Raw genomic sequence first — 121,896 nt, 5'->3', positions numbered from 1 at the left:
CTGCTGGCTTCCCACAGGCAGGTGTAGGGGAGGAGGCAGCCAGGAGCATCCCAAGGGCCCCCAGAGACAAAAAGGGCCGGAGTCTATGTTGTTCCATTCCTACCAAAGTAGGGGTAGAATGAGAAAGGTTGGGATGTGCCCTGTACAGCTAGAGCCTCCCACCGCCCTTTGGCTCCTCCTCTTCCCCGCCCCTCTATTCTGACTACAATCCGGACTCTCTAGAGCCTCCCATTTGTACCCTTTGGCCTCAAATCAAGACCATTCTGGGGGTTGTGAACTCTGTCCCAAATCCATCTTTGGCAGCAATAGGAGGAGGGGCTTCGCTGTAAGCAGATGTTATTGTTCTGAGTGGAGAAGGGGGATGCCAGGACGCTGCTGTGCAGATGGGTGGGAGTGGAGAGGGAGCCTGGGGGACTGTGAGCCGGATCAACGCAGATGGTGCCAGTCGCACGCAATCGCGGCGGCAGACAATTTTGATGAAGCACGATGCAAACCTTCCGCAGCCCGGAGCATTTCCGATGGCTTCTGATTGCTCCCACCCCTCACTGCTTCCTTTCACCAGGAGCCGTGGAATCCTCCAGAACTAGGCCCTCGACATGTGGGTGACCACTGTCTGAGTTCTGGCCATCCTCACACCTAGGGCTCATGTGAATCTACCTTTGCTCTCTGAGCTTCAACAGGGCCTCTTCCGGGGCCCCTTCATTGTCACCTCCACTACCTCAGGGCGAGCCTGTACCCTCTGCACAGTTCCTCCCAGTACTTCTCTCCTTTACTGCCAATGGTTACAAACACATCCACAAAGTATGCCGCTGCGCAGACGCATGCGTTTCCGTGTTGCTGGAACAAAACACCTGGCAGAACATCTGAGAGAGAGGAGTGGCTTCTTTGGGCTCACAGTGTCACAAGGGTTAGTCTGTTAAGGCCAGAAGGGCATACTTGACAGCCACAAAGCAGAGAGCATGAGAAACAAAGTGGCCAAGGATAATATCCCCTTTAAGTCTCACACCCAGGTGACTTACTTCCTCTAGCTGGGCCCCACCTCCTGAAGTTCCAGAACCTTCTAAAACAGCACCGCTAGCTGCTGTCCAAAACAAGAGCCTATGGGATCACATTTCAGATGTAAGTCACCCTTCTCCTTTCCTTAATTCTGGGTGAACTGGGGACCTCATTTGGGGAAGGTTTTGGGTTTGGGACTCAAAGAGGACACTGAGGTGATTGTCCCTTTAGGCAAGAGATTTAGTAATGCGGTAGACAGCATGGTATAGACTCAGGGAATCCAGGCCCATGTGCAGAATGGGGGTCCTTTCTTACTAGTTTCAGAAGCGGGAGGTTCTATGCCATGTGCTTGAAGAGTTGTCTGGTGCTGCTCTCTAAGAGACTGCACGACCCAGAGGCTGCCGAGATGTGAGGGAACTCAAATGGTAGTTCATGGCCTCGTGTTTCAAGAAAGAGCTCAGCTATGGTTCCAGGCGAAATCATCTGCCCGGGGAGGAACATCCCACCAGGAGATTCTAGCCTCCAGCACTTAGGCATCTCAGGCACTGGGTACCCAGAAGAATTCCCCAAGCTCCTAGAGTCAAGGATAGCCCTCTCCTGCTATGGGCAGCCCAGATTCCCAGAGTCTGTGTGCTGGTTAGGGTTTTCCCCCCACCTTGACACAAATGTAGACATATCTGGGAAGAAGAAATACCTGAGGACTTACCTCCCTCAGATTGGCTTGTTGGCACGCCCGTGGGGGCATTTCTTTTGTTGGCACACCCATGAGGGAGGGCATTTTCTTGACTGATGATACACACGGCAGAGCCAAGTCCACTGAGGATGGGGCCGCCCCTGAGCTCGTGGTCCCCGGTGGTATTAAAAAATGTAACTGAGTGTGACCCTGGAGCCAGCTGGCAAGCAGTGTTCTCGAAGTCTCTGCTTCAATTCTTGTCTCTAGGTTCCTTTCTGACTTCCTCCAGTGACGGGATATAGTGTGGAAGTGTAAGTCGAATAAACCCTGGCCTTTGCAAAGCTGCTTTTGGTCATGGTGTTTATCAGAGCAACAGAGAAACCAAACCAGAACACCCCAGGTATAACCAAATGGCCATTTTAAGCCATCAAGTTTGGGATTAATTTGCTGCCCAGTCGTGGTAAAGGACTTCACCTACATTTGTATCCCTTGAAGGGTGACATACAGACACTTGAGTATCTTGCACTGCTGTCCTCGGGACCTATCTCCCTCTAAAGAATGGCAGATGTCAGGGAGGGGTGGACCTCAGCTAAGAACACAGAATGCCAAGTTAAATTGGAATTCCAGGCAATGGATACTTTTTCGTTAGTATGTCCCATTGGGATATATTTGTTACACAAGATACTTGTCTTGGAAATCCAGATGTGTTTTCGAGATGCTCATTTTGACTTGCAACTTTCAAGAAAAAGTTCTATGCCTAGGGAGGCTAGATTGCTCTAAGTGGCCACAGGCAGCGTTCTTGTGTAGCACTGAATTTCCTTATTGCTGAGACAAAATACTGGGGAGGCAGGGGTGTGAAGGAGGAAGGGTCTATCTGGGCTCATGGTTTGAGAGGATACAATCCATCCATCAGGTGCCTGGTAGAGAACAGCGCTATGGCGATAGGAGCTTGTGGCAGCTGATGTGATGTTACGTGACGCTGACCAGGAGTCGGGGTGGTTGGCTTGGAATCCAGCTGGCCATTTCATCTCCCCTGCCTCTAAGGGTCTGTGTCTGCCAGCTAGGCCACCTATTCAAAAGGGTTCAACCTCCCAAATGGTTTAAGCACATGTCCACAAATTGTGGCACCCCCAGTGTCTTAGTTAGGGTTATCTTGTTTTGTTTTTTAAAGATTTATTTTTTTATTTATTACACACACACACACACACACACACACACACACACACACACACACACACACGGTGTTCTGCCTGCATGTATGCTTGCAGGCCAGGAGAGGGCACTAGATCTCATTATAGATGGTTGGGAGCCACCATGTGGTTACTGGGGATTTGAACTCAGGACCTCTGAAAGAGCAGACTCATAACCTCTGAACCATCTCTCCAGCCCTTAGTCCGGGCTTTATTGCTGTGACGAGACACCATGATCACAGCGACTCTTATAAAGGAAAACATTTCATTGGGGTTGGCTTATGGTTTCAGAGGTCTAGTTTATTATCATCATGGTGAGAAGCATGACAGTGTGCAGGCAGGCACGATGACTGAGAGGTCTGCATCCAGATCTGCAGGCAGCAGGAGACTGTGAGCCATACTGGGCGTAGCTTGAGCATAGGAGACCTCAAAGCCCACCCCAACAGAAATACACTTCCTCCAGTGAGGCCACACCCACTCCCACGAGGCCACACCCACTCCCACGAGGCCACACCCACTCCAACAAGGCCACACCCACTCCAACAAGGCCACACCCACTCCAACGAGGCCACACCCACTCCAACGAGGCCATATCCACTCCAACAAGGCCACACCTCCTAACACTGTACTCCCTATGGGCCAATGGGAAGTGTTTTCTTTCAAAGCACCACACCTAGTGAGGCTGTCTACAAACTGCAGGACCGTGATATACCGGAATGGGTCATGCCTCCTCTCTCCTCTTTCAGGCCACACCTGCTGTTGAGGAAGCCAGCCCTTGGTCTGAGGACAGTAGAACTGGTTCCAGGGGCTATCAGGAGCTCTCGGCCTTTGGCTACACTTGGGACATAGATGCTTAGATTGCAGGCTGCAAAGGTGCAGGGAAGGTCATGCCTAGAGATCACCAAAGATATCGGATATTCAAGTTGTCTGCAGGGGGCTCAGCGGTGGATGCAGCCCTGAGCAGAAGCTAGCTTGACGAGCTTCTCTCTTTGGACTAAGGTAGAGATGCTCAACTGGACCTTCACCTCTTTATCTCCATCGGATTGGCTTTGGAGCCTGTCTCTGAGCCTGGAGACCATTTCTTCTGAGACACCTGATTTCCTTGGCTCTTGTCTGATGCAGGAGGGGGAGAAAGGCTCTTTTCCAGCCAGCCAGCCAGCCAGCCAGCCAGCCAGCCCTTTCTTCTACCATTCGGGCTCATTATCCAGTAATGAAACCCAGCTTACTCTCAATTTCAGAGTCTTCTAAATAACCATGGCTGGAAGAGTCTCCAGCCTCGCCCTCCATCCTGTAGTCCTTGCATTTTGCTTCTTAGTCCCAGCTCATTAGCTTGGCAATTAGAGTGAGCTGTCTGTCTCTCCCTCACCCTGCACACCCTACTCTGGGATTGGGTCCCAGGAACTGGAGGGGGAGAGGGAAGAGGGGAGGGGAAAGGAGGGGGCTAGCCAGGGGAGTGTGGCTAGGTACTCCTGTTAGCACCATTGTGAGCAGCATAAATAGAGTTATGGGTCATTCATTCATTCATTCATTAATTCATGGAGTCCTTAGGTCAGGTTCTATTCTACAGCTGGGACTCGGCGATACCTTGGGAAGTCAATGACAAAATTAAACAAAGGAAAAAATTTGTCAGAAATGGAGCCACCTCTGCTGATACAGGGGGGAGGTATTGGTTGGGGAGGGGGATTGGGCAGATAGGCAGAGCTACTTCGGATTGAGGGGGTCCTAAGATCTCAAATCTTGGGGATTTTTTTGTTTCTCCTCCTTCCCTTCCCTCCCCCTTTCTTCCTTCCCTTCCTCTCCTTTCTCCCTCCTCTCCCTTCCCTTCCTCCTTCTTTTCCTTACTTCTTCCTTTTTCCCCTCCCTTCCTTCCCTTTCTCTCTCCCTTCTTCTCTCCCTTTTCTCTCCCTTTCTTTTCTCTTTCTCCCCCTTCCCTTGGTTGCTTTTTTCTTTCTTTTTTTCTTTGGTGTTGCACCTGGCTACTGCAGGCTTTATTTTACTCGATAAATTAGGTTTTGGGGGGTGTGATTGGGGAGCTAGGTCTGGCTTGCCCTCGCTACTTCACAGCTCCCATGATGGCCCTGTCAGTTCAGTTTGGGTCCTTTAGAGCTGGGCAGTCCTGTTCCTCTTGGCCTCATTGGAGGCTACACCCCAGGGACCAATCACTCCATGAGGGGAGGGGATGAAGATTGTTTCCCCCACCCCCGTCCCTCCCTCCCCCAAGGCTTGCTCCCTGGCACTCTGCCAGGCCCTCCCTCCTCCCTTCCCTCTGTCATGTCACTCGAGGCCGCCTTCAGAGTTTGGGAAACAATCTCTGTGTGATCTGCCCACCCTCTCTCCCTGCCAATACAAATCATTTGGCAACACAGACACTGTTGTTCGCGATTGTTCACAAGCACCTTCCCATCAAGTGAGAGTTCTTTCTCTATTTACTTATGTTTTTCTTTTAAAAAAAAAAAAGAAAAAGGAAAGAAAGAAACCCAACATATCAGGGTGGGTTCGGTGTCTTTCTTCTGTCTGAAGAGTTTCAGGTTGTTTGATAAGGAGCCCTGACAGCTGGCAAACCGAGGCAGCCATAAGAGAGGTCTAGTATGTACCCTCTCAGATCAGCAGCCGGGTGAGGATGGGCGTCTGAGGAAGGGCTTGCCCCCTCCTATGCCGCTGCCCTGGGCTGCATACAAATCTGGGCTCAGCTAAGCTCACTCAAGTGGAGTTGAAACGGATCCAACACTTCGCCATCTGTCCCTGGTTGTAAACATGTGTATACAAAGTGAGTGTCACTTGAGCTAATTCGCGGGGCTGCTGCTTTGTGCTTTCCTCAGCTAGAGTTGGGGGAGTAGAGTGGTGGCCCCCGAGGAGCCCAGGGTGTTCAGGTGGCTATCTGCACCGGCCAGAGGGATTAGCATCCGGCTACGAAGCTCTGGGTGTCAGCCAGACATCATGTGCCCACCTTGGCGCTGCTGGCAACCTCATTCCACCTGTCTGCCCATCACTGTCCCCTCAGTGGCCATATCCTCTCAGACCCTCCATGTTAGGAGAGATACTAGAGAAGTTATTGGAAGGTGTTGGGGATTGGGGTTCAAGGGAGAGACTGAAGCAGGTTGTCCTATGAGTTTAAAGTGAAAGCAGTGGCTTTCACCTTTCCTAACACTACAACCCTTTAATACAGTTCTTGATGTGGTGACTCCCTCCCCCGGCCCCCCCCACCATAAAATTACTTCTGCTGTTATTTTGTAACCGTAATTCTGCTACTGCTATGAATAGCAGTGCAAATGTTTTCGGAGATAGAGGTTTGCCGAAGGGGTCATGACCCACAGGTTTAGAACCACTGTCACAGACAGACAGGACAGGACAGCAGCATGGCAGAAGCTCTCCCGGGCTCTCAGGCTCAGGAGGCATCGTGGGGGCGGGGCTCCCTCTTAAGGACCGTGGAGGTTTCGTGTGATGTGATTGGCTCATGATCCACAATAGGAGCCTACAGCCATGCTGTGTCTCCAATTCCTGGATGGCAGGAAAAAGGGAGGGCGTTCTAGGGGAGGAATGTGTGACTGAATATGTGGCTGATGTAGTCAAGAGATGTCCATTACATAGCTGGGGACATATGTCACCACCTGTAGCCTGATGTCTAGGAGTCTGCCCATCAACCTGTGTTGTATAAACTTTCCTGGGGGAAGTGAGGACAGCATCTGTGATTCTCCAGGAAATGAGCGTCTAAGGGGTCTGTTTGTTACGGGGTTGGAGACTCATTGACTGTCTCTCACAGGAGTCTTAACTCTTCCTTATAGCAGGCGCCCATGGCTTGATCAGCCAGTAGTGTTAAGCCCCACAGTCACCACTGAATTAAGAGAAGCCAGCAGCGGCTTCGTGTCTGGCCGACTGCCTTTCTGCTCTCTTTAGCATCCATTTCCTTGGCTTTGGCTGAGCAGAGAGAAGAGCAGAAGCTCTTCTGGGCTGGAGGGACAATTGAATACGTCCTCTCTGTCTCTTGAGAGAAGAGCGGCGAGATTCAGAATAAGTCCTTACTTACATGATCCTAAGCCTCAGTTTACCCCCTTTCAAACGGAATCATCACCTTTGATTGTCCAGTAACATCTCCCTGGCCCCATGTGAGGAGAGGCACGTTACTGGATGATCAGAACACCACCATTGGGACAGACAAATGCTGCAGAATGCTGGGTCCATCCGAAGGGGCAGGATAGCCTTGGCGGTAAACGAGAACACACTCAGACATACCCGCCTTTTCTGTACCTCAGCTTTGCCCTTTCTGCATCCAGAGGCCTGTTTGAGGTTTTGCTAGGGTACATTTGGTTCTTGAAACTTCGCTCCAGGATGTGCTACAAGATGGAGCTTCTCCCTAGCAGGATAGGGAAACCAGGCCTACCTGTCTAAGTCCGGGGGACTCTTGTCCTTTCTTTTTTTTTTTTTTTTTGGTTCTTTTTTTTTTTTTTTGGTTCTTTTTTTTTTTTCGGAGCTGGGGACCGAACCCAGGGCCTTGTGCTTCCTAGGTAAGCGCTCTACCACTGAGCTAAATCCCCAGCCCCGACTCTTGTCCTTTCTTTGCTCATCTTCCTGTCCCCTCAATCACGTCCTCTCAACTCCTTCCTCCTCCTCTCCTCAAAACCAGCCGATTTTATTTTCTATCCGTGTGAAGGAGATTTTTTTTCCCAGCAGCCCCAGGGACACACAAAGAGGGAGCAAGCTCATTAGCTGCAGCCTTTTACCCTAGCAGGAAGAGCAGAAATCAGCAGGGGATGAGCAGGCCCTGGCACCATATCCTGGGGTTCTGAAGTCTAGGAGACTGCACTCCTGCCACTCCAGGGACCAACCAGGGACCATGGGCAGCCCGTGCTCTCTGCATCCAGTGCCTGGGGTATATAGTATGCCGTCAGGACCCTGCTGCAACCAGCTAGGCACTGGGACAGGTAGGGTTGTGCCAGGGCCAACTCCACTATAGCTGACATGCGGCAAAGAGGTTAAAAGTGGAAGCTGGAGAGGTGGGTTCCACTGGAGCAAGGCCCTTCCTGCCTCTCAGGGCCAGAAGAATGGACCAGAGCTGAGATGCTTTGGGGGAAAGAAGCAGGGAGGAGACAGAGCTGAGACTCCCCCAAGAAAAGAAATAGACACCCAATGACTCAGACAGAGGGAACCAACAGGACACCATTCCATTGCGTGACACCTCCCCACACCCAGACACTTAATTAACACTGGACAGAAAGCAGTAAGAGGAGCCCTTAATCCAGATTCTATTTGCCTTGCTAATTTAGGTGTGTATGAGTGTGTACGCGTGTTTTCCTGCCGGGTGGATGTTTATAAAGTCTTAATTAGGTTGTGCGTGTTGGAACAGAAATGGAAATATGTCTCCCCAACCCCCTGTAATGGTCTCACTTCCCCAGGGGACATTAAAGCCTCACACACAACATTCTGTGAGTAGGGAGAAATCCTAATGGCCTCTGATGATGGGCTTGGGGGAGGAGAGGACGAGGCTCAGCTCGATCATAGATGGATGGCTGATAGCTTACTTTCTTTTTCTTTCTTTTTTTTTTCTTTTTTAAATCCAAACCTCAAATTGGACTCAGAGCAGCTATTTATAACCTGTCAGGAGAGGCTGGCATTTCACTATCAAACTCATATCGAATCAATTTTTAATCACCTTTAATGTGACAGGTCAGAAGGGGCAGAGGGAATGTTCTGATTGGCATACATACTAGGCGATCATGTACTTGTTGAAACGAACCGAAGAGACCCTGAGAACACTGTGTCAGGGAGAGCCCCCGGGATCCTTCCCGCCTCTCTGTCTCTGCCCACAGTTTGAGCCCCACTCCTTAGACCAAGGTACCCACAATGCCATTGGTCTCCAGCTCATGTTCTGGGGATCATACTCGGGGGAGGACAGGAAGGACGAGTCTGCAGGAGACGGGATCAGTGAGCGGAGGCTTCCCTCCGCTTCGAGGACATCCTTGTGGGATTCGGTCTGCCACTTCTCAGGAGCGGAGTCTCAGAGCGCGCGCTGAACATTTTCCAAGAGGTTTAGTTTAGTCCCTGCCTCACCTTAGAGGGCAGGGCTGTAGGCTGTAGGGTGTAGCTGACGATGTTAGCAGAGATAGGGCAGGGACCAAAAGCGGGATATGAGGTTGTGGCTGAAGCCCAGAAGAGATGCTGGACACCTCATGGTGGGCAGACTGTACCAATTAGCTATCCCCTTCCCCATGTTTCACCATAGTTTCTGCTATGTCTTTAAAGACCCCCAGGCAGGCAGCTTGAAGGAGGCCCATTTCCTGACACCCATGCTACTCCAAAGGAGCTGTCTTGTTTCTCTTTCAAGCTCCCATCTAGGGGTATATAGCGTACGGCTTTCTAAAACTCATGCACTTCTGCGTCTGTGTATGAGTGTATACAGATACCCAAGGGGGCCAGAATTCCATATGTAACTTCCTATCCTCTGAAATTACAGTAGGCAGTCGTGAAACACCTTACCTGGTGCTGGGAACTGAACCCAGGTCCTCTGCAAGAGCAGCAAGCACTTGTAACTGCCAAGCGGTCTCTCCAGCTCCTGAGAATTTTATTCTTCAAATCCTGGAGACAAAAACAAAAACAAAAACAAAACAAAAAACAAACAAACAAAAAACCCAAAAAACAAAAAAAAAACCCAAAAAACAAAAGAAACAAAACAAAACAAAAAGCCACTGTTTGGGGCAACTTTAGTGGCCTTTGAGTTTCTGGAGACCTCCTTAGTTCTACGGAGCCAAGTCTAATTGAGACTAAAAGAAGACCTTTGTTAGATTCAAAGACGCCCAAATTTCTGATACTGCAAAAGCCAGGCAAAACGGCCTGAGAGTCAACACCTGTTCACTTAGCTTTCCTAGGGGTTTTAAGTTAATCACTCAGACTTCTCTGTACCTGCATCTAATGGCCACCGCTGAGAGCCCCTGTCGCATAGCTAGGGTGTCATCCTCAAGGTAAGGGGTGCCAATGCTTGCCCTTCCTGTTTCACAGTCAGTCAGCATGCTTGCCTCTGGGACAGTCCTTCTCAAACATGCCCGATTTGTACTGACATCTGTGGAAATGAAGAGTAAGAGTGCGCATCTATACACTCCCCGGGTGAGGCCAAGGAACAGAGGGTACATTTCGGGTATCTGGGGTCAACAGTTGAGAGTAGAGATCCTGGAACTGCAGTTCCAGGCATCATCACCCAGAGGGATCGTGAGACCCTAAACTACTGGCCCATGTGCAGGGTTCCTGATATGAGGATTTCTTTCCTGGAGAGATATAAACAGAATCTACCCCTTCTCACAAGGTCCCAGTGATAAACTCAAGTACTGTTCCACCATAGTTTGTCCTAGGAAGCCAACGAGTTTATTAAGTTTACTTAATTAATAAACACGGGCGGGGGATTATGGGTAGGACCACTGGGGATCCCAAAACAGCCACTCTAGAAGGTCAGCGTCCGTCTAGCCTGGACAAGAGCTCCCCCATGCCTGCATAGATAGAACCCCCATCAGTTAACATCCATAGCCTACATACTCTGGTGCTGTCCACCTTCCTGGATCTCAAGGCCACAAGCATTTAAGGCAGAATTGCTTACAGAAGGCTGGGAGGAGCTGCTGGACTTTCTCAGGTTCTGGGCCAAAGACTCTCTCCGCCCCCTTTTCCTATGAAGGAACGTCACCACCACACTACAGGCCCAACCATGACCGACTCTTACAAGCAGGTGAAGCTCATTTGATGAAGATGGCTGCTGTGTTGCTTGGAGCACTGTGTTCTACCTCGATCTCTGACTTGAGAGGTATGGGATGGGAAGGGACCCGCAGGGATCACATGCTTGTGGGTGCTCATGCCTACCTGGAGGTGGCGCCTTGAGGACAGCACTGACAGGGGCTTTGAAGATGCTTTGAGTTGATCAGGAAGCTGGAAAAGCAGGGTTGGCTGCAACAGAGCCTCTTGGTGTGCGGGGGGGGGGGGGGGGGCTTAGTGTGTGCTTAGAGGACCAGAGCAGGAGGAACTGAAGCTGGGCTTTGAAGATCTGGATCAGATGCATCGACAGGAAAGGGTGCTTCAGATGGGGGACCTTTCTGGATAAGACTGTGTCTTAGAGTTTCTATTGTTGTGATAAAATACCAGCCAAAAGCAAGTTGAGGAGGAGAAGGGTTATTTCAGCTAAGAACTGTCAGGTCCCACCCTGTTGCTGAGGGAAGTCGGGACAGGAACTCAAAGAGGGCAGGAAACTGGAGGCAGGAGTTGATGCAGAGGCCATTGTGTCTGTGTGTGTGTGTGTATGTGTGTGTGTGTGTGTGTGTGTGTGTGTATAAATGTGTGTCTCTGTGTGTGTGTATAAATATATATATGTGTATGTAAGTGCATGTATATGTGTGTGTCTGTGTGTGCATTGTATATGCATGCGTGCGTGTGTCTGTGTGTGTGCATGTGTGTGTGTGTGTGAAGTGAGTGTGTGTATAAATGTGTGTCTCTGTGTGTCTGTGTATGTGTGTATGTGTATGTGTAAGTGCATGTATATGTGTGTCTGTGTGTGTATATATATGTGTGTATGTGTATATGTGTAAGTGCATGTATATGTGTGTCTGTGTGTGTATATATATGTGTGTATGTGTATATGTGTAAGTGCATGTATATGTGTGTCTGTGTGTGTATATATATGTGTGTATGTGTATATGTGTAAGTGCATGTATATGTGTGTCTGTGTGTGTATATATATGTGTGTATGTGTATATGTGTAAGTGCATGTATATGTGTGTCTGTGTGTGTATATTATGTGTGTATGTGTATATGTGTAAGTGCATGTATATGTGTGTCTGTGTGTGTATATATATATGTGTGTATGTGTATATGTGTAAGTGCATGTATATGTGTGTCTGTGTGTGTGTATATATATGTGTGTATGTGTATATGTGTGTATGTAAGTGCATGTATATGTATGTGTCTGTGTGTGCATTGTGTATGCATGCGTGTGTGTGTCTGTGTGTGTGTATGAAGTGAGTGTGTATATATATGTCTGTGTGTGTATATATGTGTGTATGTGTATATGTGTATGTAAGTGCATGTATATGTGTGTGTCTGTGTGTGCATTGTGTGTGTGTGTGTGCATGCGTGTGTGTATGATGCTTACTGGCTTGCTCTTCATGGTTTATTCAGCCTGCTTTGTTACAGTACTGAGGACCACCAACCACGGGTGATGGAGGGGTCACTCACAGTGAGCTGGGCCCTCCCACGTCAGTCATCCACCAAGGGAGTGCACCATAGGCTTCCCACAGGCCGATCTTGTGGGGTCATTTTCTCAATTGGGGTTTCTGCTTCCCACATGACTCCAGTTTGTGTCAAATTGAAATAAAAACTAGACTTCCCAGGCTGCCAAAGTTGACAAAGACAAGAATAGTGAGATCAAACTGTCTTCTTCGCAGTCCTTCCTCCCCTTGGAGGATTACAAAGGGAAGGGATGCCTATCTTCTGACAGAAAAGAAGGCATGTTCTCACAATACCTGGGAAGTGTCCACAGAGACCTCACTTAATTGGCTTTAGGTGGGGCTCAGAGAGTACCTTTCTTCCTTCTTTTTATGCAGTGCCGTGGGTTGAGCCCAGACCCAAGTACATTCTGGGCAAGCACTCCCCACAACTCTCAGGCCTCCAGTTTTGAGATAGCACTTTGCTTTGTAACTGGCCTTAAACTGGTTACCTTTTATGCCTCAGTCTCCCAAGTTCTGGTATGCCAATTGTCCCACTGTGCTTCCCCCAACCCCAATAAAGCTCCTCCAAAGACAGGATTGAGCATCACTGGCCTAGACTCAAGCATAGCATTCTCCCAGTGGCAATGGGAGGCTGGGTGAAGGACTGACCTTATCGCTCACACTCTCAGCACACCGAGACCCTGAGCGGGTAGCTAAGCACACACTCCTTTCGAGAGCTGGGCGACCTACTTTCTCTGCCTGTGGCTTCTGTCGCCCGTGGGGGCCTCTTGGGATGGAGGGGCAGATGGAAATGCCAGAGCGTCTGTGTTGATGCTGCGTTTGGGTGTCACCCAAGCTCTTGTTTCCCTGTCAGATTCCGGATGTGGCATTTAGATAGTAAACGGCTGCCACCAGACATTTACTGGGGAGATCAAAGTATCCGGCAGCATCCAGAGACTTCCTGGCGTTTGCTTGCCAAGAGCTGGCAGTTCTGGGCATGGGGCAGCACAAAGCTGCCACAGGCAAGGTTTGGACTTGAAGACAGACTCTGTGTGTGTGTGTGTGTGTGTGTGTGTGTGTGTGTGTGTGTGTGTGTGTGTAGGGAGGGGAATGAGATGCACATGGGCAACCTGAGTTCCCTAGGGGACCTCCTTCAGCTGCCTGCCACCTCTCCCTGCTACAGAGGACATTTTGGTACAGGCCTGTGTATGCCTAAGCTTTTTCATGGTGTCTTTGAGAGTTGCTGCTTTCGGTGCCATCTCTCCAGGTCTTTCAACGGACAGTGGGTCACGGTGGAGGGCAGGTGCTGTAGAAAGTGGTCTTTATCAAGCAAAACAGAAACACCTTTCTCAGAACAGCTGTGCCTGTCTAAGGTCATCGTGGCCTGGCTCGTTGACTGTTGGTACTCCTTCAGAAAGGAGCAGGTGGGAAGGGTCACTGGGTCCCCACCTAAGACACTAGCTGCCCCTTTCAGGCATTTGCATGTAATTCTACCCTAATTCCTCATAGTCTTAGGATCCATAGGCAGGTGCCAGAATATATAGACTTGTGGAGATTAATTGAGCATTGTCCCTGCTGGGTGAAGACTTTCCAGTGTGGTTGTTTCATGGGGAGGGGAGTCCCTCATGTTTCAGCCAGTAGCTCCTCTCCCATCCTCTGTAAGTAAGCCCAATAAAGTCATTGGTTCCCCAGGGGGAACTTTGGTTGAACCGTACTTTGGTTTGGCACTGAGGCCTTATGAGGAGGGGTTAGATACTGTGTAAGTCTCTCCTGGGAAGGAATTCTCACAACAGAGTGGTCAGCCCTACATTCATCTCACCCAGCTCCTCCATGGAGCACACAAACCTGATCCAAGGACTCGGCCCGACTCTTCTCTTTCTGTCCTTTAAGGAAACCCAGAGAGAGAGAGAGAGAGAGAGAGAGAGAGAGAGAGAGAGAGAGAGAGAGAGAGAGAGAGAGAGAGAGGGAGGGAGGGGAGAGAGGGAGAGAGAGAGAGAGAGAGAGAGAGAGAGAGAGAGAGAGAGAGAGAGAGAGAGAGAGAGAGAGGCTGGATCCACTCTTTAATGTGGCCCAAGTGTGTTTGCGTTAGGAGACTGGACTACTGCCCAGTCTTCTGACTTAGGTTATGCCTGTCCTTAGCTGTCCCTGGTGTGTCTACTGGCGCTAGTGATCTACAGGCAGGAACAGGGAGAGTTAACTCTATAGTGTGCATTGGCCTTGGGCATAAACCCAAGCATAGGTATTTCTCTGGGAAGTGTCACCACTCCCTGCAAGTCCTCAGCAGCTGCCTAACGTCACCAGTGTTTATTAACCTTTCCCACACACAGCAAAGAACATCATGTCTCTCTGCAAAGCTCTCAAGAATGTCAATTATTCAGTGTGTCCCCCTACCCTCCACCCCGGGGGAAGTTGTTATTAACATCTCCTTGGTTGGATTTGTGGAGAGAACAGTTTGGTCTCTTTTGAGACAGGTGTTCGAGAGGTGTCCCCCACCCCACAGGGTCCATTGGAGCTCAGGGTTTGGCCAAGGCGACTCCCTCCCAGCCTTCAGTTCTTCCCATTGTTCAGGAGAAACCAAGGAGTCTTCTAATGCCCTCAATATCCTCCCAGGTCATGAACTTGAGAGGCCCTGGTCATTCTCTGAGGATTCCTGTACCCGAAAGTTTGGTGTTAGACAGTTTGTGGTAGTTCTGGTTTTCTGAGCTGCACTCCCACTCTCCAGCTAAGAGAGGTAGGGGCACAGGGGTGATGTTATAAAGAAGGCTGTCTTGGGCACATGTGGAGAGGCCTGGGTAGGACTGGAGGGTGGAGGGTGGGGTGGAGAAGGGTAGACATCTTTACAGCAGGTAAATGAGCAGGTACCAAGGGCTATCTGCATCTCCTTCCCAGTTGTTTGTCCCTAGGAGACCACAGGTGTGCGCCCGTGACTGTGTCCCCAACTAGCTGAGACCAGACACACTGAACTCGAAGAGCGGACGCAAGTAGAGGGACTTGTGAGAATAATACACCCGCTCTCAACCCTGTTAGCAATGAAGTCATAGCTGCCTCTTCTGAGAGTCAACTCAAAAGCCACACCCTCCCCATCGCCTGTCCACCTTCCTTCCCAATCACCCCTGGGATTCTCAGAACGCTCTCTCTACTCTGTCATGGGCTCCATCAATTTCCCTTCCTCATCCTGTTTTCCCACCTGCATCCCTTATATCATCTCCGACTTGGCAAACTCCTTAACGACAGGAGTCATAGCTCACTCGCCTTTATGGCCGCACCGCACCCGGCGCTTCGAACGTTCATTGAATGATAAGAAACCCAACTTGGTGACGTTTGGGGGAATTCATGTCACCACATGAAGGTCATTCGTCTTTGCCTCGCTGTTGAGGTTGGGAGCATCTTTTTGGGGAGTGGCAAAGGGAAGAGAGATTCCATCTTCTGAGTTATCAATCCGTCAACGGTCTTTCCAGGTCGGTTACTGTGCGATGCTATCGGGAGGTAGCATGCAGGTCGGGGACCAGCCAGATGTCTTTCACTGCCTCCCAGCTCCTTCCCGGTGAACTGAAAACTCCCCGCTCTGCAATCCAGCCCAACTGGTGAAGAATCCTATGCTGCGGCCATCTTGGCTCTCATAGTCCATCTTTCCACACGGATCTTGATCTTCCCAGACTCCAGTCAGAGCATGACTTTTCACTCATTGTTGCTTGGTTTTCTACCTCTCGGCCCATCCTCTGCCCTCTGCGTCCTAACAACCAACCTTTGTACTTACAAACATCAGAAGTTAAGGCCACACGGTCTCTTCTAAGCAATCTTTCAGGATTTATCTGGTAAAACTGACTGCTCGAGAGTTTCCACACGCTTCAGGGGAAGGGGGATCTTGCACTCATCAGCCATTCGCTTTGTAGTACACTCTTTTTCTTAGGATAAAAGACTGTGCCGATACACTGCGGTTGGGGGAGCCTTGGCTCACTGGTTTAAATAACTAAGTGCCTTTCTCTCTTACCCTATGCTTGTAGGGCGATTGTCTCTCTGTTTATTGTGTCTCCTTGGGGGCCAAGTGCTTCTACCATGTTGTTTTGCCCTGTCCTAGACCCTGTGTTCAAAGACCTAGCCAGAGAGGGTTAAGCTCAGGCCAACTTGGTAGAAAAGAGAGAGAGCAAGGACAGTATCCTTGCTCAGGATGTGTGTGTGTATGTGTGTGTGTGTGTATGTATGTGTGTCTATATGTGTCTTTGTGTGTGTTTGCATATGTGTGTTTATGTGTGTGTGTTTGTGTGTGTGTGTCAATATGTGTCTTTGTGTGTGTTTGCGTGTGTGTGTCTATATGTGTCTTTGTGTGTGTTTGCGTGTGTGTGTTTGTGTGTGTGTATGTGTGTCTATATGTGTCTCTCTGTGTGTGTTTATGTGTGTGTGTTTATGTGTGTGTATGTGTGTCTATATGTGTCTCTGTGTGTGTTTGCATGTGTGTGTTTATGTGTATGTGTGTGTGTCTATTTGTGTCTTTGTGTGTTTATGTGTGTGTGTGTGTGTGTGTGTGTGTGTGTGTGTGTGTGTGTCTACTAGGTTTGTGGGAATTCATTATGGCGCCCTATATAGCATCTTAGGGCATGACTGTGCTTTCCAGTTTGGAGGTGGCTCAAATTGGCAGGCCTGGGGTGGTTCAGGTTACATCGCAGGATGACATGTTAGTTATGTCCGCTCTTGTGTGTTTGCACACCTGGTGCTGTGGTTTGATTATGAATGGCTCTCCTAGGCTCCTATATTCAGATGCTTGGCTCCCAGTTTGTGACATTGTTTGGGAAGGATTAGAAGGTGTGAACGACCTTGCCGGAAGCCCACACCATTCCCCATTAGCTCTCCCTCTGCCTCACGCTTGTGCATCAGATGTAAGCCCTCAGCTGCCGCTCCACGGCCTCGCCTGTCTGCCGGCTTCTTTCATGCTTCCTGCCATGGTGATCATGGACTCTGACCTTCTGGACCCAAGGACCCCCAAATTAAATGTTTTTTAAAAAATTTTTCCTTGGCTGTGGTGTTTTGTCATAGCAACAGAAAGGTAACTGAGACATCTGGTGTGCTAATCAGCCATCTGTGGCAGAGGTTCAAGGCCTCTTCCAGCCTCAGGAACACATGCAAAGTCTTTATTGCATCATGGAGCCACACATACTATTGGCCCAAAATGAGCCACGTGGAGTGAGTGGGAGAGACATTTGCAAAGAGCCAAGATGTCGGATTCTCTGTTAAAGGACGGATCTGGAAAGCTGAAACCTACAATCTACCCTGCATGTTCCCTCGCCGCAGTCCCACTGTGTTCTCCCAACACCCACCTTCACCATGCAAACCGCCTGCTTCTTGTGCTTCTACTCCTCGGTGTCCCCCACATTGGAACATAATTCCCACACAAGTGGAAAGTTGTGTCTAGATCAGATCTGGCACATAACAGGTGGTCAGTATACTCTCCTTGAATGGCCTAAACTCCGGTCCCACTACCCACGTCTACATCACAGGCTGTGATTCATTTTGTGTAGGAAAAGCAGCCACTATCCCAGCTCGGGGAGATGGACTGAGAAACCTCATCACATTGCAAAAACAAACCAATTTCCTGCTCTGATTTGGAACCTCTGATGAGCCCAAAGAGTTGGAGATGTTCTAAAAATAACTCCCACAAAGCTTCGTTGTGACAACAGCGCTTCTCCCCCTCCGACGGCCCATGGAGGGGCCCAAGCCTAATAAATTCAAACAACAGGGCATGCCAATCCCCAGAGACTACACTCCTGGGGCTAAGATAATAATCCCAGGGTTTTGGCAGGCTTTCCTGGATCACACTCAGTTTCTCTTGCGAGCACGAAAGGACAGGCCGTCCCTGCCAAATGGAACCACCTTGGAGAAGTTGGCTGGGCTGCAAGTGCCATCCTCTGCAGTCAGCAACTGGCAGGTTCAACTGGTATCTGCGGGGTGCCAGGCACAGCCTCTGTTAACCCTTCACCATCCTGCAGAGTGGACACCATTCTGCTCCCCACCACAGATGGGAAGCGAACTTGATTTCCTGATGGCACAGGAGGTACCACAGAACTTCGAGGCCAAGCCCGTGATTCAGATTGATACTCTTTCTACCAGGTCACATGGGTGGAAGGTTCTAGAATTACTGAAACTGGGTTTGGCCAGGGTGGTGAATGGGATAGTCTTGGGACTCTGTGTGTGTGTGTGTGTGTGTGTGTGTGTGTGTGTGCGTGTGTGTCCTGTCTTACTGTGTTTCCCAATCCCTTCCAGGAGTCCTGAGGTCTGAAGGGAAAGGCAGTGTGGTAAGTACCCTGGGAAAGTGGTGGCGTCAGTGCGGACAGATGTGTGAGAAGCAGGGACAGACATCATTACAAGTCTTGACTAGGATCACGTAGAATCACAGCCCCATGGACCCAGGAGTCTTCCCATCATCCTTAGCACCACCACCATGTATTGTCAATGATATTAACTATTTATCAGTGGTAGTTATAACCATCACCACCACTGCTGGATCATTAATATTTACCAACAATTAATAGCATTAATATTTATTAATAATTAATATTAATGTCCATTAATAAGATGTAGAAATACTTGTCAATTTACCAATAAATATTAATAATAGTATAATATTTGTTATAATGATAATGATTCCAAATGCTATCCACCGGGCATTAACAAACCTAGCATAGGGCTTGGGGAGAGGGCTCAGTGCAAATCCTCAGCACCCGTACCTAAAAGCTGGTGATGTGGTCAGCATCTGCACTTTTGACCCTGGGGAGGCAGAGACAAGAGGATTCCTAGGGCTAAGAGCCAGCCGTGCTGGCTGAAGTGATGAGCTTCAGGCTCAATGAGAGACCCTGCCTCTAAAAGCAATACAAGTTGGAGAAAGATTAAGTTGACCTGACCTTCCCAATACATGCATACACATGCACCCACATGCACACATGCACACACATGCACACGTGCACACATATTCACATGCATACACACATGCACATGTACACACACATACATGCAAGCACACACACATGCAAGCACATGCACACATATGCATGCAAGCACACACTCACACGCGAACATGTACACTTTGTACACACGGGGAAGAAAGTCTTAAGAAATTATCAATTTTTAAAAATTTTATGTGCCTGCGTGTGTGCAATGGTGGGAGTCTGGGTGCACTGTGTACACGCAAGTGCCCATGGAAGCTAGAGGGCATGAGATCCCTGCAGTTGGAGTTACAGACGGTGGTAAGTTGCCTGGTGTGGGGGTTCGAAACGGAGCCTGGGTCCTCCAAGAATGACGCAAGCACTCTTAATCCCTGAGCCACCTCTGTGGCACTCGGAAGGGGGGGGAGAATTAAAACATAAAAGTAGAACCTGTTATAAGAATTAGAATAATGCATTTGGCAGAGAAGGAAACTGAGGCACAGTGTAGGATCCCGGGCAAGCCTTCAATAAGCGATGAAGCTGGGGAGGGCCTGGCTGTGTGTTTACTTTCCATAATATCCGAGAAAGCAGATTCCGGGCTTCCATTTGAAATGTTATATTTATTGAGTGCTGTGGCGTCGCTCGCTGAGAGCTCGGGGAGGATTGGGAGGGCATGGTGCCAGGGGACCCAGGATCAGAGGGGTGCTGACCCCTCAGAGATTGAAGTGGGGGATGGCACTGGCAGATGTATTAAAATGCAAATTTCTGCCTTGCTTGCTGGTTTATCATCTGACTCGTTATACAATTTGCCAGTTATAGAAGAAAAATTACCATAATGGGGCCCTAGGGAATGGTTGTAAAAGGGAGACCAAACGTTACTTATCAGCCGTTCCACTACAATTATCTACCGCGTTTGTTCTCTTCCTCCTCGGAAACATGAAACCATCATGTGCCAGGGACCCGGGCGCTGCCTGGGCGGAGAGTAGAGCGGCTGTATCTGTGATCTAGTTTCCCTCTCTGTACCTCCCCCCACGACCCCCATTCCAGTCCTGCCTGTGGCTGCTACCTTTCCCCAGCAGTGGACTCCATCAGGGTAGGATGAGGAAGGTGGGGGGGACACTTCCAGGGAGGAGGTAGAAGCTCTGGGTGAAGTTCTGAGTGTTTACATAGACCTGGGGATTCCAGGCTGTCCTCTTTCCAGGGCTTCATTGGAGGTGAGACCAGTGAGCATCTTTCTCCACTCAGTAGGTGCCTGACAGGTTTACTCAGGCAACAGGTAGCCAGGCTTCTGCAAAAGTGCACTGTTGCTGTGCCAGGCACCCCACCCCCACCCCCGTTCTAATTTCGCCCCTGCCCTGACGTTCCTTACTCCCAGGACAGCTTCCGATCCTGTGTATATGCCAGCCTTCCTCTCTCCTGGGGCTCCTCGAAGCTCCATTCTCTCAGTGTCTAGCCTTGTACTTGGAACATAATAAGCAGGAAATAAATATTTGATGAATGAATGAAAGTGTGTCTGCAGGCACGCGCCCGCCTGTTTCCAGGTGATTCCAAAGTTGTCATCCCCACAGGCTGACTTCTTTTTCAGGTCCAGCCAAGTCTTCTCTAAGCCCCAAGGCCTCCGACTATTCCTCAGGCTTCTAGAACACGCATATTCAAACAGGCAGGGGAGCAGATAACTGTGCCCTGCCAGCCATCTGTGCAGATTGCTTAGACACTTACACTTTCCCAGACCTTGGGCGGCTCTGTCATTCTCTCTGAGTTCCTTTTGTCTTCCTTCCTGGGGCTCCTCATTTGCCTCTGCCACAGTATGAAAGGTAAACCCTCATGGCCTCTGAGTTAAATTTACAAAGCATGAATCCAAAGCCACTCACCAAGCGCTCAGCCTCGTGCTTAGCAGGGCTCTCTCTGATAAGGAGGCTTCTCCAGCTCTCTGCAGGAGAGAGGGTGCAGGCTCCACTGTAGCTTATGCAAAACTTCTTTGATGTTATCCTCAAACTTAGGAGCCCCGAGGCAGGGGCACTGGATGGATCCTTTGACCTCTGGTTACCCACTCCCATCGGTGTTCAGGCTTTGGGAGGGCAAGGCACCCCGGAAAGCCCCCAGGAAGGCAGAATATTATTCATTCATCTAAACCTTTTGGCTCAGGGAACAGGCATCGTCTGGGTACCTGAAGTTTCTTTCTTAAGAGGGAGGTGAGGGCATGAGGTGGGATGATGCCATGGGTTCCAGCAAAAATCACAGCTCCTTAGAGGAGGGGTCAGAATACCACAGAGGGGATGTGGCTGGCTCATGGAGTAAGAGCCTAGCACGCATGAAGCTCTGGGTTTGATCTCTGACATTGCATAAACTGGGCAGAGTGGTGCATGTCTGCAATCCCAGCACTTGGGAGGTAGAAGGGGGAGGATCAGGAATTCAAGGTCATCCTTGGCTACATAGTAAGTCTGAGGTCAGCCTTGGCTACAAGAGATCATGTATTTTTGTGTGTTTGTCTTTAAATAATAATATCAAAGCCCGGGAGCCTAAAGACAGCCTGCCCTCTGTTTCCCTGTGAGCTGAGACGGTTTTCAGTTTTCCAAATGGTGGGGGCAAAAATCTTAGGGAACATCAATCCATGCATGTGCCACTGCTGTCAAATTCACACGCGAATAAACGTTTACTGTGACACGGCCATGCACTTTCAGGCGCTTGGAGAGGGCCTGCAGAACTTCACAGCTGTGTGGAAGCCTCGGGTCCTCTGAGATTTACCGCTGGGGTGACTACTGTTGAACACGACTATAATTTGCCTCTGTCTACTTCCCAGTGTGGCACTGGAGCAAGCTGGGCATCCTGGGAAATACCCTTGCTTTTCAGTTTGGTTTTCACTTACCTGAACTCCTACTTTTTAAAACGAAAAGAGAAGCTTTGAAAGCATGGCTGGGAGAAGGTGAGGTAGGCCTGGGACCCAGATTTCCTTGGTATGTATGTGTGTGTGTATGTGTGTGTGTGTGTGTGTGTGTGTGTGTGTGTATGTGTGAGTGTGTGAATGTGTGTGAGTGTGTATATGTGTGTATATGTATGAGTATATGTGTGTGAGTGTATGCATGTTTGAGTGTGTGTATGTGTGTGAGTGTATGTGTGTGTGAGTGTGATTGTGTGTATGTGTGTGAGTGTGTGAGTGTATGTGAGTGTATGTGTATATGAGTGTATGTGTGTGAGTGTATGTGTGAGTGTGTATGTGTATATGTCAGTATGTATGACTGTGTGTGTATGTGTGTGCGAGTGTGTGTGTGTGTGAGTGCGTGTGTGTTATGTCCATATCTGCTGGCTTCTAAAAGCCAAGGCTGTCTAATTGTCAGCAGAGAGCCCAGCTTCTACTCACACAAACAACAAAAAATGAGGGTCCTTCTATTACTCTTTAGCCTCAGCCCAGCAGAGGGGAAGAGGGGAGGTGAACTAGCTTGTGAAGAGCTTCCACAGTAATTCTTGAAATCCCAAGAAAAAATTTCGTGTGTGTGTGTGTGTGTGTGTGTGTGTGTATGTGTGTTTTAAAGCCACTCTCCAAGATCATGAATGAAGTGTTATTCCACACCAAATTGGCACCGCTCCGCCCACACCCCAAGTCCCTGCCCCTCCCACACTCCACCCACTGGGTTCTTTTGATCCCAGCGCTGTGGGCTTAGGCTTTGGGATGGACAAGAATAGGCACGGTGTGTCTGGAAGGGTCTGCACATGTGCTACTACTATGACCAAATAAATGAGATTTAAGGAGAGCCGCCAGCCCTGTGGCCTGCTCCTTTTCTGTGGTGAGGTCACTCTGTGACTATGGGATGCTGCGTGACAGCACTGCCCTCCCTCAGATGCTGGTGGCACCCACTCTCCCCAGGCATGACAAAAGTGTCTCCACACCAAGGGATACAGAGGGGAGATAAGTTGATCTTTGGTTGAAAATGATTGTGGAAAGGGACAAGAAAACCCGGATAGGTCTCCCTTCTTTTGAATGCATGACTTGCCTCCAAGGCTCTCTTAGCTGGCCTCCAGCCCTTGACCTTGGTGTGTTCTATCCTGCATTAGCCTGCCTGTGCGCCGACTCCTGGGGTGTGCTAAGGCATGTTGACGAGCTTATTAAGGGATCCATATGGCGGAGGGCGGAGGGTCTGACATGGAGGAGGCACAGGCTACCGTGGGATTCTGACAGCCCGCTCTGTAGAATGTCACAGTCCCAGGCCAGGTGGGCTTACTGAGGAGGACGCAGGAGGTGACCTTGTTTATTCAAAAATAGGAGTTTGACATCAGTGATGGTTTTATGACCTTCAGCCTTCAGATGCTTCGACTATGTAATCAATTCCGCTGCGTCCCGTCCCGAGTGCCTCGCTAATTTGCTAACTCTGTAACGCATGTGTTTATCTTTCTTTCCCTCCTGAGCTGGGCACTCTCCTGGGCAGGGGGTGCAGATGGTCAGACTTCAACCCATAAACCAAACCCAAATAGGAAGTGAGGCAAGAAAGACTGGGCAACTTCAGTTGTGCGAGAAAAGATTTAGAATACTGTGCTAGGGCCTGGGGAGCTGGTTCTGTGGGTAGGAGTGCTTGCTATGCAAACCCGAGGACCTGAGTTCAAATCCCCAGCACCTTGTAATATGCCTGGTGTGTCTGTGCATGTCTGTATCCTCCACTCTAGGAGTACAAACAGGCAGATGCTGTGGGGGCAGGGGTGTGTGCTGGCCTTTCCAGAGAGGAACTTGAAGTGAGGAACCCTAGGTTCAGTGAGAGATCCTGTGACCAGAAGTAGAAGAAGATGCCCAGAGCAAGGAGAAAGCTTACAGTTGAAATCTTAGTCTCCATCCAAGGCTCTTGTGGCTGACATTGGGCCACCTGGGGAAGCCAAAGCGGTGACCATAATTTCTCCATGGCGCCCAAGTAGGGCAGCTCAGGGAGTCGGATGTAGGCTGTGTGAGGAGAACCTCTTTCCTAGTCCTCCCCATAGGTGGCTCTCACTAGGGAACTACTGAGTTTGGCCCTCCAGTCTATGGCTGGGTGTTGCGAGTGACTGTCTTCTGAGGCAAACAACCACCTGGCAGGCTCAGTTGCACCCTCTTGCAAGAGGACCATCCCAGCTGGGCCTGGGGACTGTGTATGTCTCTTTGCGGAAGGCTGAGGAGGGTCTCAAACCCCTCACCCGAGTTGTATCCAACTCTGTTCTAACTGCTGTGGTCTTGGAAAGGGGCTAAAATATATAGAAAGGATTAGGATTGGGGGCCAAGCGAGGGTGCATCCTCATCACTGCTGGGGATAGAGGCTTTCGAGGTGTTGCCTAGTGGGCAGGAGGAGCACCCACATCCCTGTGAGGAGCCCCTTACCTATGCTCTGTGAGGGAGCACAGTAAACTCACTGGCTCCCTAGAGAGAACTTTGGCGAAATCGCCCCTTTGTCTGTCACTGGGAGGAGAGATAGATGTTGCTCCGAGGCCCTAACTCTAGGTCAATATAATGCTTGTGGATTCCTTCTCAGGCTTTGTGCAGCTCGGATGGGGTCTCTAAGAAGATCTCGGGACAGTAAGTGGCCCTTTTTCGGGAGCTATTTCCTCGCTCCCACTGGATGCTGCTGTCACGTCCAGAAGCATGAGCTGTGGGTGACCTGGCTGTGAGGTTGCGCTAGGGGCAGGTGGGGGTTGGATGACAGAAGAAGTTGGCCTGTTGGTTCTGCCTTCACGGCGTCTCCTTAGCCAATACCCACCCTCCCAAGTGTCCAAATCTTACTTAGACGGTAGGTTTTAACAAAAGATTTTCTTCTCACTTGAAATTATTTAAAAAAAATACCCTTCAAGATTATGTATACCTCCTAGTCAACAAGCGTTCCCAGGGTAGCCATGGAACACTCTGAGCAAACCAAGCAGCAGAGATAAATAGGAGAGAGGGCCAAGCAAGCATAAGACAAAGGGTGTGAGGCTGAGGAGCCGGCACAATGTAAGGACGTGAGCGTGAGTTTCCAGGACCCACACAAAAGCAAGGGGCTGCGGCACAAGTCTAGCACCCAAGTCCTGGGAAATGGAAACAGGTAGATCCCTAAAGGGCTCACTGGCCAGCCAGGCTAATGGAATCTATGAGTTCCCTGTTCTGTGAGAGAGCGTTTCTCAAAAACTAAGGTGGAGAGCAATTGAGAAAGACACCTGATGCCAACCTCTGGCTCCCACATTCATATGCATACTGGTATACATACATGTGCATAGGCACACTGGCACACACACATGCACACTGGTACACACATATGTGCATATGTACACTGGCACAAACATAGGTGCATACATACACTGGCACACACACATGTAAATGCACACTGGAACACATGTGCATATGCACACTGACACAAACATATGTGCATATGCACACTGGCACACACATGTAAATGCACACTGGCACACACATGTACATAAGCACACGTGAACACACATATGTGCATATGCACACTGCCATGCACATTCACTCCCTACCTACACAGAGACAGTCAAAGGTTTCTGGCTTCTGGAAGCTTCTGGTGCCTGATGTCGAGGCTGTGAGCTGTAGATGTGTTTACACTTACCAGACCACAGAATTAAGAAGGGCATTAGCGTGGGTCTGGAAAACAGAGTCATTCTACTTAGGGATCAGGGTGGCTTCCTGGTGGAGATGACAATTTGAAGTACAGGGCTCTGGAAGTCACGAGGGGGAAGGAACAGGTGAGGAACTGAAGGAAGGAAAGGACTCTAGGTTCTCAGCACTTCAGTTAGGGTCCCTAGTGGGTTGGGAAGTGGGAATCCCCATGCAGGAGGCTCCTGAGCACCCCAATCTAGCTCTGCCTTGGAGCTTGGAATGTGGGATGGTTTCCTCCGGGTGGGCGGGGCCTCTGCTCAACTTTACATTTAAAATCCAGCTTACAGGCAAGTTATTTCAGTAAATAAAATTTCCATCCTAGCAGCTTGTCTTTCCGCCAGTGAGCTTTTGTTCCAGACAAAGGCGCCCCAGTGGGGAGTCAGACACAAACCGAAGCCAGAAGGCAGGAGCTGGGCTGGGGGTTGCTGCTGGCCTGCCTGGGGGATGCCAGGACCTGGTGGGGTCTCTGCTGTTCGGTACTTGCCTGGGCTCCCTCAGGATCTATGAGGTGAGGTCTAACAACAGCTCATGAACTGCCTCTCCACCATGCTTAAACATAGAAGGCTATAGAAGCAGAAGACCCGGGAAGAGGCCAGGTCTACCCCGCCTGCTGTTAAGAATATTAGTGTCCGTTCCTGCTGTAGAATCCCGATGTTAGCTATTTGATCCTGGACAGCTAGTTTGCTTTTTCATTGTCTCACTGCTACTCTAACTGCAAACTTAGTCTTGCACTTAACACCTTGCAGGGAGGGTCCTGAGGCCCAGAGCAGGACAGACAGAACCTGAGAGGGCATCAGCACTGACAGACAGGGTGCCTGGAGCATCCTTACCTTAACACTGTTGGGGGAGCCTTCTTGAGGAAATGGGGACCCTGTTTGAACTCAGTAGAGGTAAGTCCTCTATAAATGGTGATCAGCATGAGTTCTGTTGCCTCTGGGCTTCCTGCACCACCCCTCTTTCCACCGGGGATTCTCAAAGAGCCTCAGCAGATGTGGGAGCCCAGAGCCACTTGTCTACCCTGAGAAGATTCCCTGAGAGGCCAGGGGTGGGAGGGCAGAGGGACCAGTCTTTATAGGGGAGCTTTCCTGCCTCCCAGTCCAGCTCAGATTAGAGCCCATTTACATCTTAAAACCCAACTTAGAAAAACCACAATCCATCAGCCAGCGATGGTGTAAATTGCTTTGCTAAATATATTTCTGGGTACATGGTAAGTAAAAATATCATGAATTTAATAAGCCTTGGAATTCACATTTTTTCCAATCCTAATTAAGTTTCTCCTCCACATCGGACGTGCTCCTTGAGTCGCGGCGGTAAGGTTGGGAGGGGAAGGCAGCTCAGGCAGCCAAGAATGTATTTCCTTCTCCAGCGGCTGAGCATGGCTCTGTGGTCAGCCAGTCTCCTGACTCACCAAGTCTCCTGAGTCTCAGGGAAGACCCTTGCTCTTCCTAAGTCATCTCCAAGAGTCGTGATTTGAATCCAGTTGTTTCTCTCTCTATGCGGGCTTTTGATGAATGCACAAAGTGGCACCTCTTGTCCTAGCTTGGCTCTCCCCACTAAGGACATCCCAAACCATTAGTCCCTTGACATCTAATTATATGCCATCCGCTTCCCTGTGTTTCCACCATGCACACTCACTAGCTATAGGCCCCACACCCCATGACAAAGACTCATGGATACGGTCATCAGGATGTGGGGTAGTATCGGACACTGTGACGGTTAATATTTTCTGCCAGTGTGGTTGGAACACAGTGCCCAGACTTTGGTCATATATCATTCTGGATGTTTCTGTGGAGGATTTTAAAAGATTTATTTTTATATGTGTGCCTGAGTGCGCATGTGCGTGCATGTGTGTGTGCATGTGTGTGTGTGTGTGTGTGTGTGTGTATACATATGGACACCAGAAGAGGTCGTTGCATCCCTTGGAACTGGATTTGCAGGTGTCTGTGAGATGCCCAGCTTGTTCTGTGGGATTTGAACTCTGGTCCTCTTATAACTGTGCAGCAAATGGTTCTGAGCCGCCACATGGGTGCTAGGAAGCAAAACCAGGTCCTGTGCAAGAGCAGCCAGTGCTTTTAACCTCTGAGCCACCTCTCCAGCCCTAGGTGTCTTTTCCCTTCCCTTCCCTTCCCTTCCCTTCCCTTTCCTTCCCTTCCCTTCCCTTCCCTTCCCTTCCCTTCCCTTCCCTTCCCTTCCCTTCCCTTCCCTTCCCTTCCCTTCCCTTCCCTTCCCTTCCCTCTCCCTTCCCTTCCCTTCCCTTCCTTTCCCTCTCCCTTCCCTTCCCTTCCCTCTCCCTTTCCTTCCCTTTTCTTTCTTTTCTTTTCTCCTCTTCCACCTCTTCTTAAATGAGATTAATCCCAGAAAAAACTTCTGCCTCTGTGAAATGCTTCAGAGCGTCCATGGTCCCTGCTCTTTTGTCCTCTGCTGATCAGTCTTGGCCCGGGTTATTCAGATCTCAGGGTAGGGTGGGAGGTCTGCACCGTTCCATGCTTTGCAAAGCAGTGAGGCTTGTGCACAAGCAATCAAATGAAGGCTGGAACAAAGACTGGCTTCCTCCGAGAAAGGAGCAATTTCCCCATCCAAGGCCTTTGCTTTGGAACTGCATCTTCTTCATCTCCAGTCTGCCAGCTCTCCCCTCCAAGTTTTAGGAGCCAGTTCCTGCGAACAATCTCTGTGAGCATACCCGGAGGGAGTCACATCCTCTTGGTGAGTGCCAGTGGAGAACAGCCATGCTGAACCACAGTACTGGGCCTTCTGCCTGCACAGGAATCCCATGCATCCCTGGGAAACGGGAACTGCCTTCATCTCTCCCAGAGGAGGACACAGAACTTCCCAGAGCTGGACTGACTTTCCTCAGGGTCTTGGCAGAGAGGTAGAAAACCTATAATGAGTCAGGAGAGTGTTCACTCCCATCTGGGAAGTGTGGTATCTCTGAGAGACAACTTTTCTTCACTCTGTGAAGAAATCCTTGTGGTGGTTTGAATATACTTGGCCCAGCAAGTGTCACTATTAGGAAGAGTGGCCTTGTTGGAGTAGGTGTGGCCTTGTTGGACGAAGCGTGTCACTGTGGAGGTGGGCTTTGAGACCCTTTTCCTCACTGCCTTTGGATCAAGATGCAGACTCTTAGCTCCTCCAGCACCATGTCTGCCTGCATGCTGCCATGCTTCCTGCTATGACGGTAATGGGCTGAACCCGTAAATCAGCCCCAATTAAATGTTTGCCTCATAAGAGTTGCCTTGGTCATGGTGTCTCTTCACAGCAGTGGAAACCGTAACTAAGACACCTCTGTAGGATCTTTTGTAGGGAGAACAGAATGCGGTCTGGAGGGAATTTAAATATGTGAGCTACTAGGAGAGAGAGATGCGGAGTGGGAACTAACCCTGGAGGGTTTGTTGGCTGCTGGCCCAGGATGCCTAGTCTGCCTCCCTGATTGGTTCCCAGAAAGGATGGGCCCTTCCAGGTGCCCCAGGGTTCTTCTCTCATTTCTGGGAAGTTGTAGTAGGGGAGGGTTAGGATCTGTCCTCTGTTGCCCACAGGGATGCCTCTGTACAACTTGGGCACAGAACATTAGCTGCACATTACAGAGTTACGATCTGTATCATGACCTATTCCCCTGGAGGCTGGAGTTCCAGGGATCAGTGGACATGCAGCCTCCAAGGGAAGGGCAAACCTAGAGGCCTCAGAAGCATCCCTTGATGGCTTGAGGCAGCTGAGTGCCACCTGGAGACCACCAATCCCAGCAAACCATCTGTTCTAGCTCCTCCCCCAGATCTCTTTCTTGACTCCATGAAAGAGTCAGGATAAGCAGGGCTCCAGAAGGGCCTCAGCGTGTGCTCATAGGGCCACTTAGCTTCAGAAGCTGGCTACTAAGGCTACATGGGTCCGGTCCTTAGGATCTGTCTAAGGTCACCCTGGACCCCTGTAGACTCCCCCCACCCCCACCAGTCACCCTTACTCCAAGCAACTTGGATGTCCTCTGTTCTCTGCTCCATTTCTTCCTTTCCTCCCCCAGCAGCCTAGCACCTGCTGTGACTCCTGGTTTTCCCCTCCATGTGTCCTCCAAGCATCCCTGGAAGAGGTGAGATGTTCTTATAGTGACTTGTAAGCCGCAATCTCCATCCTGGCCCTGACTGTCTTCCTCAAGTTATTGGCTGCTTTCTTGTTGCTACAGCATAAAAGTCAACAAAGAAACTTAGGAAAGGAAGGTACAACGAGGTTCACCACAGCTGGAAAGACATGGTGACAAAGGCTTGAGTCAGCTTATTGTAACCTGCCTCCAGTCCAGGGTTCTGGCCCATGGAGCAGTGCCACCTGAATTCATGGTGGATCCTCCCATCTCAATTAATCTAGAAAATTCTTTAGAGATGTGCCTAGAGGCTTGTTCCTTCAAGGACCTAAATCCTGTCAGGTTGACTATCAAGATTAACTATCACATCCTAAGTCAGTCCCCATCTCTGTCCCCTGCTGGGTGGGTGGGACAGAGAGTTGTCCATAGTTTCACAGTTGCTAGTTGCATAGATTGGCCAACATCCCTCTGAGTTCTAAACATGAGTTCAGGGAAAGCAAATTCCTTAGGATCCCCAAGTTCCCTTGTGGAGTATGATTGCCTTCTACCTCCTGCAGCTGGCTGTGCCTGGTCCCATCTTTCCCTGGTTGGCTCTAGGTTGGAAGGTAGAGTGAGGAGGGTGGAATGCCAGCCATCTGCTCATGGGACACTTTGGGAGTAGCACCAGTTTGCTGACCTAGGCAATAGGGGGACAGAAACCTGTATATCTTTCAGCCTGGTGGGAGCCACACCCCGAAGTGGATGTGAGATTACCATGGGTTGAACCCATGCAAGCTCTGCAGGAAGATGTTCGTGGTCTTTGCAACAACTTGAGGCAGTCCTCGGTCTTGACAGCTTCAAATCCACAGCCATTATCTGGACTCCAAGCAATGAGACACTGAGGGGAAGGTGCTGATTCCAGAGCATTGTTTTTCAAATGTGTTTTTTTTCCCAATGAGGAGTTTTATGCCACAACTGTAGACCTTGAACCTCTGATTTACCTGCCTCCACCTCTCCAGGCCAAGGATTGCAGGTGTGAGCCACCGTACCAGATTTATGCAGTACTGGGAATTGATCCCACGCCAGGCAAGCACTGTTCCAACTGAGACACACCACCAGCTCTTCTTTTAGTTTAATATACACAACTACACACATGTGCTCATACAGAGAGGAGCTCATGGGTCCAGCTGGGGCCTGGATCATGCCAGACTACACCATTCCCCTTCCTTCACTGGAAGAACCACTTTTCTTCCAGTGGCTTGGTGAGCTTCAAGGGATCCCTGACAGAACCCTGTCTCCCTAACACGGGGAGATCTGCCTTCTTGACTGTCCCACCATTTTCCTTTGCGTCTTGTATATGAGGCATGGTGGGAAGAAGGAGAACATGGTCCAGCGTCCCAGTCCTCTGCCTACAGTCCTGGGTTCTTCATGGTGAGCACACGGTGGCCTCTCTAGGTCAAGCCTGAACCTCTACCTAAGCAGAAGCTAAGGTAGACAGTCCCTGACATACCAGAGGCATGGCCATTATGGGTCCTCTGTGTATGTGTGGCTGCTCCTTCCAGACTTCATATGCTCTGTGTGCCCGGGGGAGGCTGCAGCCACCGGGCCTGGGCTGTGGCATGTGATCCTACAGCAGGTATATTTTTAGCTTTCTCATTAACCGAGTGCTTTCAAATTAGCCTTCTATTAACCTCAAAGGAAAATGAAAGTGTGTTTTTTTTTTCCTTCCCAGAGTGAGTCTCTCCTGCAGAATATCAAGGTTTCCATGATTAACGTTTCATGCGCCTCGAAACTCTAATGAAGTTGGATTCTCTAATATCTAACTTGATGGAATAATTGGTCCACAGTCTCTGCCATGGCAGGGGAGGCTGCCAATTGAGAAGGGGCCTTCCCTTTCCCATCACAGGGTCCTTTGTCCCTATAGCCTCTTTTCTTCCTCCGTAGATCCGTCTACAACAATGTACCCTCATTCTGGAAGGCTTTAAGCAGCTGGAACTCCCTCCCCTGTCCTAGCTTAGCTATCATCCACTCCCTTCCCAAATGGGTCACTCCAGACTGATAGCAGGCCATTACGGCTTCTGCATGCGCAGTCTATTCCCTGGGCTGCACACCTGGGTCACACAGGAACCTCTTGACTTTGACAATGTCCCTCGAAGTGGGTTTAGCACTTGGACTTGGGATTCCAGCTGGAGAGGGGGAAAAATAGCTTTGCAATTTCTAGGGGTGTCAGGCAATGAACCTGATGAGATTAATTCAGTCTTGACCGACCACTTGAGAGGAAGGAGTGACCTGTCCTGCCAGGGCCACCTGCACAGCGTCAGAAATATCACCGGAGAGGATTGCAGATAGAAGTGGATGTTTGCCAGCAGGAGGAGAGGCAGCTGGTCCCTGTCACCCAAGGAGATGGCAGGGCTGTTCTGGAGGACTCGATTTCTTGTTCATTACTGTAACCCAGTGGTCCTCAGCCTTCCAAACACTGTGACCCTTTAATACAGTTCCTCATAGTGTGGTAATCTCCAAGCATAAATTTATTTTTCGTTGCTACTTTATAACTGTAATGTTGCTACTCTTCTGAATGGTAATGTAAATATTTGTGTTTTCTGATGGCCTTAGGTGACCCCTGTGAAGGAGTCATTTGGCCCCTAATGGGGTCTTGACCCGCAGCTTGAGAATTACCACCTCTAGCCTGTTCTTGGATACATCCTTCATTGCTCTAGCCTGACCTTGACTTGCTTGTGTACTGGTCCAGCCTATCCTTGGATCATTTATACATCCATCTAGCCTTTCCTTAGATCATTCATTTCTTTGGGCTACTCTAGCCTTGTGTCATTCATCCATTGGTCTAGCTTGTCCTTGAATCATCCATCCTGTGGTCTAACCTATCCTCAAGAAATTCATCCATTGGCACCGTCTGTCTTTGAATAATTTATTAATTGGTCTAGCCTGTCATTCATTTTGTCCTTTGTTCATTGGTCCTGTCTATCCTTAGATCATTTGTTTATCGGTCTAGTCTATCGTTAGATCACTCATTCATTGGTCTGGCCTGTTCTTGGATCATTTGTCCATTGTTTTAGCCTGCCCTGAAGTCATTCCTCCATTGGTCCATCCTGCTCCTGTGCCATTCATCCATTGCTTCATTCTGCCATTGTTTATTTGCCATTGATCTATCATCGCTGGGCACCAAGTTTGAGTCCTATTTCCTCCTCGCTCTGTTTCTAGCCATCTCCTTTGTCCTTAAGTCCTCGGCACGGTTGCCTTTGCCACCATGCCACCTTGTTCTTTCTCTGCTGTAGTGACAATTTTGTAGTTTCGGTTTCTTAAAAATCCACAGAAATATAAGAATATGCTTTTGTTTTAATCCCAGGTATGGGATATGGGGCTGCTTCAGATTGTCCACAGCAGCTGACTATGATTTGCCCAGTGCTCTAGCGGGGGTGTGATTTTCTCAGCTACAGATAGTTTCTGCGATGGTGTGACATTTGGAATCCTGGGGACTCTTGAGAGGTATATAAATGCTAGGGCCCCGAGAGGTGGGATTGTTGTTGTTGGGCTGTTGGTGGTTGCTATTGAGTGCGGTCTGTTAAGTAGTCATGCACAAAGAAGAAAGAAGAAATTAGATATCCTGACGGCCAAGATCAAACACCCCAAGACACTTGATGCCCCTAATCAGCGGGAAGCAGTTGAATGATGACATCACCCCCTTTCTCTTCTTATCTTTCCCCCTCCTATCTAGTGTTAGGGGTTGAAAGGGTAGAAAATGGGTGTAGAAGGGTGGGAGAGGGAAGAACCCACAAAGTAGCCAAAGGCAGGTTATGCTCCATATATGGTTCTGTGCTTTCTTAAGTCACTGTAGCAAAACGTGGGCTGGAGGCCACTCAGATAGGGGCCTTATTTTTGGAGATACTCTTAGCTTCTTGGATACTCTCAGCTTCTTGGATGCTCTCAGCTTCTCCCCACTATGCCAACTTCCTGTGTGAACAGTTCTGCGAAGAAGTTTCTATTTCAGGTGGAGCGTACCCCATGGTTCCAACAGGCTTCCAAGTGAGGGGGGTTCTCTCTAGGGATCCCCCACCCAAACTCCTTTGTAATCCCAGCCTGTTAAATGGCTTGCTTAATCTCCTATGACTATGGCTCAATTCCTAGAGGCCCGAGAAACACAACAGGCTGTGATGTAAATATCAAACGACACCATAGAGTCCCTCGTACCACGTGGCCCACACCAGCTCAGGTTCAGGGCCAGTACAATGCACCCATTATAGCCTTCCTATATAAAGCCCTTGGTCACTTTGAATCTGAAATGTCAAAGCACAAACTTGTCACATCTCTGCCAACCTTCTGAACTCTCATGGTGACGACTCAGGATCCTGTCACCGTCTCGGGATCCTATAGTGCTTCTCCGCCTCACCTGTGCAAAGCTTTATCCCCAGTCTATTTTCCAGCCCACAAGCAGAATGCTCCCTCTCAGATGTGCTTGTGATTGTGTGCTTCCCTGCTCACACCAGTCAGTGACTCCACGGAACCTTTGGTTACCACTCTAGTTCCTGGGATGACTCAGAAGTTTCCCAGGAGTCAGGAATAGGCATTTCTCTAGTATTATTCCAGGTGACTGTCCTTGATGCACACCCATATTCATTGAGGTCCCCAACCAGGCTCTACTCTTTCCTCATCATCTCTTACCACTTTATACCTCTGGACTTTACACACACACACACACACACACACACACACACACACACACACAAACGCACATGCACACAGTTGCCGTGACTGGTGTGCTTCCTTCCGGGTCCACCCAGTGAACGCCTACCCAACCTGCAAAACCCCTTCCCTTCTCTCCTCATCTGAGAAGCTACTCTAATCGAGGTTCTTTATCATGTGCCGTGATATCCCTTCATATTCACTCCATCTCACCGTTCTCCAAATTTATGCTCTATGCACACACGAGCTTAGGACAAATGGTGTGTGTGCGTGTGCACCTGCGTGCATATGCGTGGGCATTCACGTGCGTGCCTGCGGAGGCTAGAGGACAACCTCTGGGGCTGTTTCTCAGGATACCATCCACCTTTTTTTTGGAGACAAGGCCTCTCACTTGACCCCAAATACAGTTCCACTAATCTGGCTGGCCAGTGAGCCCCAGAGACCCTCTTCTGTTCAGTATGCATGCATCATCAGGTCTAGCATTTTGTGGTTTTCTTAGCATGGGTTTTGGGGATCAAACTCAAGTCCTCAAGCTTTTGTAGCAAGCGGTTCCTCACCATTCCCTGGGTCTATTCTGTGCTAAGGTGCATTCCTGTCTTTTGTCACATTGATCAGGTCTGTCAAGATCCTAGGCTTTGCAGAGGAGCAGGCTGACAGTAACCTGCAGTCAGGCCAGCCCTATGTGGAATGCTGGCTGTGATGGCTGGCTCTGTCTCCATAGACCAGAGCCTGGCCCTTTTGTCCTCTCCCTCCCCAGCGACAAGCTCTTAGCCATCCTCTGCAGCCTCTGTGCTGGAGTAAGGAAGAAAGAGCCTTTCATTGTAAGTGACAGTCACCCTTAGTTCCACAGACCACATGGCTTGTCGCCCAGTCCCTGCATGCTGGCACTCAGTATCCTAGGAGGCTGAAGGGAGCACCCTGAAGTCAACTGCTCTTCCCCTGCCTACCTGCCCCCTGCCAGCCCTTACCTCTGGCACCTTTAGTCACCCAGGGAAGAGGGAGGAATCCAGGCCAGCCTCATTTGGAAAAAGCCTCAAATGCAAAAAGTGCCATCTTAAATCCAGATAGGGGGTAATTAACGACATTTCAAAAGAATTCTTCTGTTTCAAAAGACTCCGTGGCAGGGAGCCCACAATTAGCCTGCTCCCCTGGAGCCCTGACATTGCTGGGCAGCGGCCCCTCCTCTCCTGCCCACACCACCAGCTTATTTCCCTTCCTAGCAGTTAAAGATGATTCTTCTTCTCCTTTTCTTTTGATTTTAATAATCTTTATCATATCTCCTCTCGGAGGGAGGACACCTGGCCTGACCCAAGGACATTCATTTCACAAACATAGGGGATGGAGGTTTGCAGGGAAGCATAGAGAGAACAGGAACTGATGGGGAGGGGTAGGCTGGCAAGTCCTTCTAACCCAGAAACCCCACTAATCTTCCTTCTGAAGAGAATCTTTAATGTGTTCCCGAGGCAATGAAACCAGCTAAGACATCTTTTATTCCTGGCTTTCTAAGCGGCAGTATATGACCATGTCCATTCATGGAATGTGGAAGGCCATGTCCAGAAAATGGCTGGGCAGGTTACATCCAGGACAGCAGGAACTGCTATGAGACATACTGTGCTTCTTAGATACCATCCCCGAAGTCTTCTTCCTTGCTGCCTAGAAGGAAATGGTGGGTAGTCCAGCAGCCATCTTGGACCAAGTTGGGGCTTTGTCATGGGATTTCAGGCTGAGCTAGTCAAAGCAAAAAGACAGACAGTGTCTGAATAGGTCTCCGTGGACTTGAGCTTCTGTGAGGGGAAGAGAGAAGCTGCCATCTTGGGTAAGTCACCACCAGCTTGTTGTGCTGAGCCTGATCTTAGCTAACAAGTTCCATGATGCACACTTTCTGGGCAAGCCACGCCTATAGTTTGGAGGCAGATGGCAAAGAGTCAGGGTTTGTGTCTTGTGATTATCCCCTGAATCTCGTATCTGTCACCCTTTGTGCCATGTTTTCCTTGTGGATCGGTTAGTAAGTAACCTGACAGCAGTTGAGGGATGACTCTTAAAAGACAGGTGGGTGGGTGGTCTAGGACTCTAGTGGGCTGCATCACTCAGCCGGAGGAACGGGAGATATCAACCCCCACTACAGAAAGGCAAAGGCCATTGCCTTTACTAGATTGGCTCTCCTCAAGGCCATTGCCTTTACTAAATTGGCTCTCCTCAAGGCCACACCCACTTACCCAGGCTCCTCCTTCCTTCCTAATTTGATTAGCTACTTTCTTTCTTTTTCTTCTTTCTTTTTTTAAAAAACAGAACTGTTTTTCTTTACTATATTTTTTAATGTTTTTAAAGTTTCAGACATGCATACTGTCTTTCCATGCATAATGTATATATATATATATATATATATATATATATATATATATTTCCACCCATCCCTGTTCTTCTACTCCTCTTGTGCACCCTCCAAGCCCTCCCCAAATCCATGATCTCTTCTTTAATTATTGTTACACACACACACACACACACACACACACACACACACCCCAACCTACCGAGTGCATTTACATGTACTCACATGTGTGTGTTTAGAGCCGAGCATTTGATATTGGATAGCCTGTTGGTTTCCATCTGTGATGGTTTGTATATGTTTGGCCTAGGGAGTGGCACTTTTAGAATGTGTGGCCCTGTTGGAATAGGCATGTCACTGTGGGCATGGGCTTTATGACCCTCGTCCTAGCTGCCTTGAAGTCAAGATTCTGCTAGCAGCCTTCAGATGAAGATGTCGAACTCCCAACTCCTCCTGCACCATGCCTGCCTGGAAGCTGCCATGTTCCCACCTTGATGATAATGGACTGAACCTCTGAACTTGTAAGCCACCCTCAATTAAATGTTGTTCTTATAACAACATGCTGGTCATGGTGTATGTTTACAGCAGTAAAACCCTAACTAAGACACTCATACCTATAGAGGACCGATTCCTCTTCTCTCAGCATCCATTGGTCACTTGTAGATCTTCGCCTTGGGGTGGGGCCTTATAAGATTTTGTTCACCCATATAGACATACTACCTGGTGTTGTCTTTATGCAGTTTGTTTAAACGGTTGTAGCTTTAAGATGTCATGCATGGAGCTCCCCTATCACATATAACAAGCACTGCCCACACAGTAGATGTCTGGTCCCCACACCCTTCTATTCTCTCTGCCCTTTCTTCCAGTGTTCTTTGAGATTTAGGTGTACAGGTTGTGTTGTAGGTTGTGTTGTAGGTGTATTGTAGGTGTATCCATTTGGGTTGGGCAGCCTATAGTCAGCTGTTCAATTTTATTCATGCACACAACATAGCTTGGTCATTTTTGCCCCTCCCCCATCACCCTCTCTCTTCCCCATTACCCTCTTCTATCCTCCACCTATTCCCATGCCCCTCCTTCTCCACTCCACTTTCATTTTCTTACAAAGTTTCCTTCCATTTTTCCTGTCCTTTTGTGTGTGACATGCATGTCCCCATCATGGTAAATTTAATTAGGGTTAGAGTGGCCTGCATATGCACAGGTGGAGTTTCCTGGACCATGGGCAACTCGACAGCCACTACACTGCTAAAAAACAAGGTATCCTTTCCAGTTGCTCCCTTTTCTCACACAAGGGTATTGAGAGAGCTACTCGGGAATTCCCTATGGACTCCAACTGAAATATATGCCTTGACTCTTGCAGGACCTGCTGAGTCCACTTGTTCTCTTGTCACACACACATACACATACTAACACACACTCACACACACACTCACACACATTCTCACGCACACTCATACACTTACACATACTCGCTCACACACACTCTCTCACACACACACTCACACTCACACACATTCTCACACACACATACACTTACATATTCACACTCTCACACACTCATGAACATATACTTACACATAACTCTCACACACTCTCACACACTCACACATATACATACTCACACATACACACATACCTAGACATACATTCATACACACACATACACATAAACATATACTTACACATAACTCTCACACACTCTCACACACTCACACAAACACATACTCACACATACACACATACCTAGACATACATTCATACACACACATACACATATATGCTGGATGGTAAGAATGTCCTATCATATAGACACTCACACACACACAGACATATATATAAGAGTCAAGCCATATATATATATATATATATATATATATATATATATATGCTGGATGATAAGAATAAGAATGTCCTACCATACACACACACACACACACACACACACACACACACACACACGAGGCTAAAGCAGGAGGATTGCAAGTTGTAGGCTGCCTGGGACCAAGAGTGAGACCCTATGTTAAAAAAGAAAAAAAAGTAAGAAAGAAAAAAACCCCAATAAATCCAAATCCCACTTAGCAGGAAGGGAAGGGCCCTGGAGATCTTCTGGTGACCCTACTTTCTTACAGGTGGGGAAACTGAGGTTCAGAGAGTTAATGAACCAGAGCCCAACTTGCAAGACTGGCTCAGGGCAGAGCTGGGATAGAAAAAACCTAATGTCCCACCTCTCAGGCCACTCCTCTGTTGCCTCTGTTGTCCCAGGCAACCTGTGGTCTGTCTGTCTGTCTGTCTGTCTGTCTGGAGCTGGAGGAGAGGATGTGCACGGTGTTGCCCCTCCCCCTGCACTCCTGGGGCTCGAAGAACACCAGGCCCTTTCTCTGGAATTGTCATGGCCCCAAGAATTCTCTGACTTTTCTCTAGGGATGCGCTTTTTCAGACTTGACCTTTAAGGATTCATCCAGCTGCACAATTCTTCCACGGGCTCCTGGGCCGGGCTTGGTGCCTGACAAGCTAGAGACCCGAGATTTTGTGACTGTGCCTGGTGGACGGGTGCACACGGTTGAGAGAGCTGGTTTTGGAGTGGGGGTGGATTCCCCCTTAGGTGACTGAACTCTCAGCCGAGAGTTCAGCAAAAGAGGTCTGAAAGGACCTAGATGGTTCGGGGTTGGACCATGTGTGGATACAAGCTTTTCTTTCACGCTGTTTCCCTGCGGCTCCACATACACGAGTCCTGATCAGAACAGCCAAGAAGAAAAGAACAGAGTGGACCCAACAGGAGACCTTCATTGTGGGAGGTGGGGCAATTGAGTTGGGCGTTTCCTACAGACTCAGGGCATTCCACGGGCCAAAGGGTTGTAGGACAGCATCCCCCACATTTTTTATATCCTGCCTCCATTTGTAAGCAGGCTTCAGTGGGTACTGAAAGGCTCTGGAAGACACCAACAGAAAGGGACTCTAGTGGCAGGAGGTGGTGGCAGCAGTCGGGGCGTCTCATCCTGGGTTGCACAGGAAGCAGATTTTCTGGGAGATGATTTCAGGAATACCAGGTAGTGAGGTGAGTGAGGCTGCAAACGTAGTCAGCCCATTCTGTGCCTGTTCACAAGCTGCCTCTGCTCCTCCGTCCCTTTGCAGCTGGTGGGGGCCAGAGATGTGTGCGCATGGTTCTAGATTGCTCCATCCGAGGACCAAGGAGCTGTGAGGTTTGATCGTGACACCCCCAGGGAGAAATTTCTTGTTTATAGAGAGTTCTCTGGCTGAGTGCTAGGTATTTGCTGCTAGTAGCTGGGGACGTGGGTGGGAATGGTCACAGCCAAGGCTATGTGTACAGGGCACCCTCAGCTGCAGCAGGAACACCCCCTTCTGGGAGGGAGGGAGGGAGGGAGGGAGAGAGGGAGGGACAGAGAGAGGGAGGGAAAACACAGAAGAAAGGCTAAGGGTGCAGAGAAGAATAGGTCTGGTTTCCTAGGTGTCAGAAAAGTCTTAGAAAACAAAGGAGCATGAAGGTCATTTGGCAAAGGGACCCCAGTCGGGACCTGAGACCCTGGGTAGGCTGCTGAGGTAGATTATGTGGACTGTATACAGGAAAGGCATGATCTGGGCAGCTGCAGGGGTAAGGTGTGAATAACACAATTCCACCTCTGGGGAGTTTATTCATGGGGTCACTGACATCTTGCCCCCCTTCCTGTCTCTTTCCTCCTTCCTCTTCCCTTTATTCCATTTCCTCTCCCTCCCTCCTCCCCTCCCTCCCTCCTCCTTTTCTTCCCTTCTCCCCTCCTTCCTCTCCTCTCTCCCTCCTCCCTCTTCTCCTCCCCCTCCCCTCTCTCCCTCCTCCCCTTTCATTTCCCTATTTATCTCTTCTTCCTCTAGTTAACGTTGGTATTCCATTTTTTATTCCCCACCACATTTATGTTACCCCGGGCACTGTTCAAGGCATCTTTACTACCAGCAAGGGATAACCTAGAAGCCATAATCCCCAGGACAGAGACAGATGGAGTCAGGATCCATGTTAGCTGCTGCAGGATGGTCTCCCGCATATTCCGCGTCATCTGTGGGCACAGGGTGAGACGCTCCCCAGCCCCAGGAGCAGGTAGGGCAATGTGAACAAAGACACCCATCTCCATGGTAGCACCTCCATAGATTCCAGAGCTGCTGGCACAGAGCATGCAGTTAGATTCCAGACATGTAGCGTGAGCAAGAAAATGGCGGTTTTTAGCTCACTCTTGAGATTTCCAAAGCCCAGTGTGGACTCTCCTTAGGAATTCAGGAGGAAGGACCCTTCCTATCCAGCAACCAGCATGAGCACTGTGGTGCCGCAGTGTCTGGCAGTTCAGTCCAGCCACTCGGCTGCCACCTGAGGCAGTTAAGAGGGTGGCGATGCTCAGTTTTCCAAGGACAAGTGAGCCAGCACAGAGGAGAGGGCACCCAAGCTTCCCCTTAGCTCTGCACTCAGCTAAAAACAGAAAGGAGAGAGGTTGGTCTTTCTCTAATTCTTTCACTACATGACAATTTTTTGTTGTTGCTGCTGTTGTTTGAAAACGTGGGAGAGGTTGCTGGCATCCACGTGCGCGAGCGAGCGAGCGCACTTGCGCAGGAGACGTCCCGGAGCGAAGAAAGTAAGCAAACAGATTGGGGCCTGTGTGAGAGCAGTCGTGGTAGCTTATGATTCTCTCGTTATCCAGACCATGTGGGCTGTGCCCTCATGCCGGCCTAGAGCAAAGATGTGGCATTCGTCCACCACTAAAGTGAGGCTCCGGGTTTCTTCTCCTTTTGTAAGTCCCAAGATTCAGGCTTGGAGTAGATGAAGGTGAAGAGGGAACCTGTAGCCGAGAACCTGGGGTTTCCAGGCCACCAGACAGAGGGCTCGGGGCTGCTACAGATGGGAGGCTGGAGTTTTGGGTGTGGAGATGTTTGTTGTTATGAGGACTGGTGGGCCTCAGGGAGGGTAGTTTGAGGAGGGTGGTAAGATTAATGAATGAATGGAAGGCCAAAGAGAAGTATCAAGCTGGGGCATGGTTCAGAGGGTGGGAATCATGACTGTATAACGACCCACATTTGAGTTCGCAGTACCTACGGTTAAAAAAAAAAAAAGAATCTGGGACTAGGTACACACATGCCTGTAACCCCAGCACTATGGAGGGCAGAGACAGGAACCTCTGGAGCCGATTGGTCACTCTTCTAGCTCTAGGTTCAGAAAGGAGATCTTGTCTTAAGGGAGTAGAGTGGAGACAGAGAGTGACCAAACAGGACACTTGATATCCCCTTTTGAGCTGTGTGCACAGATATGTGTACTTGCACACTTATATGTATGTACCACACTACACTGTCTACTATACATGCATGCACACGTGTGTGCACACACATAGATGATAGATAGATAGATAGATAGATAGATAGATAGATAGATAGATAGATGGATAGATAGATGATAGATAGATAGATCAATCGCTCGGTCTGGGGAGAAGAAAGCACTCAGGGGATACTGAAAACTCAGGTAGGCAATGATAAAAGCAGTGAACTGTGTCCTAAGCCAAAGGAAAGAAAAAAGCATGATGTACCCAAGGTAGCTACAGGGCTTGAAGCATGGAGCCGATATCTGGAGGAAGGCCTGCTTACGGTGCAGGTGTGTGTGTGTGTGTGTGTGTGTGTGTGTGTGTGTGTGTGTGTTTGCACGCATGTGTCCCCTCCCCTCTGGGGCTCACATTCAGATGAAACTCTGGAAGGCAAAGCTGGGCTAAGAGCCTGAGGGGCCTCATCCCTCTCACACAGTGAAAGGACATAGCTTTCACTGGGGTGGGGGTGGAGGTGGAGGTGGGAATTGTGGTTGTGGGGTAGGGGTGAGGGGTGGCAAGAAGCAGGAATGATGGCGGTAGAGGTTGTGATATGGGCCATTCGGCAAGCATTGGCACACACACACAGACACACACACACACACACACACACACACAGTAGGCACTAAATAAATGCCTTGGAAATTTATTGCCCTAGAGCCACGAATGGCGCGGTAGAAGCCTTGTGCTAGTAGCTTTGGTGTAACGGCTGCTATTCCAGAGAGTTATTTCGGTGATAAAACCCGCCAGGCTGCTGTGCGGCTCTGTTCAGATGAGTGAGGGCTCTCAGGTCCGGGACTTGGAGTGTGCAGCGACAGAGACATGAACTCATCGAGAGATGACCTCAGTGGCCATCTCTGAATGTAAAAAATGAGTGGGCAGGAAGGGAAACCAGGAAGAAGCAGGCGTTCGACAAAGGCATCCTTGAGGGGTGGGCCTACTTCGACTCCTCCTCAATTCTAATCTTCCTGACAGTGACCCCTAGGTTCTCAGGTACATAGGCATGGTGTCCTCATATCCCTGAACTGGCAAAGGGAAGGGCTTTTGTGTGATCTTGCAATTTCTTGATAACCTTTATTAGCCCTTCATACTCCCCAGCTACTGTGGGAAGCCATCGCAGAAGTGAACTTGTCTAATCCTTGTGGCATAGATACCAGAGCTAATTGCTGATGGGAGAGACTGATTCACAGATGCGGCCAGATCTGTGGTCCCCCTTAAAAGTGAGAGCTTGGCCCCTCGGATCAGGGGAATTAGGAAGGTGCCATATAGGAAAGATATGGTCACATTAAGGTGCTCATTTTAGTATGGATGGATTTAAGGATAGCAAGACAGGCTGGTGGCAAGCTGGTTATTTTGAACTGTCACCCAGGAAGAAAGTCTTAGTGAGAAATTGTCTAGGGCAGGTAGGCCTGTGGATATGTCTGTGGGGAGTATTGTTTTAATTATTAATTGACATAGGGAGACCCAGCCCATTGTGGGTGGCATCATTCCCTAGGCTGGGCCCTGAGCTTATACATGAGTTAAGAGAGCCACATGGCACAGAGCAGGGGTGCATTTGTTTCTCTTGCCTCTTGACTTTGAATGCCATGTGACTGGCTGTCTCAAGCTCTTGCCTCTGAGACTTTCCTACAGTGTGGATTGTGAACTTAAGAAACCAACCATCCAACTACCAAAACAACCTACCCCCTTTTGTCCTCTAAGTTATTTTTTGACAGGATACTTCACAGCAAAAGAAATGAATTTAAAGTGTAGGCATACTTTTCCTGTCATGGTCCTGGCATTCTCAGAGGAATTCCAAGCCCATCACTTATTAAACCAGGTCTGCTATTCCTAAGATCATGTCTTGACTCCTTGCTTTCTGTTTACTCTGTTCCTGTCTCACTCTCTCCATCCCCATGCAGACTCAAGAACACTTCCTCCTCAGACGTTTATACCCAACACCTTCCCCTGGGTGTCTGCGTAGCTTTTTGGATCACTGTTCAACCATCGCTGTACTGGAAAGGGATTCCCCAAATGTTTTCCAGTAAATAATGCCATGGCCCCATCAGTCCCCGGTCTCCCAGCATGCTCCAGGATAAATGTTAGATTTATCCATTTACTTATTATCCCTCTCACCCTACTAGAACCTAAGTTCCCCAAGGCAGGATCAAAGTCGGTTCTCCGCTGTCTTCCTGGAGGAAGCCACTCAAGGATGCAGGAAAGAGTAGCGAGTCAGAGACAAACATCACCTCAGAGGTAGCTCAGTCTTGTGTGTCAGGGGCAGGGAAGATTTTAGGACACCACAGTTCATTCTGCATGCCCACGTGCACGGGTAAACATTAGAACCTTAGTTCTAACCACTGAACTTGAATGCAAGCGACAGATGTACTTGTTCGTTTTTGTTGCTGTAACCAAGCAGCAGTTCAAAGGAAGATGTGTTTATTTTGGCTTGCACTTTGAGGGCCCGGTCCATTGTGGTGGAGGAGGCGAGATGACGGGAGTACAAGGCTGCACATTCATGTCTCCGTGGACCAGGAAAGCAGCACACACAGGGAAAGCAGATTCAGTCCATAAATGTTAGTGTCCACCCACCCAGTGGCTCACTTCCTCTCGCTTCATCTTACCTTCCAAAGGTTCCATAACCTTCCCAAACGTTGCCAGGAGCTGAGGACTGAGTGTTCAAACTTGAGAGCCTGGATCGGGGTGGCATTTCACACTCAAACCACAGCTGAAGGTGTGAAGGGGAAGGCTCGGAAATTAATCCTGCTTCAGGCTTCTGGTGACAGGGACAGTCTGTAGGGGCCAGGAAGGCATCTATTGGGTGCATCTCAACCCCATTCCTGTGAAGACACAGCCGAGGCTCTTTGGCGTGTTGTGCCGAGTTCCTTCCTCTGATGACATATTCTTGGATGGTGAGTAATTGGAGCCTCGGGGCTGCCTCTCCTTTTGAGCAGAAGCGAGGTTCCGCTCCAGGGGAAGCACACGGGCGGATAAGAAACAGAGCACAGCCAAGGCTAACACAAACCGAGGCGTCAATAACTGCTTGACATTCTGAGAGGCGCAGCCTCACTGGTGGGTCCAACACTATGGAAGACCTTTTTCAGTAGGCGCTAAAGTGGTTCAGGGATGCTGGCCTTTTATGGAAGAGATACACTTGAAAGAAATAGAAAGCTTTGGGAAAGCCGGCTGGTTCTTTGCAGTTCGGGGTGTTTGGGGGGGGTGGGGGTAGCAGTGCAGTGAGGTGTGAATGAGTTTCATCTTAGAAAGGGGCACACGGCAGCAGCTTCGATGTAATAGGCTTAGTTACTAGTTACTGCTGGAACAAAAACCACAGCCCTTGCACCCCCGGCAAAGCGACTTAAGGAAGAAAAGGTTACTTTGCCTTGTACTTAGAGGGGTTGCAGTCCATCACGTCCAGGAAGCGCTGGGAATAAGCTAATAACAAATTCAGGCGGTGGAAAAGGCCGTTTTAAATATACAGCTCTGCAGAAAAAGACCCAGCAAAGGAAAAAGGCAAAAATGGCCAACGTACTGATTGGAGCAAGACACTGGATTTAAAATCCCTCCAGATTTGAGAAATCCCCGCCCTTTTCTCCTATAGGCCAGAAATTGCACTCACCCCCAAGCTCCTCATCTCATTGGCCTGGGTCAAAAAGCCTCAACCAATGAACAAGAGCTGGCCGCTCTTTCTGACCTTGGGCTCAGCCTGGTAGCTGAATACCTGTAACTTTCAGAGTCCCAAGATTAGCTGCTGCTCGCCGCTGCTGCTAGGGGATAGAGGGACCTAGTACCTCCTCCCACTTGTCTCTAACTCCAGTGAACTCGAAGCTCACCTCATGTTGAAAAGCTACAGTAACAATCCGTTTCTCATAGGGGTTCGGTGGTTGAGGCAGCTGGTCACATGGCATCTGTCGTCAGGCTGTGGAGAGCAATGCATGCTGGTCCTCAGCTCGCTTTCTCCTTTTTATTCAGTCCAGGACTCAGGCCAATGGAAGATGGAAGATTCAGTCCTCAGTTAGGGTAGCACTTCCCACTGCACTTAACCTGATCTAGAACGCCTCTTTGGACATGGCCAGACGATTGTATCCGTGGTAATTCTAAATTCTGTCAGATTGACAATTGTTGCTAACATCCCAGCATCCCGGGAGATAAGGGTGAAAGCTTTGCAAGAATGACCTTCCTCCTCCCTACCCCCCGGAGCTGAGGACCGAACCCAGGGCCTTGCGCTTGCTAGGCAAGCGCTCTACCACTGAGCTAAATCCCCAACCCCAACCTTCCTCTTTTATCTGGCCTCCAAGTATTTTAAAGGGACTCGGTCCTTAGACAGCCCCTCAAGTTGGAGGACATTATGAAGGTGTGGTCTCATGGCAGCCATTATAGATAGGGAATTTCCCGTGAAACAGTAGGAAGCTGAAGGGGCTCTCTGAATTTGGACTAGACCATGTGATGTTCAGGGTCTCCTCGGGAGTTCTAGTCTGTTTTCCCTTGCTGTGATAAGCGCCATGTCCAAAAGCAACTTGGGGAGGAAAGAGTGTATTTCAGCTTGCAATTTTAGTCTACCACGGAGGGGAGCCAGGGCAAAACTGAAACACAGTTGATGGAGCAATGTTGCTCAATGGCTTGCTCCCCTCAGCTCTTTCAATCTGTGCTCTCTCTCGCTCTGCGCATTCTCCCTCGCTCTCCTCCCTCGCTCTCCTCCCTCGCTCTCCTCCCTCGCTCTCCTCCCTCGCTCTCCTCCCTCGCTCTCCTCCCTCGCTCTCCTCCCTCGCTCTCCTCCCTCGCTCTCCTCCCTCGCTCGCTCTCCTCCCTCGCTCTCCTCCCTCGCTCGCTCTCCTCCCTCGCGCTCTCTCAGATTTATTTATTTGTTTTATGCAAGTATGCTGTCACTGTCTTCAGAGACACCAGGAGAGGGTATTACAGATGATTGTGAGCCACAATGTGGTTTCTGGGATTTGAACTCAGGACCTCTGGACGAGCAGTTGGTGCTCTTAACCACTGAGCCATCTCTCCAGCCCCCAACTTGCTCTCTTATACCACCCAAGTCACCTGCCAGGGGCAGCACTGCCCAGAATGGGTCAGAGCCTCCCACATCAGTCATCATCAATGAAAAAAATGCTCTACAGGTGCGCCCACGGCACAACCTGATGGAGTCATTTTCTCCATTGAGGTCTCTTCTTCCCTTAGCTTGTGTCCAGTTGACAAAACAGCAGCCAGAACCCTGGGCAAGGAGCAGGTGTCTAGAGAATCATTACCCACAGTTAGCTTCCAGTAGGTGTGGGGAAGTGTGCATCATCCATTCCCTGGACTGAAAGAAAACTTCACGCGGTTGGTTAGAGAGACCTCTGCTGAGCTGTAAGGAGATCAACGGGAAGAGGCAGGAGATGAACTCTTGGCAATCTTGGGCTGTGTCCTGATGGACATTCCCGTGTTTAACATTTAGCTTTCTTAATGGCTCTTCAAAATAGCTGTTATTATCTTAATTTTATAGATGACTAAACTGTGGATTTCAGAGGTTCCGGCTTTATTTTTCTAAGCCCACGCAGGTGAAAAGTGACAGGATTGGGCTTTGAGTTTCTGCCACGTGCCTTCTCGGTACCCACACGTACAACTTATGTCAAATTGCTGCTGTGTTGTTGGCGTCTGTGGGAGTGGGAGCTGGAGGTGTGAGTACACAGCTCAAGGAGAATTCTTTTGGGTGGGTGTGATAATAATGTTGATTAGATGTTTTTGCTCTGTAATTTCTTCTCTTAGAGGAAAAAAAACATTCCAAGATTATTTCTCTAATTTTTATTTTCTTTTCTGTGTGTGCTTGGTTTTAAGAATTGCAGGGTTTTAGAAGGGTTGAAGAAAAACATGAGTCCAGGAGGGACTGTTCTGCTCTCACTGAATGCATTTTGTATTCCTTTGAGTCACTGACAACTGAAGCTCAGAGGTTTTCATGACTGGGGACCCGTAGCTACAGGTATGAGACTCTGTCATGCAGCAATGTTTCCTGGATTGAAACAGCCCATCCTAAGGACAGTCTTCTGAAGACCCTAAAAGATAAAAAGGAAATGTATAAGGCTCAGGAAATAAGTGGATTACAGGTATCAGGAAGTTCCTGAGTCTTACAGGACTCAAAAGTCTGAAGTTATGCAAGTGGTAACAGCTGTCAAGGAGACAAGACTCTTCAATTCAACTTTCTGCCTCTAAGTCTCTCAGGGAGCTCCAGGGATGCAGCTTACCTGAGTTGCTGGGACCAGGCTTTTCAGTGATACATTTGTCTGAAATCCCCATTCAAAGCTTCTGTCAGTGACACCAAGAAACTTATCAGTTTTCTGAGTTGGACTTGAATAGATCTGTTGCTTTGGTGCTGCTGTTGGTGTTCTGTTTGGGATTAGAAGATGTTTCATTCACGTCTCTCCAAAGAAAGTCATGCCATTCACCACCTCTGTGTCACCTCCGGCAGGCAGCAAAGAATGAGAGTTTCTCCCTTTGAGGTCAGGTATCCAATGTTGACATTCCTGCAAATGGCGTCTTAGCTAGTCTTCCTGATTGCTATAACAAAACACTTGCACATAGGCAACTTGAGGAAGGGTTTATTTTGGTCCGCAGTTCAGGGGTACCTCATGGGTGGAGAAATCATGGCAGCTTAAACTCGAGTTGGTGGTAATAGTGCATCTGCAGTCAGAGAAAAGAATGATTGCTTGTGCTCAGTTCACTTTCTCCCTTTTGTGGTGTTGAGGACGCAAGCCTAGGGAATAGTGCCGCCAACAGTCAGGAGGGGGCGTTGCCACCTCAATGAACCTAATCAAGGTGCTTTTTCCCAGGCACAGGCGGAGGCTCTTCTAAGCATGTCCTCTTGCCTCTGAGGTGATTTTAGGTATTGATAAATTAACAATCAATATTAACTGTCACAGTGGGTGAATAGCATACATTCATTCCCTCATTGGTCCATGAGGATGCCTCCCAAGACCCCAAGTAGAAGCCCGAAATAGCAGCTACTACTGAACCCTATATAAACCACAGCTTCCCCATAGAGTTGTGTGTCGTACATGTTTTCTGGAAGACAGGCTGTGAGATGATTGCATTGTGCCTTCCCGGCACCTGCATGATCTCGACCTGTCACTTGAAGTGATTTCATCATCACTGAGATGTGATAGACTCGAGACATGTAAGGCTCTGAACAGTGTAACCTACCACACCACTTTACAGGATCCTTAGAAGGCAGAAGTAGGGGTGTGTGTTAGGATGATGATGACTAACACATGAACTAGAGAGCTCAGCGGATCACAGCTCATGATGTTCTTCCCAATGACCAGAGCCCAGTTCTCAATAACCTTGTCCAGTGATTCAGTGTCCACCTCCATCTACAGTGAATCTGACGCCCTCTTCTGGCCACCTTGGGTACTGCAGTCTCATGGTATACCCATTGAAAACAAACGAGCACAAAAAATTACAGAATTATTTGTTATGGCTATGTACAATAAGTAGCTAAACACATATGCACCCTATACATATATATGTATACACAAATATAGATATATTTTAAGATTAATTTATTTGATTTTACAAGTGTTTGCTTGCATACATATCCATGCAGAAGCCAGAAGAGGGATTTGGATCCTCCTGGAACTAGGGTTCTAGATTCCTGTGAGCCACTCTATGGGTGCTGGGGACTGAAACTTGGTCCTCTGCAAGAACAACACGTGCTCTTTTTTCTTTTTTCCGGAGCTGGGGACCAAACCCAGGGCCTTGCGCTTGCTAGGCAAGCGCTCTACCATTGAGCCAAATCCCCAACCCCAACACGTGCTCTTAATGACTGAGCTATCTGTTCAGACCCCACAGTATGGTTTTTTAAATCTGTCTAGAAGCACAGTGTTAATGTCAACATCATTTCACACATGGGAGCAAAGTCTCTTGCTGCTCTGTAACCATGGCTGTGACATCACTAGGCAGAACTTATTCAGTTCTATTACCATGTCATGGGGCCACCACTGCTTACGTGCACTGTCAGCAGTCAAACATCATGATGTGCATCTGTATCACATATCCCAGTTCTATGCCTTCTCTTTTTTAACCAAGTCCTACCCCCAAGCTGTGGTCATAGCATTTAGAGTCTCGGTGTACAGCATTTGAACTAACACTGGTTTCTTTTTCTTCCTTCGTTCACCCGGGGAGCCTTAGGCACCTTGGCGTGCGGTGTCTTACTTGAGTAAAGAACTTCCACCTTTTTACTTAAGGGGAGCACCTCTTCCTGCTTCCTAACATACCCCAAAGGATGGAGTCGCTAATCCAGTGCTATGTGAGTGCAAATGCTGCAGTTCTGTGACGGTGCCTCTGGAAACCTAGATGCTACTAAGCGAGTCATAGGTAGGTAGGTTTGAAATGGACACAGTGAAAAGTTGTGATTCTCATCCTGGGCAGGACAGAATCGGAAACGGAAGTCCAGATATCTATATGAGATTCCCGTAAGTCCATGGTACATCCGAGATACCTATGTTCAGGGGAGAAAACCCAACGTGTCCCAGGAGAAAGGAGCAACATCTAGAAGATGAAGGAAGGCAAGGGAAGGCTTTGGTTGCTGCGCCTGAAAGGAGAGCTGGATTTCGGAGACGAGACAGTCGATTTAATTATCTGATGGGAGAAACAGATGAAAGAACAAAGCGGGCTTCGGAGTCTCGGCAATATATCGTCAAAACGTCTGGTACCCAGTCAAAAACCACCAGGGAGCTGAAAAAGCAGAAATGGTCGCTCATGTTCAAGGGGGGAGGGGAATCGAGGGAAACCAACTGCAGTGATCTGGGTGCTGTAACTGATAATTAAGGGACTCGGAATTTTTATAAGTGTGTTCTATATCTTTTTTGGTGGGAAATTATACACAAACAGGACATGTATGTAAAGTAGGGAATCCTGCTAAAGAAACAGACTATTAAGGAGGGCAGCATGGGGCCGGGAAGGTGGGTCAGTGATAAGAGCACTTTCTACATAAGCTTGAGGATCTGAGCTTGAATCCCAGGAACACATGTGAGGTCGGGTGAGGTAGTTCACCTCTGTAGTCTTAGTGCTTTTACAGTGAGATGGGTGTCTGTCTTGGTTAGGGTTTCTATTGCTATGAAGAGGCACCGTGACCATGACAACTCTTACAAAGCAAAACATTTAGTGGGAGCTGGCTTAGAGTCCAGAGGTTTAGCCCATTGTTATCATGGCAAGGAACATGGTGGCGCTCTGGCAGACATGGCGCTGGAGAAGGAGTGGAGAGTTCTATATCTAGATCCACAGGCAACACACACACACACACCCACGCACGCCCGCACTCTCGCACGCACACACGCACATGCACACGCTCACACACATGCACACATCCCACACACACCTCACACATACTCCACACATACCACACACACACTACACACAAACACACACCCCCAACACAGAGATAGATAGATAGATAGATAGATAGATAGATAGATAGATAGATAGATAATGGGCCTACCTTGAGCATTTGAAACCCCAAAGTCCACTCCCAGTGACACACTTTCTCCAACAAGGGCACACTTCCTAATCCCTGTTAGGTAGCTCTACTTCCTAATGACCAAACATTCAAACCGAAGAGCCCATAGAGGCCATTCCTATTCAGATTACCACAATGACAGAAAAAAGAAAATCCCCAGAGGCCCACAGGTCAGCCAGTCTGGTACATGAAGAGTTAAACACAGACTGTCTCAGAGACAGTGGAAAGTAAGGATTGACACTTGAGACTGTCCTCTGACCCCAATGTGCACACTGTGGCAGGGGCATAGCCATTGCCTTAGTCGGGGTTTCTATTCCTGCACAAACACCATGACCAAGAAGCAAGCTGGGGAGGAAAGGGTTTATTCAGCTCACACTTCCACATTGCTCTTCATCACCAAAGGAAGTCGGGACTGGAACTCACGCCGGGCAGGAAGCAGGAGCTGATGCAGAGGCCATGGAGGGATGTTACTTACTGGCTTGCTTCCCCTGGTTTGCTCGGCTTGCTTTCTTACAGAACCCAAGACCACCAACCCAGGGACAGCACCAACCACCGTGGGCCTTCCCACCCTTGATCACTAATTGAGAAAATGCCTTACAGCTGGATCTCATGGAGGTATTTCCTCAAGGGAGGCTCCTTTCTCTGTGATAACTCCAGCTTGTGTCGAGTTGACACACAAAACCGACCAGTACAACCATACTCACACATATGGATGTTCCCACACATATCACACACACACACACACACACACACACAAACGCACACACACACACACACACACACACACACACACACTCAGGAATGGTGAGACAGATAAGGGACTTGCCTAAGGTGGTCTGACTTAGAGGCCCCCATAGGCTCCTATGGGTCTGCAGAAGGTGGTTGTGTGGGGAGGATTAGGAGGTATGATCTTGCTGGAGAAAGTCTGTTGGTAGAGGTGGGCTCTAGTTTTCAAAACACTCATGTCTTCTCTTTGTGGATCCTGATGTGAGTTTCAATGTTCCTGCAGCCATGCCTTTGCTCTGCCCTTGTGGACTCTAACCCTCTGAAACCATAAGCCCAATTTAAAATCCTTTTTAAGTCGCTTTGGTCATGGTTTTCACAGGAATAGGGAAGTAACTAAGTCACCTTCTTTCTCGGAAGCACTGAGCAGGTGCTAGCTATGGGAGACACTGCTAAACTCATTATCGGTGTTAATGAGTTACGTTTTTAGTGCAAGCATGCTTTCTGTTCATTCTCCTACAGATAAGCAAAGATGCTGGAGGACTGGGGCAATCTGACTCCTTAATTGGCAGCTGCTGGGCTCTCTCTTACTGCCTGGGCTTCTTCCTCCAGCTGAAGGACTTGTCAGGCAGCCAGCCAGCTGAACTATCCTTATGCCAAGACTGTCCTTCTGAACACTCCACAGACACTCAGGAAAATCAGAGAACAATTACAGCTAATTACTCTGGCTCCTTTAGGTGAGGCCTCAGTCACAATTGCTTCCTGCAGTGTATCGAACACTTCGGTAATGCAAGCCACAGTGAACTCTGTGTGACCCTGTTGCAGTCATCTCCTCCTAGTCCTGAGTGTAAGGTGTTTCCTTCAGTGGCCTAGCAGGACTGCTGTGGCTGATACCAAAGATACAATGCTGTGATTGGTGCAAATCCAAACCCTCATTTGCATATAAAGTTTTCTGTCATTGGTGCAGACAGAATGTTTCTCGCTATGTAAACAAATCATTTGGCTCACTTAGGTGGACACCAACTCCCTCTGACCATCCCCCAGCCCCAAGGCACCTCTCCCAGTTTGCAACATTAAGGCCAGTCAGAACTCTGGGATGGTCTTTTTCTGGCTACTTTTAGTTGTGTGGCTAATCTGATAATGAAGAATGATGCAATGGTGGCAGCAGAGTGACAGTGAAGGCGAACACAGTGGAATATAATAGCCTAGGTGACAGCTGAGTAGCATAGATCTCAAAGCCTGGCTGATCCACAAGAAGCACCAGAGGAACAGTTGGGGAGAGTGGCCAGGGTGGGACCAAGGATGATGGTAGAAATAGAGAAGATGAAGAACCGAGGTTGGAGGAGAAATGGAAGGCTCTAGAGAGCCCAAGAAGAGAGTGTGTAAGCCTGGGTTGCTTCAAGATCCCAGTGTGCTTCCAAGCTTTCAGGGTCAAGCATCTCAGACTTCCCGGGTTTGGGAGCTTCCACAACAGTTTGCTGTCATGTGTGGTGGAATCCTGATGCATGGGTTGGCTTGGAAGATGTAATACCACCCGATGCCAAGGACAAAGGAATCCTGACTTCCTGCACCTACCCGAGAGCTGGAACACCTGTTTAGTGATAGTTAAAGGCCTTGTTATCCAACGCCTACACAAGAGCTTTAACATTAGAGGCCATCACCTGTTCCTGATCCTGGCTGCCTACTGCTGCCCAGGGCTGTTAAACACCCAGGAATGTAAAAGCTTGCCCAACATCAGCATTTGAAGAGCCTCTCCTCGATAACCCACAGTTTCTATCTAAATAGAGCAAAAGAACCTCTGCCACCTGATTATGAATGAGAATATTCTCTCTGCACTGTATGTCCAGCACTACAGTAAGGGTAGCATATGGTTGTTGAGCACTAGAAATGAATCACAAGTTAATGTGATTTATTTCATCTGAGTGAGTTAACATGACTATTGTATTATGTGGTGTGGTTCAACATCAGAAATGTACATAACCCAAATGAGAGAATTAAAGCAGTTCCTTGAATTGCTTGCTGACAGATTGGAGACTGAAGAAGAAAAGGCTGTTAATTTGAAGATAGATCAATATAAATTATCCATCAAGAGGAGTAGAGAAAAGATAGTGAAAAATGAACACAGCCTCCTAAGTCAGCAGGACAAAATCAAACCAATGCAGAGAACATTTTGGGTGTTCTGGATGGAGAAGGGAGGGATAGACATAGAGAGATCCATGTGTGGTCCCATCATAATCAAAGAGGCAAAAGTCCAAAAATAGAAACTTCATCAGTACTCAGAGTTCTCATCTAGGAAGAAAGAGGCTGGAAGACATTGAAACAAAGCTTCATGAAGTGTTGAAAGAAAAGTCAATGCCTGCCACCCAGAGTTCTATACCCAGCTAAACTATTCTTCAAAAATTAAATGGAGGGGTTGGATAGATGCCTCAACTCTCAAGACTGCTTGCTGTTCTTGCAGAGTGCATTTGGATCCCAGTAGCCACACTGTGTGCTTCACAGCCCACAGCCGCCTGTAGCTATAACTCTAGCTGTGTCTTCTGGACTCTGAGAAATTGCACTTAGATGCACATACCCAGACACAGATACATACATCAGATAACTAAAAGGTATTTAAGAGTATTTAAAAACCAAGTAACAACAAAATATTGATCTTCTTGTGATGTTATAACAAAATATGATAGATTGCGTGGGTTAAGCAACAGAATTTTTTTTCATTGATCTGGAATCTGGATGTCTAAGGTCAGAGTGTTAGAATGGTTGTATTCTAGTGAGAGCTTGCTCCCTGGGTTGCGGATGGGCTGCCTTCTCATTGCTCCCTCTCTAGGCCTTTCCTTTTTTGTGCTTTGTGATTGTGTAGGTGAGGTGGGGAGAGAACTCCTCTTCTATAGCCACAATTCTTGTGAGATTGGGACGTTACTCAACCTTCATTCCTTCTTCCAAGTGCTATCTCCAAGTCCAGTCACGTGATATCTGGATTTAGGGCTTCAGCATATGAAGCTCTGAGGACTTACAGCACATCCATATTAGGAACTACTTTGTCAAAGCATCAGTAAGGTCTTCTATTAGTGAGGGATTTTGTTGTGCTATATTTTTGTCTGATTTTTACTGTGACCAAATAGCTCACCAAAAGCATCTCAAAGGAGGAAGGATTTATTTTGATATTCAGGTCCTTCAGATACAGATCTTCACAGTGGGGAAGAGGGGAACCTGTCACAGCACCATGATGTGGCCGGTGGTCCCCTGAAATCTCAGTTCAGAAGCAGGGAGAGTGCAGGAAGTAGGATGGACTATCTTCCGTCCCACTGGACAAGGCCTCCCTCCTCCAGTAAGGCTGTGCCTTCACCTCCAGTGAGGCTCTGCCTTCACCTCCAGTGAGGCTCTGCCTTCTTCAGGTTCCACAACCTTCTAAAACAGCTGCTCCGGGACCAAGAGTTCGAACACAAGAGCCTACAGAGGGCATCTCATGAACTACAGCAGCTTCAGTAAATAAACCATCAAATAGATTCTGAGGGAAATACAGATTCAGTAGTAATCTTTGCAGTGTATTTTATGATTCTGGCCATTATTATTTCATAAATAAATAAATAAATGAGGAGCTATGTCATGTTCAAGGATTGCATGACTCCCAACATTACAAAGATTCCCTGTAGTTTCAATTCAGTCCTAATCAAAATTCTCTTAGACTAAAAAAAAAAAAGAAAGAAAGAAAAATTGGGGCCTCAGAGGTGGCTCAATGGATAGAGGCATCAGTCGCCAAGCCTGATGTTCTGAGTTTAATTTCTGGAACCCACATGGTGGAGGAAAATAATTGACTCTATACATGAACTGTGATTTACGGGCGTGTGCACATACAAATAAATATAACAGAAACATAAAATGATTTTTAAAATGTTTTAAAAACGATTTGGGAAATATGCTCCTCAAATCTGGATGGAGCCAGGTGTGACTGAGTTCCCGTGAGAGCCTGCTCCTTAGCTTACAGGTGACGGCCTACACGTTTATAATCCTAGCACTCAGGAAGCTGAGGCAGGAGGATTGGAAGCTGAAGACGAACCTAGGCTCTGCGTCTTAAAAAGCAAAAAAAAAGGGGGCTGGGGATTCAGCTCAGCGGTAGAGCGCTTGCCTAGGAAGCGCAAGGAAGGCCCTGGGTTCGGTCCCCAGCTCCAAAAAAAAGAACCAAAAAAAAAAAAAAAAAAAACAGTGAGTGTGGAAAGCCAAAGTACTTATGGTTACAGTGACCGATGAATCCAGGGAGAATCTGAAAAAGATGAGCTTCCTAACCTTAGGACTTGTCATGATGTCACTGCACCTAACCTCAGGGCTCGCCATTGACTTCACTGAACCTAACCTCAGGACTCGCCATCCAGGTGGTACCATTATAGTGGACTAGAGGTTCTCTGAGACAGAACAGTGAGGCCCGAAGTAGATCCACCTTCCTACCGTCAGTTGGGTTTTGACAACGCCAAAACATTTGAACAGGAAAAGGAAAATCTTAACGAACAATGTCGGAACCACCAATGTCCGCATGGGAATGGAGCAGGAGCTGTGCTGTCTGCCCCCACACAGCACGTGGAAATTAATATGGGATACACGGTGGACTCAGGCCGTAAAAACTAACGTTCAAAAGCTTTTAGGGAAATAAAAGAAAGAGGCATTGCAATTTAAGGAGGGTAAGGATTTTCCTAGACAGGAACCAAAAGAGTAATAACTGTAAAATAAAACAATTATAAATTAGACTTCAAAATTAAAAACACGGGTTGGGGATTTAGCTCAGTGGTAGAGCGCTTGCCTAGGAAGTGCAAGGCCCTGGGTTCGGTCCCCAGCTCTGGAAAAAAAAAAAAAAAAGAAAGAAAATTAAAAACACATCCAACAGTATGATTAGGAGAATGAAATAGCAAACCACAAACTGGTTTGTGGGAGGAAATTGGAGCAGAACGCCTGTCGGATGGGGGACTTGCGTTTGGAATGTGCAGTGGTTATCTATGACGCAATAATGAGATTGAGAATGTAGGGAGGAAACAGACTCTAAGACACACCAGAGGAAGAGATAGTTTGTGAATGGCCAGTATACACATGCAAATCCACATTTTATAGTTATCGGATAAATGTAACTATCTCAGTTAGGGTTTTACTGCTGTGAACAGACACCACGACCAAGGCAACTCTTATAAGGACAACATTTAATTGGGGCTGGCTTACGGGTTCAGAAGTTCAATCCATTATCATCAAGGGAGGAGCATGGCAGCATTCAGGCAGGCATGGTGCAGGAGGAGCTGAGAGTTCCACATCTTCATCTGAAGGCTGCTGGCAGAAGACTGACTCCCAGGAAGCTAGGACTAGAGTATTAAAGCCCACACCCACAGTGATGTGCCTACTCCAACAAGGCCGCACCTCCTAATAGTGGCACTCTCTGGGCCAAGCATACACAAACCATCACAGTACATTAGAATTCGTAATGTGATACCGTACAGCCATGCCTGCTAGAAGTTGGAAGAACTGGTCACACCTCGAGTTGGCAAGGATATGGAGCAAACCAAAGAAGCATGCATTACTCCTGAGTGCATAGAATGTTACAACCTCTAAAAATTTTTATTCTTTTTATTCATATGTATGTATGTGTGTTTGTGTGATTACATGTGTGTGGCATATGTGCACATGAGTATGCAGAAGCCTGAAGATGACATTAGGTGTCTTCGTTGGCTTGTTACTTTAGTTATTGAGACAGAGTCTCTGGCTGAACTCAGAACTCACCAGTTCTGGCTTGGTTAGCTGGACAGCTCACCCTGAGGTCTCCTATCTTTGCCTTTTTATTGACAGAATTATAGGCAGCCAGCAGACCTATTCAGCTTTTACGTGAGTACTGGCAATTTGAACTCTGGCATAGAGGAATTTTAACCCAGCAGCATGACTGCTCTGGCAAGGGATCATCACATCAGGTTTGTTCCAGCCAGAATGTAGACAAGCCCTGAATTATAGTATGATCTGGCTGGAATGCAGACATGCCCTTAGTACACAACTTTTCCCCCTAACCATGAAAGTTAGGTTAGTTAGAAGGAAGCATCCATGTTTGAAACCGATGTCTAACTGAAGGGCAGATAAGGTGACAGATCAGAGAAAGATTTGACAGATTTGACAGAATGGGTCAGAGATAGGAAACACCCAACTCACATGAGGAAGAGAGGCTACTTAAGAGTAAAGAGAGAGGGGCTGGGGATTTAGCTCAGTGGTAGAGCGCTTACCTAGGAAGCACAAGGCCCTGGGTTCAGTCCCCAGCTCCGAAAAAAAGAACCAAAAAAAAAAGAGTAAAGAGAGAAAAAAGGTGGTGGTGTGTGGTTCAGCGGTGTGTGTGTATTGTATAGTGGGTGGTGTGTGGTGATATATATATATATATATATATATATACATATATATATATATATATATGAAAGAGAGAGTCTGTTTTACTGGGGCTGTGTAGCATGTAGTTTCTACTACCCTGCTTTAAGATCTGGGCAGACCATGCTATCAACCATTGGTCCCTGGTTCCCTTGTGTCCACAGATGAAAGACACACACACATACACACACACACACACACACACACACACACACACACACTAGCTTATCTTTTAATATGCCTTGTTTGGTACTCTAAATCTGCCCTCAGCTTAGTTGCATTCCTAATCTCCCACCTGCTACCCTAGGTCCAGTTGGGGAAGTGACCAATAGCCATTCCACCTGAGATCTCACATGGCTGGTGGCTCTCTTCCTCTGAAGCATGGTGAATTTTTTCCTCCTCCTGCATCCTCTAGCCTGCCTGTGGGAACGTGGCTACCTCCTCTGCCCAGCCATTGGCCACTAGCATCCTTATTGATTGGTCAAGAGCCATTTGGGGAACAGGACCTTCAGTGTTCACACAGATTCCCAATCAAAGCATCAGAAACACCCCCGACAGGACAGTTCGATAGAGACAGGTTATAGAGACAACAAGCTAGATAAAGGTGAAGACAGAATGAGCCAGAGAATGAGAAGGGACTAGAATAAAATTAGAATAAATTGCCAGAGTTAGTTTGAGGCCAGGCAGATCAATTTGGTCAGAAGCCGAGAAAAGCCAGACTGAGTCAGTCAGTTCGGAAGATTAGATTGTAGGGAGGCTAGGAGCTTCCAGGCCTAGGCTAAGGGATACTTAGGACAGAGAAGAAAATGCTCTGGGCTCAGCCCAAGCCGTGTATTGACACAGCTTAGGTACGGTTCTAATCTCATCACTTCATCTGAGGAAATAGCAATATTTACACTCTGGTCTTCCTCACGCTTGTGTGCCAGATACCTTATCCATGGAGCATCTGCCCTAGCCTAATTTCTAAAAACATTTTGATCATGTCTCAGAGAGTTATTTGTATGCTTATCAATTGTTTCAGTAAGGTGGTTTTCAAGAGTAAAAAACATTTGTATATGATTATTTACTCCTGTTCTGTTCATAATCACCTGAAGTGCAAAGAACACAAATGTCCAAGTGCATTAGACAGAGTTATCTAGAGGAAAAGGACAGATAGAATGCATGTGTATTCTATCGGGGGACTTATTAGAAGGCTGGAGAGATGGAACAGGGGCTAAGAGCTCAAGCTGCACTTGCAGAGGACCTAGGTTCAGTTCCCAGCACCTGCATTGGCTAGCTCCTCACCACCTGTGACTCCAGTTCTAGAGAATCTGATGCTTCTGACTTCCACAGCCACCTCCACTCACTTGCATGTACCATAGTCATACACATAGTTAAATAAAAGATTTATAGGGGGTAGGTAGTCCAATGACAGCCATCCACATGCTGGAGAGGTCGAGAACCCAATAGTGCCCCGCCTACATGGACTCCAGATATCTCAACCTGGTACCAAAAGCCTGGAGCTTGGATGGTCTCCCAGGAAGGCAGTACCATTGACTTAATGTTGGAACTACAAAGAACCTACATCTGGTGTATGCAGAGGCTAGCACCCGTAGCAACAGACACACTGTCCCGGAAAGAGACAGAGGCCAGCAGGCATGCAGGGTTTTAAGTTGGAGCTCTTTATATCTGCACTGTCCATCAGATGGTTCTGCCCACTTGGAAGGATACGTTTCCTTCCTTAGTCCGTCCTCTCTGGAAATCCCCACACAGGCACACTCAGAGCTGTGTCTTCTAGGATATTCTATACCCTGTCAAGTTGACAGTATCAGCCATCACACAAAGCAAAAAGTCGCCACATCATGGAAGACTCCTGAGGGCTGACGAGGGGACCGGAGGCATGAGTAATGACAAATGACCTCATTGAGTTCCTCAGAGGCGAACACAGGGAGTCCTGTGGCAAAAGCACGCGTGCTGTGTGGTTCTGTTTGTATGGTTATCACACAACAGGTAGAAATGAGCCTGTGGTGTATAAGAGGTTCATTTTTAACAGAATATATAACACATAACACACATATATAACTCATATATAATGTATACGCACATATATAATTCATATATAATATACACACACATATATAACTCACATATAAAAATAAGGGTGACCTACCAAAAGGGAGTGCTTTCCTGGGAAGTGATATTACAGACAACGGAGATACTCTATATTGTAATAAAGCCTTGGTTGATACGAACCTATCCATCTGTCAAAACCGGAGCATGAAGATTTGTGGATCCTGGGGTCCAATACACTTTGTCTAAAGCTACAAAGAAATGGAATGAGAGGGCATCAACCGTGAGGAAGAACGATGTAACTGTGCGGGGGGAGGGGTTGGGGGTCACACGACAACTACATGGGGTGGGTGTTTATCATGCTGTCTGTTTACTTGTGCTCCCTGGTCATTTCTTATAATAAAAAAGTGGGGGAAAGCACAGTAGGACTCCACAGATGTTGGCTCAGAGTCTTGGAAATAATCAGAGAAACATCTTGCCAGAACGAAGACCCAAAGCCACTCATGCTGGCTCTCTTCTTGCCCCCTTGGATGTTTATATACTCCTGTAAGGACTGCACTATCTGGAGGCATCTTGCCAAGACTCATCTGAAAATGGCACAGCCCTGGGCTTAGCTGCCACTCGGAGCTAAGATTCGCAGGCACTGGGGATGTCAAGGCTATGACAGTTATTTCCAGGTGGCCTCTGACAGTTTAGAATGGTTACTTCCCCAAGGTGATCTACCTGTTTTGACCAGAGCAGGTCTCTCTATCCTTGATGCTGGGAGCAGTGGAGGGTGGGAGCGCAGCTGGGAGCTCGCCGCAGAAGCTGAGGCAGCTGCTGTCTGCTCCATGCTTCCTTGCTCTGGAGAATGTGTTCCCATTGGCATGGACTAGAAAAGAAGCAAGATCTTCCATCCCCAGGACACTGCCTTAGCTGGAATCTTTTCCTACACCATTCGTTCTCTCTGTTTCACCCAATAGCCATCACTGGAGATGGAAAGATTTTTATTTCCTTCCCACAAGACAGTAACCTCCATCGGGTCACCCCAGGGGTCCCCCAACTGGGGCAGAGGAAGGATATAGTGTGGTTTAGCAGTGTGGCAATGCCTTCCTTGAACTGTGGGCTTCCTTATGAAATTCAAATATATGCACAGAGACCAAGAGTTCCCTGCAAACTCTTTCAGGGTAAAAACCAACCCTGCATCCTAAGTGAAGAATGACAGGGGAGAGACTTGAGACGCCGCCAAGAAATATTCTGCCTGTAACCCAGTGAGCTCCATCCAGTATGGGCTTAAGTGATGCTGGGAGATCATCCCAGTCTTTCAAGTCTTTGGCTGTCTTGGCACAAGTCCTTCTGTAGCTGGGCCTCACCTCCATCTGTACTTCAGCCACTTTCTGTCCTGCCTGCATGTCAGCCTGCACCAAATGTTTTTCAACACAGGAAGTCCTCACCCCTTGGGAGGGGGTTTAGTTTTCTGCCACTTAGAAAAAAAATACGAAAATAGAACATGTAGAAACAACTTTCAGATACATGCACAAATTATCAAATGACTCCCAATGACTTATCGCTATGCCCGTAGATCAGAGCCTCTCTCAACTGCTATTAGAATAACTCCTCACTTCTGGTTTCTGTCTGTACCTGGAGATGAACTGCTCCCACAGTCCTCTGTACCCAAATCTTGTAGGGAGAGAGCTGGTCTTGCAGAAGTGCAGACAATCCTGAGAGTTCAGAGGAGACAACTACTTCTTCCCACATTTCTGACCCAAGAGGAACCCGCCTAGTGCCCTTCAGGCACAGGAACCTAGGAACAATCAGAGGCAGGACCCCTCCAGTTTCTGCCTGCACTGAGAGCTGAAAACCAGTTTCGAGGAGCGCTGACACACCTGAGAGCAGAGGTAAGACCAACTCTTCTGGCCTCAGGGCACACAAAGGCAGAAATCCTCTGGGGCAGGACAATTGCAGTTTCTGGCTGCTCCCAGAGCTGAACTGCTCCCACAACTCTCTGTACCCAAATTGCTTGGGGGAGAGAGCTGGACTCTCAGAAGTGCAGACAATCCTGAGAGCTCAGGGGAGACCACCACTTCTGCTCACATTCCTGGTCCAAGAGGAACCTACCTAGTGCCCTCTGGATATGGGAATATAGGAGCAGTCAATGGCAGGAACCTTTTGGTTTCTGCCTGAGCCCAGAGCTGAAAGCCATTCACCTGGAGTGCTGACATACCTGAGAGCAGAGGTAAGACCAACTCTTGTGCTCCAAGCAACCCACCTGGAGGCTTTACAACACACAAACCCAGGAGCAGCTCTCTGTTCTCAGATCTGGCTGAAAGGAAACAGGTCTATGGGAGTGCTGACACACAGGCTTACAGGAGGGTTAAGCCACCGTCAGAGACAACAAGACAAGCTAACGCCAGAGACAACCTGATGGCGAGAGGCAAGCACAGGAACCTAAGCAACAGAAACAAAGACTACTTGGCTGATGCCAAGTTCTCCCACCAAGCAAATACTGGATATCCAAACACACTGGAAAAGCAAGATTTGGATTTAAAATCACATCTCGTGATGATGAAAGAAGACTTTAAGAAGGCATAAATAACTCCCTTAAAGAAATACAGGACAGCACAAGTAAACAAGTAGAAGCCCTTAAAGAGGAAACACAAAAATCCCTTAAAGAATTACAGGAAAACACAACCAAACAGGTGAAGGGAATTGAACAAAATCATCCAGGGTTTAAAAATGGAAATAGAAACAATAAAGAAAGCACAAAGTGAGACAACCCTGGAGATAGAAAACCTAGGAAAGAGATCAGGAGTCATAGATGTGAACATCACCAACATAGTACAAGAGATAGAAGAAAGAATCTCAAAGGCAGAAGATACCATAGAAAACATCAACACAACTGTCAAAGATAATGTAAAATGCAAAAAGCTCTGAACACAAAACATGCAAGAAATTCAAGACACAATGAGAAGATCAAACCTAAGGATAGTAGAAGAGAGAGAAGATTCCCAATCAACAAAATTATAGAAGAAAACTTCCCTAACCTAAAGAAAGAGATGCCCATAAACATACAAGAAACCTACAGAACTCCAAATAGAATGAACCAGAAGAGAAATTCCTCCTGTCCTATAATAGTCAAAACACCAAATGCACAAAAGAAAGAAGGACTATTAAAAGCAGTAAGGGAAAAAGGTCAAGTGACATATAAATCAGACCTATCAGAATGACACCAGACTTCTCACCAGAGACTATGAAAGCCAGAAGATCCTGGGCAGATGTCATTCAGACCCTAAGAGAACACAAATGCCAGCCCAGGCTACTGTATCCAGTGAAACTCTCAATTACCGTAGATGGAGAAACCAAGATATTCCATGACGAAACCAAATTTACACAATCTCTTTTGACAAATCCAGCCCCACAAAGGATAATAGATGGGAAACTCCACCACGAGGAGGGAAGCTACACCCTAGGAAAAGCAAAAAAGTCATCTCCTTGCAACGAAACCAAAAGCAGACTGACTTCTTGCACTGGTTGGCGCCCCCTCGCCCAAACGGGCCAGTGTACAGAGAGCTGTGGAGTAGCCAGCGCTAAATGAGGCATTCATGTTTTACCCCTTCTCTCCAAGACTTGGGAATCTTTAAGGAAGAGGAAGTGGAAAGATTTTAAGAGCCAGAAGTGGCTGGTGACATTGAGGAAACAGTATTCTCCAGACACAGCAGTACAGATGCTCACGTGGACTCACAGGACCTGTAGATGCTAAAGCCAGAGCAAAGAATACCATCACGGGGTGGGGGTGGGGGTAGACACAAAATCCCCACTAGCTGAGGTGCCATTGGCATTTGGTAGCTACGGGGAGAGGAAGTGTCAGTTTTCTTTAATGCTGTGAACCTTGGTAGGTTGACGACACATCAGGGCAGGTCCTACTTTCAAGACCAGCTGGGCAACGTTAGCTAGATTTGGTGGGGAAAGAGGAAAGAGGAAGAAAAAGAGGGAGAAGATGAGAAAGAAGGAGGAGAAGGAGAGGGGGAGGAGGGGGGAGGAGGAAGGGGATGTTGAAGAAGGAGATGAAGAGGAGGAGGAAGGGAAAGAAAAGGAGAAAAGGAAGAGAGTAGGAAGAGGAGGGGGAAAAAGAGCAGTAAGGGGAAGAGGAGGAGGAAGGGGAAGAGGAGGAGGAAGGGGAAGAGGAGGAGGAAGGGGAAGAGGAGGAGGAAGGGGAAGAGGAGGAGGAAGGGGAAGAGGAGGAAGAAGGGGAAGAGGAGGAGGAAGGGGTAAAAGAAAAAGAAGAAATCTCAAGTTGGGTGGGATGGGAAGGAGGATTGTAGCTGGAAGAGCTGGGAAGAGGGGATGAATTGAAAAACAGCCCACCGAACTTGTACCTGCACATCTGGTCACCACACACCTCTCCCACCCCCTCTGGGAACCATTTAGCACAGTTAGCCCTGGAGATATTTTCTACTTTTGTCCCTCGGGGTCGGAGTGGAGCGACTCTGGAGAAAGTACAGGGAGAAATTTGGTGCACGGACATTCTTCCACAAGACCTCCATGCCCCCGTGGCTATTTTCACCCCAAGCTGTTCTGTGTAGAGGTTGGAGGGACAACTGTCTTCCAAGGCTTGCCCGTGAGGCTGGAGAGCCAATTTATCCTTCCTGTCACACTAAGAGGATCCTTATCTGTATTATCAGCAAAGAGAGCAGGAAGAAGCTGGCCAGGGTGAGCAGGCCACAGAGCAGACAGCCTTTTATTGTGCCAAACTCTTTCTTTAATTTCTGTGACAGAGTAATACAGAGTCTCAGGCCGTGACCTTTTCTCAGGCCATTATAGGAGTCAAATTTGCTTCCGTCAGGAGGCATCACCAGCCGGCTTCATCATCAACTCCACATGTAAGGTGACCCTGTGCAGCGCCAGAGAGAGACAGATGGGCCGGCCCCTCTGCTGCCCAGACAGCACACGAGAGCCTCAACAGATGGCAAGAAAAATGCTGGAATGTGGATCTACAAGTCTCCTGGACCACATCACTCTGAGAAGGGTGGAGGAGGGGGCAGGCAATGTGCCCTAGACCGTCTTCCATGACTATAACAGAATAACCAAGACTGATTAATGCATAAAGAAAAGACACTTGTTTGGACTCATGGATCTGGAGGCTGGGATGCCCTAGATTGAAGGGAGATGTTGGACCCACTTCGGCTGAGGACCGCTGCTGCTGCAGCCTGTGGTGGAAGGTGGTGAACGCAAGCACGAGGGGCAGCCTTCCTTAACCTGCTCTCTGGTACACAGGGGCTCCTCCAGAGCAAGAGCTCATGCTAGAGAGGCATGGGTCCACCTGGGCAGGCTCCACCCCCGTGACGGTAGCCTTCCCAGGATACCCTGACTTCCACACTTCTACACTGGTACCAAGCCTCATTGTGGACTTTGGTGGCCAAACAACATTCAAAGCCTAGCACAGGGCAATAGTGGAAAATCGGCACTAGGGCTCAGAAAAACTCACATGAGAAAACCGTGGCATAGTTTCATGTGCTTTGAACCCCAGCCCTGGGAAGATGGAGACAAGAACCTTCCCAGATAGACAGTCTAGCCTAAATGGTGAACTCCAGAGCAGTTAAATCCCATCTCAGTAAACAAGGTAGATGACACCTGAGGGACAGTGAATGCCCAAGACTGATCTCTGACCTCTACATGCATGTGTACACATTAGCATCTTCAAAACACACACACACACACAAACACACGCACCTACACTCATACATTCACAACACACATACACACACACACTAACACACACTTAAACACACAGTCACACATACACACATGCTCACTCACAACTCTCTCTCTCTCTCTCTCTCTCTCTCTCTCTCTCATGGGTACACACATGGTTGGGCTAGATTGGAGAATTAAAAGGTTATGCATCTGGCACACATAAGTCCTTCTAAATGATGGTTGGGTCTCCGATTACCCTGTGTACAGTAAGTACCTCAGGAAGTCCTTGAACTTCATGTTTATCGGGGAGCCCTCTAGGCAAGACCAACAGGAAGATCAGCCTTGTCTGAGGTTGCAGACTCCATAGAAGAGAGCACCAAGGTCATCTAGATTGGGGCTAGTCAGACAGCAATGCTCCAACCACAGCACCATTCCTCTCAGAGATTCTGGGTGAAGCCGGGCTCACTCTTCACCTTAGCAGCACCTGCTACATGGGAAGCGTCATGGCAAGCATTTTATGTGCCTCATATTAGTATGGTAACCGTGCCTTTCTCTCCCCCTTGCCACAGGCGAGGAAACCATACAATGAAGACACTGTGTCTCTAGGATCTCTCTGGACCTCTGCACTGGGGAGATTTGGGGGTCACTAGTTTCTTCACAGACTCAATTCAGTTTATCCAGAGTCAGAGAAAACAGGCCCTTCTGGGCCCTATTCATGTCCCAGCTGGGTAGTGAGAATCTCTCATTATATAGCACTGTTGTATTACTATACAAGTCTGCAGATTTCTGGAACATTCTAGAGGGTTCCGGATCTTTCTGGAAATTTTCTAGTTCTCTTTCTGGGAACATTAGTATGGGGAGGCATGGAGTCAAGGCCATGGCATGTCAGGAATCTGGTCTGCCAGACCCACAGAGGGAACTCACAGGGGCTGCTGCTCTCCAAGTGAGCGGGGTCTCAGGAAGGTCCCCATCATGGCTGGGTATGAGTCTGTGTCTGGATGAAGGTGAATTTCTGAGTGAATGAATACTCTGAGGGAAGTGGGTGTCTGCTTGCCTGATGTGAGTTGGTGTGAACGCATCTGTGTTTACGTGTCGGTGTGAATGTTATTATGACTGCGTGTGTTGTCTGCATGGCTTGAGTCTCTGTGTATGCATGTCTTCAGGGAGTGTGTCAGACACACTGGTGTCTGTGAGTGTGAGTCTTGTGTGTATCTTTGGTATGTGACAGTGTGTGTATAAGTTTCTGTGCAGGTATGTGAAAGTGAGACTCTCTCTCTCTCTCTCTCTCTGTGTGTGTGTTGGTGTGCGAATGTGGCATGTCTGTGTATGATAGTGTGAGAGTGCGTCTGTGTGTGTCTAGGCATGTGTGCCTGTGTGTTCATCTGCGAGTCTGTGGTAACAAGAATCACAGCGTGTGCACGCTGTGTGAGAAGTTGGTGAGCTATATATACATACAGGCATCCGCGGGGAGTCTGAGGCGTTCCCTGTGGAGTTTGCGCTAGTGTGTGAAGAAACCGCTGAGGTCGATTCGGAATTGACTTGAGGCTGGGTAGCAGTGACAGTCAGGCACAGGGTGGAGAGGGATGCTTGCTCCAGTGATTGAGTGGAGGAGGCGGCAGAGCTGAGAGGCCCAGGGTTCACGGGGAGGCCGGCAGGGGGCGCTGTGCGGCACAGACCGCTGTGGCTTTCAGAGGTCTCGGAGGAAGCCTAGGCACTGGGCATCCAGGGCTCAGCCAGGGGACTCTCAGCCAGGGAACTCGGAGATGCTAGAGGGAACCCAGGCCACAGAAACCGGAGAGGGCCTCCCCTTCCGGCCCTGTCTCTGGAAAAAACGTAGGCGTTGTCTTTGTCTCCCCTACACCAGGGCTGACTGTGTGTAGTGTCATAGACTTCCGGGGTCTTTTCTTCTACCCTTCTGGCTTGTGTTTGCTTAGTAGCTATGCAGTTAGGGGTTCTCAGCCCGCTTTGTCCCTTCACCAAGGGTTTGCTCACTCAGAGCTGGGCCCCGCCACCTCCCAGCTGTCTCTCTGGCGGATCTGGCGCCCTAACCCTGGGTTCTGGCATTAGAGTGGTTGCCATGGGGACCTCACCATTTCATGTGTTGATGCTGGATTCAGCAGGAGATGGATGTGAGGAAAGGGGGAAGGTGAGAGGGCGAGGGGAGGAAACAGAATTCTTAGGGTCCCTCCAGGGTCGGGGCTTGGGAGGTGGTCAGGAAGAAGTAGGAAGGGTTGCCTGAGTTTCCTCAGCCAGAAGCAAAATAGCCCCAGCTGGCGACTTAAAACAAAAGCTATATTCCTCTTTAATTGCCTGAAGTGAAAAAAATCAAGTTTCAAGCAGAGTTGGTTCCTGCAGGAGGACTCCCAGGGAGAACTTCCACCTCCACCGCCTTTCAGTCTTGTCTGTCAGTGTCCTATTGTGTGTGTGCGCACGCGCACAGAGATGCGTCACTCTGACTCTCTGGGGCCTTCTTCTCTGTTCTTCTGTCCACTGGGCCTTCTCTGTCTGTATGCCCATCCCCTGCCATCTCCTGTAAGAGCACACTCTCCAGGAACCTGGGGAGGTGGCCCAGCAGGTAAGAGCACTTGGTCCACCAGCCTGAAAGCCTGAGTGCAAGTCGCAGTTTCCAAGTTAGAGCCAGTAACTTCAACAATAAGGAGGCGGAAATAGGAGGATCCTAGAAGCTGGTGGCCTCACTAATCAAAATGGTGAGAGACCCCATCTCTGGTAATGAGGTAGAAAGACACTCAACATTCTCCTCTGGCCTCTGTGGGCCTTCCATGTATGCAAGCATGCATACATGCATGCACACAGATACACACATGTACACACATGCATGCACACTTACACCCACCCATGTACACACAGGAACGCACACGCATACATGCATGCACATATATGAACACATATACCCATGCACAGGCACACACATGCACATATATATGAACACATGCACGCATGCACACACGCATACACATTATGAACACACATGTGCATACATAAACACACATACACATGCACATATATGAACACACATACACACATGCACACTTGTATGCACATATATGAACACACATGCATACGCATGCGCGCGCGCGCACACACACACACACACATGTTTGTAAGATACACCCTTCAGGGGACTTAAGGCCTTCCCTCAATCCATTAGTCTCATCATTCCTGAGTCCCACTGTCCCAAAGAAGGCCACTTCTCCAGGTTCCAGTGGGTGGGAACTTGGTCACATCTATTTGAAGACCACCTAGCTGTGATTTGGATCTGAAATATTTCCCACTGTTTTTAATACCCAGTTCCCAGCTGGTGATGCTGTTCTGGGAGGTAGGCCCTAGCTGGAGGAAGTGGGTTGCTGGTGGGCCTTTAAGGGTTACATCCTGGCCTAGAGCCATCCTGACCTCCACTGCCTCATCTGCCAAGATGTGCGCAGTAGCCACTTCGAACTCTCACTGTTGCAGATGGCACAGCCTTGGTCACCACACCTTCTCAGCCATGACAGGTTGATGTCCTCTAAAACCATGAGCCCCAAAGAAATCCTCTGTTCTGCTTGTTTTGTTGGGTTCTCCACCACAAGGAAACAAGTAGTGAATACCCCACGGCTTCACGCCGAGCCCCAGGGCCAGGCAAGGAGACTTCGGGGCAGATTCACCTCAGCACTCACAGGACCTCCTGCTCGTGTCTCCCAGGGCTATGCTGGGGTAGCCATGTGCACACCTTTGCAAGCAGATGGGCTGAGTGGGCACTTAGCTTAGCTGCCTGCTAGCTGTGAGTCTGGCAGAAGTGGCTGACCCTGTTTGTGGGCTTGTCTGAACCGTAGGTCCAGGATGAAATGTTTCCTTCCTCGAAGGCCTGTTGTGGGCAGCAGAGAGGTTAGGCTCTTCCAACAACCCTTAGTAAACCATGTTGTGTGAACGCTGGATGTGGCTGCTGTCACTCCTAACTAGCTCCCACTTAGCACTCATCCTAGGAGCAAGAAACTGTGCTTGGTAGAAACATCCCTAAGGAGAATGCGCAGACGGAGACCTAAGGCCACCCTACCATGCAACCCTTCTCAGGGTCTTTTTTTAAATTTTAGAAGCATACATGTGTATGTGCATGCATGCGTGCATGAGTGTGTGTGTGTGTGTGTGTGTGTGTGTGTATGCACACGTGTGGTTTAAGTGTGGGCATGCACATGGCAGGAATGTGGAGGAAGGCAGTTTTATCCTTCCACCATGGGTTCTGGGAATCGAACCCGGATCCTCAGGTTTGTGGCCTGCTGAGCCATCTCGGCAGTCCTTCTTTCTCAAGGCTCTACCCCACACCATTCACACAAAAACTTCTCCTCCATTTTTGGAAAAGTGAAGACAGGTCAATGACTTTTCCCTATCCGGTAATTTCCCCCAAGGAGTTATTACCTCTTTGCAATGCGAAGACCTGCCTTTCCTTTAGAGTTTGGGGGTTGCCTCCAGGCTGAGCATAAAGCGTGTCCCACAATGATGACATCATAGAGACAGTGGACACACCGATACCTGTTTGTGCTCAGTGGCAAAACAGAAAGTTGGATCCTTACGTGAAAGCCCTTTGTTGGAAATATCTTTCACTTATGAAAGGAAGTCGGGGAACCACTGTGGGGGCTCATAGAGCAACTGCAGATACACAATCTCACTCTGTTCTCATTTGACAGGCGATGGCGTTGAGCTTCCAGATGGTTTTAAAACTGGACCATAGTCACATGACTGGGAAATGGAATCTTCAAAGACCAGGCTGTGTCAGGATGTCGCTGAGGCTGGGAGGGGGACTGTTCTCTCATTCTCTGTGTAGCCTATAGCTGAATTTTGATGTATTTATACATTTTTTAGGACTATCCAGGATTGAAATCTCGCCTGCTCCAGGAGGACCCTCTTGGTTGAAGCTCCCTCTGTTCTGTGAGCCTCTCATTCTGCTGATTTAGCCAAATGGTACCACCGAGCAGTTTTCAGGCTTCCTGTCATTATTTCCCCCTGCAGAGGAAGACCTCACAGGACTGAGACTGATTTCTAGTCCCTTCCTGACTGATGCTTCTAGAAGGAGCCCACACACATCCACTGCATTGAATTCACCTGTTTAAAACTTCTTTCTAAACAAGGTCAGCCTGTGTTGGCTTCTGTGGTGGTCTCAAAGGACATCGCCTCTCACCCTGCCTTGTGCATGCTGAAGAGTCTATTGAACCAAAGGAGTCCTCAGACCCAGGTTGGTCCTGACTCCATCTCCAGGGCTAACCTCAGGCACAGCATTGCAGGAAATCTTGCAGGTCACTCTTGGGACCATCACAGGCCTCCCATCTTGCAGATGAGGGGCCTGAGGCCCTAAAGCAAAGATCTCTCAGTTCTGCAATTTAGCTTTCAATAGGTCACTCACCTGGGCCACCTGTGCGGCTGTGCTCCATTTGTTCTTTTAATGGGGTGTGGAGAGGGAGTTTGGCAGAGGGGGTTTGCCTGTGGATTCACTCACTCAACATTTGAAGGCACTTACTAAGTGCAGGCCACGTCGATGAACCAAACAGACGAATATCCCTGCCCTGGCAGAGTATGCGGTCCAGAAAGAGAAGGGAGACAGACGCTAAGTAGCAGACACACATGGGAGGAAATTATAGCTTGGAAGGAGATAAGTGCTCCGAAGAGAAGAAGCAGCTGGAAAATTGAGATACCAGTGTACCTGGAGGGTGGGAAATGGATCACCACAGAATGGCCAGGGAGCCCAGGACTTTCCCCTTCCTCACCAAAGCATCCTGTGGAGTTTTAAAGAGGAAGCATCCTTTCCCCTGCTGGCTTCAGCCCCTTACAGAAGATGACTTCTGAGACATCTCCAGTGACACCAAGCAGTCTCTGAGCCCAGGCTGTCCCCTGGGAAGAGGGTAGAACCTGGGACCCAGTAGCCAGCACTCCAAGCGAGTAAAGCACGGTGTGTCCCTGAGTGGGTTTGTGCCATGCACCACAGCACCCCCCAGCACAGAGCATACTGGCAGTCAAAAAGATGTGCACAAGGTGCTGATGATGGCTACCAGTGGTCCAGGGGGGAGTTCTGAAAGGCCATGCTCTCTCTTCTTGAAAATGTTTCCCTTACTTGACCTCCAGGGTCTCAGAGGCTCCTGGGTCACCTCTTCCTATTCCTATCCGTGTTGCTGGCTTCACTTGCCCCCCCCCCCCCCGCCTAGTCCTCAGATGTGGAAGAGATTCACGGACTCAGCCCTCCCATGGCTTAACTGCCGGTTCTGCACACGCCCATCTGTTCTCGAGCCTTTAAACACCATTTAGAAGCCAAAGATTCTTAAATTTTTATCTCTACCTTGGACTTCGCATTGGGTCCAGATCTATATATCCAACTGCCTGCCTGATGTCTCCACTGAGAGGCCTGATAGGTAGTGGTGGCTGTGAATATACTCTCTTCACATGTCCTGTGGTGAAGACCACATGACCACTGCGATCAATACCCTGCCATCTCCCACCGGTCCTGCCCTCATGCTACCGCAGTGCACCGAGGATAGAGGGATGGAGTTAGGCCAAGCGTCTTCCAATGCCATAATGCCCCTAAAAGGGGAGATTTGACTCCAGGACTCCAAGTTGGCTCAACAAACCATTCTCAGCCTGTGCCACGGGGAGGTGCTTCTCTGTCCCGAGCCCAAGAGGCTGAGATCCCAAGAGCCTGTGAAGCCCAAGAAATCAGGATCCTTCTCCCCCATATCCAATCCTCTCTGCCTGCCTGCACCTTCAGTGAGCCGTGAACACAGTGTACTTTAGTTACTCTCCCTCCTTGGTGTGAGCAAATGTCTGGCAGAAGTTACTTAAGGAAGGGTTTGACTCGCAGTTTGAGGGGACAGCCCATCGTGGCAGGGAAGCCACTGCAGAGAGGGCCTGAGGCGGCTGGACCAGCAGTCGGGAAAACTCAGAGAGATGATGATGCCGCACAGCTCACCTTTTTCTTTTCCTTCGGTCTGCGACCCTAGTTCATGTGGTGGTGCTGCCCACACAGAAGCTGGGTTTCCCCTCAGTTGAGCTCTGCAAGTGCCCTCCTCGCAGACGCACCCAGAGGCATGTCTCCCAGGAGATTCCAAATCTAGTCAGGTTAATAGTGAATGTTAAGGGGATGGAGAGATGGTTCGGTGGTTAAGAGCGGTTGCTGTTCTTCCGGAGAACCTGATATCTCACAAGTGCTTGTCACTTCAACTGCAGAGGATCCCGTTCCTGCTGGCCTCCATGTCACCCTCTTCTCTCTCTCTCTCTCTCTCTCTCTCTCTCTCTCTCTCTCTCTCTCTCTCTCTCACACACACACACACACACACACACACGGGGGGGGGGAGGTGGACACAAATTCTTTTTTTTTAAAGTTACCAACTTAACTTCTTTATCTTTTTAAATGAATATTGACGGCCACACGGTGACAACTCAGGCTTCACCTGTCCAAACTGGATCTAGCCAGCAAGGCTTTTCTCTCAGGAAGCCTCCATCTACCCCATTCCATGTCAACTCCATAAATGGCAGTGCTCAGGTGAAAACACTTGTCGCTCTGGAGCCCACATCTATTCTCCCAGACCTTTGCCGGAACAGTCTTAAGGCTCCCAGGCTAGACCAGAATATGGCTGTCCACAGACAGCTCTGCCACAGCCCAGCTCCTGCCATCTCCCCACTAGGCTAGTAGCATATCCTTCAGTCCAGGTTCCTGCTTTCCTTTGGTCTTGCCCCTCTTCTGTGCTATGTACCCCTTCCGATTGTCAGATTCTATTCTACTGTCCGCTGGTTCCCAAGTCACTCAATGCGAAACCCGGCCAAGGCCATGAGATCTTCTCCAGTTCTGCCTTTCCTTCCTCAGCCATCTGCTTTTAGCCAGTGCCTACCCAGGACTCCCTCATCCTCTCTCACCCTGTGTCCACCAATAGCAAGTCTTCCTTCTTCTCCTAGCCTTTGCCAGCTGCCTCCTCCTTGGGTGTCACCAAACCAGCCTGCTCTGGGACATCCTATTTTTCCCAGGTAACTTAGTCATGGGTTCTGATCTGTGGCTGCTTGTGTTTTTTGCTGGTGTTATTGTTTTGTGGTGGGAGGCAGGCTTTTACCACATAGCCCAGGGTGGCTGGACCTCACAGTCCTCCTTCCTTGACTTCACCAGCACTGAGATCACAGGCCTCTGTTCACCAGGGCACCTCGCTGGTTCTGCCTGTGCCCATCACTGGAGTGACAGTTCCCCCCTGAGGCAGCATGATGCTGTCTTCTCTACCCCAGGCCCTGCATAGTGAAGGCTCTCAGGAGATATTTGCTGAATGAGTGGATCCTGAAGCCACCCGTCAGGGGACCTGATACATAATGGAATTTGATAAATATTGACTATAAAATTTTGGCTGTTTATATTTCATAAAATTCAGGAACTTGCTGAGCAGAGAATTAAAAAAAAAAAACTCCTCTAATCCCATTCCTCCAGGTTGGCTTCTGAAAAAAAGACAAAAGTGATATAAGTGGATGGAAAAATCCCTGTAGGTACCCCCAAAAAAAAGCCTTCTATCCCCACCTCCTTCACACCTGGGGCAAACCCAAGGGGGCTCTCAGGGGGCTGTTTCTCAGTGGTACTGATGCTGGTGCTCCTGCTGTCAGGACCCCAGTTTCAGAACCATGGATAAAATGCTACTTCTTTAAGATGCCACCTGTCTTAGTTTCTATTCCTGCACAAACATCAGGACCAAGAAGCAAGTTGGGGAGGAAAGGGTTTATTCAGCTTACACTTCCACATTGCTGTTCATCACCAAAGGAAGTCAGGACTGGAACTCAAGCAGGTCAGGAACCAGGAGGTGGTGGAGAGGCCATGGAGGGATGTTACTTACTGGCTTGCTTCCCCTGGCTTGCTCAACCTGCTCTCTTATAGAACCCAAGACCACCAGCCCAGGGACGGCACCACCCACAATAGAACCCCTCACCCTTGATCACTAATTGAGAAAATGCCTTACAGCTGGGTCTCATGGAGGCATTTCCTCAAAGGAGACTCCTTCCTCTGTGATAACTTCAGCTTGTGTTGAGTTGACACACAAAACCAGCCAGGACACCACCACTATGGCTTCCGCCCCTCCCCCATCCTTTGCCTCCACCATTCGCTGCTTTTCTTCACAGCCTACATTGATTTCAACTCTACATCTACTTGTATTTAACTCATGATCTTGGAATTTAGATTGGACCAGAAGAAACATGCTTGTCCCCTGTCCTCCCTTACTGGGTAAAGCAATAAAAACAAAGACCAGTAAACAGACACGTATAGGCGGTCCCATCTCACCTCTAGAAGGAGTGAAGCAGCGTCAGCTGACTACAGGTAACTTCACTGTCCTATGGCAGACTTTCAGGATGAAACGTGGCTGAGGCCACCAGTCACTGGGCACTAACTCTGTGCCAGGTAGCTATGGGAGCAGGACCTATGGCTTGTTTCTGTTTGTTTATTTCTATATTCCCAGTGTCCGGCTGTAAATAACAAGCAAATTAATGCCTGAAAATACAGTCCGATTTCCATGTCCACAAAACCTGTATCCGCAGATTCGAACAACCGTGGATTCAAAATATTTAGAAACAAAGACCTATGTTCTGAAGATGCTAGCATTATTTCACTCACCACCCCCCAAACAACGCAACATAGCAAAGCTTTACACAGAGAGGCACTGGAAAAGGCATTGTAGATAAACTGCAGATGATTTAAGGAATATACGGGGGCCTGTGTATGTGCCGTGCAAATCCTATTGTCTTTTTTTTTTTTTCTTTTCCGGAGCTGGGGACCGAACCCAGGGCCTTGCGCTTAGCTAGGCAAGTGCTCTACCACTGAGCTAAATCCCCAACCCCACCATTTTTACACAAGAGATCTAAGCATTAATACAGGAAGAACTTGCACCTGGCACACGAGAAATCTAAACATTGGTACATAATGGGCTTGGGCATTGGTACATAGGGGCTTGAGCATGGGTACATAGGGGCTTGAGCATTGGTACATAGGGGTTTGGGCATTGGTACATAGGGGCTTTACATTCTTAGGTAATGGCTACAGTACCATTGCAAGAACTCTGACATTCCTATGGCAATGATGGAGCGCTGACACAAGAAGGACTTAACATGGTTATGTAATTGATTTGAACACTGGTTCATAAGGGGTTTGGACATTGGTACGTTAAGGGAGTTGGACATCAGTACTCAAAGAGCTTCATCATTGGTGCACGATGACTTCAACTCTGGTACAGAGCATACTTGAGCCCTGTTTAACAAGGCACTTGAACATTAGTACACTTGGACATAGTTTATAAGGGTCTTGAGCATTGGCACAAGAAGGAATGGGAGCTACTACCTAAGGTTCTGAACATTGTACACAAAAGATGTGAACGCTGCTTGAGAAGGACTCACTGTAGCCTTAGATTTTTCAAAACTTACTTTAATAAGTGCTGTTAAATGCTTCCGTTTCCCTTCTAGCTCACCTACCAGAGGTAGGGGGAAAAGGTTAATAAGAAACGGCTGTGTGTGTGTGTGTGTGTGTGTGTGTGTGTGTGTGTGTGTGTGTGTACCTGTAGTAATTCTTTGGAAAAATTCCAATCTTCATTGTCAGGATATCAGCAGTCCAGTTCAAGATACCAAATACAAATCAGTAGCAGTGTCTTGATCCAGAAGAACCTGCAAGGCTCTGCTGAATTGGCACGAGTCAGCAGAAGCGACAAGAAGCATCCAGAATACCATGAGCATTTCTTTGGTACGTTTCTCTTGATGCAGTCACGAGAGAAGATCATTGAAGACCAGCAAAGCATGGCAAGGTGAACTAATGCAAGAGTATCTTTTACCCTCTGCCGGGACTACATTTATATTCTTTCTAAACACCACTCTCAAGCGTGTGCTCGAGCAGAACATCAGGGACCCTTTTAGAAGACAGCTTCCAGAAAAACACCACATGTCTGTTCTCAGCAAAACATCCTCTCATAAGACAGCTTCCAGAAAAACAACCACATGACATGCCTGGGACTCCAAAGAAACCAGAAATTTCCACTTCAACTCACTCCTGAGTATATAAGGGAAAAGATTGCATGGACCCATCCTCTCAAGGACGACTATATACAGTTGTTCTGCTTAGGTTATCTTCTCCTCCCCTGGATATAGAGGAAACAGCCCACTAATTAGTATGTAGTAGGTAGTAGGTAATATGTAGTGTGCAGTACGGAGTATATAGTTGTATATAGTTGTATATAGTATATAGTATATAGTAGTATGTAGCATATAGTATATAGTATACAGTATATAGTTGTATATAGCATATAGTAGTATATAGCATGTAATATATAGAATCCAGTATATAGAATCCAGTATATAGTAGTATATAGCATATAGTATATAGTATATAGATATATTAGTATATGGTGTATAGCAGTATACAGCATATAGTATATAGCAGTATATGGCATATAGTATACAGTATATAGTAGTATATAGTATACGGTATATAGTATATAGTCGTATATAGCATATAGCATATAGTATATAGTAGTATATAGCATATAGTATACAGTATATAGTATATAGTAGTATATAGCATATAGTATACAGTATATAGTATATAGTAGTATATAGCATATAGTATACAGTATATAGTATATAGTATATAGTAGTATATAGCATATAGTATACAGTATATAGTAGTATATAGCATATAGTATACAGTATATAGTAGTATATGGTATATAGTAGTATATAGCATATAGTATACAGTATATAGTAGTATATAGCATATAGTATACAGTATATAGTAGTATATAGTATATAGTAGTATATAGTATGTAGTAGTATATAGCATATAGTATATAGTAGTATATAGCATATAGTGTATAGTAGTATATAGTATATAGTATACATTATATAGTAGTATATAGTATGTAGTAGTATATAGCATATAGTATATAGTATATAGTATATAGTATACAGTATATAGTATTCATTTATATAGTAGTATATAGTATGTAGTAGTATATAGCATATAGTATATAGTATACAGTATATATTAGTACATAGGAATATATAGGAGTATATAGTGTATATTGTATAGTATATAGCATACATACAGTATACAGTATACAGCATATAGTATAGGGGACCTATCTCTTCTCAGAATAGAAATCTTGGATCCTTCAAGAAATTCTGCCTGGTCTCACTTACCCAGGCTCAGGAAATTTTGAGCTTCTCCCAGGATCTTAGAGGCACCTGGGAAGACAGATACCTACCCCTTCTGACATAAAACAGTGAGAAGAAAGGTGGTGGGGAGGGCTCACGGGCAGGGTTGTCCCTATTAAATACAAAGCAGAAAGAAGCAGGAAGATCAGAGCGAGGCTGGAAAGAAGTAGGGGACAAAGGAAAAGGACGGAGAGGCAGGAGGGGAGGAAGTGGGAAGGAAGAATGAAGGGGGAGGGGACTGTCCCATCGACAACGGGTTCCCCTCTTCCTAGGCGTCTGCAGGCTACCCGCCAAATCAATTGATTACATCTGTAGGCAGAGTTGCCTTTTTATTTCACACCAATTTTCGCAGGCGGTGTAAGATAAAAATGGGAGAGGTGAGGTGAATGGGAAAGATGATTGAATGTTGATGTAAAAGGGAAGGTGCAAGAAGGAAGGGGGACAGGGGACACCTGGCTACGGGCAGTGTGTGTGTGTGTGTGTGTGTGTGTGTGTGCGCGCGCGCGCTCCCCCCTGATTCAGGGGTCCAGAGGCTTAGTGAGCACTGAGGATCTCAGACTCAAGTTAGCTGAGGATGCACTGTGTGATATTCCCTCAGCCTCTTCTCCTCCTGGTGCCTCAGTTTCCCCACCGAGAGCCTGGCGGGAATCAGTTACTCGGCATTGATGCTGGGAGCACTGGCCGGTGAGATGTTTGAGAACTTTATTGCAAGTGGCCAGGGCTGTGAGCAGGCTTCGTAATCTCAGCAAGCAAAATGCAAACACTCCAAATGGAGGGAAAAAAACCCTGACCATTGCACCTTAGGTCCCATTCTGGACCGTCTGACGTGGATGCCCAGGGAGTTGATGTACTACCGATCCCTGAAGGGTTCCTCCACCCAGCTAGCCATCTGAGCCATCTTCAAAAGCTAGTGGCAACAATATGGCTTTACTTTGTGTGTAAGACTGCATCAGGGAGGATCCCCGTTGAAAAGCTCTTCTCAGTGTGGGGTTTGAATACTTGGCCTAAGGAGTGGCACTATTAGGAGGTGTGGCCTTGTTGGAAGAAGGAGCCCTTCCTCCCAGCTGCCTGGAAACAGTCATCTCCTGTAGGCCTTCAGATGTAGAACTCACAGCTCCTCCTGCGCCATGCCTGCTTGGACGCTGCCATGCTCCCACCTTGATAATAATGGACTGAATCCCAGAACCTGTAAGTCAACCCCGATTAAATGTCTTTCTTTATAAGTGTTGCCTTGCTCACGGTGTCTCTTCACAGCTGTGGAAACCGTAACCAAGACACCGAGAAACCAGGTTTCCTGGTTGGTGGATGCTTCTAGCTCTATGGAGACTATTCTATCCCACTACTGGCTAATGAAGCAGATATCTTGACCCCCACAACCACCTGCCAGCTAAGACATCCAGTAGTCAACACTGGTCCAACTTCAGTCTCAGCTCCCCAGCAAGGCTAGCAATGGCTAACTGTGAGCCTCCTTTCCCTGATACCCCACTTACGGCTTCCCCTCACCCAGCCTTACATTTATCTCAATCTGTAAACAGGGCAGGAGCTCTCGTTCTTACTTGGGGATGTGCCTTCCCCGCCCCGCCCCAGGTGCTTCTTCCAAGTGAGCCGTGTTACCCGTTAGGCCTGTCATCTCTTATCATCAAGGCCTTACAGCAAGGGTCTAACATTCTTGGTACCAAAATCTGGGAGCCAGGGATCAAGTTCCTCAGCAGAAACCCTTCCCAGCATTCCTCCCTTCCTCCCCCGCCCATTACCCCGCCCATTTCCACGCCCATTTCCCCAGGCCCATTCAAACTCCTTTCTTCCCCTCTCACTTCCCGGCTTCCCCCAGTGATTGCAGCAGCGGTCTCCTCCATGGCTCCCCTGGCACCAGCCAGTTTATAACGGACCCGGTAGATCAGGGTCCATCAGATGAACCCTGAGAATCTTGGTGCTAAGTGAGTCTCCCCGACTGCCTCCGTGGTAACTATTGGTAAACGTCTGGGTGGAGATCCCTTCGCCTCACTTCTAAACCTTCTTCAGGAGGGCTGCCTGGTTGTGGGGACGCCCTTCCTTTTGTCTCTCTTCAGAGAGTCTGCTTAATTAATTGGAACTCTTTTTAAAACTCCACCAGGTAGCCCGCTGGGGTGCCTCCTTCATAATTTTTCAATGCTCAGCTGGACAAACACCTCTAAAACAGAGTCTCTCATCTTTTACTACCCTCAAGATCCTCCAGACAGTGATCACCGCTTGCCCCAAAGTGGCACCTTAGACTTTAAAATTCAGAGACTCCAAGCTCCCTCTAACAATGGCGCAGTCTGCCATTCATCCATCTATCCAAGCCTTGCTTGTCTCTGTTCTCAGTTCCCTGATACCTGCCCATCCTCTTCTTTCAGCTGTAACACCTCCGTGAATCTCCCTCCCCCTAACCCAAGCCTCACACTGTCAAACTTCCCAACTGGATGGGTCCTGACTTCCTCTTCCAACTTGGACCCTGCTGATGAGCTGTCAGTCACTGCCCCTGTTCAATATTTCCACCACATCCTCCTGCAACCCAGCCTCCCTATCCCAAACTCACCCTCTTCTCTCCTCCTCAGACCCGATCTCACCCCCACCTCCCTCTAAGGGAAGCCTCAAGGTCATGTTCTCAGGCAGATTTCCCCCAGACCGGTCTAGGCCCTTGTGCTCCGGATCCTTCTACAACTCACTGAAAGTTATCCCAGCAGCTCACCCAACCCTTTAGGTTGACATGGAACCACATCTGTGTCACCCTTTTCTCTCCCTTCCCCCTGAGAGCCATGGGTGCCTTTGGGGTGTAGCTCAGGCCCATGCGGACACCCCCAACACTCAGGATCAGGACCACAGTCTTGTGAGGGTGATTGACGCTGCCTGACTGGCCATAACTAGAACTACCAGGCCACCTCTGGTAACCTCTAAAAGGGGGCTTATAAGGTCACTTGCTTCCCGGCAGGCATGGAAAAGACAGCCCTTAAAGCTGTCAATCATGAACACAAACCAGAGCGACCACTCCAAGACCAAAGCAGACCCATCTGTGTCTCCCTCTCGCCTTTCAAAGGCCGCGACCCGCCTGCCATGACCCATCAGCTGACCCAGATGAGGGGCGATTGTGTTCACACCTGCTCTTTATCTCACAACTGGCCACAGATACGAGATTAGAGTTAAAAAAAAAAAATGAGGATGGTCGTCAGAACCCTCAATGGGATGCAGTTAAAGCAGACTTCAAGGTCTTTAAAACAGAAGAACAAAGGAGCCAAAGTTGAAAAGGGACCAGGCCAGGCGCCAGATGCAGGAAGTGGACTTTTCACAGGGTTCTAGTCTGAGGGGCTGGGAAATGGGCCAGCGTGAGGCCTGCTTCAAATGAGGCCGCAAGGCCATTGAGCAAGTGCCTACCCCAAATGAGGCCGCCCCCATGCTTCTGACCCATGTGCGGGGAAGGAGGGCAATGCTGATTAGATTGTATCTAGCAAGGAAAACGCTCCCATTCTATCACCCTGGTGGGTCCCGGATATCCACTGTTCCTCCATTGTAGCTGTAGAACCATGTGTTATGCTATGAAGTTGCTCATAAACCTGTATTGTTCTTATTGGGTATGGCGCTCCCTGTTCAGTCTTGACAGACTATTGAGGATCCCTCCTGGGGTTCTCTTTCTATCTACAAGGAAGGTGGGCAGGATACCCTCATATCTAAAACTGATGGGCCTGGTGTTACCTAATATGTTTGGCCAGCCTTTTACACCCTTGTTTCTGGTGGCCCCACATTGCCTGACACCTCTCCTGAGCAGAGACAATCCTCCCTAAATTCTGTGGCATGGCGACTTCACACAATAAAGCTTTGCTCCCTTAACCTTTGCCTAACTTCCATAGACTGTCCACAGCCTTCTTCAACACTAACCTTTTACCCTTAGGCGATTCCAAAGTTTGGGGCCCCTCAGCTCCTGTGGTCCCCATTCACTAAGAACCCACTGTAGTTGGGTTTCAGAATGCTGTTTTGCTTCTCCATTAGCCCTACTGGTCTACACTTTGTCCTTATACTTTGCAAGCCTAACTCCTTGTCCCAAGACCTCAGACTCACTACCCAGACTGTCATTCTCCTACCTCCTATTATTACAAACACCTACACCTTCCTCTCCCATATTCTGCTCTCTACTTATTTTATGTCCTTCTTAAAGTGCCTTAGACTGCTGCCCGCCAAGACCTCTTCTCTTTCACCTGGAATGGTCCCAACTGTCACGTCACCACCCAGCTTATCTGGATGGTCCTGCCTCGCGAGTTTAGAGAGAACTCCCAATTATTTGAACAAACTTCTTCCTCTCAAAACAACCAAACAAGACAAATAAAGGTTGGCCTCCATGCCTTAAAGAATTTGGAGTCACTACACTACTGGCCACTTGTAGAGAGCGGCGCGGCGAAACAAAGATGGCGCCGACATCCAGCCTTGTCTGGATATAAACGACTTACTGCGCATGTGCAGGCTTGTCCCCTTGCTAGGGCTCCCTCTAGTGGTGAACAGCGGTACTGCACATGTGTGGTTTATGCACCAGGTGTTAGTTGACCGTTAATATGCTAATGAGGTGATTCATTCTCCGCCAATCCCTGGAGGACAAGTACTGGGGTGATCCAAGCCCCACCAATCCCTGAGAGATAATTAGCATACTGTTGTCTATATAAGCCGAGCGATTTTGCTGCTCGGGGTCCCTGTTCAGAAGAGCTGTAACACTGAGAAGAGCTGTAACACTAAGAAGAGCTGTAACACTGAGAAGAGCTGTAACACTGAGAAGAGCTGTAACACTAAGAAGAGCTGTAACACAGTAAAGGCTTGCTCGCAGAAGAATCCTGTTGCCGCGCGTCGTTCTTGCTGGCGGGACATTGGGCGCGCGACAAGTGGTGCCGAAACCCGGAAACCAACATCGCCGGTGCCGAGGGGACCCTTCAGTGTGCTGAAGAGGATTCAGAACTGCGAGAAGGTAAATTAAAAGGCAAGCTCCGAGAGGCATGCCCCTTTTTGGATTTAGTCTTGCCATGGAGGGATTGTTGCTCGTTTTTATAGTGACTGTTGTCTTCTTACTAGTTGTGTTAAAATGTGAGGACATAGTCAAGGCAGGACAGAACATTCAAGAGAGCATGTCAGAAACGGAGCAGAGTGAGAAATTAGGAGCGCGCAAAAAGAAAAAGGTTACTAAAACAAAAGTGAAAGAGATACAAAAGGCGGAAGAAATGCTGCTGGAGGAAAAAATAGGTATACCCCGGAGGATGAAGTACAAGTCATCCGGAGAGGATACTTTGTATCCATTAAAAGAATCAGAAGCCTTAGAACTGACTGGTAGTGACTCTGAGCAAGAGTTGTCAGAGTTGGAGGAGGAGGAATTAGAGGAAGAGGCAGCCAGATATGAGGAAGAAAGATATGGGCCTAGGTGGAGAGCCACTGTGAAGAAACCGAAAGTTATTAATGCCTCGGTGGCCTCCACTCCCCCGCCTTATATAGAGGGGAAGTGTGAGTACTCTTTCTGTCCACCTGAAACACAGCGAGCACTTAGGCAAATGTTTCCTGTGTTTGAGGACGATGGCGTTCGTTCTCATCAGCCCCTAGAGCACAAGCAAGTTAAGGAACTGGCAGAGTCTGTTCGTGCCTATGGGGTTACTGCTAATTTTACCATGTCACAGGTAGAAAGACTAGCAAGCATTGCCATGACTCCAGCAGACTGGCAATCTGTGACAAAGGCCTGTCTCCTTAGCATGGGACAGTATATTGAGTGGAAGGCATGGTGGCACGATGCTTGCCAAGTACAAGCATGTGCAAATGCAGCAGCAGGACAACCTGCCTGGACATTTGACATGTTAACTGGACAAGGGCAATGGGCCAATAATCAAACTGCCTTCCCCTTGGAGGTATATGCCCAGATTGCTATTAGTGCTGTCAAGTCATAGAAAGCTCTAACTAACAGAGGAGAGGTGTCTGGGAACCTGACCAAGGTCATCCAAGGACCAAGTGAGCCTTTCTCAGATTTTGTGGCCCGCATGATGGAGGCTGCTGGTAGGATTTTTGGAGACCAAGACCAGGCCATGCCCTTAATAGAACAGTTAGTTTTTGAACAATGTACCAAAGAATGCCGCAATGCAATCCTCCCCTGGAAATCTAAGGGGCTGCAGGCTTGGCTGAAAGCCTGTAGGGAAATAGGAGGACCACTTACCAATACCGGTCTAGCCGCGGCTATATTACAAGGACAAAGGCGGCCTGGCCTCTCTAGCAGAGGCATCACGTGTTTCCAATGTGGAAAGCCCGGTCATATGAAAAGGGAGTGCAGGAATCAGAATCCTGGCTTTAATCCAAAGAAAGCCCCAGGACTGTGTCCAAAGTGTAAGAAAGGGAAACATTGGTCCAATGAGTGCAGGTCAGTAAAGGACATAACAGGGAAACCCTTGGATATGTCAAAAAACGTCCAACGGGGCCCCCGTCCTCAGGGCCCTCAAATATATGGGGCAACCAGCTCCCCAGTAACCTGGGCTCATCAAACTTCCCCAGGAGAGCCACTCCGGGTTCCGCAGGATTAGACCTCCGTGCCACCTCCAGAATCGTCCTAACCCCTCAAATGGGGGTGCAGCCTATCCCCTCTGACTTTCATGGCCCTTTACCACCCAATACAGTTGGGCTGCTTTTAGGACGCTCCTCTACTACTCTTAAAGGATTGGTGGTACATCCTGGGGTTATTGATCAAGATTATGAGGGCCAGTTGAAGATCATGTGCTCCTCCCCACGAGGTCTCTTCTCCATTTCCCCAGGTGACCGGATTGCACAATTGCTTGTTTTACCCAGTTATCACGCCCAGTTTAAATCAGGAAGTACAAAAAGAGGAAAGAAGGGTTTCAGCTCTACGGGCACTGATTCAGCATATCTTATGGTCGATTTACACGCTCGACCTACTCTGATCCTAACCATTGAAGGAAAGACATTTGAGGGAATTCTAGATACAGGGGCAGACAAAAGCATTATCTCCACTAAATGGTGGCCTACAAAATGGCCCATTACTCAATCTTCCCATTCATTACAAGGTTTAGGTTATGAAGCTAGTCCAACTATTAGCTCTAGGCCCTTAAAGTGGAAAGCCCCAGAAGGACAGGAGGTTAGTTTCGTCCCATATGTTCTTCCTTTACCTGTCAATTTATGGGGAAGAGATATTTTGGCTGAGTTAGGGCTTAGACTTATGAATGAGAATTCCCTACCAGCACAGAGAATGGTAAGGGATATGGGGTATGTCCCAGGAAAAGGCATTGGTAAGCATCACCAAGGAACTACAGAGCTAATTTAACCCACTGCAAAACCCGATCGTCACGATCTGGGTTTTTCTTAGGGGCCATTGAGGGGGCTATGCACATACCGTGGATAACAGATGAAGCTGTATGGGTTCCTCAATGGCCTCTCTCCTCTGAAAAGCTGGAGGCCGCTCACCAATTAGTAAAGGAACAGTTGCAATTAGGACATTTGGAACCTTCAAGCTCACCCTGGAATACTCCAATATTTGTTATAAAAAAGAAGTCAGGAAAATGGAGACTATTGCATGATCTTAGAGCAATTAATACACAAATGAAATTGTATGGATCAGTCCAACGCGGTCTTCCGCTTCTTTCTGCCTTGCCAAAGCAATGGGAGGTTATTATAATAGATATTAAGGATTGCCTTTTCTCTATTCCTTTACATCCTAAGGATAAAGAGAGGTTTGCCTTTACTCTGCCTGCAATAAATCATGTGGAGCCTGATGAGCGCTATCAATGGAAAGTCTTGCCCCAGGGGATGGCAAACAGCCCCACTATTTGTCAGTTATATGTACAACAGGCCCTGACTCCTGTCAGAGGGCAATATCCATCACTAACGATTCTTCATTACATGGATGATATACTCCTTTGTGGATCCAAACCTCAAGAGCTTGAGATAGCATATGCTGACTTAATTAAACATTTCCAACAGTTTGGGCTAACTATAGCTACTGAAAAGGTTCAGAGATCGCTGATGGGCAAGTTTTTAGGAGCCGTTGTACATCCAGAAGTTATTACTCCACAAAAAATTGAAATCAGGCGAGATCACCTACAAACCTTAAATGATTTTCAAAAACTTTTGGGAGATATTAATTGGCTACAGCCATTCCTGAAAATATCTACTGCTGAGTTAAAACCTTTGTTTGATATATTGGAAGGGGATCCGCAATTAACATCCCCGCGATCCCTGTCTATGGAGGCTGTAGAGGCCCTCCGAAAGGTGGAGAAGACTCTTTCTGAGGCTCAATTAGTAAGGATACAACCTGATGAACCTTTTGAGCTATGTGTTTTGCAAACTGCTAAATTACCCACTGCGGTGTTATGGCAGAATGGCCCCTTACTTTGGATTCACCCACAAGCCTCTCCGGCTAAAACCATAGAGTGGTACCCCTCAGCGGTGGCAAGATTGGCTATGAGAGGACTAAAAGTAGCTGTAACTCATTTTGGTAAACATCCAATAAAAATTGTTATACCCTATACTGCAGAACAGCTCCATGTGCTGGCTGCTACAAATGATGACTGGGCAATACTTGTGTGCATCTTTTCAGGGGTGTTTGATAATCACTACCCCAGGCACCCCATTTTGACCTTTGCAAAATGTCATCCCCTTGTGTTTCCCCGGGTTACCAGCATGGAACCCCTTCAGGCAGGGGATATTGTTTATACGGGTGGATCGAAAACTGGTTTGGGTACTTATGTGCATGACGGTAAAGTGGTAACTAAGCAATTTACCCCTAATTCCCCTCAATTAGTTGAGTGTCAGATTGTATTGGAAGTGCTCCGAGTGTTCCCTAGTCCATTAAATATTGTTTCAGATTCCTCCTATGTGGTTAATTCAGTTAAATCTTTAGAAGTTGCGGGAATGATTAGAACCACTAGTACAGTGGCTTCTATGTTTCTGGAGATCCAGCAGGAGTTACTATCTCGGCATTCCCTTTTTTTCATCACCCATATAAGGGCTCATTCAGGGTTGCCTGGCCCAATGTCTCATGGGAATAACCTGGCCGATTTGGCTACTAGAGCCACTACGTTTGCTGTGCTGACTCCTGTGGAAGCTGCCACCCAGTTCCATTCCTTATTTCATGTTACTGCTGAGACCTTACCCAGACGTTTTCCTATTTCTAGAGCAGAGGCCAGAAAAATAGTGCTTCGCTGCGGTAATTGCAGTGCGTTTATTACCACCCCACATGTGGGCATTAATCCCCGTGGCCTTCGACCCCTGCAGGTTTGGCAGATGGATGTTACCCATGTCCCCGCCTTTGGAAAATTAAAGTATGTGCATGTTTCCATCGATACATGCTCCGGGGTCATAGTTGCTTCTCCCTTGTCTGGGGAAAAGGCCTCTCATGTCATTGCCCACTGTCTTGAGGCTTGGAGTGCTTGGGGTCTTCCTAGGCTGCTCAAGACCGACAATGGCCCTGCTTATACTTCAGAAAAGTTTAAACATTTCTGCAATCAGATGGGTGTTGCACACTTGGCAGGACTTCCTTATAATCCTCAAGGCCAAGGAATCATTGAACGTGCCCATCACACATTAAAGGCTTATTTAAATAAACAAAAAGGGGGAATTGGTGAGGTGCCGCCAACCCCCAAGGTTGCCATCTCCACTGCACTTCTTACTTTAAATTTCTTAAATTTAGACGCCCATGACTATTCGGCAGCAGAACGCCATGGGCAGTGGCCTATCCCACCCAAGGATCAGGTGAAGTGGAAGGATGTACTCACTGGAGAATGGAAAGGCCCGGATCCTATTCTAATACGATCCAGGGGAGCGATTTGTGTTTTTCCACAGAATCAAGAAAATCCAATTTGGGTACCTGAGCGTTTGACTCGAAAATTGCCTTCTGCTCTTCCTGAAGATGAGACTACGAACCCTACTATTACTACTGGGAATGGTAATACAGGTTAATTCGCTCACCCTGTGGGCTATTGCCAGATCCTGGCCAGTACCCATGCCAGTTCATAGCAATTCTACTGTTTTGAGAATAAGACTGACAAGCATAATCTCTGGCCTTGGTTTCAATGGGTGCTGTCCAATGAGCAAGGGTTATATACGTCCCTGACCCCCTTTGCTAGGTTGATAGGAGAGAACTTCGTGCTGTATAATGTTTCAGCTACCAGAAAAAGGTGATACCAGGTTGATTAATATTCAATATAATAACCTCTTGGTAAATAATACTGCCACTAGTACTTCAGTATGTGCTAGATCACCTTTTTTCTGATAAGCACTAATGTAAGCAGTGGTGCTTTAAATTGTAATAGCTCTGATGTAGTCTGCTATTTAGCTGAATGCTGGGATGGCACCAATGACACCGCAGTGATGGTTAAGATTCCCTCCTTTGTGCAAATCCCAGTGGAGGCAAACCCAGATAGCTTTCCTATTCTTAATTTGCTGAGAGCCAAAAGAGATTTTGGAATTATGGCAGCCATAATTTCAGCCATTGTGCTGTCTGCTGCCGCAGCTACCACAGCTGCAATCGCTATGACCAATCAAATACAGACGGCTGAGACTGTCAATCAGAACTGCAGTGGCGTTAGAGATACAAGAAGAATTTAATACCCATTTGTCATCTGGCCTTCTATTAGCCAATCAAAGGATAGATTTAGTTCAAGAACAATTGAAGCACTGTATCATATGACACAGCTGTCTTGTGTTTCCTCCCTTCGAGGTTTATGCATTATTCTTTTGCGAGCTAACTTTTCTCAGAATTTTCAACAGAACAAAGAAATCTCGAATTATCTGAAAGGAAACTGGTCCATGAAAGCAGAGCAACTATCAAGACAATTGCTGATGCAGATTGCTGTCCTCAACAGCACTAGGCTGGACCCCATCACAGTTGAAGACTTTACCTTATGGATTACCAATGCTTTCTCCCTTGTTAAGGAGTGGGCGGGCATGTTTGTCCTGGGGAGTTATTGTCCTCCTGGGATGCGGAGTAGGTCTCTGGCTTATTGGCTGTTTAAAAAGAGAACATGCCAGACACAAAGTGGTTGTTTACCAGGCTATGACCACCATTAAAAAGGGTACTTCTCCCAACATATGGCTGGCCTCTTTGAAAGATCAAGAGTTCGCCCTAGATCATTTTTGTCACAGTCATGTGGAGTCATTGTATCCAGGGACGGGCAACTTTCTTCGAACTCGGACCAACCTAAGACACGGGGCCCGGTGGCAATAGGGTAACTCTATGACGGGTAAGGCCGAGTTTGGATGAGAACGACCTAAGACAGGAGCAATGAGAAGATTGACGTGACACCCAGATCTAGACCAGTCATTTTATTAAACAAAAAAGGGGGAGATGTAGAGAGCGGCGCGGCGAAACAAAGATGGCGCCGACATCCAGCCTTGTCTGGATATAAACGACTTACTGCGCATGTGCAGGCTTGTCCCCTTGCTAGGGCTCCCTCTAGTGGTGAACAGCGGTACTGCACATGTGCGGTTTATGCACCAGGTGTTAGTTGACCGTTAATATGCTAATGAGGTGATTCATTCTCCGCCAATCCCTGGAGGACAAGTAGTGGGGTGATCCAAGCCCCACCAATCCCTGAGAGATAATTAGCATACTGTTGTCTATATAAGCCGAGCGATTTTGCTGCTCGGGGTCCCTGTTCAGAAGAGCTGTAACACTGAGAAGAGGTGTAACACTGAGAAGAGCTGTAACACTGAGAAGAGCTGTAATACTGAGAAGAGCTGTAACACTAAGAAGAGCTGTAACACAGTAAAGGCTTGCTCGCAGAAGAATCCTGTTGCCGCGAGTCGTTCTTGCTGGCGGGACATTGGGCGCGTGACAGCCACTGAGGTGCTAAATCATACACTCTACCAACCAATCCCCGTTTCCCCTCTGTCCATGGTTTGCTGTGGCCACAGCACATGCCTCCAAAATGTCAAAATTTCTAATATCTCACTATATTACATGCTATCCACTTCAAGTTTCTCCTCAGCTGTATCTCCCTCTCCAAAGCATAAACAGCAACCTCTCTGAGTCTCTCCCCTCACCCTTCTGAGTCTCTCCCCCCACCCTTCTGAGTCTCTCCCCTCACCCCTCTGAGTCTCCCCCCTCGCCTCTCTGAGTCTCCCCTCTCGCCTCTCTGAGTCTCCCCCTTCGCCTCTCTGAGTCTCCCCCCTCACCTCTCTGAGTCTCTCCTCTCACCCCTCTAAGTCTCCCCCCTCGCCTCTCTGAGTCTCACCCCTCACCTCTCTGAGTCTCCCCTCTCACCTCTCTGAGTCTCCTCCCTCACCTCTCTGAGTCTCCCCCCTCGCCTCTCTGAGTCTCCCCCCTCGCCTCTCTGAGTCTCCCTCTTCACCTCTCTGAGTCTCCTCCCTCACCTCTCTGAGTCTCCCCCATCACCTCTCTGAGTCTCACCCCTCACCCTTCTGAATCTCTCCCCCCACCCTTCTGAGTCTCTCCCCTCACCTCTCTGAGTCTCTCCCCTCATCTCTCTGAGTCTCCCCCTTCACCTCTCTGAGTCTCTCCTCTCACCTCTCTGAGTCTCCTCCCTCACCTCTCTGAGTCTCCCCCCTCACCTCTCTGAGTCTCACCCCTCACCCTTCTGAGTCTCTCCCCCCACCCTTCTGAGTCTCTCCTCTCACCTCTCTGAGTCTCCCCCCTCACCTCTCTGAGTCTCCCCCCTCGCCTGTCTGAGTCTCTCTTTCCTCACAGTTGTTTCTCCTCACACTGCAAGGATCCTATCAAGAGTTTTTCACTCCCCAAATGAAGGGAACCTTCTTTCCTTCCTGGGACTCCATAATTTCTTTAAGATCTGGATGCACAGTTTCAGGATTCTTACAAAACCCTCTTTCTGATCTCCAGAGAATATCTCTGACCCCCGTCCCGATCCCTCCCAAGTACCTAGCCCTCATTGGCCAAGTCCAAGAAAGCCTTGTGGCTGCTCAGCCCCAGCTCCCCTAAATCTCTCAACTTCTTTCACAGTCTTTGTTTATTCTCTTCAAACTCTCACCCTGACCTACTTTATCAACTGTTCAACAACTCCCACTTTCTGGTGACAAACCTGTCATGGGAACTAGACATGGTAAGTCAGTGTAGGTCTCCAAGCCTTGAAGACTTTGAATCTGCACCTCTGGCCCCTAAGACATGAACCTTATATTCCAATACAGCCAATAACTATTTTCTCCCTCCACAATCCATACAAACTTATCTCCCTTGCCTTCCTCCCTCTCCCCACTTCCTACATTTTCCATGCTGTTCGTTTAATACCCCTGTGGTGGCTATACTATAATGCTGCCCCTAATAGACACCTATTTGAATACTTGGTCTCCAGTTGGTGGAACTGCTTAGGAAGGATCAGGAGGTGTGGTCTTGTTGGAGGAGGTATGTCACTGGGGGTGGGCTTTGAGGTTTCAAAAGACTCACAACATTCTAAGAGCACTCCCATTCCCCCTTTTTCTGCCTCCTACATATGGATCAATGTGTGACCTCTCAGCTATCACTCTAGTGTCATACCTACTGCTATGCTCTGTGTCATGATGGCCATGGACTCTGACTTTCTGAAACTGTGTCTTAGTTAGGGTTTTACTGCTGTGAACAGACACTGAGACCAAGGCACCTCTTATAAGGACCACATTCAACTGGGGCTGGCTTACAGGTTCAGAGTTTCCATCCAGTATCATCAAGGCAGGAACATGGCAGCCTCCAGGCAGGCATGCTGCAGGAGGAGCTGAGAGTTCTACATCTTCATCTGAAGGCTTCCAGCAAAATACTGACCCCCAGACAGCTAGGATGAGGGTCTTAAAGCCCACACCCACAGTGACATAACCACTCCAACAGGGCCACAACTTCTAATCCCCTTTGACACTCCTTGTGTCGAGCTCATACAAACCATCACAAACTATAAGCCCAAATAAATTCTTTCTTCTGCAAGTTGCCTTGGTTACAGTGTCTTACCGCAGCAATAGAACCCCTTTCACTGGTGACAGTGAAACAAAAGGTCACTCAGCTCCAGCTTACTCAGTGTTCTCCCTGGTCTAGCCCCCCACCTCCAAGCAATCTGAGAATGGCCCTGCTTTCATTTCTAAGGTCACCCAGTCCCAAACTACTTCCCTTAGCATGAAACTGACCCTTTGGATTTCCTACCATATTGGATCCACAGATAAGGTGAACTGAAGCAGGCAGGCACCTCCTAAAACAACACATAACCAAACTCAAGCTCTCATTTGACCTAAAGCTCATGTGGCCTCCCCTCCTTCTCCTCCCCTCTCCCTCCAGGCTCTCACCAGGAAGCCTCTGAACCTTGGCCCATTTGAACTCATGGATGGTGACTGTCTTAGTTAGGGTTTCATTGCTGTTAAGAGACACCATGACCACTGCAACTCTTATAAAGGACAGCATTTGCTTGAGGCTGGCTTACAGGTTCAGTCCATTCTCATTATGGCTTGAGGCACGGCAGTATTCAGGCAGACGTGGCACTGGAGGAACTGAGAGTTCTACCTCTTGTTCTGAAGGCAGCTAGGAGAAGACTGACTCTCACATGGCTAGGACGAGGGTCTCCCAGTCCACCCCCACAGTAATACACTTCCTCCAACAAGGCCACACCTACTCTGATGAGGCCACACCTCCTAATAGTGACCGAGCATACCACCAACAATGACCAACTTCCCCACATCTTACCAAGGTTGTCCAGCACTCCAGTCACAACAATAGAGCCGCACCCATGAGCCCTCTGGGTCATCTTCGCCTTAATTAAATAGTTGGATGAATGCTTGGATAAATGACTCACCACTTACTGTGGGATGCAGCTCCCCTTTCCTTCCATCTGGTTGGTTGGCTTGTTCACCTAAAGCCGATGTCTCTCTATCTACCCGGACAGACTCACCCATGAAGTGACCTTAGCGACCACCAAGCCCCTCCCTGGTCCTTTTCCCATTAATGAGCTTCAAGGAAGCCTCAGTCTCTTCCACCTACCGACTGCCTCTTACTCTTTCCACAGTTTCTTTCCCCCTGAGATCTTATTTTTATTTCATTTTATGTGTACAAATGTTTGCTTGAATATATGTCTGTGTACCATGAATATTCAGTGCCCACAGAGGCCAGCCGAAGGCACCGGATCCCCTGGGACTGGGGTTACAGATGATTGTGAGCCATCGTGGGGATGCTGGGCCTTGAACCTGGGTCCTCTGAAAGAACTGCCAATGCTCTTAACCGCCGAGCCATTTTTCCAGCCCCCTCCTTTTCCCACGGTCTTGGCGTAGCAGCATTGCTTCTCCTTGACGTCTCAGCTCAGTGTGATGGTTCTGGTAAGCACTTGCTCATCTCTGCGATGATTTCTGATAACCAATGCTCTCCCGCATCTCATCGAAGCCCCTTAATAGGACCACTTCGCACTCAGCCTCTCCTCACCCCTCAGGCCCATCTCAGCATATCCTGTTTTGCCAAGCCTGAAGCCTCAGCCTACACCACCTTTGTGAGCAACTTCTCTGCCTTCCTCTGTGCCCTCCGCCAACCACCATTAATCCGTATTCACGCAAACAACGAGCAGGCCAGACACCAAGTGGGAAACTCCCCTCTGCCTTTTGGGACTCTCTTCCCTAACCTCAGAACCTCTCCTTACAAATCTATGTTGCATATATTTGTAAGTGTGCACATATGTGTGTGATGACTTGTCTGTCTACATGCTCATTCATGCATGTATGTATGTGCATTATGTATTTGTGTATATGCACACACTTATGTGTCTGCCTGTAGGTGTATATGCATGTGTGCTTATGTGCGTGTGTTCATCTGTATATTTGATTATGTGTTTTATGCTTGCGTATGCATGTTTGAGGATGTATTATTTCGTGTGTGTGTGTGTGTGTGTGTGTGTGTGTGTGTGTAGGAGGGCAGAGGCTGTGCACAGCACTCCTCTCAGGGAAGCAAGCCCCGCGGTGAGGCCTGTGTTTGTCTGCAGGCGGAGGTACAAGCCGCCCTCGTAGGACAGGAGGTGAGAATGACAAGCACATTTGCCTCATAAACTCAGAGCATGCCCTGCCTGGGGAGATGCGTGTCATAAGCTGTGTGAAGCAGTAGATGAAGTTGTCGTTCACATTTCCTCTTTATGGCTCCCTGTGAGAGCCCCATACACAGAGCCTGTCACTCAGCCCACCAGGAATGACAGCTCTCAGGTCCCTTTCTGTTCTCCACGGGGACACGGGAGGCCGGAAGGGGTCTGTTTCATCCAGGAGCCCTCCCTGCCCCCATCGCATGCACAGTGCCTCCCTCTGAGCCCTGCATATAAAAGGTGCCCAGAAGGATCCATAGGAGGAAGTCACGCAACCACCAGGATTGGGACTGGGAGGCTGAGACACACTGCAGTCCACAGGCATAACCTCCAACGGACTGTCTGGGCATTAGCTCTTGTGCTCCTTCAAAGTGCCCCAAGACAGTGTTTACCTCTGGGGTGAGGAGAGGAGGGTGTGAATCCCTTTTCCTCTAGCGTCTTCCATCAATAAAAGAGAACCAGATAGAGATGAAGGAGGCAGGAACATACATCAGACTTCCAGAGATGTGGCTGGTGCCGCGGGCGGTCTCTCCTCCCTCCTTGGGTACCCAGCCTTGGTGCTCAGCTCACACACGTGGAAGATTCTCCATCCCAACAACACCATGGGGCCGGAGGCTCTTTGGCCCTGGGAAAACGCTCACCCCCGGAGGTTATATGCGCTGGTCATTGATCACTTAGACTCTCAGGCAAAGACAGGGCTGGTGAGATGGAACCAAGTTTCCCTGGCTAGTTCTCCAGCCTCTCAGAGGAGCAGAAGCCCACATCTCCAGGCTCACCGAGGCGACTCTGATGCCCCCCCCCACTTCCTTTCCTTGATGCCCAACGTCATATGGCGTTCCCAAATACGCTTCTGACACTGCAGTCCCTCACTGTCTCAATCTGCTTTCCGAGGCTGTGATGAACTGCAATCAACAACCTGAGGAGAAACGGGTTTATCTCAGCTCACAGCTCGTGTCCATCATGAAAGGAAGCGAGGGCAGGATGTCCGGGCAGGAACCTGGAGGCAGGAACTGAAACACGACCGTGGAGAAACACTGCTTACTGGCTTGTTCCTCATGGCTTGCTCAGTCTGCTTTCTTAGACAACTCAGGACTGCCTGTCCAGAGGTGACATCACCTCAGTGGACTGAGCCTCCCTACGTCAGTCATTAGCCAAGAAGAGGAAAGTGCTACAGAGCCAGCCACAGACAACCTGATGGATTTCTCAAGGGAGGCTCCCTCTTCCTCTAGCCTGTGCCAAGCTGACGTAAAACCATCCAGGACAGCAGCCAGGGACCTGTTTTTAGGAAGATCACAAGGAAGACAGGAAGCCCCACTCCATTTGAGGAGGGAGCAGTGTGTGCCGAGGCCCAGGAGTCTTGGCTCCCAAGGCAAATCTCTTAACTTCTCTTATGTCTCCGCGCCTAGGCCTGTAAAATAAGTGAGTGGGCCACAGTGCCATGAATCTGCTCCTTACACATTGAAAGAACCAAATTCACCAGGGGTTGCTACAGGGCAAAAATGCAGGCCAGACTCCACATATCTGAATTATGAGATTAACGATCAATACCACACTGCACAGGGAAAGTGTTACATCGGGCAGCAAATCTAAAATAGAGTTGGGAGTATCAAAAGACTGTTGTCAGGGAAAGTTTCTGGAGCTGTGTGCATAACGTTAGGCGAGCTTGGACGTGTCAGGGACCAAGGCTCTGGGCTGAGGTGGGAAGAACTTTGTCTAATCAGCTTCTAGGTGTATGGGTACCGCTTTCCCAACACGAAGCTTTTCCAATCTGATGGGATGGTACTGGGCTGTAATCTGTCACAGGTCTGCCACATGGTAGGCATTAGGTTTATGGAAACCAACCTACCTTCCTTCCTTCCTTCCTTCCTTCCTTCCTTCCTTCCTTCCATGGATAGTTGTGATTTTCTAGAAAGACCTGGTGCTTAGAGCCTGTCACTCAGCCCACCAGGAATGACAGCTCTCAGGTCCCTTTCTGTTCTCCACGGGGACACGGGAGGCCGGAAGGGGTCTGTTTCATCCAGGAGCCCTCCCTGCCCCCATCGCATGCACAGTGCCTCCCTCTGAGCCCTGCATATAAAAGGTGCCCAGAAGGATCCATAGGAGGAAGTCACGCAACCACCATGTGGCATCTGGGACTGGAGATGGCTTAGTGGGTGAAGTATTTGCTGAGTAAGCATAGGGACCTGAGTTCAGACCCCTAGCACCCACGTAGAAGCCAAATGTGGCAGTGAGCCTCTGTTACTCTGATCTGTCGCATGCAGACAGGGGTATCTTTGGGGTTTGCTAGCCAGACAGTCTAGGGAACATTGTAAGCTCCAGGTTCAGGTTTCTCTGAGCCTAGAGCTTACCGTTGTCTAAAAAGGAAAGGTGGAGAGTGTGATTTAGAAAGACATTCAATATTGACCTCCTCTCTCTCTCTCTCTCACACGCACACACACACACACACACACACACACACACACACACAGAGGGGGAGAGAGAGAGAGAGAGAGAGAGAGAGAGAGAGAGAGAGAGGAGAGAGAGGAGAGAAAGAGAGAGAGAGAGGAGGGAGAGAGGAGAGAGAGAGGAGAGAGAGGAGCGAGAGAGAGAGGAGAGAGAGGAGAGAGAGAGGGAGGAGAGAGGAGAGAAAGAGAGAGGGAGAGGGAGAGAGGGAGAGAGAGAGAGAGAGAGAGAGAGAGAGAGAGAGAGAGAGAGAGAGAGAGAGAGAACTTTGCCCTTGTTTCTCAGGTGCCATCTACCTAGCATTTTGGAACAAGGTCTATTACCAGCCTGGGGACGTGCTAAGTAAGTTAGGCTGCCCAGTGAGTCCTAGAGAATTAGTTGTTGCCTCTGCCTTCCAAAAGCTGGGATTACAAATGTCAATCCTCTAGTGAAGGACCCATCCCTGGTCAAGGACTGATACTGAGTACCTGCTCAGCCCATTCTGCCAGAGCACCCGTCTGGAGCACAGCCATGTGACTCCAAACAGACCTAGCCCCTGCCTATAGGGCTGACTTTCTGACCCCACCCCCATGGAGAGGAGAGGAATTGATTAATCAGATCTCTGTAGCTCAAATCAGATCTATCTGATCAGTCCAGACGAGAGGGCATCTGTCCCCACCCAGCACCCAACTTCTTACACCTCTTCTCCGCTCTCCTTCCCCTCCTCTCCTCTGTATTCGAGCAGGGAGGTCTAATACTGCCTGGTTAATGGCTTATAGATCGTTGGTGAGTCGGGCCTGATGGAGGTGTCTGTTAAGGTTGGCATTGGGAGCCGGAGTCAAATGGCCCGAGACAGATTCATGGCTGTCTTCCAGGCCACACCGGGAAAAATTCACCCACACAGCATGCTCAGCTCTTAGAATGTGTTAAACCTGGCAGGATGGAGGGAGGCTTTGAGGGGAGGCCCATGTTCTGAATGGCGGGTCGGGCCCCCCCCCAGTCCCCACCCATCGTGTAAGGACCCACAGGTCAGGATGGAATTGCCTGAGCGCAAGCCAAGCTGCAAGGAGAAGACAGAACAAGCCTTGGAAGACCTGATTAATGAGCTCTAATTTGGAAAGAGACCAGGGTGACCTAGTAATGGATTCTGAATTATGGGATTTTGAAACCCGATTTTGCCACATTCAAATAGATTGGCTTCAGTACAAGTATCCAAGCGAAAGTACTGGGCGGGGGGAGGTTGATATTTTTGTCCTGCAGGAATTCACAATATACCAGGAAGATGATTGACAGAAAACTGTATTATTTGACACTTAATGGAATCAAATTACCGAAACGGTGAACCAAAGGCTCTTGGGAACCCTCTAGAATGGACAGATATACATGTACTCTCATTGGCACCTCTGGGGGCTGACAGTGTTGGCTATATTACTCGTTCATAGCTTCAACATTCCCCTTCTTTCTGGATCTCAACCCATCTGGTACATGACCCAAGCTTCCAACAGCCAAGTTCCTGGCCCTCTAGAAGGAACATCTGCTTGTTCTCCTGTAGACAAAAACTGAAGGGCTCTTGGTCTACCATGTTTGAGATCCTGGAGTTAAAATCTACCTCTCCGTTCTTGAAGTCAAGAACTCCCAGCTCAGGGACAATTGCCAGGAGCCCAGAGGAGGCCAAAGACTTTGAGGGAGTTTCAGAGTTGGGGGTGCCCCATCTCCTGAGCTTTTAAGAATTTCCCAGTTTGGAGCTAGAGAGCTGGTTCAGCAGTTGCGAGCGCTTGCTGCTCTAGCAGAGGATCTGGGTTCCATTTCCAGTGTCCAAATCAAACCCACAACTGTTGATCGCTCCAATTCCGGGAAATCCGATGCCCTCCTTTGGCCTCCATGAACGCGAGCGTGCTCATGACCCACACGTATACATGCAAGCAAGGCATTCATGATAAATAATTAAGCAAATAAAAAAAAACCCACCAGTCTTTCACCTCTTCCAGGGAAGTTCAGCATTTCCATTTCCTTGGCTGGCTGGCAAATTGTAAATCTAGGTATGAGGAGAAGATATCGTGACATCAAGGTTATGTGGTCCGGCGCTGACAAGATGGATGGCTTCAGTAACCAGCCTTCTCAGCGTCTCCTGGCTCTCTCTCTCCACCTCTCTTTCTTTTCATCTTCTTCTTTTTTTTTTTAAGAAAACATTTTTAGAGACTTTAATAACCGTGGAAGGATGCTGTAAGGCGGGCAAGGAAATCGATCATTTTTATTCGGTTGTTCACGATAAAATGTAAGTTTGGGCGATAAATCTTCTCACCTTGAGGGGAGAGAACAGTGTGGCTGACCATTAATACGATTCCTTTTTGAAAATTATAATGAGTGAATGACGCCTTGGGTCTGAGAAATTAACAGTAATGGCTCCCACTTTCCTGGCGGGACTTAGACTTCAGTGGAGGCTGGAAGTGGACTTACACTTTCCCTGATCTAGGCGTTCGCTGGTCCCTCCTAGTCTGTCTCCCCATCTGCCTGTGGCCACCAACTATCACTTCAACCCAAAATTCCCCCAATGTGTATCAAGCACCCACTGTGTGTAGAACACTATGCTTAGCACTAGGGGTTGTTTTAGGCTCCTGGGTGAGTTTCAGCAAAAGGACTCCCCCCACCCCACCCCCGTCACATTCCACGGGTAACACCAATGTGAGGGACAGGATTACTGGAAGAAGGATGGCCTGGTTTCATTGCTTGTTGCTGTGATAAAATATCCCGATACAAAGCAACTTAGAGAGAAAGGATTTATTTCAGCTCACAATTCCAGGTTAGAGAACATCATTGTGAGGAAATCAAAACAGCGGGAGCTTGAAGCACTTAGTTATGCCTGTTGTCGAGAGCAGAGGGAATGAATGCGTGTGTGCTCAGTGCTCAGTTGGCCAGCTCAGGGCCCAAATCCAGGGGTTGCTGCTGTCCACTTCCAGGCTGGGTCTGCCCACATCAATGAAGACAGTCAATACCATTCTTTCTCAGACATGCCCATAGGCCAACCTGATGTGGACAGTCCCTCAAAGAGAGTCTCTTCCCAGGTGACTGTAAACTATGGCATGTTGAGAATTAAAACTAAACTTCACAAAACGTCTTTGGGGCTGTGGCTCAGGGGACACTATTTTAGGGGAAAGAAGCACAAGATCTAGAGTTCTTAATTCTCAGGGTCTTGGGGTACTGATGCTGATTCTTTTTAAAAGGTTGAGCTCTCTATCTGTCTCTGTCTCTGTCTCTCTATCTCTGTCTCTCTCTGTCTGTCTGTCTGTCTCTCACTTTGTGTGTGTGTGTGTGTGTGTGTGTGTGTGTGTGTAACCCACAATTTCCTGCAAAAGCACACCCAGTACCCAGTGACTATCCCTCCACCTGGTCCCACATCTTAATGGTCTCACCACCTCCCAATAGCACCAAGCTGGAGGCCAAGACTTTACCAACATGGACCTGCAGGGGGAGACTCCATCTGGAAGCTCAGTCAAGTGTCCACCACCGGGACTTCAACAGCTGAATTCTGGGAGGCCAGGAGCCATCACTTCTCCACAGATGTGTGGTATGGAGACTGCCCAAGGAAGTAGGGTAGAGGCATCTGAAAAGCTGGAGTGTGGCAGGGTAGAATCAAGAAGTAGTCTCTGATGCTGGATGGGAAAACATCCTCTGACCTGCTGCTGTCTCCGGAAGCCTGTGGCTAGCTCGTGGGAGGGTTTAAGGTCACCGATGCTCATGCCCCTCCCTAAAATACTTCTGTGATCTCACTTTTCCACTTAAAAGATAATCATTGTGTAGGCGTGTGTGTGTGTGTGTGTGTGTGTGTGTGTGTGTGTGTGTGTGTTAGGTGTGCATGTTCATGTGGGTGAGTGTGGGCGTGTTTGTGTCCTGGTATCTGTGCAGAATTTAGAGTGACAGTCCTCTCCATCCACCTTATTGGACACAGAGTCTCTTGTTTGGAGCCATGTATCCAGGCTAGCTGCTCTGTGAGCTTCTGGGGATTCCTGTCTTTATCTCCCAGCTGCAGTAGGAACTCTGAGACTACATCTGGTTTTCCATGGGTCTTTGGGATTTGAGCACAGATTCACCCACTGGGATATCTCCCCTAATTCTTAACAGGCCACCAAATCCCATCAGGGGACTGCCTCCTCATGGCCTGGAGGAACCCTAATCACCCCTCAAAGGCCTTGTGGTCATCAGTTTTCTGTTCCTATGACAAATAGCCAGCACCATCAAAGACGATCTGGGCTCACTGTCAATTGCTGCTGCCTGCCGTTTTCAGTTCTCCCCCGGCCCCCAAGCATAGGAGGGACGCGTCCAGCCTGGCCTCTCTCCTGTGGTTTGCCAGCACTCTGGACGTTGTCAGCAATGAACTGCTCTCAGAATCCCTGGCATGCACGATACTCTGCAAACAAAGACAGGACAACCAATTATTGCAAACACAGCCTGTTTCTGTTTGCGTCTCGGGTTTGGAGAGCAGCTCCATTGATTGACTTGAACTTTTCTCTTCACGCTGGACCATGATTCATGATTCTTTGGTAAGGAAGAGCAATGCTGTCTAGTTTCTTCCCCAGGGTCAGAAACTGGATATGTATCACCTCCTGGACCATCCTGTAAGGTTAGCACCCCAGTTTCTATTCTGTCCCCCACACAGGGGACAATAATTAGTTTTATGACTCTCACGACTTATAAGGAGCAGGGTCAGAGTTGTTCCAAAGTCAGGGGCCTTTCTGAAGCACAGAGGTGCCAGCACGCAGGCGCCCACCCTTGCTAGCTCATCAGATCCAGCATAGCACTAGGCAAACATGAGAATTGGAGATACTTTTCGAGATCAAACATAGATGGAATTCGGACACCAAGCTGTGCCAGCCGCTCAGCGGTCAGTGCGACCATCTCTGGAAACAATGACAGCCGATTGCTTGCTTCTAACGGTCGTCAGCACTTACAGATTTCTGAATCATATCCGAGTGAGAATCGCCAGGGCAAAGGGGTAACACTTTCATACGCCGGTGAGTTTTCTTCGGAGGAAAGAAAGTGGATATTCACACTAGAGGTCTGGGTGCATAAATTACAGAACATTCACACCAGGCGACGTGATATGCTATTGAAAACAATTAATTGGAGCTACCCAGAGAGATCCCCAAGGTATTGTTGAGAAAGAGAAGCAAGACACAAGAGACTGAATATCAAATGCTTCAGCAAAACAAACAATCACAAAGAGGCAACTCTACGTGCTTAGGTAGGACCTGTGTGTGTGTGTGTGTGTGTGTGTGTGTGTGTGTGTGTGTGTGTGTGTGCGTGCACATGGGAGCTTACACAAGCAAGTCCGCACCTAATAATGTGTGAATGCATATGTGCAGAAGCACTCAGGCCCCTGTGTCTGAAGTTGCTGCCACTATGGATTCAAGCAACCTTGAGTAGAAAATATTTTGGGAGAAGGGAGGCTGGTGAGCTGCCATGCAAGCCTGAGGTCCCAAGCTCAACCCCCAGAACCCGTCTATGAAAATGGAGCATGGGGGTTCACTTGCAATCCCAGTGCTGTGGAGGGTGGAAACCAGCAGATGCCTGGGGTCCACTGGCCAGCTAACCTACTCTTAAAATTGGGAATCCCCAGGCCTAAGAGAGACCCTGACACAGAAAACAATGAGGTAGACAGTACCGGAGGAACAGAGGAATGACCTCTGGCCTATACACACACACACACACACACACACACACACACACACACACACAAACACACACACTCCACACATACACACACACACACCACAGACACACCCATTACACACCACACATACACATCACACATACACACATACCACACACCCACATACCACACCACACACACACACACACCATACATATACACCACACACACCATACACACACACATACCACAACACACTATAGATAAACCCATCACACACCACACGTACACATCACACATATACACATACCACACACCCATATACCACACACACACCACAGAACCACAGACACACCCATCACACACCACATGCACACCACACATACACACATGCCACACACATACCACACCCACCCACACACACACACACGCACACACACGACAGAGAGAGAGAGAGCATCATTTATGAATTGTATACTGAAATAGGCATTCCCACAAATAACCCCGAGGACGAGCTATAAAAGTGTTTTCCTGAACCAACAGAGACCTGGGTGAAGGTGTAATGAGAACAGGTCCCAGCAGACTCAGACGCCGTGTGGAAAGGCTGGGGCAGCTGCAAAGAAAGTCACCCACAGGCTCCCCGGTGCCTTAGAGCAGGGGGATGTGTGAAATCCTGGGCTATGTTGATTTCATTTGCTTCTGCGGGGCTAAGGATGCAACCTGGGCATCTCGAGTGTGCAACTCAGCCTGTTCATTCCTGAGCTTTGAAGCTAGCTTTGAAGGAAGCCTGGAGACTGTGGTTTTGGGGAGGGTTCTTCCTAGGATGTTGCTTTGAAACCCCTACCTGGACTGATGGTATAATGGCGAGTTGAGGGAGAAAAGGAGTCCCTTTTCAGTTGTGTTACTGTTGGGATAGTCACACATTCATTGTTTTAACAGGGATCTCTTTGAGGATGAGAGCTGTGAGGTCTTGTAGAACCACAGGGGCATCAGCACTGTCCCTGGAAAACTGAGATGCAGGGTCACTGTCGCTACAGGTCCTTAGTGGTGTCAGCATTCTTAACTCTACAGTCTTCCTGCAAATATGACTTACAAGCGTTCCCTGAAGTCCTGACTGTATCCAGAGGCCGGAAGGACAAAATTCACCCGATTCGCCAAATGAGGGTCTCTTCGAGGTTCTAGGATAAGGCCAGGAATGATAGGTGGCTCTTGGGAATCCAGGTCAGCCAGAAGTACTTATGACCCATGCTGAGCAGGGCTGGGGTTTCTCCTATACCCTCGATGTGGCGGTTCCAGCTCTTCAAAGACAGATACAAACTGCACTGGAACACTTCATAGCTGATGGGTCCAGCATCACCAATTCAGATCACAAAATGGGCCATATGCTGACTAATAAAACGAATTGGGTATTTTAACCTCAAACCCATGTTATTCTCTTACCAGCACCCTCTCCCCCAAGCATCCACACAAGCCTTACTTAATGCCAGGGGTTGATGGCTGATGACAGGGAGAAAGGAGGAGACAAACCCACCCCCTCCAACCCCATCCCGAAGCTGACTACCGTGGTTTAGAACTTCAGGCTAGGCTCTCCTTGCATATAAGGAGGAAGGCTATTTGAAGTGCTGTATTTGAGATAAGACAGGATACACAGGAAGCTGAGTACAGAGGTAGAGATGGGAGAAAGATCCAGGTCACACTTTCAGTCTCTAGATCCACCCATGTCTGAAGTCAACCCCCATGGTGGGAAGAATAGTGGCCACCAAAACGGTCCTTATCCCCCATTCCCAGAGCCTGTGTATGTGTTGCCTTATATGACCAAAAAAAAAAAATTGTTGAAGATCTTGAAATGGAGGCATTGGCTTGGATGGTTCAGGTGGCTCCGGTGATAGCCAGACGGTTGACACAGAAAGGTTACAGAGTAGGGAAGGGAAGCAGACGGAGTAGCTGAAGCAGACGGAGTAGCTGAAGCAGATGGAGTAGCTGAAGCAGACGGAGTAGCTGAAGCAGAGGTGAAGGTTGTAGCCATCAACTGGACATGGGAGTCAGGGAAGCTGGGCCTTCTCAGAAGCCAGGGAGGCAAGGCAAGACGAGGATTCTCTCCCGACAACTCTAGGAAGAATAGAGCTCAGCTCTTGAGTGTCGATTTTAGCCACGTAAACCTATTTCCAACTTCTGACCTCCTGAAATAGGAAGCAGCAAAGATGTGTTATTTTAAGCTCCTCGGTTATCAGTAATTACAGCAGCCATAGAAACCAAATACCTCCGGCTTTCTGGCTGCTGGAATCAGAGTCCTTCTAGTTACTGACGATTTCCTATCATTTGGAACTTCAGGGATCTCTGGCTAGTAGCTCCCATCCACCACACCTCCTGCCCTAGAAGGAAGGGTGGCTCTTCTCAGGACCCGCTTCTGCCTCTATTGACAGGAAAGACTGGAAAAGCCCACAGGGCGGAGCTGTCCAATGTGGTTTTTGTTCATTTGCCTGTGAATGTGGAGTTCCCGTTAGAACCAAATGCTTCTTGTCTTGGCGGGACAGTTTGGTGGATTTTGTGTCCATCCTAATTTTTCTTCTGTTCCTGTGACAAACACCTTGATGAAAAGCAACTTGGGAAGGGAAGGGCAATGTGGTTCACAGTTCCAGGTTACCTACCCACGGTTGAAGAAGAGGAAGACAGGCTCTGGAAGCATCACGTCCACAGTTCAAGAGCAGAGGAGGGACAGCATAGACCCTTGCTCATTCGATTACTTTCCCAGATGGCTTTCTCTACTCTTATACAGCCCAACGTAGGGAATGGTGCTGCCCACAGTGAACAGGGTCCTCCCACATCAACTAACCAAAGACAATCTCTCACAGACACTCTCACAGGGCAAGCTGACCTAGGTCATATACCATTAATACTCCCCTCCTAGGTGACTCTAGGTTGTGTCAAATTGACGGTTAAAACTAACCTGCATGGTGCCCATCTTGAGCTCTGGGCCCAGAGTCCAATCCTGACTCATGGAATCTCAGCAGAGAGCCTGGGATTCTGATTGTGGATCTCTCTCTCTTCCTCTTCCTCTCCCTCCCTCCATCCTTCCCTTTCTTCATCTCTCTGTCTCTGTCTCTGTCTGTCTCTGTCTGTCTCTGTCTCTCTGTCTCTTTCTGTCTCTGTTTCTCTCCCCGTGTGTGTGTGTGTGTGTGTGTGTGTGTGTGTGTGTGTGTGTGTTCGCAGAGAGCTACATAACCTTGGGATTATTCTATAGCAGAGAATACTGGTAGTGAGGGCCACCTACTTTGACCCTTATGCTCCACATCCTGACCCATCTCCTCCCATGACACTTCCCACAGCCTTGCCCAAGAAGCACAGGTCTCTGTGGTCGTGTCTCTAAGGTTTACCTCTGGGGTCCTGTCAGAATTCCGAGAGACAGCCATCCAGCCTCCTAGACCTGATTGTTTTGACAGTTTTGCCAAATGACAAAGCAAAGGCCCCATTTGGTGATAAGAAAAGCAATATTGTGGCAGGGACAGCTTCATCCCTTTGAAAATCAGGAGTAAGTGAATTTGCATCCTCTTAGTAAGACTCTTCTGGCTGCGCCCTCCCTCCCAGCAATCTCAGGAATTTAGAGGCACTTGGGTTGGCTTTATTATTTTATGATAGAGAGAAAGGGAAGTGGGAAGAGAGAGGGAAGAGACACGGCAAGGAGAAAGATACACCCAGAGCGACTAGGGGAAGTTTCCCTTCTAGTTTCTATGTCTGAGCTCACCGCCCCGGGCTTGGGGTGGGGGTGGGGATGAGTATCCAAGCAGGGTGGGTGAATCAGTGTCTGGGAGAAGAAATGGCCTCCCTCGCTTCTGTGTTATGATTTAGAAGCCTCTGAAGAACGCTTGTCAAGACATGCTCTCTAAAACCCTCTTTAAAATTCTGCTGCAAAGGCCCGGGGAGAAGATATACAGGCCTTGGTGGAGAGCAGGGGAGAGAGGGAGACATTGGCAGGATGCTGGCAGAGGGCAGGAGCGCTCCATGCAAATTTGTTTAAAGTCCCAGGTCAGTAGCTACGGGGGAAGGAGCCGCTTTATCCTTTTTAAGAATAAAGTGGACACTATCTCTTTTGCTTTGGAGAGGCGCCAGTTGTGCAATGCTTTGGATTCTCTGCACGGGAATGCCCCGGGTGACCCTCTCTCTCTTTTACTTCTGAGCGTGCATGAAAGAGAAACCAGGCTGGGAGATGAAGGAGTAAGACACATTATGAAAGAGGGCTGTGGGGCCTGTGAGTTCTCAGGTGGGAACCACTGGATCAGAAATGGGACAGCTGGGGGGGAATCAGAGTTCCTGGAATCTTCAGGGTGAAGTCCTGGCTCTCGCTGCCCCATCACATTTGGCTACCCAGCCCAGCCCAAAGCTCCAAGCAAAGAGATACCACCCAACAGATGACATCCAATGTACATGGAGGAGAAGGACGGATAAGGGGTCCCGTGATCTCCAAGTCTGTCTTTGGGGTACTTGACGAGAGCTTTAGGTTTAAAGAGAGGAAGGGTTGGGGTGTGCGTGTGGGGGGTGGGGGCAGGCAGTCAAGGTCAGGGTGCGGTCTTGTCTGTCCATCCTCAGCTCAGCTCTAGTCCTGCGTGGTCAGCAGCAGTCTCCTTGCTTCAGGGGAGCAGCTGATTTGAGGAGCTAACTTCCACTCCAGGGCTCAGCCTCAGCCTTCCCATCCAGCACACGTGTCTTCATCAGGGGGAGTCAGGGAGTGGTGCGTCCTGGAGCGTTTGTGCTTTCTCGGCAAACCGGGGCAGGTTGGAGATGATGACCTACGTCTCTGTGCCTGGAAGTGGGGTGAGGGAGGTTAGGGAGGCTAAGTCAGGAAGGAGACAGGCATGGGATGAAAGGCCAAGCACCACACTGTTAGCTCAAGTGACTGTCATCACCTACGGTAAAAGTGGCTTCTAAGTGGCTGTTTCATTGAACATGGAGGCCTTCTCCTCCTCCTTCACCATCTCATCCTTCCCCCTCAGCCTCTTCCTTCCTCACTCCCTCTTCCTCATCCTCTTGCCTTCGTCTCTACCTTACCCCTCAACAACATCATCATGGTCATGCTTCCTCCTCCTCCTTTTCCTGCAACCCGTTCCCTCTCCCCATTTCTTCCTTCCCCTCTCTCTCTCTCTCTCTCTCTCTCTCTCTCTCTCTGTCTCTCTCTCTCCCCCTTTTTATCTCCCCCCTTTCTCTCTCTCTCCCTCCCTCCCTCCCTCCCTCCCCCATCCTTTCTCTGTCTCTGTCTCATCTCTGTCTCTCCCTCCTCTCCTCTTTCTCCTCTCTATTCTTTCTGTCTCTCTTCTCTCTCTGTCTTTCTCTGCCAGTCTCTGTCTCTCTGTCTGTCTTTGTCTGTCTGTCTGTCTGTCTGTCCCTCCCCCCCCCCAACTTCATACTATACCCTTCAGGTTGGCCTTGAGCTCATGATCCCCCTGCCTCAGCCTGGGATTACAGTACTGGGATTATAGGTCTGCCCCAGCACCCTTGGCTTATGATCAAACTTCTTACCTTAGACTTCAAGGCTTCTTGGGCATGATTCTTAGCTTCCTTACTGGTTTTTCTATCTTGTGCTCAGAGCGCTTTTAATTTCCAAGCTACAGAAGCCTCTGGGATCCAGCGGACACAGATATAATTGAGCTGACAAAGGCAGAGGAGCCATTCCCAAGCTTTCATGACAACCTTGTTTCTCCAGCCATGGAAGGTCTCCTTGTGTCCTCTTCAGAGAGCTCAGTGGAACTCTTGTATACATATTGTGCAACTGGCTCCTTAGACGATTGTTCCAGGGAATAGTCATTGGCAAAAGTAGCTAGGATTCACTTATTACTTCCCATGGGGACAGTGAGGAGGCTCAGTAGGAACAGAGTTGGGGGCTGGCAAGTGAGCCGTGTCCCTAAACTGTACGCCGCAGTCACCTGGCTTGCTTCACCTTAGTCCAGCCCCGGCTGACTTACCCTTACCTACGATCACCCACGGTCATCCAGTGCCATGTGCAGAATGGGATGAAGGCAAGGAGACATGGAATCCGCAATCTCTTCTTCACAGTTACTGATGTACTTAGCTGCCTGCCCTGAACTACTGCAGTTGACACGTGACCTCTCTGGAAGGCAAGCAAGGATCGTTACAATGTCCACTTCACAGATGAGGAAAACGAGGCACAGAATGGTCAAGCAACTTACCTAGAGAGTCGCAGCCATCGAAGGCAAGGAAGGCCAGTCCACTTCATCTTCTTTTGAATAAAGCACATTGGGCCAGGCCTCTGAGACATCTCATGTCCTCAACCGAGCTCTCTCTGGAGCTCCCGGTTGAATTTTTGCTGGGTCCTAGTCTAGACTCTGCTGTGGGCTATGAGGATTCCCGTCTGGTGCTGGCAGAGAATCCAGAGCCTGGTGTAGCCATGTTAGGCAGGTAAACACAAAAGCAGCAAAGTCCAAGAGGTGCAGGGGTCGGGGAGAACCAGGAGCCTGCTGGGAAACAGGGCTGCTGGGTGGGGTCTGGGTCCCATTTATGCACTGCATGTGAGACTCATTGGTACAGGAGCTGCTGTGAATGAATTAGCTGCCTTGTTGGGTTCCTCAACGGCACTAGACCCAGGGGAGGTGGGGACAGTCACCTGGAGGAGCCTCAGTCATTGACCAAGCCACAGCAGCCAGAGCAGCAGCCAGCTGTGCACCCGCCACCCCTCCCCTGACCACCCACCTGCTGGCGGCTCTAGGCTTGTTTGCAATGGCTTTTTATTGAATCTGACTAGTCTGGGAATAATTGCAGTGATAATTATTGACATTAATAGTACACCAGAATGTATTTATATCTTGCTTCTTTCTCGACTGAAATTCAATGTCATCACTCTCGCTCCGGGTGGCAGGCCTCAGGCTTAGGGAGGGGTGGGATCGGGAGGCAGCTGTCCAGGGTACCACACCTGTCTAGGAGGCCTTCTGCTTTGGAGGTTTAAGATCCCTGGCTGCAGTTCCTACAGCTGCCAGTAGGGCGTGCCTTTACAGCAGGTGGTGGTGTTGGTAGTGTGAGGGGGTTTGTTGGAGTTCCCACAAAGGGAAGATGGGCTTCTTTTGAAAGGTTCCGCGCACGCTGATGAAGACGCAGTGCTGGGCAGGACAGCGCTTCTCTAGCATTTGGGAGGTCCCAGTCCCACAAAATGCGTGTGCCGTTTCTCTCCGCGACCCCTGCCGCCCCGCGCCCCCTGCCTGCACCTTGGTGAAGGTTACTGCGTCCCTGTGCCTTTCCTTGGCAGTCCAGTCCCTTTCAGCTTCTTTCTAGTCCCAGCGAGTCTTAGACAGGAAGCAAGAACTTGTCCTCCAAGTTCTCCCTCCCAGTGAGCCCAACGCTTCCTGGCTTGGTGTTTTATTCCAGCTGTGTGAGGAAGCCTTAAGTCTCAAAACCTAGACTCCTTATTATTCACTAGGTTTATTTTACAAGTCATTTGGGACTTAAACACAAAAAAGGCTTCTTGCTACTTTTTTTATTCTAAAGAGTGTGTAAAATGTACACATACGGTTTAAAGAAGAATAATAAACTAAAACACCCATACATTCACATCCGCCATGAGAAACAGAACGCTGCCGGTCCGGGAGAAGGCTCCTGTGTGTTTACTCTTCCTCATCCCTCCCTGCTGCCACAGTTTCACAGCAATTGCTGTCCCCCCCCTCCCCCCCACTTTTACAAAGTTTTACCAGGCATGCAGGTCTTCCTAAACAACACATTAATTTAGCTCTGCCTGACTCTCTAACTTCATGCTATAAGGGAACTACACAGTAGATTTTTTTTTCTCCCCCCTCGCTTTGCTTCTTAGACTCCACAATGTATTTTGGGGATTCATGCATTTTTAATGGGAATAGTTGCGGCTTATTCCGTTTTATTTCTAAGTAGTATCCCAGGATACGAATACTGTGCAATTCATTTGCCCTGTCTACTACTGGTGGAAATTAGGATCTGGGCAATTAGAAATGTCGCCGTGAATATTCATTTGTAGTGTTGTCCTCAGCCTGGTGGCTTTGACAGTAAATGCAGAATTTCAGGGTCTGATTCCAGAGCAACCACATAAGAATTTGCATTTTTAAAAAGTTTTATTTTTTCCAAGCGTAGCATGAAATATCTGTGTATTTTTTTGGAGACAGTGTCTCTCTCTCACACATGCCAAGTTGACCTTAAATTTGATTCGTAGCTGAGGGTGACTGTGAACCTCTGAACCTTTGGAGTCCAGCTCGCTGGTTCTGGGATTACAGGCGTGCAGCACCATGAATGCAGTGCTGGGGATTTAACTGAGGGCTTTGTGAGCACTGAGTAAGCATTCATCCTCAGATGTTTGCATCTGAACACAGTTAGGAGCACGTTAAGGTTTGAGGTGCAGGGGTTGGGGATTTAGCTCAGTGGTAGAGCACTTGCCTAGCAAGCGCAAGGCCCTGGGTTCGGTCCCCAGCTCCGAAAAAAAAGAAAAAAAAAAGGTTTGAGGTGCAAGGCTCTGTGCATCTGTGCCTCTTCCTGGAGGTGCAGTCACCGAGCCTGAGGAGAAGCACTCCTTCCACTGCTCTTGCAGTAACTGGTTAATGCTTTCCCAGGTGGCTGTCAACAGCCACTTGCCCCAGTGGAGGATGAGGGTGCCTGTTGGTCCCCATGTCTTGGTAGGTGGGAAGCTGGATCCAGGTAGGGTTTTCTTTGTTGTTTGTCTATTTCCCAACAGGAGCAAGCTGAAGACTCTGGGTCCACAGTTAGGGGAAGCCCCACGACTCACCACTTTTCCAATAGTTATGGGCTGTCATACTTCCTGTCCTAGAAAACTGCAGTTTGTGATTTTGCTCACTCTCCTCCTCCTCCTCCTTCTCCTCCTCCTCCTTCTCCTCCTTCTCCTCCTCCTCCTCCCCCTCCTCCTCCTTCCCCCTCCTCCTCTTCCTCCTTCTCCATTTCTTCTTCCTCCTCCTCCTCCCCCTCCTCCTCCTTCCCCCTCCTCCTCTTCCTCCTTCTCCATTTCTTCTTCCTCCTCATCTTCCTTCTTCCTCCTCTTCCTTCTCCTCTTCTTTCTTCTTCCTCAATTTCTTCCTCCTCCTCCTCCTCCCCCTCCCCCTCCTCCTCCTCTTCTTTCTCTTCCTCCTCCCTCATCTGTGTATATGCAGGCCAGAGATCGACCCATGTATTATTCCTTAGAATACTTTTGTTTTTTTAATGATTTATTTTACCGTGTTAGTTAATGTGCACACGTGTGTGCATCTATCTATATAAACACATGAGTTTAGGTGCCCACAGAGGCCAGAAGAGGGCCTGGAATTGGAATTACAGACTGTTGTAAGCTTCTAACATGGTTACTGGAAACTCAACTTGTTTTTTTCCGAAGAGCAATACACACTCTTAACCACTGGCCGTCTCTCTAGCCCTGCCCCCACTTTTTTTTTTTTTTTTTGAGACAGAATCATTTCACTAAACATAGAATTTACCCAGAAGGCTAGGCTGGCCAGCAAGCCCCGAGAGCCATCTGCAAAACATTGAGATTACAAATGTGTGCCACCGTGCCTAGCTTTACCTCAGTGCTGGCGATCAAACCCAGGACCTCACGCTTGTGTGGCAAGCACTTCCCTAACTGAGCCATCTCCCCAGAATTTACTTACTCTCTTGTGAGGCTGGTCGTCCTTTACTGATCCATTCATAGGAGATATTTGTGTAAGGACTTTTACACCTGTGTTCATGGGGCAGATAGTACGCAGTGTTAAACCATGACTTCCTGTCCCTGGGTCCATGGCTCAGCAAATCTTCCAATGCTTGGTCACCATGTGACACTTTCTTTGCCACCTTGTTGGGACCCTGTGACAGTGAGGAAGTGAGAGAAGGAGTCATTTGCTCTGTCCATGGTGCTTCAGAAGGTGTGACTTAAGTAACAGACGTATTTCCTCTTGAAGTTCTGTAGGTTGGAAAAGCAAGATTATAGTGTCAGCACATTCTCTTTGAGGCCTCTCTCCTTCAATGTGACTGCTACCCTCCCACTGTGCCCTCCTATTCTCTGGGTCTCTCTCTCTCTCTCTCTCTCTCTCTCTCTCTCTCTCTCCCTCTCCCTCTCCCTCTCCCTCTCCTTTTAAAATTTTAATTGTTTGAAAATTTCACATATGCTACTGTATTTATGTCATCTCATTCTCTCCCTCCTCCCTCACCCTCCTCCATCTCCTGCATACCCACTTACCCCCTCCCACATTCATGGTCTCTGTTTCTTTATTACTGTTACGTGCATACATACACATGAATATATGAATGCCACCTGCTGAATCTGTTTAGTGTTGCTTCTATGCCTGTGTGTTTAGGGATGATGGCCTGCTATTGGATAACCTATCTGGAGGCTCGTCCCCGGATGGCCTCTCCCTCTCTTATCTATGGATAAGATAAGATAATCTACTCTGATTTAAGAGTAGGGTCTTGTGAGATTTCCCCCATCCGTGTGGGCTTGTCAACTGGTGCCATTGTTGAGGGTTTTTTCAGGTGGCTGTACTGTCCAGATGTCCATGATGGACTCCGCTCATAACACATTAAAGAATCCACTAATAGGACTTCATTTCACCTTAATGTTTCACTGAAAGTCATTTTATATCTTCAAAGTTCCTGTTTCCAAGGTCAGTGCTTCTCTAGCTGTTGAGGGCAAGTCTTCACACATGAATGTGGGTCAGTGTGTGTAGCGGGGCACACAAGTCAAGGCTATGACAAAAATGTAGAGCGGGAGAGATGGCTCAGAGATTAAGATCACTGTCTACTCTTCCAGAGGTCCTGAGTTCAATTCCCAGCAACCACATGGTGGCTCACAACCATCTGTAATGAGATTTGGCGCCCTCTTCTGGCTTGTAGGTGTACATGCAGGTGGAATACTGTATATATAACAAATAAATCTTTAAAAACAAAAAACAAAACAATAATGTAAGCCACTTCTGTTCCTGGAGGCTACACCCATCCCACAGGTTTTCCCAGCTTCCTCTTGTTCTTTGTCAGTAACTCCAAAAGCTACATGCTTTATAGGGTAAGAAAAGGACTTACTCTGGGTCCCTGTATCGCACAGTGAAGCCTCAGCCACCTCCTGTGTGACACACTATAGCATAGGAAAAAATCCATGTTGTCTGTACTAGGCTCCGAGGTCTTGAAATTTTCCTACTTAAAAAAAAAATCTCTTTTATATGAACTAACTAGCTTTTCGCATGAGATTCAATTGTTATTTTTTTTTCTTTGCTGGTATTATCCTTTTCTGCCTTTGGAATTAAGATTAGGCTAGCCCTTACAACGGTCTGAGGCAGGTGCCTCCCCCTCCCCCAATGGCCTGCAAGAGCAGTTCCTAAAACATTGGGTAGAAATTGCTGATAAATCATTTGGAACGTGTCTTTTTTTTTTTTTTCCTTCCTGGAAGAGTTTCAGCTAATAATTCAATTTCTTTAAAGGTCGTTAGCCTCTCTAGGTTTTCTCCTGCTTCTTGGATAAGTTGTATTTTTCAAGAGTTTGTCCATTTTGTCTAAGTTTTACAACTTATCACTAGGGGTTTTCGGACCCCCCCCACCCCCTTTCATGCGTTTAAGCACCAGGACTTTGGCTCCTATTTAATTCTTTGTGTTGTTTTCCAGCATGGCCCTCAGACTGATCTTGCAGGAAAATGGTCTTTTAAACAAATGGTGTGTGTGTGTGTGTGTGTGTGTGTGTGTGTGTGTGTGTGTGTGTGTGTAGTGTCTGCGCATATGTGTTTACGTGTGCGTGTGTGTTCTTGCACATGCTGTGCACATGTGTGTGTGGAGGCGGCAGCTTCCATACTCGCTCTCCATCGTTTTTTGGAGACAGAGTCTCCCCATGAAGCCGGCGCTCACCAATGATGCTGGTCTGGCTTGTCCGTCATCTCCAGGGATATGCTTGTCTCTGCCTCCTGCTGTGGGGGTTACAGGGGACCAGACCGTTTGATGTGGGTGCCGGGAATCGAACTCAGGTTCTCATGTTCATGTGGCAAGCATTTTATCAACTGAGTGTCTTGGGCCCCCTGGATGATCTTACTTAGGCAAAGCCTCTCTCAGAAAGCTGGCTTTAGGGTTTGGTATTCCTTCCTGTTGAACTTCGTTTCCCGTCTGCCATTTTACTCTTACCTTTGACATTTTCTGCCTTCATGGGGTCTCTTCTGTGGGTGTCCTCTGGGTTTCTTCATCTGAAGCACACCGAGTCTGTACGCACAGTGAGAATGGGAACTGTCTTTTATACATTGCATAACTTGCACCCTTACAATTTTTACATAGAATAACTTTGCTATCACTGATTTAAGCTTCTCTCTCTCTCTCCTGCCCCCTCCCCCTCCCTCCGCCTCTCCTCTCCCTCCTCCCCCTTTGTATAGTTCAAGCTGACCTCAAACTTGTGATCTTCCTGTCTCAGTATCCCGAGTGCTGGGTTCACAGAAACAAGCTATTTTTTCCGGCTCAGATACACAGATTTCACACACACACACACACACACACACACACACACACACACACACACACACACACAGAGAGAGAGAGAGAGAGAGACACACACACACACACACACACACACACACACACACTATTGTTTTGGAGACTAACTGTATCGCTGGCTGACTTGAAATTTGCTCTGTAAACCAGACTGGCCTCAAACTCATAGAGGTCACCCTGGCTGTGCTCCCTGGGTGCTGGGATTACATGTGTGCTCCATTCTGCTCAGTGTGGTTCCGTTCTTGTTACTGATTTTCTTACTTGACTATAGGAGTGGCCTAGCCCATAGGTGAGGTTGTGTAGGGTTTCCACAGAGCTCAGCCTATGTCCTGCTGCCATTGGGCACAGCCTCCTCTATAGAATTCCTTCTCAATTGTGTTTGCCGTTGTCTGTATTCTTGGTAAATTTCCTGTCTGGTCGATCAATTATTGAGACAGACATATTAAAAACCTTCACTCTGATGGCAAATGTCTCGGCTTTTTCCTGTGCCTTGTCAATTTGTATTTTATGCGTTCTGTACTTTGATTTTTAGTCTACAAAGTTTAGATTTAGAATGGATATATTTTTCTGATTTAATTAAATAAACCCTTTATTAGGGTGTAGGACGTCTTTAGTTTTACTAATCCCTTTTGTTTAAAAGTCCAGTTCATGTGATGTCAATACCAGGTCAGCAGCAGTCTTTTGCTTAGATATTTCTCCTCATATCTACCATGCTTCTCTGCACTTCACCGGCCAGGCTCATGTGTGTGTTACATGATGGTTTTAGCTACACTCTCAGTCTGCTTGTTTCCTTTAACTTTGAGGAATGATCATGGAAATTCATGTTTCCCTCTCTCCTCTCAACCACGCTGCCCTACTTTGGTTTCTTCTATCTTTGTGATAAAACTTTCGTCAAAGTCAGGTCAAGGAAGAATGTTTTATTTGGTTTACAGACTGTGGTCCGTTATCAGGGGAAGCCACGGCAGGAACTGGAGGCAGGGACCGAAGTGGAGGCCGTGGAGGGGCACTGCTTACTGGCTGTTCTCCATGGCTTGCCAGCCTGCTTTCTCATACAACCCAGGACCACCTGGCCAGAGGTGGCCCCACCCACAGTGGGTGTGGCACTTTCATGAAGGGTGGCTCCACCCACAGTGAGTGGGGCCCTTCATGTCAATCATTAACCGAGGAAATGTCTCACGGACATATACATAGGCCAATCTGATGAAGGCCATTCCCCAGTTGAGACTCCTTTTTCCCAGGTGACTCTTGTTTGTGTAAAGTTGGCAAAAAACAAAACAAAACAAAAAACAAAAACAAAAAAAACCCCAAACTAACCAAGATGCATGCTCAGAAAGAGTTAAAGTTCTGTTACCTTGATCGTTTAAATCAGATCTAATTCATCCCTATTTGTTATTGATTATCAGCATATCCGAGTTAATTTTGACCAATTTTTGCATGCTGCATGTTAAGATCATAGCACTCCACCCCCCTTTAAGGTGTATTTATTTATTTATATGAGTACACTGTCGTCGCTGTCATCAGACACACCAGAAGAGGGCATCAGATCCCATTACAGATGGTTGTCAGCCACCAAGCAGTTGCTGGGATTTGAACTCAGGACCTTTGAAGGAGCCGCCAGAGCTCTTAACTGCTGAGCCATCTCTCCAGCCTGATTACAGTCCTTTACTCAGAGTAGATGGTTCTGCTTTACTTCTGCGTTTATGCATGTGACGATATGCCTGTGTGTGCACATGTGTGCATGCAGAGGCCAGAAGGTGACCTCAGGTGTCTCCTCCTGTTATTCTCTACCTCATCTTTTGAGACAAGGTCTTGGTTACTCTCCCCTCCACTCCTACCCTTTTCTCTCCCTAGAGCTTGCCTGTTAGGGCCAGGCTAGTTGACGACCATACCCAGGGACCTTCCCGTCTCTGCCTCCTCCGTGCTGGGATTACAGGTACACTGCACTTGCTTTTGTTTGTTTGTTTGTTTGTTTGTTTGCAGGTTTCTTTCTGATGGGTACTAAGGGATCGAACTCAGCTCCTCCTGCTCATACAGCAAGCCCTGTGCTCTCTGAATTGTCTTCACCTCAGTCTTTGAGATGCAGCTCTCCCTAAACCCAGAACTGGCCGTTTTGAGTAGAATGGCTGTCCAGCAAGCCCCAGGGATCACCAGTCCCACCGTCTGGGTTACAGAAGGGTGCTACCGTGTCCAACATCACCACCTTTCACAGAGGTTCTGGAGGGTGAGAACTTAGGTCTTCCCGTCTGTATGGCAAACATTGCCTGCCAAGACATCTCCCTAGTACTGGCTGCCTTGAAAAAAATCGTTGTCATTTAATTTTCCTATCTGCTTGATGAATTATATACTTCATGCTTATTTCACTTAGGGATCACTCCAGCCTGCATGCGTACTTGACTGAAGAAGGATTAAAATGACTGAACACGCTTCCATTCTTCTTGACTCAAGCAAGAATATTAATTTGACGTCCCCTCCTAAGTGGCTCACTATTTAAGAATCACTTCTTTAGCTAGAACCTCATAAGTTTCTGAATTCCTTGACACTAGCACCCCAATCCCTTGGAGCTCATGGGGGAGCTGGCGTTAAGTTCTCTCATGGTAGATGCCAGCGTGTGATCCTTTGGCGGAAATGACAGCTTCCTCAGATTGTATCCTTGGACCCAGTGGTCCACTCTACCCCTGGCTTTGATGGTTGCGTAACCTGTAACTTCTCAGTTTTTCTGTTCCCGTCATTCTACTGGCTTTCAAGCTAAGGAGGCACTGGCCTCCCCTGACTGTTGGGAAGTGTCTGCTTATCTTTTTTTTTTTTTTTTTTTGGTTCTTTTTTTCGGAGCTGGGGACCGAACCCAGGGCCTTGTGCTTCCTAGGTAAGCGCTCTACCACTGAGCTAAATCCCCAGCCCCGTGTCTGCTTATCTTAAGGTGTTTACCTAGTGTTAGATTATTCTTTCCAGAAACGTCTGGAGAACTTGCCACGTGCCGTGCATCATTTTCTTCAAAGAAGAACTTTTAAACGATTTATTTAACTTAAGAAGTGCAAGACTGGCAAGTTTCTGAGTTGGCTGCTTTTTGAGTGAGCTTTAGGTAATTTGCATCTTTCAAGAATGAAATCCATCCAATCCAAGACACTGGGAGGTGTCCTGGTGTTTCTTTATCATCTTGCTGGTCTCCATTGGATATGGAATGATTCTCTTCTTCTATGCTTGTTGGTGATAATTTTGTTCTCTCTCTCTCTCTCTCTCTCTCTCTCTCTCTCTCTCTCTCTCTCTTCTCTGTGTGTGTTTCTCTCTCTCTCTCTCTCTCTCCCCCCCCCGTATGTGTGTGTCTGTGTGTGGTGTGTCTGTGTGTGGTGTGATGGGTGTGGTGTGATATGTGTGTGTGTGGTGTGATGTGTGTGTGTCTATGTGTGGTGTGATGTGTGTGTGTGTGTGTGTGTGTGTGTGTGTCTGTGTAGGTCAGACATCAATATCAGTTGTCTACTTCAGTTGTTCTCTACTTTATTTTCCGGAGTCAGGGCCCCTCTCTCGTTGAACCTGAACCCACCAAGATGGCTAAGCTGGCTGGCCAGTGAGTCTCAGAGGTTGTCCTGCCTCTGCCTCCCCAGCCTCCGTTGCTCCTGGCGCTGGCACGGGTGGCAGTGTTCTGAGCTCAGGCCCTCGTGGTTACACAGAAATCACTTTATCAACTGAGCCATCTCTCCGGTGTCTAATATCTTCTTCTTTGTTTTTCTCCTTACCAGTCTGGCCACGCTTTGACCTTCACAGTGAGTTAGCATTTCACTCTGCCCAGCTGAGTGCATGAGCTTCAATATTCTTAGTCTTTTTTTAAAAAAAGATTTATTTATTTATTTATTTATTTATTTATTTATTTATTTATTATATATGAGTACACTGTCCCTGTCTTCAGTTACACCAGAAGAGGGCATCAGATCCCATTACAGATGGTTGTGAGCCGCCACGTGGTTGCTGGGATTTGAACTCAGGACCTCTGGAAGAGCAGTCAGTGCTCTAACCACTGAGCCATCTCTCCAGCCCAATATTCTTATTTCTGCTCTTCTTCATTCCATCCTTTCTCCTTGCTGGGGTTTAAACTGTGCTTCCTTTAACACGTCTGTTTTTTTTTTTTTTTTTTTACACTTAGATACAGTAATTACGTTCAAGCCCATGGAGACCAATATCTACATTTCAAGTTATGTGTGAGAAGTAAGATGAGGAGATAAGCTACAGGAGAGGAAGAGGGGTGGCAGTAAAAGCCCACTTGACTATCTGCCCCTAGCACTGCATGTGGGGACTCAGACAGAAAGCAATATTTTCCTTTATAAAAGGATATTTATCTATTGGTTTGCCTTCATGTGTGAATGTGCACGGCAGGTGTGCAGTACCCTCAAAGGCCAGAAGAGGGCATCCAGTCCCTTAGAACTGGAATTAAAGTCTGTTGTCAGACACCATGTGGGTACTGGGAACCGAATCCAGTTCCTTTGGAACAGCACCCAGGGCTCCCAAACACTGAGCCATCTCTCCGGCCCCAAGCTATATCTTAATTCAACCGTCTAAGTCATCATGTGTGAACATTTCAGGGTCTTTATGGCAGAAATTTGTCCGGCAAGATTACACACTAACGTTTTCTAGAGAAAACCTAAACCATTTTACCCGGGTTCTTCATTCGTGTGGGATGTGGCGTTCCATAGCTTCTGTTCGGGAATGTCTTCTTGTAGTCCTGCAGAGACTCCAGCTCCAGCCAGAAATTTTTGTTAGTGGTACCCAGAGCTTTGAAGGGTCCGTTTCCGAATCCCCATGAAAAGGAATTTCTTGTTTGGGAGTTCCGCAAATACAGTGCCTGCACTCCAAATGCCAACCGGGGGTGGAGTGGTAAGCTGATCCGTGCAAGGCTTTTGGAGAGGGAACAAAGTCACTGCCTTGTGTCAGTCACTGCCTCTCGTGTGTCTACTCTAATTACCATTTCAAGAGCTCTGGCAAGGGCAATATTGGAGAGTCTGATTGTTTCTTCATCATCCATCAGTAGCTTCGGAGGTCTATGTCTGTGGAGAGCTCCTGGGGAGTGACAAACACAGTTCCCTGATGGATCTCAGTAACAGGGGGACTCAGGAGTTGTTCAGGAGGGACAGGTTCCAAGTACCTCTTGAGATCCATGAAAGGGAATTTAAAAATGAGCTATAACCTGGAATCCTTCCAAGGCACATCCTGACGACCGGCTATATTTGAATAACGAAATTCTTTCAGCGGAGAAATTTTCCTGAATTGCACTTCTAGGATCCCCTTCTTCACTCTCTATTCCAATTCCTGCCTTTAAAATACCTTTATACTTATTTTTATTATTTTAAATTATAGCTGCAGTTAATAGGAAGTTGTGAGCCACCTAACATGGGTGCCGGGAACTGAACTTGGGTCCTCTGTGAGAGCAGTGGGTGCTCTTAGCTGCTAAGCCCATCTTTCCATCCCCTCATTTGATTTTCTTCATGGTCGCTACACGACCTGTAGTTTTGTGTCTCCCCTTATACACATACGGCTGTGAAAGCACAGTCTCCAGTTCTTCTGGTTTCAATACCGTCTTCAGTAGTCACTCACCGTGTTATCTTAGACCCTGGAGTGTTGCTCCACAGAGACCTGAGTATCACCCCCCCACCCCCCAGTCTGCAGGGACCTCCCTTAGCTTCAAGAATCTTCCACTCTAGTTTTCATAAACTAATTAATTTTATTACCATGTATTAACTCTGTTAATTAAGTGCGGTGGTTTGAATACGTTTGGCCCAGAGAATGGCCCTATCAGGGCCCTTTTGGAGTAGGTGTGGCTTCGCTGGGAGAAGTGTGTCACTGTGGGTGTGGGCTTTGGAGCCCTTCTCCTAGCTGCCTAGAAAGAAGTGAGTCTTCTCCTGTTTGCTTTCAGAACAAGATGTAGAGCTCTCAGCTCCTCCTGCCCCATGCCTGCCTGGATGCTGCCACACTTTCCACCATGATGATAATGGACTGAACCTCAGAACCTATAAGCCAGCCCCAATTATATGTCCTTTATAGAGTTGGCTTTGCCATGGCGTCTCTTTATAGCAACGGAAACCCTAAGACGTTAATTAACTTGTTTACTTGTGTATTATATATGTGTGTGTGTGTGTGTGTGTGTGTGTGTGTGTGTGTGGTGTGTGTCCATGAATACATGCGCCTACTCACATGCACACCCAGTGCATATACATGTGGAGCCTACAGTATGGTTTATTGGCTCTTGGGATACACCTATTTCTGCTCCCTGTCCTTATTTGCATACACAAAAAGCCATACCTAGCTTTTAAGAGGGGCGCTGGGGAGATTTGAACTCAGATCCTCCCAACTTCCTCTTAGTCAGGGTTTCCGTGGCTGTAAGGAGACATTATGACCAAAGTTGGGTGCAATGGTGCACATCTGTAATCTCGGTATTCCTATGGAGAGATGGACAGTGGAGATAGGAACATCAGTTAGAAGCCCTGTGGGCTCCTGGCCCAGAGTCTGCAACACGAAATAACAAGAACTCCTGCGTCCACCAGGTGCAGGAGAGAACGGATGCCCCAAAGTTGCCCTTCGATCTCCAAGACCATGCACTCACCCCCTATGTGTGCACCCCCTCCCAGGCTGACGGACAGGACGAAAGCACGTGCCTTAAAGACAGCGTAGAGCTAGGTCCTGACTTTAAACTCAATTCTGAGAATCTCTGCCTGTCGTCTGAGGCCTTTCCATATATGTTTAGAGCTAGGATTGACGTGGCTTGATTTAGATCTCCCAAATTGTCAAATATTTTCTATTCGTTCCCACCTTCCTCTCGCAGCACAACGCACGATTAATTTTATTTATTTGTTCGCTCGCTCACGTATTTCACTTTGTCCCCATTATTAGCTTCCTGGTTACTATTTTGCAGAAGCTTCTTATTGGCTGCCCCGCGTCTCC

General features: G+C 48.3%; 1 long non-coding RNA gene across 9 annotated transcripts; it reads left to right on the top strand.

Moving 5' to 3' along the window:
- Positions 1 to 856: 856 nt before the first annotated feature.
- Positions 857 to 71,201, top strand: LOC148003170 (uncharacterized). 9 transcript variants are annotated; one of them, XR_015631337.1, is made up of 7 exons: positions 870 to 1,119; positions 15,491 to 18,134; positions 18,288 to 18,319; positions 26,297 to 26,440; positions 29,560 to 29,625; positions 30,328 to 31,228; positions 31,325 to 32,447. It is a non-coding gene; the product is annotated as an uncharacterized LOC148003170 (long non-coding RNA). The 9 variants fall into 9 exon arrangements; XR_015631342.1 differs by lacking the exons at positions 26,297 to 26,440; positions 31,325 to 32,447 and having other exon boundaries at positions 30,328 to 31,321; XR_015631344.1 differs by lacking the exons at positions 26,297 to 26,440; positions 31,325 to 32,447 and having other exon boundaries at positions 15,491 to 18,078; positions 30,328 to 31,314.
- The last annotated feature ends 50,695 nt before the right edge of the window (positions 71,202 to 121,896 follow it).

This window comes from Rattus norvegicus, chromosome 10 (genome assembly GCF_021556685.1).
Source record: "Rattus norvegicus strain SHRSP/BbbUtx chromosome 10, alternate assembly SHRSP_T2T, whole genome shotgun sequence".
In the NCBI taxonomy this organism is placed as follows: Eukaryota; Metazoa; Chordata; class Mammalia; order Rodentia; family Muridae; genus Rattus; species Rattus norvegicus.
Note: the sequence above shows the minus strand (reverse complement) of the source record. Positions and strands in the feature narration are given on the sequence as shown.